General features: G+C 41.8%; 2 protein-coding genes and 1 pseudogene across 9 annotated transcripts; 2 read left to right on the forward strand and 1 right to left on the reverse strand.

Moving 5' to 3' along the window:
• Positions 1-509: 509 nt before the first annotated feature.
• MKRN2 (makorin ring finger protein 2) lies at positions 510-24,489 on the forward strand. Of its 2 annotated transcripts, none has more exons than XM_032327758.1 (8): positions 510-639; positions 10,634-10,762; positions 12,017-12,198; positions 13,341-13,645; positions 15,000-15,214; positions 17,045-17,155; positions 22,637-22,781; positions 22,961-24,489. In XM_032327758.1, the coding sequence occupies exons 1-8, from the start codon at positions 614-616 to the stop codon at positions 23,096-23,098; spliced, it is 1,251 nt and encodes a 416-aa protein (XP_032183649.1). In that variant the 5' UTR covers positions 510-613; the 3' UTR covers positions 23,099-24,489. The 2 variants fall into 2 exon arrangements, with proteins under 2 accessions (XP_032183649.1, XP_032183657.1); XM_032327766.1 differs by lacking the exon at positions 510-639 and adding an exon at positions 688-1,175.
• Positions 24,490-24,931: 442 nt separating this feature from the next.
• On the reverse strand, positions 24,932-111,330 carry RAF1 (Raf-1 proto-oncogene, serine/threonine kinase). Of its 7 annotated transcripts, XM_032327704.1 has the most exons (19): positions 110,943-111,330; positions 108,951-109,055; positions 53,618-53,844; positions 49,267-49,379; positions 46,692-46,794; positions 46,195-46,352; positions 44,552-44,650; positions 42,150-42,303; positions 41,492-41,551; positions 39,029-39,056; positions 38,796-38,923; positions 38,329-38,446; positions 30,337-30,421; positions 29,388-29,564; positions 27,756-27,802; positions 26,387-26,505; positions 25,896-26,027; positions 25,620-25,754; positions 24,932-25,428 (listed from the first exon to the last, which is right to left on the reverse strand). In XM_032327704.1, the coding sequence occupies exons 3-19, from the start codon at positions 53,822-53,824 to the stop codon at positions 25,285-25,287; spliced, it is 2,007 nt and encodes a 668-aa protein (XP_032183595.1). In that variant the 5' UTR covers positions 53,825-53,844; positions 108,951-109,055; positions 110,943-111,330; the 3' UTR covers positions 24,932-25,284. The 7 variants fall into 7 exon arrangements, with proteins under 7 accessions (XP_032183595.1, XP_032183583.1, XP_032183589.1 ...); XM_032327692.1 differs by lacking the exon at positions 108,951-109,055; XM_032327698.1 differs by lacking the exons at positions 108,951-109,055; positions 110,943-111,330 and adding an exon at positions 89,901-90,017.
• LOC116580917 lies at positions 95,266-96,102 on the forward strand (annotated as a pseudogene).
• Positions 111,331-142,700: the final 31,370 nt, after the last annotated feature.

Consider the following 142,700-nt stretch of genomic DNA (forward strand, 5'->3'; position numbering starts at 1 on the left):
ATAAAGAAGAGCAGAGGGAAGTGTCCCCAATATCTTTTTGGGTATCCACCCTAGGAAATGGAAGACGAACAGCAGAGGAATGCTGGAGGGGGGGGCTGGAGAATGGAACTAAAACTTGGGGTGGGAGTAGAGCTCTCGAAAAAGATCAGTTGGGAGGGAGCTAAGTGGGAGGCGAGGTCTGCTGGGAACAGTTGAGGCGGGGCTTGAGGAAGGGGCCTAGAGTTTGCACGTTCGGATAAGAAAATTCTTTTGGGATTAAGGCGCGCATGGAGAGGCGGGAACGTGGCCTTGTGAGGAATGAGGCGATTGTAAGGACGGACGGTGGAAGACTGCGAGGGCTAGGATGCCAGCCGGGCATCGCCCAGGAGGCTCGGAAATGCCTGACCTGGAGCGCGGGGATGGGAAGGGGTCGGCCCGGCCTCAGCCTCCAGGCGGAACCAATTGTGACGGCGACGAGGTTTCCCACCGGCGCTACAAAGGTGCCACACGGGAGGGGCGGCGTGCGCCGGCGTGACGCGGCCGCGCGGAATGGGCAGGGCCGAGGCCGAGGCGGCGACCGTGGCGGCCGGTGCTAGAGGCGGCGGCACGACGGGGCCCCTCAAGCCCGACCACCATGAGCACCAAGCAGGTCACTTGCAGGTCGGTGCGCGGCGCCGCGGCGACCGGGAGCGCAAGGCCACTTCACTTCCCTTCTCATCCCCCCAATCCCCCGCGCCGGGCCCCGAGCGGCGGGTGCACCGCAGCCCCACCACCAGGGAAACTGAGGCAGGAGCGGGTTCTTGAGAAGTTGCTCAGCTGTTCGCGGTCCGGCTTCTCTACGCGGAGCTCGCGCTGCGGCCGGAGACCGGCACCCGGCGTGCGGGTGGCGGTGTGTTGGGGCGGAGACCCCCGGCGACGCCGGCGCGGGGGCCTTTGGGCTGGAAGAGCATGCTGGCCTGGGCGGTGCAGGGCGCTGGGGCCTGGCGGTGGGGGTGGGGCTCTTGGAACTTCGAGTTTAGCTGGAAAAGGAGATTCGGGTAAAGGGAAGCTAAGTGGTCGTTTACAGATGGGGATACCACGCAGGAATAAGCTGTTGATCGATGATAAGGGCCTCGAAGAAGCTTCGGTCCCGAAAGCGGGCTTCGTTTTCTAAGAGTTTTTAGAACTCCCATGCAATCTAAACTTGCAGAGAGTCGGCAAGTAAGAATTGTGCGGAAAATAATAATGGCGGGTAACGTTTACTGGAAGTTGGTGAAGTGCTCCGCATATTTCCAAGTGCTCTATATTCACGGTCATTACCCTTCACAGTAACACTACTAGGCAGATAATGATGTCCATTTTACAGTGCAGGGCATTCGGACTGAAAGAGATTAAGTGATACTCTTAGTGAGACACCCATTTACGTGGAGAAATACAACAGTGATGGATGGATGGTGTAGAAAATTCAAAACCGGATGCTGCACTGTGGCTGCTCCTGCGAAGCAGAAAGAGCTTGGTTGTATAACACCCTCGTTCCTTGGTGAACCTGTGGCTTACCGATACTGGGTTCCTAGTCTTACTGAACTGATGCTTGGAGAGTGCAGATTTTATTTTAATGATTGGTTTCAGTAAAACTTGTGTGGGAAACATTGCCCCCCAAAATCAGTCGTATGGTTTGGTTATGTAATAAGCACTTTAAGTATCATATGTGTTGTTACGGTTCTTCATTAGCATGAATAATTGAGAAGGGACTATGTAAAAAGTTTTCTGTTAGTGTTAGTACATATTAACTGTTCAAGTAGTTGGCTCAAAGCCCAGGTGGCTTATATGAAGCAGTTGTCAGAAATTTGCACATAGTATCTATAGAAAATAATTTTGCTTGGTTATTTGTGCTAGAAGATCTTTTGTGAAGACCTGTGTGTGTTCATTTTTATTTGTATAAAGCAAGTATGCTGAGTAATTGTATAGCATATTCTGATTACTCCTCTTAAGATGTGTCCACAAAAGAGTACACATTTATATAATGCTTTATAATTGAATCTCAACTCTGTGTAGTATCTAGTTTTACAGACATCTTATGTTCAGAAGGACTTGAGATTTGCCCCTAACTTCACATCTAAATGCAGGAGCAAAATTTAAATCAGGATCATCTTGGCTTTTTCCTTCTGTGCTGGGAGATGGCCTAACCTGAAAACTTTTAATTCTGTTTCCCAAACAGAGGCATCCTGCAGGATAATATTGCATGTAAAGTCAAGAGTGGGTTGGAATGTTGGAGAGGGGTCACTTCCTAAGTACTAACTGGTGGGGGGGCAGTGGCTGTCCTATGTGCTGGGTGCTCTTTGAGGTGCTCTACCAGCCATATCATATGTAACCTAGTGACCCTCGCTGTTCTATAGTTTGTGAAACGGAATCTCAGCACTGAAATGGTTGCCCTGGGTCATTCAGCTTCCAAGTGGCCAATGTGTGGCATCAGAGTCTATACTTTAATTGACTGCATGGCTCCAAATAAATGTGGGAGATGCTAAAGTTTCTTCACTGCAGGAATTTTTAAAGCTTTTCATATGCACATTTGAAAGGAAAATGCATGCGGAAACATAGAAACTAAAAGAAGTTTACTTGCAAAAGGGTCTGAAGGAGTCGGATCTCACAAGGATTGCCTTACCAAATAAAAAACAGAACACTTTCTTAAAATATTTATTAGAGAACACAAGCATGTGAGAGCAGGGACAGGGGCTGAGGGAGAGAGAGAATCTGAAGCAAACTCTCTGCGGAGCTAAGAGCCTGCCATGGGCCTTGAACCCAGCACCCTAAGGTCATGACCGGAGCTGAAACCAAGACTCCCAAGAGGCAGACGCTTAGCTGACTCAGCCACCTGGGTACCCCCAAAACAGAACACATTTAAATGAAAAAAACTGCAGTATTACCTAGAGAACGAAGTTTACTTTAATATTTCATAATGGAAAAGCTTTTCTCACTTTCTTATTCACTAAAGTCTTAACCTCCAGACATTGGTGATTCACAGGAAATGTTCAAGATACGATTTATTTGGGGGACCAGACCTTAACAGGGTGATCAGCTGGTTTTCATTTATCTGAGGGTGCAAATTGGTTTTTTGGTTTGTTTTCCTGGCTGTGGGATGTGATGTACATGCTTATTCTGAATAGCAGCAACACAAAGTGTTAGTTTTGCTTCTATTCTGATACACAGATGTTTCTCCAAGAGATCTGTATGAGATGCTAGGATTCCCAGTTGAAGGACAAAGACATTCCATATGTTTATTGCTTGAAATGGCAAGAATGGCTGCTCACACAGTTGTGCTGTCAGTCAGCTCTCCTGATTTTTGAGCATGCCACTCTAATCAGAATCTCAAGTTTGGAGTTATATTTTGCTGATTCTTCTTGCTAACCATTTCCCTGTATTCCAGTCTTTTTTCAAAGCACTGGTGCAGGCCTTTATGCCTGCTTTCTTTTCTACTGCCTCTTGTGATAGAGGTCCCTTTGTCTTATCATCACTAGGTGAAGACCTGGAATTTGTTTCCTTAGAGCACTAAGCTTAGAACTTTTAATTCTTTGGAAGTCACAAAACATAAAAGACCTTCTCAGCAATAAGTAGTAGAAGAGCTTGAGTTCTGGAGTTGGGCAGTTCTGGATTCTGATACTGGTACCACCTGTGCCACAACTTCCTCACCTGTAAAATGAACTTGGTAATGCCCAACTAGCCAGGTTGGCTAACAGATTAGATAATAACAACAAATGATCGTGTTTGTGTGGTAGGCTAAGCACTTACATGCATTGTCTCAGCCAAACCTTAGAGTAATCTATCATTGCAGTCTAGGAATTACAATTATTATATTATGAATGGGGAAATTTATATAACTTGCCCAAGTTCATATAGCAAGCTCTCTGATTTCAGAGTGTTGACCACTATACCATACTTCATCTCTACTTCTATTCAGGTCTGCCACTGGGCCAGCATTAACCCCTTTCCCCCTCAAAAGATCTGTTATTACATGCCGTATAGCCATAAAATTTAAGTCTGAAAATATGTAGAGAAATAATAAAAAAAGTGACACTGAGAATGCAGATTACCCATATACTCAGATATGGTATACAGAAGCATTTTGCTAGAGATATGCTCTGTTGAAAGGTGGGTAAGAAACTGGATTGATTTTGTTTGACTCAGCCCTCAGCTGCAGTTAGATCTGCTAGTGGTTCTGTGGCTAGAAGTGAACCGAGTGTCCTTTGCAACATATAAAAGCTACACTGTCTGAAACAGTCCTTTGAAGTCACCCAGCATAAAAGACCTTTTGGAGTGTCCCCCAGAAATCTCCCTCCTCTGGGTCTCCAGCTATGTACTTCCCTCTCCCAAATACCTGCCCCCACTCCCTACCCCCACCCCAATTCATGTCTCAGTCTTTTCTCTAGGAAGATACAAGGGATGGTTTCACCATTAGGAAGACTGAGCTGTTGGAAGTTCATTACAGCGTGTTATGTGAAAGAGGCCTGGGGGCACCTGAGTGGTTCAGTGAGTTAAGCATCTGCCTTCAGCTCAGGTCATAGAACCCCGCATGCGGCTCCCTGTTCAGCGGGGTGTCTGCTTCTCCCTCTGCCTCTGTCACTCCCCTCATTTGTGTGCTCTTTCTGTCAAATAAATAAATAAATTCTTGAGGAAAGAAAAAGAAAGAGGCCTGGATTATGCTTAGTATAACATAGATAGGGATAGATAGCTCTAAGCCATTGACAAAATGCCCCAAAGGACAAGCAAGATATGTTTAAGCTAGTTTTGTGTTCGTCACTGGGGAGTGACAATGATGACATATACTACAAAAATAGTACTGAGCTGGTTTCATCTCTTATATAACTCTTGTTTCATGATCCTCTTTCTTGAAGACACTGATGGTGGTCTAGAAGTTATTTTTGAAGCTGTTTAAATCTCCACTTAATCACTTACAGAAGTGAAATGCCTTACATGAAGTCACCAGCTTATAGGTTGCAAAACTAACTAGAAGCTTTAGTTGGTGGTTAAATATTTGTTTTCTTAATGAGAAAGATAGTGAGTGGGGTTTGAAAGGCAGGTTGTCTGAACAGGACTTAGGGGAGGCAGTAGAATTATAAAAAGCCACCCTTTTAGGAACACCACTAAGAATCTGTCCTTTTGCATGCTTGGTTAACAAATAGTGTTTGGTAAAAAAACCTCTGGTAGTCTCCTACCCCCACATTCCCTTCCCCGCCCCTCCTTTTTAAGGAACTCTTCTTGTTTAGTTTCCCCAAAATAAACTGTTGAAGTATTTACTAGATCTTACTTTTGTGGAACCGTTCATTTAGCCACTTTGAGCCTGTTCTCTTCCAGTATTTGAGTTTACTAATCCTCTTTGTCATTCAGAGTTGGCTCTTGGTGCTGATTTTTTTCTCCTTTATACCTTCAAAGATCGCCATATTTAAGGACAATTAAAATAATGTAGTCTTACAGCATTTCTCAGAATTATTCAACTCTTTGGGAATATAATATTATATAATATACTTTTGTGCCCAGGACTCTTAACGTCCAGAGATTGGCTAGAACAACCCACAGGACTCCATGTGTATAATTCTACTGCAGACTAAGATTTACTACTGTGATAAAGTAAGAAGTCATGGCTAGGTCATATGGGAAAAAGGCACAGGTAGCCTCTGGAGGAACCTGTGTGCAGGCTTCCTGCCTTCACTCCTTCCCATAAAAGGTTACTGAGCATACTTCTCCCCCAGCAACAAAAATGCAGCAACATGTGCCTAAAGAAGTCCATTAAAGATTCACTGCCCAGGCTGGTCACCTTCTGCTTAGCATCTACCGAAATTCCAGACTCCCAGAAGGAAAGCAGATGTCAGCATAAACCACATTGTAGAGTGTGAAGACAGTGAGCCAGTCATATCACTTCGGGAAATTTTCTAACCATGTAGTGAAACTATTTATCAGTCATGCTCCAGAGGCTAGGCAGGGACCAGCTTGTAAATAGGTTTTTCTAAGGATAGCAGGCTCAGACTTACTGTGTTAACTCTTTTCTGCACACTTTTAAAGTCAGTACTGTGGATGAAAAGATCCTTTTTGTACAGGCCTTTTTTTTAAGTTCCTTTTAAGTTTTCTAACAACAACAACAACAAAACCTTTTTGTATAGTTTGTCGGGTTCTGTGCCTTTTTTTTTTTTTTTTTTTTTAAGTTAACCTACACAGCCGCCTTAAAGCAAGTTACTGTATAGCCTGTGATCTAGTGGAAGACTCCCAAGGGGGCTTTGCCTGGGAAAAGCCTAGCCGATGACCTAGGAAAACCCATAGGATGACACCTCTGTCTAGTCACGTAAGTCATAGGATCCTGTTCTCATCGTTGTAGGCTCAGAAGTTTTATTCTGTTGGTGTACTTAGAGGTGGCTCTGCTAGCTAAATTCAAGAGAGACCTAAAAATTAGATACCCTTTTCTCATTTTCCTGAGAGAAAAGGAAGTTTTAGGGGGCCTGGCCAATAGTTCCTCTGCTTTTTGGAAGATGAACAGGTGAGGAAAGTTGAAAGTATGTTAGTGAGTCAGGAAGGGTTGATGGTCTTCAAATCTTGTGGCCTCCAGCTAAGGCAGGCTCCCAGGCCAATCACATAGGCTGATGTGCAGCATGAATTGTCACTTGTGTTATCTGGCATTCTTTGTCTAGAAAGGACAGTCTGGGTCTCTCAGGCCTTCCTGACTTACCTTAGAGACCTTCCTTCTGTTGCTAAGCCTATCTCCAGTTCCAGGCACACCCATGTAATTGGTTAGGTTTAGACTTTCTGTGTTCAGTCACATTTAGTGATGTTCCAGCTGTGCCTTTCTGACACTGTTCCCAGGCTTTCTTCATTAGAGACCAGATATTCCTGACGTGTGTGTCTAAGGACTAGCTCTCTCCAGTCAGAGGCCTCAGACTAGGAAGCACCTTAGTTTGTGGCTGCCGCTAGTGAGTCTTCTGGGTCGAGGGAGGCAAAGTGCACAGTAGGTTGGAGGGTGAGGTCTTCCTGGGCTGGTCCACAAAGGAAGGCGGCTTATAACAGTTCAGTGCACTGAAATATGGGATGCAGTGTTTTTGACAGAGGCCACAGCATGGGCAAAGGCAGAGTGACAGGGAGAAGGTCAGGGCTATCTGGGAAGACTAGAGTTGGGGACCCCATCCTAGCAGTTTGACCCTCTGTATGTAAGTTATCGCCTCTCTTTGAGTCTCTTTGAGTCTCAGCATTTGAGAGTTCATTCTGCCCTTTAGTTAACATTTGTGTATGTTTGAAATTTTCCATAAAATTTTTTTTTAAGTAAGTTAAAACATGGGTTCACAGATGAAGCTCCTTTACAAAGCAACCTCCTGACAGGCTCTTCCCCTGCACTTTCAGCCCTCTCCAAATCTGTCTTCCACCCTGCAGCTCAAGTGGCTTTTTCTGAAAGAAGCCTGGGAAAGGGTGTGTTTAATAACCATACAAGCATACTTCCAAAATAGTGCATGTTTGGTTCCAGGCCACTGTGATATAGCAAATTTTGCAATAAAGTGAGTCAAGTGAACCTATTTGGTCTCCCAGCATTTATAAAAGTTATGTTTATAATGTAGTCTATTAAGTGTGCAGTAGCATTATGTCTAAAACCACGCACATACCTTAATTTAAAAATTGTTTCTTGATAAATTCTAACCATCCTCTGAACCTTCAGCAAGTTTTAATCTTTTTGCTGGTGGAGGGTGTGGTCTCAGTGTTGTTGGCAGCTGACCCATCACGGTTGGGATTGCTGAAGGCTAGGGTGGCTGTGGCCGTTTCCTCAGAATAAGACAATAAAAGTTGCCACATTGATTGACTCTTCCTTTCACAAACAGTTTCTCTGTGGCATATGATGCCGTTTGATAGCTTCCTACCCACAGTAGAACTTCTTTCAAAATTGGAGTCCCTCCTCTCAAACCCTTCCACTGCTTTATCAGCTGAGTTTATGTCATATTCTAAATCTTTGTTGTCATCTCAGCAGTCTTCACAGCATCTGCAATAAGAACAGATCTCACAAAAACACTTTCTTTGCTCATCCATAAGAAGCAACTCCTCATCCGTTCAAGTTTGATCACGAGTTCACAGCAATTCAGTCATGTCTTTGGGCTCCACTTCTGATTATAGTTCTTTTGCTGTTTTCACCATATCTGCAGTTGCTCCTTCCAGGGCAGTCCTGAACCCCTTAGAGTCCTCCATGAGAATCAGAATCAGCTTCTTCCAGACTCCTATTAATGTTGATAATCTGACTTTTTCCCACACATCACAAATGTTCTTAATAGAATCTAGAATGGGGAATCCTTACTGGAAGGTTCTCAATGGACTTTGCCAAGCTCCACCAGAGGAATCATTATCTATGGCAGCAGTACCTTTACATAGTGCTAGGCTACAGAATGAATGTTGTGGTAGCAGGCATGAAAACAACTTGATTCTCGTACATCTCCACCAAAACTCTTGGGTGACCACGTGCATTGTCAGTGGGCAACAGTATTTTGTCAGGAATCTTATTTTCTGAGCAGCAGGTCTCAACAGTGGACTTTAAAAATTCAGTAAAACACATTGTAAACAGATGTGTTGTCATTCAGGCTTTGTTCTATTTATAGAGAACAGGCAAAGTAGATTTGGCATAATTCTTAAGGGCCCTAGGATTTTCTGCATGATAAATGAGCACTGGCTTCAATTTCATGTCACCAGCTGCATTAGATCCTAACAAGAGAGTCAGTCCGCCCTTTGAAGCTCTGAAGCCAGGCACTGACTTCTCTCTAGCTCTGAGGGTCCTCGATGGCTTCTTCTTGCACTACAAGGCTGTTTCATCTGCACTGGAAGTCTGTCGTTTAGGGCGGCCACCTTCATTTGTGATCTCAGCGAGTCTGGGCGACGCGCTGCAGCTTCTGCACCAACACTGGCTGCTTCACTTGCTCTTTTCTGTCACGGAGACGGCTTCTCTCCTTCACCCTCGTGAACCACCTCTGCCAGCTTCACACTTCTCTTCTGCAGCTTCCACACCTCGCTCAGCCTTCACAGAATGACAGGGAGAGGGCCTTGCTCTCCGTGAGGCTCTGACTTAAGGGGATGCTGTGGCTGGTGTTATCTTTCCAGACCACTACAACCTTCTCTGTATCAGCATTCAGGTTGTTACACTTTCTTAACCATTTGTGTGTTCACTGGAATAGCACTTCAGTTTCCTTCAAGAACTTTTTCTTTGCCTTCACAACTTGGCTAACTCGTGGTCCAAGAGGCCTAGCTTTTGGTCTGTCTCAGTTGTCAGCATGCCTTCCTCACTAAGTTGAATGATATCTGGCTTTTAAGTAAAGTAAGGGGCTTGTGACTCTTCATTTCACTTGAACAGTTAGAAGTCACTATAGGGTTATTAATTGGCCAAGTTTCAGTATTGTGTGTCAGGGAATAGGGAGCCACCTAAGGAGAGGGGGGAGAGATGGGGAACGGCCTGTTGGTGGAGGAGTCAGAACACACATTTATTGGTTAATTTCCCCCCATTGCATATGGGCAGTGTTCATGGTACAAAACAATTACAATAGCAGCATCAAAGATCACTGAGTATAGATCACCATAACAAGTATAATAATAATGAAAAAGTTTAAAGTATTGTAAGAATTACCAAAATGTGACACACAGACATGATGTGAGTAAATGCTGTTGGAAAACGGCACCATGCTCAAAACAGTCTTGCCACAAATCTCCAATTTATAAAATGTAGTTATCTGCAGAGACAATAATAGGAAGAAGTATGCTTGTAAACAGTTTTCTTTGTGACAGGACTCTCAGAACCTTTCCTCTGCTACTGTGTGTTGTAAATCTCTGAGAAAGAACAGACAGTGCCATTTCCTAAGTTGACTCGACTGTGGGTCCTTTGTTAGCCTTCATTTTAAGATGCAGTCATCAGTATTTCAGCTGACACCACGGTAACTTGGAGCACAATTAAATGATACTCCGGCCTCGTCTTCTGGCAGGCTTGTTTGTGCTCCCTCACAGTGTCTCCCTTCTGTGCATTTTTCTTGCTCTCTTCTCTCTCCCCTGTCCTATGGGCACCTCCACCACTTTGCAGACTGTGCTTGGGCCTGACCTCTGGGATGTTGGCCCTCTCTCAGTTCAGTTCCTGGTATGTGTCTCCTCAACACTCTGCATGCTTTATGATAAGGCACAGGTCACTGTTTTAACTGCCAGCTTAATTGTCATTGTGCTTTACGACCCAGTACATAGTGTAATTTTCATTTTATAGATCAAGACAGTGAGACATGGGGAAGTTTATTTTGTGACTTGCTCTTATACGGCAGGGCTGGGTATTGGGTCCAGGTCTCTGATTCCTTTATAACCATACCCTTTAAGTTCCATGAGAACAGAGAGAACCGTTTTTCAGAGTATTTGAGTCTCACATTTACATATGTAACATCTCAAATCAAGAGGGTATATCTTAAAACAAATGTATGGGGTTTTTCTTCCAGAAAACGGTCATTAAATAAGTTGTGATGCATCAAAAATCGTTGTGTCTTAGAATCAAGTAAATATGTCTCTCTCCAGTGCCTAATAGAGCCTTGATACATACTACATGTATAATAAGCATTTGTATGCTAGATTCAAGAAATATGGTGGTTTTATAAAGCAAAGTGTGCCTCTGAAAGTTCTATGCCCTTGCTTATCTCTTCAGATATTTTATGCATGGTGTGTGTCGGGAAGGAAACCAGTGCCTGTTCTCACATGACTTGGCGAACAGCAAGCCATCCACCATCTGCAAATACTATCAGAAGGGCTACTGCGCCTATGGGACGCGTTGCAGGTAAGAGCCGCACAGCTGCTCCCAGCTGTTCTATCAGCTTAAATACTGTCAGGAACTTGGATCCTTCATTTGGAGCATGGGTGTTGATGAGGGGAAATTTTTTCTTTTTAAGATTTATTTATTTTAGAGAGCTTAGGGGGTAAGAGGCAGAGAGGGAGGGAGAAAGAGATTTCCAAACTGGCTCCATGCCCCCTGCAGGCCCGATGGCAGGGCTCAGTCTCCTGATCCTCAGATCATGACATCAGCTAAAATCAAGAGTCAGATGCCTAACTGAGCCACCCAGGAGCCCTGATGAGAGGAAAATTCTAATTTGAAAGTAATTTAACAATAAAAAGTACAGAAGGTCATTTTGAAATCTGTTTCATTTTAATGAAAGTAATTTTAATTTTTCAAAATACTTTTCAGGCCTTATTCTTATGAGTCTCTTAGAAAATTTTACTCACTATGTGTGTGTGTGTGTATCTTTTCTCCTCACTTAACATGTCGCAAGCTTTTCTCTAAGCTGCTACTTTATTTCCTAACTGTAATTTTATGTTTCATAATGTTAGCATACCATCATTTTATTAGCTGTTCTTTTCTTAGATAGTTAATTGGTTTCCAGTTTTTGTTTTGTTTTGTTTTTTTTGCTATGAATAACCTTGCAGTGAACATTTCTATGCATATAGAGTCTGCCTTTTCCCTCACTCACATCTATAGGCACGTTTTATAGATTCTAAACAGGAAAACATTCCAAAAACCTGTTCAAGTGCTTTTATAGTGAAGGACTGGTATGTTCTTTCTTGTACCAAGTGGAGGCTATAGAAGTTGCCCACCCACCCCAAAGCCCCCACCCACCTACCCCCAGCCAGTGCATGTCCCAGAGAGACAGTCCAGGAAAGGCCGTCTCAAGCTCTTAACACTGGTCGTCATTAACTTTTGGGGCACTCCTGCCAGAAGAACATGACTTGGGTGTCAGGAGACTTCACTTGAACATCTGACTGGAATTTTCAGGATTTCTGTGTGTGACCTGGGGTATTTTGTCCTCCAAGGACACTTAAGTGTGGTGATAGACAGCAGTGTACCTACTACTCACTCTAAATTACCAGGCATTTCTTACTAATTGATAAGCCTTTTATCATTTAAAATATGGGAAAAGATCATCTCATTCTCCACCTCCACAAGTGGAGCAGAGGAAAAGATGGTTCACGTCTCGAGAGTGTGGGAGACTCGTGCAGGTAGTGTGTCCCTAATGCATTTGCTGTGTGTTTTGTTTAGATACGATCACACGAGGCCTTCTGCTGCAGCTGGTGGTGCCGTGGGCACCACGCCCCATGGCGTGCCCTCCCCGGGTTTCCACGGTGCTCACCCTGCTTCTGACCTCGCTGCATCTATTGTGAAAACGAACTTACATGAGCCTGGGAAACGGGAAAAAAGAACACTGGTACTTAGAGACCGAAGTGAGTGAGCAGAGTCATTTTGTTGTTTCTTTAGGAAAAGCAGTCCTGTTTGTTCGTGATGTACCTTTCTGGCCCTCTCTTGTCAGGGCTCCTGACCTAGTCCCCTTGCCCGCTGTTCAAGTATAGACACCAGACCTGTCCTGAGAAGAGCTTCCTTTGTCTACAGAGCGTTCAGGTGATGTGTTCTGCCTGCATTCTGGGCACACTGCCAAATCTGGCCTGACGACATGAAAAGGGTCCTTTTGTCAGTGTGTAATTGCTGTCTCCATGGGGTGGTTCCCCAGTTCTGAGAAGCACCAGGCCACTCATCTCAAAGTTACATAATTTGATAAGGAGCGTGTTTCACTGTTTTACTTCTAGGTCAGCTCCTAGTCTTAGTTACTGTGCTCAGCCAGTGTGGTGTCTTCATTTGCAGTTTTGGTAATAGAGCAGCATATTGGGGTTTGGGGAGGAAGTAGACTACAGATCATAAAGCTTATTTTTGATTGGCTGGTCCTCAGCAAGTAAAGGGATTTCTGGTTCTTGGAATTGTGTGGCATAAGCTAGGTAGATTCCATCCTAAGCAAACAATCGTGCTAGTCAAATGTCCTCTCTTAAGAGACCAGATGTGAATACAGTGGGAAGGAGGCCTAGAGGGGTTTGACACTGGTCTCAGGATCCAAAGACTCACTAGATTTTCATTCTAGTTTACTCTATGATAGGTGTCTTTACTAATATAAAGGAAAGCACTGTATTTTATTGACTTCATTCTAAATTCCCATAGACTTAATTTTGGTGTTTAAAAAAATTATCATTATTATCATTTTTTAAGTGTTAACTGGTCAGTGGGTTGACATTTCCATATTTGTCATTTTTAAACAGCAGCTTTCCTGTTCTTTTGAATATCGTGTCTGTTTTGTGAATTTCCTGTGTTGCCAATTATGTTCTTTCCATTTAAAAAAAATCATGATTATAGTAATGTCACTGTGAACATTTTATACTATTCTTTCTGGTTTTCCTTCTTGCCCTGTTTTTTTCTGTGTGATCCAAACAGTGAAATTCCCAAGGTCAGAATTACTTAATCTGTTAGGTTTTTACTAACTGCTTACCACAAGGTTTGGGCCAGATTTCATTTATGTGCGTGCTGTGTGTTTTGTATTAAGATCTCTCTGGCATGGCTGAAGAAAAGACTTGCCCAAGTATGGTGAGTACTCCAGGAGGCTGCAGCGATCCCCAGAATAGCCCAGAGATGAAGCCGCATTCCTACCTCGATGCGATCAGGAGTGGCCTTGATGACCTAGAAGCCAGCAGCTCCTACAGCAGTGAGCAGCAGCTGTGTCCCTACGCAGCGGCGGGGGAGTGCCGATTTGGGGATGCTTGTGTCTACTTGCATGGAGAAGTGTGTGAAATCTGTAGGTTACGAGTCCTGCATCCCTTTGACCCAGAGCAAAGGAAAGCTCATGAGAAGGTAAAACTGCAAGCATTTGCTTGAACTTATTTTAAGAAACTTAAAATGTGCTAAATGACAAAATTATTGGTATTCCTGTAATCATCTCTCTGTCAATAATGCCCTCACTATGTACGTGGCATGTTTATAATCCTGTTTCCAAGTCCTTTTTTCCTGTTGTCATTTTGACAGTTTTTGATTATTTAGAATAAAGAAAAAGGGAAGAGGTATTGCAAAGTTCAGAGGACAAATCTAACTCAGGAGTGTAGTGTGTGTGTGTGCGTGTTTGTGTGTGAGAGAAAAACACACACATCCTCCATATCCTTACATATCTATAGGTTTACATATCCTTGTGGCTGGGGTCCAGACACGCCAAGTTCTAGAGAATTTGAGGAGCCAAGTGTTAGAAGGGACCTTTCAGGTCATTAGGTCCCCAGTGTTCATGGAGGTGTCGCCTCACACTAGGCTCTGTGTGCTTGGCACACAGGTGGGTAAGAGAGACAGGAGTCCACAGCCTCAGTGTTAGAGCTCGTGATGACGAGCCGGCCATGGTGCGTAGAGGCCCCGTTGTCTTGCATGGGCATATTCAGGGGAGTGCAGAAGAAGAACTTTCCTCTGCACCTAGGTGTGTTGAGGGCTTTGTGCTGTACATGTGCTTGGTCTCCCATCTGTGTCCACCAAGAGCTCCCAAGGCAGAGTCTGGGTCTTCGTGCTCTTGGCATTGACTCTCATGCCTGATACACGGTGCTTCACCTGGGAGTATTCAGCACCTGCTTCCTGAATGAATACCTTTATTAAATAACCTGTTCTCTTGAGAAGTGGTGCTGCTTACCTCTGAGTCTGGACGACCAGCCTGATGTTTCAAGTTAAGGATTGTTCAGCATTTCTTTTTTTTCTTTTCTTTTTTTTCTTTTTTTTTTTAAGATTTTATTTATTTATTTATTTATTGGACAGACAGAGATCACAAGTAGAGAGAGAGGAGGAAGCAGGCTCCCCACAGAGCAGAGAGCCAGATGTGGGGCTCGATCCCAGGACCCCGGGATCATGACCTGAGCTGAAGGCAGAGGCTTTAACCCACTGAGCCACCCAGGCGCCCCTGTTCAGCATTTCTGATATTGGTATAGTTCAGAGTGGGTTAACGGTGCCCAGAAGAGCCAGGAGACTGGGTTCCCAGGCTCTGGGAACTCTGTGATTCCACGCAGGGCCTCGACTCTTTTGGGACCTCCAAAGTCTCGGTTCTAAACTGGAGGTGACCATATCATGCTAGGAAAGCTGGGCAGGTGATGGTGTGAAGTTTTTTTTGTGGTCTGAGAGAACTTTGTGTCCAACAGCCCAGAACCTAACAGTGTGGCCCTCCTTTCTCTCCATACTTGAGATCTGCATGTCGACTTTCGAACATGAGATGGAAAAGGCCTTTGCCTTCCAAGCAAGTCAGGACAAAGTGTGCAGTATCTGCATGGAAGTGGTCCTCGAGAAGGCATCTGCTTCTGAGAGGAGATTTGGGATTCTGTCCAACTGCAATCACACATACTGCTTGTCCTGCATCCGGCAGTGGAGATGTGCCAAGCAGTTTGAGAACCCAATCATTAAGTAAGTGCAGCTAAGGGTCTCTGCTGTGGAAGCTGGGTGGGGAGGGTGTTTGACTGGGGGCCTTCTTCTGTCTATTCTTAATCCCCCACACTGTCCTTTAGTGTGAAGATACAACTGGCAAGTCCAAGCCTGTGATTGCAGGAGCCTGGGCACATCTAGTAGCCTTCTTGAGCCCAGGTGCTTTTCCTTTTAAAAATAGGTAACAACTCCTGCTGACCATCAGCGTGTTTGGGGACAGTCAGCGGGGGTCATCTGTAGGAGAAGGTGTTCATAGCACTGGCCTTTTGGACTCCAGCACTAACAGTTACTGGTGGTTTGCCTTTAGGCTGATTTCCACCTTTGATTTTACTTTTTTTTTTATCTGTAAGATAGGGTTGTTTGAGGATTAAATGGAATAGTACATGTAACACATCTCACGTAAGGTATGATACACAGTATGTGCTCCATGGAGCCAACACAGGATTCTGAAATTCTGCAGAGGGCCAGGGGAAGAGCTTACTCATACTGAAAAGTGAATGTGTGCCGTGTACTGTTAGAAACTCTTTACACATAGTAGCTCATAGTTCTCAGACCCAGTGATCATTCTCATTTATAGAGAACAAAACTGGGGTAGAGTGAAGTCAAGTAATGTGCCTGAAATCCCATGTGTTTGGCCAAATAGCTGCTTTACTGAGATAAAAGTGGTTACTAGTCATTCCGCAGTTGTGGCCACCATCACTTCAGTCTAATTATAGAACATTTTCATCATGCCAAAAAGGAACCTCTGTGTGCATTCACTGCCCATTTCCTCCCTGCTCCTTCCAGCCACCAGCAGCCACTCCTCTGCTTTCTGGCCTCCGGCTTTGCCTGTCCTGGGCATTGGTTATAGATGGAGTCCCACGACATGCAGCCTTTCTGGGTCCGCCTGCTTTCCCCCCGCAGACCGCCCTCAGCGCTCACCCATCCACATGTGCCTGGGCTCCATGCCTGCGCGCAGGGCTGAGAGCCTGCCCTATGCAGATGTCCACAGTTCGTGCAGCCCTCAGCTGACAGGCATTTGGATTGTTTCCTTCTTTAGGTTATTAGGAATAATGCTGTTGTGAATACTCAAGGACAAGCTGTCATGTGGCCAGTGTTCTTTCTTTTGGGTAGAGGGCTAGGACTGGGTTGCTGAGCCTTACGGTAACTGTTCAGCATTTTGAGGAACTGCCAGGCTGTTTTCTACAGTGGCCACTCCAGCAGCATAGGAGGGGTCCAGTTGCTCCCCAACCTCATCAACTCTGGTTGTTGTCTGTATTTCTCATTGTAGCCATCCTGATAGGGTGTGAGGTGGTATCTTATGGTTTTGATTTGTATTTTCTCTGATAACGAATGATCTTGAGCATCTTTTTCTATGCTTTTTGGCCATTTTGCAGAAATGCCTACTCGAATCTTTCGCACATTTTAAAATTGGATTTTTTGTTTGCTTCAAAGATTTTATTTTTGAGTAATCTCTACACCCAGTGGGGGCTTGAACTCACAACCCTGAGATCGGGAGTTCCGTGCTCCCCTGACTGAGCCTACCAAGCACCCCAAATTGAGTTGTCTTCTTATTGTTGAGAAGAACATGTTTTTAACACTAAGTAAGGTTCTACACCTGAAACTAATATTACACTATATTTTAACTGGAATTTAAATAAAAACTTAAGAAAGCAGTAAAGAAGGTTCTGAGAGGATTGTGATTTCACCTTGTGGAATTTTTGGTTGGGAAACATTTGGAGTGCTCATGCATTTGAGCAAGGGGTTTGGTGGTGCGTGTGCACTAGATTTATAACTTCCTCTCTCCCATACTAACCCTGATTCTCATTTCAGGTCTTGTCCAGAATGCCGTGTGATATCAGAGTTTGTAATTCCAAGTGTGTACTGGGTAGAAGATCAGAATAAAAAGAATGAATTGATTGAAGCTTTCAAACAGGGAATGGGGTAAGTACTTTGAGCTCAGATAGGATTCTGGTGCCTGCCTGGCAAATGCTTGTATTTACATACCTTCCAACCCCACAAGATAATGTAATTTTTAAAATTTCAGCTTTGAGGTATAATTAACAAATAAAATTGTAAGATATTTGAAGGGTTATCATGGTCATTTGATCTACATTGTGAAAGGATACTCCCATCTTGTTGATTTCTTTTTTTTTTTTGTGAGAACCTCCAGGTTCTACTCAGCAAATTTCAGTTTTATAAACAGTGTTATCAACTGTAATCATCATGTTTCATCATGTGTTCATCTATGTATTCGTCATAGAGCTGAAGGTTGGGACCCTTTTATCAGCTTTTCCTTATTTATCCTACCCCTTAGCCTCTGGCAACCCCTTTTTTACTATGTAAGTTTGCCTGTTTGTGTTTGGTTCAGACACCAGCAAGTGATCTCCTGCAGCATCTGTTTTTCCTCTGTCTGGCTTATGTCACTTAGCATAATGCCCTCGAGGTCTGCCCATGTTGTCACAAATGGCAGGATTTCCTTTTCTGTCCTAGCTGAATAATATTCCATTTCATGTATATGCCACATCTTCATCCATTCATCTCTTGACAGACACATGGGTCATTTTGTGTCTTGGCTATTATGACTAATGTTATAGCAAACATGGAAGTGTAGATAATTCTTTTAACAGATGTGAGGTACTATCTCATTGTGGTGGTGATTTGCATTTCCCTGATGATTAGTGATGCCGAGTGCCTTTTCCTGTGTCTGTTGGACATTTAGATGCCTTCTTTGGGAAAATGTCTGTTCAGTTCCTCTGCCCATTTTTAAATGGAATGTGGTGGTGGTTTTTGCTCTTGTGTAAATTCTTTATGTATTTTGGATATTACCCCCTTATCCAGATAGATGATTTGCAAATATTTACTCCCATTTAGTAGGTTGCCTTTTCATTTTGTTTGATTTCCTTTGCTGTACAAGTGGTGTGGTCCCACTTTTTAATTTTTGCTTTTGTTGCCTTTGTTTTTGGTGGCAAATCCATAAAGAACATTGCCAAGACCAATGTCCAGGAGCTTATTGCCCTCTGTGTTTTTATGTTTTCGGGGCTTACGTTCAGGCCTTCCAATTTTGAGCTGATTTTTGTGTATGGTGTAAGATAGTGGTCCAGGTTCCCCAAAATCCTTTATTGGAGAGATTGTCTTTTTCCCGTTGAATATCCCTGGCTCCTTTGTTGTAAATTGACCACATCTTCATGGGCCCATTTCCGGGCCCTCTGTTCTGTCCCACTGATCTGTTTGTCTGTTTTTCTGCTAGTACTGTGCTGTTTTTTCTGTTTGGGTTACTGTAGCTTTGTAGTACAGCTTGAAATCAGGAAATGTGCTGTCTCCAGCTTTGTTACTCTTTCTGAGGATTACTTCGGCAATACACTGGGATCTTTTGTATAAAAGTTCTTATACAATTTTGGAGTTGTTTGTCCTTTGTCTTTGAAACATGCCATTGGGATTTTGATAGGATTGCTTTCAGTCTGCAGATTGTTACGCCTTTCATTTCTTTCAGCATACAAGTCTGTTTCATCTTCTCTGCTAAATTTATTCCTAGGTATTTTATTCTTTTTTGATGCAATTGTGAGTGGGGTTGTTTTTTTTCTTAATTTCTCTTTCTGGTAGTTCATTGTTAGTCGATTTTGTATCCTGCAACTTCACTGTTACAAGATATGGATATAGTATGTACATACACTAGAACCTAGCAAGGTAAATACTATGATTTTTTTTTTTTTAAAGAGAAAAAAAAGGTGGTTTCTATTTACTCAGATACCATTTCCAGTGTTCTTTGACTTGGTATATAATTCCTTCCAGTTGGTATAATTTACCTTCAGCCTCAAGAACTGCCTTTATTTAACATTTATTGAATCTGCTGATGATGAATTTTCTTTTTAGCAGAAACAGCTTCTCATTCTTAAAGGATATTTTCACTGGATATCCTGGTCTGACCAGTCCTCTTTACATCTTTGTCTCCTTTTTCAGTGAATACAATTTGGGGTTAATAGTTCGTTTCTTCATTTTCTTTTAGTATTTTGCAAATGTTGTTCCACTGTTTTCTGGCCTCTAGTTTCTGAGAAGTCAGTGATAATTTAGATTGTAGTATGTAGTTTTTCTGGGGTTGCTTTCAAGATTGTCTGTCTTCATTTCCAGCAGCTTGCTATTTTGCCTGGGAGTGGTTTTTTCTCAGAATCTGTAAGGTTTTGTCATGCGCCAGATTTAGGGAAATTTTGGCCATCAGATTTTTTTCCTGCCCTTTTTCTTCTTCTGGGACTCTTAATAACATGTAATAGACTGATACTGCTGCACAGAATTTGGGGTCTGTTCATGTCTTTCCAGTTTCTTTCCCCTCGCTGTTAATCTTTTCCAGTGGTTGCTGCTTTGAACGCCTTGTCATCTTGAAATTGGTTTCTAGGTCTCATTTTCCTGATTCCTTGTATAGTGAATCATTTTGGATTATAGCCTGCCAGTGTTATCTTGTCAAGATTCTTGATTCTCTTAAGTTAGGCAATATAGTGTTGATGTTCTTACATGCAGGTAAAGTGTTTAAATTCCAGCTTTGGGGCAGCAATTCTCATCTGTTTGGTTTTCTTGTTCTCAGCTAAGTGGCTATGAGCTTCTGCTGCACTGATGTCTGTGCCAAATCTTTGGACTGAATTAATACATTGTATTTGGAGTCCTCCTTCTGGTGCCCTTCTGTGTGTGGGACTGCTTCCCCACTTTCCAGTGGGTGCTCTCTTCAGGCCAGGGAGACTGTGGATTTGCCCCTGGAGTTTTAGACACCTAACTTTGGCTTGCTCTAGGCCGAAAGCTGTTTTTTCTGAGAAAGATAACTTTCTTCTTCTCATTCTGTTCTTTTCAGTGTCTGATTTCTTGGAATCCTCCTGCTGTTCATGTTCCAGTGCCTTTGGGTCTTTTAAAAATTGGTATTGCTAGTTAACTGCCCGAGGGTTGGCTCTGGGAGAAGTGTGCTTCCCTGTACTAAAGGGCACTGCATGTCCCCCCCCCCCTTTTTTTTTTTAAATTTTTTTTATTTTTTCAGCATAACAGTATTCATTATTTTTGCACCACACCCAGTGCTCCATGCAATCCGTGCCCTCTCCAATACCCACCACCTGGATCCCCCAACCTCCCACCCCCCGCCCCTTCAAAAACCTCAGATTGTTTTTCGGAGTCCATAGTCTCTCATGATTCACCTCCCCTTCCAGTTTCCCTCAACTCCCTTTTTTAATGTTTCCTTCAGACTGCCTATCCGTTACTTAAGTTCCCCCTCACACGTGGTGGCACATGTCCATCCACCAGAGGGCAGGAGTGGCAAGGCAGAGGGGCCAGCCTGCAGGAAGCAGCTGTGCTGGAGTGGCCTGGAAATTCTCGTGTTCTTTCTGTTTGGGTCTTTTCTGGCCTTAGTTTTCATTGATGACGGTGTTTTTATGCATTTCACACATATTCACTGTGCACCTACTATGGGCTAGGCTTCTTCAAGCTAAGCACCAGTGGGGGACATAGAGTACAGATTAGTAAGATAATTTCAAGGGAAATTACAAAAGGGCAATTATGATACGTGTTTTCTGGTGACAAATTCTTCACAAGAGGCCCAAGCCGCATTCCCAACAGAGAAAGCACTTGGAGCCACCTGAGAGCATCAGGAAAAGCAGCATGGGGACTCAGAGCCATGAAACGTAAACAGCTATCACGTGTGTTGAGGGCGAGGGGGAACAGAATGGCATGGGTGCAGAATGGTAACACGTGTTGTGTGGGGGAAGCAGGAGGAGTGGAAGGATGTGGTAGGACCTGTGGGATAGACTGCATTGAAATCTAAGGGGGCAGAACAAGTGACTGTTCGGCATGCTCCTCAGTTGTAGTGTGAAGAGGCTGGAAGCTGGTGGAAAGGAGGCCAGTTAAGAAATGACTATGGCAGGCGGGTAGCAGAGGACAGTACCCACATGGCTTCAGCAGTGTAGAGACAGAAGGGATGGGGTGACTGGGGAGGTGCTCTGTAAGCAGGACTAACAGTCGGATGGGGGAGCTGAGAACAAGGCGGCAGTCTGCGTGCACTGGAAGCTTTTGTCCTTGGTGACCAGGTAAGGCTGGGGAAGGAAAAGCACGGTTATTTGGGGGCAGGAATAGAGAATGATTTCTGGAACCTGTTGAGTTTATTAAAACCAGGGTCCAGCAGCAGTCTGGTGAGAACTCACTGCTTGAGCAGTTATCGGAAGGTTTACTCAGAGCCTCGGGGGTGGAGGCAATGATGGGGGTGGATGCACACAGCTCTGCTCGGATCCACTCCCCAGCTGGCGCCAGGGTCAGACCTGGGGGGAGCAGGCGCCATCCGGACGAGCGCAGTACTCCTTCAGTGGACAGTTGTCAAGGGAACTTCCTTGGTGCTGCTCTGAGGTCTCAGCCACCCTCATCACCGATCTCTGCCATCCTCCTTTTTTTTTTTAAGATTTTATTTATCTGTTTGACAGAGATCACAAGTAGGCAGAGCAAGGGAAGCAGGCTCCCTGCTGAGCAGAGAGCCCGATTCGGGGCTCAATCTCAGGACCTTGGAATCATGACCTGAGCCGAAGGCAGAGGCTTTAACCCACTGAGCCACCCAAGTGCCCCTCTGCCATCCTCTTGTCTGAGAAGACAGAAAAACACTGGCATCAAGGAGTCCCCCTTCCTTCTCATGTCACTGTCACATACCCCAGCTGCTATGGCTTTCTCTCTGCAACTTCCCTTCCTCAGCAGTCCCAGATGCCCCCTTGCCTTCTTGGGCATCTCTACCTCTTCTTCACCGTGGGACCATTTACGATTGTCTAAGTCAAATTTCATTTAAGTAAAAAGGAATAGGAAATTTCTGGTTGGTGGTTTTTTCCTCTGGAGCCTGAAGATATGCCTAAAGAACACAGCAAAAAGTTAATTTTTTACTGTGTGTATTATATTTTATCCATTTAAAAACAATGCTCTGAGAAGGGGTCCACGGTTAAGAAGCCTGCTCTAGATCTAGAGGGTGGAGACCAAGGAAAATTGGAATGAGACCTGGGACTTTGGACAGGGGCTAATGTTCACTGCTTTTCCGTGCCTCCTCCGTCAAGGCTTCCTCTTCCTTGACATCATTGCTGGCCAGGAGGAAGGGAAATTTCCCTGGGTGGGGTTCCTAGTGGGACTTTTAGCTGAGGCAGATAGCCCAGCTTCAGAACGTTGGAGCCCAGACAGCTGGCCCAGAGGAGCTGTCAGGCCTGTGCTCCCCTGGAGTCCCCTGTGCAGGTTCAGTTCTGTGTGAGGCTGCCATGTCACCATGACAGTATGATCCCCTTGGAAGTCAGCATCCTAACCTCACTGAGCCTCATCTTCCCTACATAGAAAGTAAGGCTCATCTAGTTCTGGCAGGGATGGAGGGAGGCCTTGGTTCTTCCCGGCCCCAGGTTCTCCAACATCCTCTGACTTTTTCTTTCTACTTTTCAGGAAAAAAGCTTGTAAATACTTTGAGCAAGGCAAGGGGACCTGCCCATTTGGAAGCAAATGCCTTTACCGCCACGCTTATCCTGACGGGCGGCTGGCAGAGCCTGAGAAACCTCGGAAACAGCTCAGTTCTGAGGGCACCGTGAGGGTAAGGACTTTGCCATCTCTGTCAAGGACACTTACTGGTGGCATTTCCAGGTACTGCTCCTGGCCCTTTCTCTGATAGCTTTGGCAGCAGGGAATGGGGTAGGTAAGCAAAAGAAAAATAAACTGGCCTTCATGTTGCCATTAATAATAACCAGGTATATTTGCTGGCTGTTTTTGCAGTTCTTTAATTCAGTGCGGCTCTGGGATTTCATTGAGAATCGAGAAAGCCGGCATGTCCCCAGCACTGAAGATGTCGACATGACAGAGCTTGGGGACCTCTTCATGCACCTGTCTGGAGTGGAGTCATCAGAACCCTAAGTAGTAGACGGTTCCCCCTGCATCTTGGGTTCTGCCGGCCAAGCCTTCCCCAAGCTAGGGTGTGCGGAGCTTCGTTTACTGCAACCCAAGGTGGCACGTGGCTTGGATTTGACTGGGGTTGTACTTAACCTTGGTCTCATCCCCTCTCCATTATTACAGCCATGGGAGGAGTGAAAGATATAAAATGTCCCAACAAGTATACGGAATCGCTCCTTTTCTAGTTGATCTCTTGAGTTGCACCTCAGGCTCCTCAGGGGAACCAGCTAAGCAGCCAGAGTTTTGATTGATTGCTTTTAAAAGCAGCCTGGCTCCTGTCCTTGAGCTTTAGCTCCCTAGAAACAGTCACCTTGCAACTGCCCTTAAAGCAGATTTGTTTTCCTTGACAAAGGATTCTTCACCCCTGTGAGATGATTCCTCTGTAGTGGATTTCCCTAGTGTACTTAGTGTGTAGCCAAAAACCGTTTTTCAAAAAGCTCTGTATAAATCAACTTACAGTGGGCACCGCACACCTTAGCATAAAACTTGTAGTGCTCTTTGGTGTACCCCGTCAGAGCAGGAGTTGCCCGTGTGTTCAGTCAACAGAGTGTAAACCTTCCTCCCTCTAAGGGCAGGGGCTCTCGGAGCAGTGGGAAGTGTAGCGCAGCAAAGCAGAGGTATAGCCCCTCATTTCTGATTGGTGTTGGGGCCACATGCTCCAGGGAAACACCTGCCTGTCACCTGTGGGCTTCCTTGGGGCTCTTGGGCTCATGCCCCAAGAGTCACTTTACTAGGGGTTCAGCACACACATGCTCTTGTGTGTGGCCCCTGCTCACCCATTTGATCTGTAAAGCATGGCTTTGATTGCCAATTTTGTAAAAAGTTAACAGCACCCAACAAAGTTTCTACTTCTGACCCAGCATTGGTCCTAAAAGAACAAGTCCTCTATGTTAAGTTGTGACTTTAATTGAAGGAATATAACATTGTGAATCAGAACAAACTCACCCCAAGCCTGAATTAATCTATTTTTATAAACAGCTTATAGAGATACCAAATATTTTATAAAATGCATTAAAGAGTGGGTAGAAAAAGGTCTACTCTTACCTGAGGTTAGAGTGGACTTTTTGGAGAATTTTTATAGTTAACTCTTTAGTGAAATGTGACAGCACAAAGGCTGATGTAAATTCCTTCCCAGTAGAGGCTCTGGGCCCATTTCCTGCTGCTTGTGTTCTTGCTCCAGGAGGGATGAAAGGATGGGGGAAGAGTTCAAGCTTCGAGCTCAGTAGAAGGAAAGAACAGCCACTAAACCTACATTTAATTTATTTTATTAAAATAACATAATTGAGGAACCATCAGATAACTGTATTTTGTCAGGCGCAATAAAAACAAAATTAAAACCCTAATCATCAAGAAAACCTGTACTCCTGGCTTCCTTGCATCCACATGATGTGACTGAAGAGAAAGGCTGGCCCAGTGGCCCCGCCCCACAGGGGCAACTTCTGGAAGACAGATTCAGCATGATGGAAGACTGCTCCCTGAAAGGGCGGAGACTGGGAGGGGTGGGCCAAGCACCTCTTCTGGAAAACCGTCCCAAGAGATCTCCAAGGAAAGAAGTGTCCGCAAAGTCAAGGTCCATAGTACCAATGCTCCTTCAGGCAGCCATGGTCTCTCAACAGTCCTGGGCTGTTTGGTGTGTTACGTGCAAAACTACTGTTTGACGCCACACCACCCTCTGAAGAACAGTCCTTCCCATGATAAGCGTTCCTCCTAGGAGCTGATATCCACAATCCACATGTCCACATCAGGGCTGGTTTGTCTGCTACCTTCATTTCCCCTCTGAGTGCTTCTTTTTTTTTTGCCCTAAAAAAAAAAAATATTCAGCCAACAGCTGGGGCTCCAGATCACATACTGCCAAATCTGGCAGCTGTGGGTGCATCTGGAGAAGGCTCTGGAGAAGGCTCTCGGCTCAAGAGCATAGGGGATGCAGGGAGGGAGCAGGACAAACCAGCATTTCGAATGGCTTCCTTCTCCCAGGGCCAGAAAGGGTAGAAAAGAAGGCAACATGAAGTTAAGGCCCTGTGAGTAGTCTAGAAGGTCCTTAGCAGCTTCTCTGAAAATGAGCTCTCTGCCTCCATCAAAAGGGAGCAGAAAGGTGGTGCCTGCTGACTTCCCTTACTCCCCCGATGGCCTGAGTGCAGGTGCAAAGTCAGCTAGAAGACAGGCAGTCTAGGGGACGTAGTCAGTGTGCAGGCGTTGATATCCTCAGTGTGGGCCGCCCGGTGCAGGGATGGCTCAGAAGCGCTCCGGTTGATTTTCGGCAGAGAATGTTGGAGCAGCTCGATGGAAGACAGGATCTGAAACGGGGCGGTGTCATTAGGTGGTCTTGGTGTCACTGCGGGAGCAGCAGCTTTTCCGGGAAGAGCCCAAACGCAGGCCCTTCCGACCCCAGTTGTGGCACCGGGTGGAGAACATAAGCCCACCTCCCTCCTTTCTATTTAGGAACTCCTACTTGAATCCATTCCTACACCCTTGAGCCAAGTCTTACCTGGGGAAAAAGAGGCCTCTCTTCCTTAACCTTCTTCACACAGTCGGCTACAAGCCTCTTCATTGCTTTGGGGCAGTTCTTATATAGCTTACTGAGGTCTGGGGAGGCATACCCTCGGCCCACCATGAAGATGATCTAAGAGGAAGCCAACAGTTGAGGGACCAGGTGGAGGAACAACAGTGACAGCAGCAACTTCTATCCTTCCTGCTGCTCAAACTGCAGGAGGCCCAGGGGCTTCCACAGCCCCGTCCAGCCTGTCTGCACCAGGGCACATACCTGATCACGGTTATTGATGTGGGAGTAAGGAAGCTCCCCTGTCATGAGCTCATAGAGCACAATGCCATAGGAGTAGACATCAGACTGGAAGCTGAATGGGTTGTTATCCTGCATTCGGATCACCTCAGGGGCCTACAAGGACAGAATGCATTCATTCACCACCATCTGGGCCCCACAGGCATCCAGGCACCAGGCCTGTCCCCTCCCGCTGGGCATGAGAGCCCTTTCCTCTGTTTATACTTCTGGCCCGCTCAGGCTCCGCTAACACAGGTTCAGGAAGCCTAGCCTCGGCCCCAGCACCTATGCCTCAGCATGGCTTTGGTCACCAGCTTTCAGAAAGCTCACATTTGCCTCCGGCTGCCTGATGTCACTGAAGGCCTCAATGAGGTGTCTGGGTACTGGGGAAATGTCAAATGCTCTGAGTCTGCACACAGACCTTCAGGGCACCCCTTCTCCCCTGCACCCTGCCAGTGGGACCCTCGCCTGCTCACCATCCACAGGACAGAGCCAGTGGGTTGTTCAACTTGCTGAGAACCACTCCAGCGCGACTTTACTGTTGCCAAACCAAAATCTCCAATTTTCACTGTCAGGCCTTCATGGAGAAATATATCTCAATGCTTGTTAAGGACTGTGGTTTCAGAAGAATGGTCAACTTAATTTTGAAACACTTCCCAAAGGTCTTCAGAGCACAGCATCTCTCTACCTCCTGTCTGTCCCCAGCCTTCTCTGGTTTGCTTAGATTTCTAAAGTTTTAAAAAGTCCTTCTGAAAGGCCCCTTCCTCCAGGAGGCAAGCAGCAGTTGCTCAGAGTGTCCGATTATGTGGCTCGGCCAAAAGTAAGGCAGTTTCCCCGTGCTGCCCTTCCCCGTTTCCACATCTAGGTGCCAGGTCCCTGGCCTTGTGACCTTCCCATGAAACAAGTGTCTTAAACCCCAAGATTTCTAAGGCTGCCATCTGCTGCTCCTTGGAGGCAGGCCTGGCCTGTGATGGCTTACATTTGTTCTGCCTGCTTTGTGCCCTCAAACGACTAAAATGTGAAGAACAAAATGGCATATCCCTCACGGACCACTGAGCACTGAACACTGTCCTAAGGGATTTCTCAGTAGAATAGGTACTGCTTGGTGACTTCAGATCAAGACCAAACTCACCTCATTTCTGGATAAAGAAGTCAGACAGTTTAAGGCTGACTTGGGATCCGCCAATGCAGTAACACATACCTCCTTCAAATCTACGGGGTCTACTCTCATGCTGGGATGTGTCACTCCCAAAAACCCATCACTAAAACATATCCCATACTTCAGACATGTGGCTCAAATAGGCCACATCCCACAATCTGACTCAACCCAACTGTGGCTCCTCTCACTGGCCAAGAAGCAGAAAAGGGCTGTAATGCCATCCACGCTCCTCTTGGCTGCAGGCAGGAGGCACATGCACAAGGGTTACATTTCCTGCCTTAGAGTACAAGCACTCGTCTTCAGTGTCCTTCTATAGGAACACAGTCTCAGAAAGGGGAAGGGCTGGTTCCAACAGTGACCTCTAAAGAAACGACTTCTGTTCACTGAAGAAACAATTTTCAGTAATCACTTCAATGATCTTGAAACATCTGGCCTGCAGCCACTTTCTGACCAGATACACACTGTCCACACGCTAGAAATAAACGTGCAAGACAAAAGCCCCATCCCTCCAACTTACATTTAGTAATGAAGAGCATAATAAAACTTTCAACCATAAGCCAAACATGTATCTCAACTCTTGTGGAAATCTTTCCAAAGTCACATTTGCTGGGACAAACTTTAAAAAGTCTCCCTTCGGTTTTTCTAAATTTAGAACTGAGCAAACGAAAGCAACCATCAAAGGATACTGTTGGATTTCATGTCTCTGTGGATGATGTTCTTTGCATGCAAATAGCTGTGAAGGGAAAATAAATCTATTAAAAACAGTCTGAGGGACATGGGTAGAAATAGCTTCAAATTTCGGCTAGGAAGGAAGCCACCAGAGCACCTGTTGCCTGGTAAGGGGCTACAGGTGGGGACTGGCTGGGCACTGATACAGGCTAGGCCACATCGTGCCTTGCCTGGAGGTAAGGCGACAGTGACTGAAGCATCTCTCCTACTCAAACAGTAATGTTGACAACCCAAATGTCCACCCACTAATGAACGCGTAAGTAGAATGTGGCCTGCCCGTACTGCGGAGTGTTATTCAGCTACAGGAAAGAATAAGGTACTGACACATGCCAAGCCCGTTATGCAAAGTCGAGCTAGACACAAGAGACCTCATTATCTTTCTGTTTGAGAAAGCTCAAGTGAACAAGCATAGGGAGGTACAGAGGGAAGACAAGCAGACTCCGTGCTGAGTGTAGAACCGGACACGGGGCTCAATGCCAGGACCCCAAGATCATGACCTGAGCTGAAATGAAGAGTCAGACCCTCGACCGACTGAGCCACTCAGGCACCCCTATCTCGCCTTCCATCATGACAAATGTTCTAAAATTAGATAGTGGAGATAGATGTGTGCCCAACTCTGTGAATATATTAAAAATCACTAAGATGCATGCATTTAAGGGGTTAATTGTATAGTATGTGGATTATATCCATAATTTTTTTCTATAAAGTAATTCTATTCCTTTTTTTAAGACTATTTATTTATTTGAAATGGAGCAGGAGCAGGGGGCAGGGACAGAGAGAGAACCAGACTCCCCGCTGAGCAGAGAGCCTGAGGTGGGACTCGATCCCAGGACCCCTGGGATCATGAACCAAAGGCACTTAACCAACCGAGCTACCCAGGCACCCCTGGCTAGTTATTTCTTGAAGTGTATAGAAAGTAAATTCCGAGAAAAAGAAAAAAAAAAGTAAATTCCATAAGAATTTTAAAAGGAGAAAGAGTTTACATAGCACTTGCAAGCACAGATTTAGCTTATACCTTCAGACATGCGGGGCTATGAGGAACTCCCAATCTTCTATATAAGAGGTACCTCAGAGGAAAAGTGTGACTCATACACCACACCACACACACCCCTTTCGGGTGGTTTCACGTGCAGGTGCTCGGGATGACTTTTAAGCATGCTCCAAAAGAAAAACAGATTATGGAAAACCATCTGCTCAGTCCCTCTTGCAAAAGCAAGTGCGCTTGCCGGTGGGCCATGCCTCAGAGCACGCATTCCCACAGTGGGCAGGGCCATGGCTGTCCAGGCAGGAGGTCTAAATCCCACAATACACTCTTCCGCGTCTGGGTAAATTCTGAGGGCACTGGCTCGAACCCCAATCTAAAGCCCCAAGGCAGGCGGCCTCAGCCTGGACAAGCTACCTTGAGTTCTCACTCCTTCAGCTCACTCCGGAGGCTTCCTTTCCAGCTATGCAACAGTATCACAGAAACCACTTAGCAGACTTGGATTTTTCCTAAACTAGGTCCTGACGTCAGATTATGTGGCTTGGCCAAAAGTAAGGCAGTTGATGTCCGCACCCCAGACTTTCTAGCCAGCAAGCCATCTACTCACTCCATTCCCTGAGCAGTCTGGCGGGCGATGTCAATCAACTGGAACATCTGGAATTTAGTCTCCTGGACATGCAGGTGTTTGTAGAGGCTGCTGCCTTCACACCACTGGGTCACAATCGCCAGGTTGTCCTTTGTCATGTACCCCATGAAGAGCAGGATGTTCACGTGCCGTGTTTTGCTAGAGGGGACAGGAGGAAAAAGGCTCTGAATCTTCAGCTGCTGCAAAATAGAGATCTACTCTGCTTTCCCACTGATGCTGGGTCCTGTGTGTCCTTGACGCCACCATGCTTACAATCTGGGTGGCTGGCCAAGCAAACATGCAAAATTGCTGATCATTAAGTTGGTTATTCACCTCAGTGAATAAAAGAACCCCGCTGTTATTCACCTCAGTGCTGCTCTTGAGAGAGAGGACATTCTCTCCAATCAGCATACACCCATGATTCCTCCCACAGGGGTCACGGACCCCTAACCTGTGCAATCTGTCATCATTCTAACAAGTCTAAATAATGACATTCCTACAAGTCTAAATAATGACTGAAGGACTTCGAAGCTGAAGGTCTTCCAGAATAAGGCAAACTGGCCATACAAAGAGCTCTTGGAAAGAAAGGTGAAAACAGAACCTATTTCTCTCTATCTCAAACCACAACCCAGAGCAGAACCTGGGCCCAGAGACCTGGAGGAGCAGAAGGGGATCTGTGCTCACCGCAAGCGGCCCTTCTAGAGGGCTGACAACCAGGCGAGCTGGAGGAAACTTTCCACACCCTTTCACTTACAAGGAAGGGCTTCTAGCCACAGGACTCCGCACTGAACACTAAGCACCCGTGCCAGCCGTAGGCCCTCGGAGACAGGTGCACATGCGCTGCAGCCCACCTCCTCCGCAGCTTCTGTCCCACCAGCCATGCCCACCCCCTGCCGCTCCGGGGAGGCTGGACAGCCTGCGCCCTACTCACCGGAGGACAGCCACCTCGTTCCTGAAGGCCTGGAACTGCTCTGGTGTGGGGTCGACAACCTTTAGGATTTTTACTGCAACATCTCCTGCAAATTAGTTTGTAGTCAGTGCAATCAGTTGAATGACCTTATTTTGTTGCTTTTCACATACCCTAGTTTTGAGAAAGATAGTGAATCACTTATTCAGGTATCATATTACCTACACAAATGGAACAAAAACACAAATTTCTAAATTGTTCGAGTGGCTGAAAAAAGTGATATACTATTATCCTTCAAATACCACCACATGGGCCCTGAACAGGTTTGCTGTCAACTCTTCCTATGAAGCCTGGCCTCCCCAGCAGTGAGGTCACTTGTGAATGGTCGAAGCTGGGCCTGTGAGGGTGGCAGTGGCAGACACGGGGAGGCCAGCAAACACCCGGTCTTTGGGGCCAGGAGACAGGCCGTTTAGCAAGCAACTGATACCAAACTCAGCCGTCACATTTTTTTGTTAGTTTGTTTCGAATTTTTTTTTAAAGATTTTATTCATTTGGCAGAGAGAGCACAAGCGGGGGGAAAGGTGGAGTAGCAGGGAGAGGGAAAAGCAGGCTCTCTGCTGAGCAAGGAGCCTGCAGCGGGCCCTGATCCCAGGATTATGATCTGACCCGGAGGCAGACGCTTAACCATCTGAACCACCCAGGCGCCCCTCAGCAGCCACATTTTAGTGAGACCTAAGATGGTGCCTTTTACAAATTCAAAGAGAATACTAAAATTAAGCTTCTCTGCCTTTAATACCTCAAAGAAGTAATCCTAGTGGTTCACGGTTACTAAGCCCTGGCACAGCGTTATCACCTTCAGTCCTCCTAGCTGCCCTGTGACTTAAGTACTGTTACCCTCATTTCAAAGGCAGCACAAAGGCTCAGTCACTGCCCAAGGTCATACAGCCTAAAGCCAGAAGTGCTGGAGCCGGGATCAGAATCCCAGTCTGACTCCAATGGCCGCCCTTCTAACTTCCATACCGACAAAACTGTCACACTGTGAGCTCATTACGTAACCTTAGAAACATCCAGAGACTGATTCTACTTTATGTGTGCTACTGATTTAGAAGCCACCTGCAAGTGTGTCTACACTGTATTTTGAATAGTAATTATAATAAATTACACAAAGCCCTAGAAGGACCTCAGATTTTCTTGGCAAGTGAATTTTACTGGAACACAGACTTTGAGAATCAATCAAAGTTGGCTGACGGCACCTTGGAGGTAATGGAATTCTTCCCCTTATCAAACACACCCCCTTGTAGCCTCTGGGGGAGCATTCCTCACCTCACTTGAGAACCAACTGGCAAAAAGATGGTTCTTATGACAGATACCAAACTGTTGCCCCATGGTCTCTGGTTATATCATCTAAAGGTGAAGTCCCCACTTACTGGCAGGAGCTCATCCAATTCACCAGCACATGCATTTACAGAGGGCCCAGAGCTGCCTTCTATCCCGGAAGATGGAGCTGGTAAACCCATGCAGCCCCACCTAAGGTTCCTTCTGACTGAGCAGGAGGGTAAGAGTCTCCTGCAGAGTTGCTCATTCTGGAGCAGTCTGAGCCAAGATAAGAATGCTGGGGGTGGGGGACAGAGAGGAGAGCCAATCTGTTTGCAGAGAGAATATAGAAAGGTTTTCTGAAACAAATGGGATATAAGCCAAGGGAAGAATTTAACCAAATGGGACATCTGTTAAACTAGATGCACCAGGAACAAAGGTAAGGTAAGGGGGAATGAAGGAAACATGAGCTATCTTCAGGGAACTCTAGTGTGTGATCTGGGCCCCTACAGACTAGGAGAGAAGCCAGGAGTGTCCTACCCCAAGAGCCTTGCATCCCTTCTGTAGACAAGATATAGCCAATAGTGGTGACACTGGTGACAGAAAGGAGGGGTGGAGGCAAGAAACCTCAGGAGGGTGGGCTGATCTGACATGGTAGTCAACGGGAGGGTGGAGAAAAGTACAATGCTGGTGGCCTAGGCACTAGGCAGGGCTTTAAAGGGATAGGCCAGGGCGGGCAGAGGAATGCTTGGGGAGACGATGGATGGGCCCTCAGAAGGGCTGCTCTTTGGGATCCTTTTCTACAGCTCTCCCAGGAGTCCACTCCAGCTGTCACTGAACTCACCCATTTTGGACCTGATCATAATGTAACCTCAAAGTTCAGAAGACTCACCAGCAGCCAAAGCCCACTTATGGTGACTCACTCTGACCTTGCAGTGCGACGAACATCCTCCACCTCCAGCCTCTACTTTCTGGCAGAGTGAGCAGGACTCACTATCCCTCTTTAGAGTTCATATTCTCTTTGTTCCATCACCAGAGCCACTTCATATCCTCTCATCTTTCTAAACCCTATTACTCAAATCTGCACTACGGCTCCATGTAAGGCATCCGCTGTCCACACCTATGCCTTCACGCAAGTCACTGGTGGGAACATGGTCAAACCAAAGACAGAGCCTCCATGGCACCTACAAGGACCCATCCTACCTGCCAGCTCACGGTCTGCAGTTAAGAGACTATATGCAATTTTTTACTGAAACTCGAGACTGCATACTATAGCTTTCCTTCAATTTCATGCAAATACTCCAAGCCAATATTGCCATAACAGGAATTCAGTCTGCTAGGAGCAATGGGCAAACATTATAGAAAATGGATTTCAACTCCAGTAAAGAACGAACGGTTTTATACTGGCAGGACTCCTCTGAACTAGAAAGAGTTCTCCAGTAATAAGCTCCCCAGTATTCTGAATTTCAGGCCAAGGCTCGCCAAGCCTCCCGAAGGTCTTGCATAATCTGAGACCTACAGATTTCCATCGTCTTTACAAGACCCTACAACTCCCCATGCCTGGACCTTAATCCTATTAGCTTCCAGAAGTTCCTTAAACAGGCAAGTGGACCACCTCAAACCCCTGGTTGCTGCTATCTGTGCACCCCGAGCCTCATGGAAGTGCTACTTCCCCAGCAGAGTCCTCCCTATTAACCCACCCAAACTGGCTATGGGGCCTGCCACTCCATACTTTTTTTTCCTCCATTTTCTTCTCGTTAGCCCTATTACACACTTCACACTTTGCTCAGTTACTGTCCCCACCAGAATAGAAACACTGTAAGAGAATGTTTATCTGTTTGGTTTGCTGCTTCATTCATAGCCCCTAGAGGAATGCTTGGAACTAAAAGCATGTTCAGAAAACACCAGATAAAAAAATAAATGAATTCTATGGTACAACCATCAGCAAGGACTGTTATGAGCAGACAAGTTGTCTGAAGCCCCGGAGTAGTCTATGTGGACAGTCGCTGGCACAGAGTACTAGGGACCTTACTGCTTGCAGCACAGGTCAGGAGTTGGTTTCTGGTGGGGAAGCTGAGACTCGGTGCCCAGCTGGAGGCCCCCAGGAGTGCACGGTCAGGTCTGGGCCTCCAACAAGGGCTGATCTCCAACCTGCCCTGGAAGTCCTCAGGGCCAAATACACCATTCAAGTCCACCTCTCCAGCACTCCACTCAACACAACAGACATTTAGTAATACTGCTTCCTGCTAATCTCTTCTTTTGAACATGTTTCAAAGATGACTAGAAAATTGTATTAACATTTCTTTCCCTTCTGGAATTATCCACACACCCTTATAGTTGGCAGTCTTAACAACATATAAAGGATTGTACTTCCTTCCTTTAGCAAGTAATATAAATGACCGAGGTAAATGGCCAGGGAACATGTTACAGAGGGTAGCTCAGAACAACTGCAGAAAGTGGTTATTTTCCTAACACCAGAGCTTCTTACTCTCCCTTTACAGTGAAGTCAGAGCCAAATACTACAAACAAGTTAAGACACATTCCTATTGATTTTATCATGTTTTTAGTAGGATACTAGTATCTCATTCAGCTACTACTGAAGAAGGAAGAGCTATTATCAGTTGGTAAATTGGGAATGTTTTTACCTTTTTTAAACACCCATTTCTTGTTTTAAACATTTAGAGTTATCTAAGACATATTAGGTACACCCCTGCTTTCTAGAACAGAATAGAATGAACACCACTCCTGCTCTTCTTACTGACTCAAAAGTTATAAACCTCAGCGCTAGGCTGGGATGAGGACCCAGACATGGATCCACCAGGCTGGTGGCCTCAACACTAAATAGCTTGAGACCGAAGGCTTTGCTGCCTTCTCCTCATGCCGTCAGTGATGGTTCCGGCTACCATCAGTACTGCCATCTGCATCCCTTTTAATGTGGTGTTTATCATTTGCAGAGGCTGGCAAATCAGATCCCAAACTTATGCTCTCTCGGTGTGTGAGCCCAAGGACAGCTTCTCACACGAAGTAAGCAAGCTTTAGTTCATGGATCCGAGGCCTCCATCTTGGCTGCTCAGATACTCGGGTCTACTTTCACAGCTTCTAGGCAGAATCAAAAATTTTAAAAATCACTAAAACAACTGTAATTTTTAACAAACTGAATGAACATTATATTGTATATAGGAACCAGAAAAACAGCAACAACAACAACACACATACAAACACACACAAAGAAGTATAACACAATCCAGAAATATGGTTTCCCTGGGCCTCCTGTTTTATTTTTTCATTCGCAGACCATGGCTTGCTTTCTGAGGGACTTACATAAGAGTGCATTGCTCCTTGTCCCTCTTGACTTTCAAAACTTAAAAAAGACTATAATCTTAAAAGTATTAGACATGCCATCTACAGTCTAAACGAAGTCTTTCTGGAAGTAACACTGTAACAAATATATCCCCTTACCATAGTCCAAAAGCTTACAGATTTGAGAGAAAACACAAGCTCACAGGTAGTACTGTGACAAATATAACTAATGGTTTGAAAAATTATGAATCCTCCCCAAATAAGAATGCTCAAGAGGAAACATAAATTTGAGCACAACTTAACTAGGTCTATTGGCTTTCAGCTGATGCTTTAACAATGTGGTATAAAAATTAAGTGCAGGGGCACCTGGGTGTCTCAGCTGGTTAAGCGTCCAACTCAGGTCATAATCGCAGGGTTGTGGGACTGAGGCCCACATCAGGCTCCCTGCTGATCGAGGAGTTTGTTGGAGATTCCCTCACCCTCTGCCCATCCCCCAACTCTTTAAAATAAATAAATAAATCTTTTCTTTAAAATGATTACGTTCTCCTAATGGAAGCATTAAAAGCAATATGCACTGCTCCACCTCTTGTAATTACTAACAGCCTTGTCTCAGATACAAGCACTCAATCCCACAAGACTGCATTCTTCTTCCATGGGACAATACCAAATAAAAGCTTTTGCACAGCAAGTAAACTGTCAACAAAAACAGAAAGAATGGGAGAAGGTATTTGCAAATAATTTATAAGGAGTTAATATCCAAAATATATCTCAAGAAATACCAAAAAGACAATCTGATTTAAAAATGGACAGAAAAAAAAAAAATGGAGAGAGAGGGTCACCTGGGTGACTCAGTGGGTTAAGCCTCTGCCTTCGGCTCAGGTCATGATCTCAGGGTCCTAGGATCAAGCCCCACATGGGGCTCTCTGCTCAGCAGGGAGCCGGCTTCCCCGGCCTCTCTCTCTCTCTCTGTCTGCCTCTCTGACTACTTGTGATCTCTGTCAAATAAATAAAATCTTAAAAAAAAAAAAAGAAATGGACATGGGGGGGCACCATAGGGGGTGGCTCAGTCGTTAAGCATCTGCCTTAGGCTCAGGTCATGATCCTGGCATCCTGGGATCGAGCCCCACATGAGGTTCCCCGCTGCGGGTGGGCCTGTTCCTCCCTCTCCAGCTCCCTCATGCTTGTGCTCCCTCTCTCGCGATCTCTCACAAACAAATGAAATCTTAAAAAACAAACAAAAAAATGTACAGAGAGGTTCTAAATAGACATTTCCCAAAGAAGATATACAAAAGGTAAACAGGTATATGAAAAGGTGCTCAATATCCCTATTATCAGGGAAATGTAGATCAAAACTCACAACTACAATGGAGTATCACCTCATATCTGTCAGAATGGTTAGTATCAAAAAGACAAGAAATAACAAGAGTTGGAGAAGATGTAGAATAAAAGGAAACCCTGTGCACTGTTTATAGGTATGTAAACTGGTGCAGCCACTGTGGAAAACTATGGAAGTTTCTCAAAAGATTAAAAATAGAACTACCATAAGATCCAGTAATTATACTGCTAGGTATTTACCAAAGAAGACGAAAACACTAACTTGAAAAGATAACTGCACCCCACATTCACGGCAGCATTATTTACAATAACCAAGACATGGAAGCAACTTAAGTGTGCAGCCATTAATGAATAAAGATGTGATATATATATACACAATGAAACATTCCTCAGCCATTAAAAAAAAAAAGAGATCTTGCCATTTACAACATAATGGATGGACGTAGAGGGCATTTTTTTTTTTAAGATTTTATTTATTTATTTGACAGAGAGAGAGATCACAAGCAGTCAGAGAGGCAGGCAGAGAGACAAGGGGAAGCAGGCTCCCTGTGGGGCTCAGTCCCAAAACCCTGAGATCATGACCTAAGCCGAAGGCAGAGGCTTAACCCACTGAGTCACCCAGGCACCCCCCTAGAGGGTATTATGCTAAATGAAATAATTCTGTGAAATAAAAATACCATATGATTCCACCTACACATGGAATCTAAAAAATAAAACAAGTGAACAAACAACAAGAACGGCACAAACAGACTCACAAATACAGAGAACTGGTGGTGTGGGTGGGGGGAGGGTGTGGCCACAGGAAATGGGGGAATGGGCCAAACAGGTGAGGGGGATCAAGAGGTACAAATCTCCAGTTATAAAATAAGTCAGTCACAGAGATAAAAATTACAGCATTAGGAATACAGTCAATAATATTAATACTGCATCGTCACAGAGATGGCAGCTATAATTAGTGTGGTGAACATGATGTACAGGATTGTCAAATCACTATGTTGTACACTTGAAACTAATAGAGAACACTATAGGTCAACCATACTTCAATAGTTTAAAAAAAAAATTTTTGTTTTCCTAAGGGAATCGCCCATTTATGACATCTATCCATATGTTAATAATATAAGGTACTCAGAAGACTGGAGGTCTTTCTCAGTTTTCAATATCTTGATTTTAATGCTCTGTTCATTTGATGCTCTTATCCCCTCTCAATCTCTGCCCCTGTATGTATAAAGACAAACATGAAACCATCCAAAATGGAAATATACGTAGGCATTTTCGGGTTTTGTTTTGTTTTTGTTTGCTTCATTAAAATGTGAATTTAGAAGGATGCCTTTTGGGGAACATGTAGTATTTTCCAAAAAATACTCCCAATATTTGCTAATATCCTAAAGCCAGAGTCATTAAAAATCTGAGGGGAAGATGTTATGTTGCCAAAATACATAAACTGTGGCCACAGGTATTAAAATAGTACATTTCTTCCAAGTGACAAAGTGTTTCCATTACAATAAGAACACTAACATTCCACATAGATTCAAGAATGAAGTCTGCGTGCTCCCTGCTTGATGGGGGTTCCCCACAACTGACCCAAGGCAGTACAAGAGAACTTGCTTCACGAAGCTCCTGGCGGTCCTGAGCCCAGCTGTTTGACTATGGGCATGTTAGTTCATTCCCCTCTTGGGACCTCGGTTTTCTACATGCAAATCTCTCAGGTTCTTCCCAGCTTTCGGTTTCTAGAATCCATGCCCTCCTCACAGTAGCAGACTCTTACTCCTCTAAGGAACCTGAAAACACCTCCCCCCTGTATTTAATCAGTTCCTGAGACTTGACTGGAGGGCTCACTCTTCCTCATCAATTTCTAGGTTCACCTGGAAACCATATCATACCAACCACAGCATCACCAAATCTAAAAAGAAAGCTATGAAAGGTCACTGAGATATTAAGTTCAAGCTTTAGAGGTAATCAGGTATCCCTGAAGAGCACCACTGTGAACCACACAGCACAATGAACTGATGGTATCCCCTTCTTGGCCCTTTCTGGGCCTTGCAGTAAAGGGAGTGCCCCCCAACATACCGTGCCACTTGCCCTTATACACCGTTCCAAAGGAGCCTGACCCAATCCGAGTGGAGAGCATCACTTCGCTGGCTTCTATTTCCCAGTAATAGCTTGAATCTCTCTGTCCACGAGGCCTCTGAAACCAGCAGAGATCATTAACACACTCCATGGAATGGTAAATCTGTTTAAGATGGGTGTCAGAGAAAAGAACAACCCAAATCCACACATTCCCCTATCTTTTAGAGAAAGACACTGTCATTCCAATTTTGATATTTTGAAAAAATTGTATTTTAGCTGTGCCCTGCCTTACAATAAGCCAACAAATTCTTTAACACAAGCATGCCAAAAATGGCAGACATTTATAATAACTTTCATTAAATTTTTTTTAATAGAGCCCCCCAACCCCCTCTAAAAGTATTCCCATTTCTGATTCGTTTTTTCTTAGTAAATCCTAAAATATAGGAGGTACTGTAAGCCATACTCACAATTTTGTTTTTCTCCTGGGTCCCAGATCCTGGTGCCCGCTCTCTCTGTGCTGGCACAGGGGTTTTGGGCTGTGACCAGCCTGTTGGGCTCAGATTGTTAGGGCTGCTGGACAAGGCTGAAGGTGAGGCTTAATAGACAAGACAAACAGAATCCACACATGGATAAGCCAACGGAAGATACACAGCATAAAGAGAAAAAGCCCATTATTATTTGTTAAACTTTGGACAAGTACCTGATTCACTGTGGCTTCGAATTGCATCCTGAAACAGAAAAGGAAAGCTGGTCAATTTCTGCACCAGAAAAGATGTTCTCTGGGGGAAGGAAAAGGGAAAAGGAGAATTTGCAGGAACAAAGTAGATTATAAATCTCTAAAATACAAAAGGCCTAATTATATACTCTAACTTTCCTTTGATTAATTTTACCAAATGTCAGTGGTCAATTATCTCCAAGATTATCATCAAATATTAGAACTGATGTTAGCTTTTTCATATATCACATTCTTTTGGAATGGAAACTACATTCTTTTCCTCAGGAGAAAGCAATGCATATAGCAAAGTGATACTCATGCAAGAACACTAGCAAAGTTACTATCAGCTGAGATCTTTCCAATGACTGAGGATCTTGCTCCACTGAGGCTCAAGCAAAACAAAACAAAACAGAACTTGGCGATCAGGTGGCAAGCTCACTCCTACTCTTCTAGTTCAGGGCATACTGACCAGAAGCTGGACTGGATAAGGGGAAGCACCATAACTCTACCCAAGCCTAAAATCATGAAATGCTGGAAGGACAATAAATCCCCTAGTCCAAAACCTACATTTTACATATGAGAAAACAAATATAAACAAATAAAGAGACTTGGCCAGGACCACACAGCCAGTAGGTGGCAGAAATAGAACCAGAAACCATCACCATGGATCTCAGCCCTGAGCTCATTTGCCACAAAATGCTCCTGAGACCTTATGAGTAAGCTTTTAAATTAGTTACATTCTACTTAGGTAAGAAGTCAAAGGCTACCTTTAGAACTTACTAGAAACTGTTTGGGTAGAACAGTTTAAATCACAAGGCCTTCCATAAGACCTATATTTCTATTTTATAAATCTTTATTTGGAATATACAAATAGTTATGATATAAAGCCATTTGGCTTCCATATCCTCAAAAAGGGTATTTTTTTGGGGACCCCAATTCTGTTTTCTTTGTGTAACCACAATAAAGATACTTTTTTCACACGACTATTAATGGAATGTTCCCATTCCATAACATTTTTACAAGATAAAAAGAATAAAAAACCAAGCCACCCCTCCCCCTAACTCTGGCAGCCCCAAGCAATAAAGCCTGGACCTGGGGTTCCCAAATGTGGCCAGTCTTCAGAATCACCTGGAGGTGTGTTTAAGAGCAGATTCCTCCTCCACTCAACTAGGATTGATTAAGCATTTCTGGGAAGAAAGGTGGGAAGCCCAGGAATCTGTTTTTAAGTGGACAGGATGACTGCCAGGTAGGCAAAACACTGGCCAAAATTAACCTGAATTTCAACAGAATATTCAGCAGCTATAGCTTTATTATCCAACCAATGCACTCTATTTTTTAATCCAAGCATGGCACAATGTATTTTTACTGAACAGAATTATATATCATGCACTAGGATTTTTTTCTTGTCACAGTAATTTTCTGCCCCACATACATTATATACCTCATATTTTTATTCCTAGCTAATTTCTACAATTGGACTTATCCTAGAAAGAACTTTTCAATCATCTTGGAATCTAAATATTAAGGAGAACAACAAATAGTTTAAACAAAGAATGTATACTTTAGAAAAGCCGAATCATATGTGATTTTTAAAAAAGAATCAAAATTTGCTCTGCCTCTAAAGCTTAGAGAGAATTAACACAATAGTGCTAGTTATTTTTTAATAAAAATGCAAGAATTTTCACTTTTAATGTCCCCTCTAAGCATTAGGGTGTTTACACAGAAATAAATCATAACAGAAGTCACTAGTTTATCATTTTATTATCAGGACTAATCATGATAGAAGTAACAAAATTCAGAGCTTGCATACACATGACCGACCTCCTCACAATAATCTTGTGCTATTCAAAGTGCCCCCAAAATGGCCAGTTCAGGCCCACATTCAGAAGCCAACGTTTTTTTTAATCCCTGCCACCACTGACTTGGTAGAAAAGCACACTGAAAATGATTCAAGGTCTGAGAGAGGTACAGGTGTACCTGAAGTGGCAGGTGTCCCTGAGGTTTTTCAAGGAGTACTTCATAATGTAGAGAGAATATAGCTGTCGTTGACAAGCTTTTAGCAAAAGATTTTCAGGGCATACCAATCAAATGGATATAGCTGGTTTCTGAATGAGGTATAAATACAACAGTGATGCGCTGGGCACCAACTAAATAAATCTAGTATTAGTCTTTGGTTGGAATTAATTTTTTTAAAATACATTTTAATGCCCCGGCCTCAAAATCTCACTTGAGAAAACTTATTTCACCTGTCCGCAATCCCACATACAATATATACATATACTTTTTACTTCTATATACTCTATTGTCAAAAAAGAAAACAGGAAAAAAAGTCTGGCAAGAAGTATAAAATTTAACTTAGTGACTGTTTCATTTGATAGGCTATTGTCTGAAGGTCTTAGCAACCCTATTAATTTACAAGAAAGCAAAGGCATGAAGAAGAATACCTACTCTTCCCCTCAAACAAAATCGTCTGGACCACGCCCTGGGAGAAGCATTCAGGCTGTTATTCTAGTCCAAAGCAATGAGAAATAAAGAAGAATAAAGAACAAAGGAAGTATTTTAAGTGATTCAGTTGTTATTAAAGATGAATTAGAAAGCAAAACCAAACAAATAAAACACACCAAAAAGCCAAGAATAGAAAAAGCAGTTTGAAAATGTTAGCTTTGGGTACTTTAACATCTCCCTAAATAATCTGCTTAGTAATTCAATGAAGACTCCCCCTTTTATTTCTAAATAAAATCACTTAGTCTCTCTGAGTTTGTAGCTCTCCATCACTATTATTTTCTTTCCCGCACCAAAATGAAACTACTCTTCATATAGCTCATTCACTAGTTCACTCAGTCCTATTCAAATCTAAAATGGAAAGAACGAGTTCAAATGTTAACATTTCTTCAAGAAATTTTAGTTCTTGACAGACACACCAATCAGATTATTCAGCCAGTCTACAGATGTAGCGGTTAAAAAATAAATTCACAAGATCCAGGGTCCTGAGAAAGCACAGCAACATTCTTTATCAGGTTTGAAACCGAAAACTCTCTGACACAACAGTCAACCCCACCCCAATAACCAACTGATACTCCTCACCACCCACAAGGGGCCCCATTACCTCAATCATCCTGCTGTCCACAGGCAGGGTGGTGCTGACCATGTGGACATTAGGTGTGGACGTGGACCTCTGCCTCTGGGAAAGGGAACCTTCAGAGGAAGGGCTGGAGGAGTTGAATGTGAAGGCATGGGGTGTGGAATATCTGTGCTGGGAACTAGACCAGGAGAAAAAAGAAAACTCCGTGAATGACACTCAGACCTCCCCACTGGTAAAGTCTTTCAACTACTTATTTCATTAAGATACTCAGCGACAAATCCTACTTGTACTAAAACCTTGGACAAAATGTCCCTTTCTTTCAACAGGCACAACTTAAAAAACATCTTCTGTCTAGGTGCTTCTGCACGCCAATTTTTGAAAAGGGAAGAATACATGTACTTGAAATTCACAAGAAAACAACAGTACATTTTAAGTTGTCTTCTTTTTAATAAATTACCTCTATAGAATATACAAATTTTTCAAGCCATCTCTAGGGGAGAACAGATTACCATTTGCCAACCATGCCACCACCAACCAAGTGAGTTGGCACTTGCCCAGGTTAGAGACTGATTTAGAGAGCTTGAAGGTAGAGCCTTAGATTTAAGACAGACTACTGAGCATCTCTGCAAAAAGGCCAGCATTTTAGCCACCATGCACCCTCTCCCCACTTAACAAGCTTTCAAAGTCAGTTAATGTGAATTCAGTTTTCAAGATGCCAATGCCAAATGCAAAATAATCCCTGGCATCTTCCAGCCAACCCCACCCCCCATCAACCACACTGGGAATGTGCAGTCGGTATAATGTTTTCATTATTTGCTTTATAAATTATCTAGAGTTTTGGTCAGATTCAAGTAATATCATGCATGAATTCAAGGAATAAAAGGCTAGTTTTCATAAGAGAAATTGTTCTACTGCTTTGAAAAATTACCTTCTCAAATAACTGAATCTTTAGGCCCTCAGAACCTTGTCTTCTAGTATGAAATTTTCAGAAGCCTGCACAATTTTGGTCAGATTTTGCATTTCAAATTATCATGAAAAATAAAAGTCATACACAAATGTATACCCAGATACCATTTCAATCCAAATTCCTTGTTCCAAGGTATGCTGCCTTTAAAATTTTCCATGGTAGTTTTTAAAAGGTCATTAAATGTTATTCAATTATATATATATACACACACATTAATGTCAAATACTCTGACAAAGATACAGACTTTATTTTAGGTTCCAAATTCATGTCTAACACTGAACAAGACCTGTAAACTCAACAAAGCTCTGACTTTAAAGCTGAAGAACAGAATAAAAACAAGTTTTACCTAAATTCACAGGCACATTAGAAAGGATATTTATATTAAAAAGCTTAATTCGAGGGCCCATTCAGCTCAGGTCATAATCCCAGAGTGCTGAGATCAAGTCCCACATCAGGGTCCCTGCTCAGCAGGGAATCTGCTTCTCCTTCTGACCCTCATCCTACTTGTGCTTCCTCTCTCTCTCTCTCTCTCTCAAATAAATAAATAAAATTTATATAAAAATTTTTAAAAATCTAATTCGACTCTTTTTAAAGACTGCAGTCTGGGGCGCCTGGGTGGCTCAGTGGGTTAGGCCTCTGCCTTCGGCTCAGGTCATGATCCCAGGGTCCTGGGATTGAGCCCCACATGGGGCTCTCTGCTCAGCGGGGAGCCTGCTTCCCTTCCTCTCTCTCTGCCTGCCTCTCTGCCTACTTGTGATCTCTGTCTGTCAAATAAATAAATAAAATCTCTAAAAAAAATAAATAAAAATAAAAAAATAAAGATCGCAGTCTATTAAATACTATTGTTTTATAAACGCAAGGCTATAATTAGCATTCCAAAGTTATGAGTTTTATTTTTATTGGGTAACTGTATATAGTTTGGAGACCCTTCCCTTGAGGTGCAACTTGCTACCATTCTGAGGGAGGCAAATTCTGAAACTCTTTTTAAAATGTGATGAGCGGGGCGCCTGGGTGGCTCAGTGGGTTAAGCCGCTGCCTTCAGCTCAGGTCATGATCTCAGGGTCCTGGGATCGAGTCCCGCATCGGGCTCTCTGCTCAGCGGGGAGCCTGCTTCCCTCTCTCTCTCTCTCTGCCTGCCTCTCTGCCTACTTGTGATTTCTCTCTGTCAAATCAATAAATAAAATCTTTAAAAAAAAAAAAATAAATAAAAAAAAATAAAATGTGATGAGCTATTAAGGGACATGCTATATAAGAGAAGAAAACTGCAGTCACACTTTCCAGAATATAAAAGCTACAGGACCACATTTTGCTCTAACATCAATATTAAGTCCCGCAGAAGTAGTAAAGAGCTTACACAGGAGGAAAGGGAATATAAAGCAACTCTGGAGGGTCTTCTGTATTCAGGCCCACCCACCCCAATGTAATTTTCCAAAGAAAAGCTGTAAGTAAAAAAGATTACCTAACAGGCATCCGGGAAACAGACTCTCGCATCCGACGCATCGTCAAAGAAGGCAGTGCTGGGACCCCACTATCACCAATAGTAGAATTTGGAAACAATCTACATGAAATCACAGGAAGACTGGTTTATTAGAATTGCAGTAATTTTACAGAGTCAGACTGCCTTGCCTTGCTACTCTTGCTAACAGCTACTCAAACTAAACATCTAGTCACATTTTGCTTGACCATTTTAAGCTATCCGAGCAAAAGGACTACCAACCCAAATGACTGGGTTTGAATGAGTACAGAATGTGAAGAATACTGACCTGCCAATGAACATATAGACTCTAGGGTGCATTTCTTAAAAAAAAAAAAAAAAAAAAAATACTGGCCCAGTATCCAGTTATATCAAAATAATGCTTTTTAACACTACCGTATGGTACATTATAATCTAAATCACACAGAACTTTTCTGGAAATATTCTGTCTTGGAAACACAAAGATGAAAAGACTGAATATGAAAAATAAACACCATTCAGCACCAAAAATCATAAATAAAAGTGATATTAGCATTAACTGGGTATCTTCTTTTTCATGAGATGAACACTTGTGCCTAACAATTTCACAGGTTAGCTACCTCAGTTAATCCTCAAAGGAACCCTGCAAGGAGAGGGTAATACCCTTTGTCTTCAGATGAATGGACCTGAGCCTCAGCGGTGGTTACATTTAGTTAATGGTAATGCTGACATTCTCACCCGTGCCTGCTAAACTCCTAGGCTGTGCCACTTAGGCTACACAAGCAAAAGCAATGTGACTACCACGAAAGCAAAAAAAGGCATTCCCATCATGGTTTAATGGTAACACTCCCTTTTTCTCCTACTCCCCAAAAGGGATAAAACTTTTAACTTTTCACACCCCTCCCCCGCCCCATTAACAGTTCTTAAAAGGCAAATTGGAACATGTACTTTCAGCTTAAACATCATTAAACACGGGGCACCTGGGTGGCTCAGTGGGTTGAGCCTCTGCCTTTGGATCAGGTCATGATCTCAGGGTCCTCGGACTGAGTCCCGCATCGGGCTCTCTGCTCGGCAGGAAGCCTGCTTCATCCTCTCTCTCTCTCTCTCTCTCTCTCTGCCTGCCTCTCTGCCTACTTGTGATCTCTGTCAAATAAAGTCTTAAAAAAAAAAAATCACTAAACACAAGTATCTTTTGACGTTTTACATTTACATCACTTTAACGTTTTCTCCAGTCTGAGGGGAAGAAAATAACACCAGCTATGCTTTCTGCCCCTTCTCAATAACAAAGGCTTAGCATATTTAACAGAGTAGTCTCTACCAGTAACCTAACAGATGATACTGTTGAGAGAGAAAAGCCAAAATTTTTGGTTTTCACATCTTTTTGCTCTTTGCTTTACTGAATCACAGCACGTCAATCTCTATTTGACAGGTAACAGTCTTATAACTGCTTGTTTTAGAGACCTATGCCACACTACAACTCACTGGCTTCAAAACTGTCATGTTTTTAAAGTAGATGGTTTCCAGATCACAATAATTCATGTAATACGTCTAAAACCCAGACTTGTCATTCAAATACACAATAAGCACCTTCAAAAGAGTTTATGCCTTCCTAACCACTTATATTCTTTGAAATAAGAACGATGCCTTACAAGAGCTGTCTGATATTACTCCAATCCACACACATAGTAGGAACTTTGGTGCTACAGTGCTCATGAAATTTGTAGCCACAAGTCTGACAACGAAATCCATTTAGCAGGAACTTCTGACAGATGTCACAGAACGCAAGCTTCAGAAAGGTCTTCCGTGCCTGGAATAAGAACACAGATGTAAATTATGTTGAATTAATGAAAGACAACAAAAAACAAAGTAGGTTCCTTCTTGGTCCCCAAGAGGTCTTACAGAATGAAGAATCATACTTTCGACACTTGTAAAATTCATGCCTAGAAATTAAAGTATATCTGTGGCTAATTAAACCTAAATTGCTAATTAAACAATGGCTAATTAAACAATGTGGCTAATTAAACAATGGCATAATGGCAGCTTTGAACAATCCAAAAATATATATGTCTAGTACCTCTGAGAAAGTCCTATTATGTCAGCCAAAGTGCCCAACATGCCACAAAAAGAGAAGAACACTGTAACTTACAAAGTTGTGTGTTGTGAGGGGAACGTGATCCAGGAAATCTACTTGAAGTTCTTCTCCAATCAACGAGGCAGCATCAGTATTCCAATCTAAACGTGCCTTTTTACTGAAGGAGATTTTTAAAAACATAATATAAAAGGGAAATGTTTAAACAAGGTAAGAGCTCAAGGCCTATAACAATGGCTAAATTTATCTCTTACTACATAAACATAAAGCTTAATCCCATATAACATTAGCTTATTTAATTCATACAACAAACCTATCAAGTATGATTATCCCCATTTTAAAAATGAGAGAATGGGGGCCCTAAGAAAGTTACCTGCTCAAAGCCATACAGTGAGTGTAAAGACCTATGTTGGAATCCAGCTCAATTGGACTCTAAAGCTTGTGCTCTTAGAATAAAGGTTATTATAAAATAACAAACTATACAACGGGGGTCCGGTGGCTCAGTTGGTTTCATGTCTTGACTCTTGATTTCAGCTCAGGTCACGGTCTCAGGGTTCTGGGATCCAGCTGCGTCAAGCTCTGTGCTCAGCCCGGAGTCTGCTTGGGATTCTCTCCTTTCCCACTCCCTTTCCCCCATCCCCACTCTCTTTTTCTCTTTAAAAAAAAAAAAAAAAAAAAAAAAAAAAAAAGATTACAAATGAACTATAAGGTCTCATGATAAAGTAAATATGTAGTAAATTGGACTTTATAATATTAAAATTCTATAGGAATTCTAAAATCCTAAAATTGGGCATAAATATTGCTGTAACAGCAAAATTTAATCTTTGGTAGCCTACTTCAGTCAGGCAGATACATAATACAAAGGAATGGTGAATGAAATACACTTTGCTATTAATAATAGGCTCACATCTGTAGAATTGTTTGCAGGGTCTACTAATCGACAAGGGACTTAACTGTCTTTAAAATTTACTCTGCCACCATTCTTTCTGTGCCTAGATAACACAGAAAAATAGAGACAACAAAGTAAAAAGCTTCCAAAAAAAAAAAAAAGAAGCTCCTTTCTCATGTCTTGTGTAGTTAGTTCATCAGGCCCACTTCCTGAATGAAGAATATTCTAAAGTAGGGAGAAAACAACACATATATAACATAATTCCAACTTCTCCCTTTGCCTACCAGAAGCCTATTCCAGACATTTTTCTGGCTATCCAATAGCAAATAATCCATTCTTAATATAATTCCATACATAAGGACTCCAAAGTCCTATTTCGCCCTAATGAAGAGGGGGCAGCCCTATGTTCTCATCAGTCTTCAGATGCTATCTGTCCATGAGAAGTGACAGTAGCTCTAAACCAATGTGGCCTTAGATGAGAGTGGACAAGCCCCTTACTATCCCAGAATTCCTCTAGTCCTTAAAGAGCACTGGTTGCTTGAGACCAACCTAGGGCCTACATCCAGATAAAGCTGACATAGGCTTCAAAGATCTGTACTTCAAAAAACTGCCTAAGCTGAGAGTAACAGCAAAGTGGAATTCAGGATGGCCCCTTTGAGTTGACTCATTCCCTAGGCTATTCTCTCGAACTGGGAAACTCCTTGAAACAGAAAAGATGTAAGCTGAAGATCAGTAACAGAATTACCATTTTCCAAGAAGAAAGATTACTTCCTTCAAATTGGGGGGGGGGGGGATAAGGATGGTTAACAGATAATTATGGAAGCTATGGGTTATTACTCCTAGACTTTGATGGGATACCTCTATCTTGTCACAACCATTAGAAATAAGATTAACTATGGATTTCCTTGAAGCAGAAATTCTTCTGCATCTTTTAGTCCTATATCTGCCAAACTGCAGGAATTCAGTCAACATTAACTGTATAAAACTGAATGAATGAGGGGTGCCTGGCTATCTCAAGCAGAAAAGCCTGTAACTCTAGATATCAGGGTCCTGAGTCTGAGGCCCCACACTGACCATAGAGCTTACTTAAAAAAAAAAAAAAAAAAACTTAAAAAAAAAAAAAATGAATGAATGAAATGAATTACAAAAGAGTTAATCTCTTGAGGATAAGATTTTTTATAAATAATAATGCAAACACTTTCGGAGTACCCATTCTGTCCACTGCATTCCAGGAAACACATATTTTTGCTCTCAAGAAAACACATCCCTGACACTACTGTCTCCATCTATGGAATACTATCACAACACCTACTATGTATTCTTTTTTCAGTGCAATGTTCAAGCAATAATTTTCAAGTTCTTAGTATTCTACTTTTCTTTTTTTTTTTTTTTTTTAAGATTTTTATTTATGTATTTGACAGACAGAGATCACAAATAGGCAGAGAGGCAGGCAGAGAGAGGAGGAGGGGAAGCAGCTCCCTGCTGAGCAGAGAGCCCGATGTGGTGCTTGATCTCAGGACCCTGGGATCATGACCTGAGCCAAAGGCAGAGGCTTTAACCCACTGAGCCACCCAGGTGCCCCAGTATTCTACTTTCCTGAGTTATCTATGAACAAGGGCATATAAATAACACATAATATTCTATAGGAAGCTAGTATACTTTTTAAAAAAATGGGAACTGTTATTATTTGAAACCATCAACTCCTTACCAGTATGAAAAAGGAACTGACTTTTAATTTCTTACCCTTTATGTTCATGGAGAAGTCTGAACACAGCACAGCACTCCGGCTGTAGGCCCCTCACCTTGAGTGCTTTCATAAGGCAATCGTGCAAGCTCATTCCATTTCGCACATTGACCTATAAACAAAAGACAATTGTTAGAACCAACAAAGGCTGCATATCCCTTAGTGAGCACAGAAATAAATGCACTAGTCTGTAAGGATATATGTAGATCTATGACAGCATTGTTTGTAATGGTAAAAACACACACACACAGGAAATAGCTACAATGTCCAGCAACAGGTGAGTGTTTGAATAAAGCCTAAATATCTGTACATGTCACATTCTGCCACTACATTATTTATAATGACCTAAAGGGAGGGGTATCCATGATATGTTAATTGTGGGGAAATATTTTTCAGAATAATAAAGTCAGATTATTCAAAGGGAGGGAAACCCATATAGGTTTACATATGTTGCATGAGTATGAAAAGACATACCGGAAGCTATTAACATCAGATGAATGGCTGAGAGAGAGAAAATAATCTAACTTCCCATTACACAGTTCTAGTTTGTTTAACTCACTGAAACATACATGCCAGCATGAACATCCACCATAAAGGAAAATAAACCAATCTGATCTATAAGCAAACAAGAGTTTTTCTGGTCAAAATTTGTATTTTAACCTGTTTTCAACAAACTGTTTTATCCTCATAAGAAAAATTCCATTTCATATACACTTCACACCTTTAAGGGCCAGCAAGGAGAAGAAACAGAGTTTCTGTCCTTCTGCAAGGACAAACACCACGATTTAAATAAATGTGCACACCATTCCAGGTAGCCTTAGTGTATGTCCTTCCACATTCCCCTATATCCAATCCTCAAAAGAAAAGCAGATATTCAGAGACCTAATAGAAGTGTAAGTATTCTGAGTGCTAATAATGGCAGCTATATAAAAAGAACTTAGAGTTTTGATAAAAGCCCCATATATTTTATTTTTATTTTAATTTTTAGAGAGAGAACTTGTGCACAAGGGGAGGGGGAGGGAGACAGGGAGAGAATCCCAAGAAGGCTCCACACCCAGCGTGGAGCCCAACACAGGGCTCAAGCCCACAACCCCAAAATCATGACCTGAGCCAAAATCAAGAATCACATGCTCAACCAACCAAATCACCCAGGTGTCCTATACACATTTTGTTTTCAAAGACAATAAAGTCAATTAAAAGTGAAGCAACTAGAGTTAGTATGGCCAATAAAGAGAACAGAATGTAGATTTACAGGTCTTGTCCATTGCCCGCAGTAGCGTTCCTGTGTTCTGTGGAAGTGTGAGAGCTGACAGTGGGCAACCCAGTCCCTTCCCAGAGGGAGGTGAGTGTATGCGTGGATCTATTTGAAAAGTCTGAAATAGGGGCGCCTGGGTGGCTCAGTGGGTTAAGCCTCTGCCTTCGGCTCAGGTCATGATCTCAGGGTCCTGGGATCGAGCCCCACATCAGGCTCTCTGCTCAGCAGGGAGCCTGCTTCCCCTCTCTCTCTGCCTGCCTCTCTGCCTACTTGTGATCTCTGCCTGTCAAATAAATAAATAAAATCTTTTAAAAAAGAGAAAAGTCTGAAATATTTATTTAAAATGTTCCACAGCAAGCTTATTTTAGACTTCTTGAAGCAGTTATACCCTTTAAAAGATCCACTAACTTCTAGCTTTTCAGAAACAAAACTAAGTGAAAGTAAGATATACTGATCTGATAAGATGCCAAGAATAAGGACAATGAAGAGTAATACACTAACAGAAATCATTACTTGCATCAAATACTGTGTAAAGGGCTCTGAATAATATAAAGTGTTATCTATGCTCTATCATTAATCTTCATTGAAAGTTACAGAGTTGGGTGCCTGGGTGGCTCAGGTCACAATCCCAGGGTCCTGGGATTAAGTCCTGCATCGGCTAGCTGGGAGTCTGGTTCTCCCTCTACCCACCCTTCCCCCATTCACACTCTCTAATAAATAAAATATTAAATAAATAAATAAATACACAGACTCTAAGAGCTAGACTGTTCTTTAAATATTCTCTAATGCAGTGGGGTTCCCAAATGTGACTGGCGTTAGGAACATCCGAAGAGCTTTTAAAAATATAGGTTCCAAGCCTCCTCTCTCCAACACATCTAAGAACTGATTCACTTGATCTTGAGTGAAGCCCAGGAATCTGTATTTTTAACCCATGTCAGGTGATTCTAATGGTAAATTAATGGTCCTCAGCTATGATCTAACCACCCATCCAATAAACAGGAAGTGGCAAAGAGACACACATGTACAAAATAAATGACAAGAAAAAGGTTATTTTTCCAATCAACTACCAATTATACCTCTACAATTATTTAAATCATATATGTATCTTTTCAGTCATTCTCCTCTCTACAACTCCCCATGGATACATGCTGAAATTAGTTAAGTCTGACTAATTTCTGGAACTCAGTGATTATGAAAGTCATTCTGAGTTCCAAGGAGTGAAGCAACCTGAGGATTATTAGAAACTGCTGACTCGTCATTTTGGCCAGCAAGTGACTCCTTCTTCCAATGGTCCCTAAAGATGGGTGCCTGCTGAAAGAAGATGGTTCTTCCAAAGAGTGATGGTCCATCCTGGTCAAAGAAATAGAAGAAACTAAGTTTCTCTGCTAGAGTCTTTTCATAGAGTCTTTTCATAGCTTCCAAATCACTGGTTACCAAATACCAGTTGTGCTCAACTGAAAGCTGTCAAGGGCTACACATATGTAGAAAAAACTCAAATAATCAGAGCAACTATTTTCTTATAAACATTACTGTATTCAGCATGAGCCTCACTTTATTAAGGTCAGGTAACAGAGGTCAAAGTATTGTGTAATTTGTCTAAATGATACAGCTAACAAAAGGCAATACAGGAATTTAAACTGGGGCCTGGTTATCTTAAAGGTCTACATACTTAAGCATTATGCCAAACTAAGTTTCCCAGTCTTCAGGCAATCAGGTATCAGAGAATAGGGAAGACAGGCACATTAACACCCTGAAGCAGTAGGATATGGTCTTCAGCTTGCCTTCAGCTTCCCATTACATTCACACTCCCCGTCTGGACTCTCCATTTAAGGACAGAAAGAAAATTAATGAGCAATAGTAGGTAAAAATCATCTTGCAAATGAAAGCCACTGTTGAAATATAAGAAGGTTATTACTATTTATTTTGTCAGTCATTAAACTTCTATTTTTAGGGAGAGTAACAAAAATAAATTTACTCAAACTTTAAATACCTTTTGAGTTTTGCCTTCAGTTCAAAATGTACATAAATGTACAATACTATAACTGGGAGGCTCCTGAAGTTCACAAAAGAAGTAAAATGGAATTTATTAGAAAACTGGGGAGAGGAGAGCAGAACTGTCCGAAACAAACAGAAAATTCTGAACTGGACTTTCTAAAGTAGGAACTTTGTCTCACCTAGGTACACAGAAAAAAACACAATACACTGATTTTACTCAAAGAATGGGGGGGTGAGAGCACCTGGGTGGCTCAGTCAGTTAAGCAGCTGCCTTCGGCTCAGGTCATGATACCAGGGTCCTGGAATCGAGTCCCATGTCAGGCTCCCTGCTCAGCAGAGAGCCTGCTTCTCCTTCTCCCTCCGCCTGCTGCTCTGCCTACTTGTGCTCTCCCTCTGTCAAATAAATAAAATTCAAAAAAAAAAAGAAAGAAAAGAAAAAGAATGGGATGGGAAAGGAGGAGGCATGGAAGTTTTGAACTAAAGGTTTTCCTCAGATGTCCCACCAAGCAAAATTAGCACAACTTCATTTTCCTGTTTTAACCAGGTGGGGTGTTTTTCACCCAGGATAGTAAAAAACTGTTTCGAGCAATAATTTCTTGGAAAATTTAGAATTCTGTGTAAGAAACTGAGTGGCTCTGACTTTCTAAGCTACCTTCAGCTTTGCCTGGGGCCTACAAAATTTACCAAAATAATTTTTCTAAGTAATTTTATTTTCTTCTATATACTTGACTATAATGTCCAAAAAATTTAGTGGACATTTTAATATCCGTAATACATACATACATAAAATTAGCTGGAAAGGTCTAAAGGAGCTTTTTGAAAGAAAAGCCTTTTCAAGAAACCCCCATAAAAACATACTATTTGTTTGAACGGAGTAGCAGAAGATATTCCAGGCAAGAGTAGTAATAAAAGGAGGAAAGTAGTGGTTGTGGAAGGAACACAGCAATATAAAGCAATAAAATTTTCAACTGGAAAGCCAATTAATAAAGACACTAAGTCACAGTGAAGATTTTGCCCAACTACAAGGTGAGTAAAATTATTCAAAATGCTTTTTTATAAGCAGATGGGCCACAAAATTTTCTGAAAGAACATTTACGTACCACTGTTCTTTGCTTGTTTGGCAAGAAAACACGAATAGTGTTGCTTGTCTTAGATGAGTCCGTAAGTTTGCCATCATCTGACGCCCGACGCTGAAAGCCAAATGGCTGAACTATTGTAGGCGAGATGCAGCTGGGGCCGTCAAACACTGTGTCTTTGAATCCAAAACCGTTGCTGATCGTCTTCCAGGCCCCCTGTATGTGCTCCATTGATGCAGCTTACACAATACCTGATCAAGATTTAAAAAACAAACAAACTTAATTCTAGAAAAGCAACTAACTCAACAACATAATATATAGAGTAATTAGAAAATAGCAGTATGTGGACTTCCTCTTAAGTGAAACCCTCTGCTTAAATAAATCAGAAAACTTCTATATTAGTGTATTTCGTAAAATATTTCATAGACAACAACAAGAAGAAAAAAAAAAAAACGAGCAAAATCGGGACTAGAGATCAAAAGATTCATTATACCACCAGTTAAAAGTCTACCTGGACCATGGGCCCAGGTCTCCTGACTTCTAATATTTTTTAAAATTACATTTCTCTTCCTTAGTTATTGTATACTAAGTGCAAGTAACTACCCTTGGGTATCAGTAACATTAAGTACTATGAGAAGTGAAATTAAAAAAAAAAAGAACTGTAAACTATAATTTTCTGCCTTAAAGGAAGGAAATTAGTATTTCTAAAATGTGTATTAGACACTTGATATATAAATGATACATAAATGAGCTCAATGTATATAAGGATCTCAAAGACTTTAAATCCCATTTTCCATCTACCCTTTAAACCAATGAGGCACAGAAAAAGCACACTACTTGCCCAAAGATACCCAAATGACAGGTAAAATAACCAGATTCCATAAATGTTTAAATTTAAAGTTCATGAACTTTCCACCTTCCACTGAACATTCACAGTTCAGTTTTGGTACAAAAACAAACTTACAAACAGGAGCAAGCAGAGACAGTCACCTAACCAAAAATAACTAAATGTTTTAAGTGGGCAACAAGAAAAGTGCAAAAGAAGTCCACAGACAGTCATACAAAAACGATAAAGTCAGATACTATGCAGTTAGGACACACCATGCCCTGGCATCGATAGGGAGTCAGCAATCATGCAGAAGTGAGGTTTATCTCCTCCTTTAGAAAACAGTGATGTCAACAAGTAATCCCATCCTTCTCACACCTTCTTCCCTTAGAAACTTACTTCATCTTATTAGTAGTAATATTTACCATCTACTAGGTGCCTACTATTATGAGGAAGTATATACTACACACATCCCACTCATATTATCCAACTTAATCCTCAGAAAAATATTTTAGGTAGGACTTACATCCCCATTTTACAGAAAATGTAAAGACTGACCTATTCAACTGCACTCTAGGAAATTATCCTATAGAAATATAAGGCAAGCGGGGCACCTGGGTGGCTCAGTGGGTTAAGCCGCTGCCTTCGGCTCAGGTCATGATCTTAGGGTCCTGGGATCGAGTCCCGCATCGGGCTCTCTGCTCAGCAGGGAGCCTGCTTCCCTCTCTCTCTCTCTGCCTGCCTCTCCATCTACTTGTGATCTCTCTCTGTCAAATAAATAAAATATTTTTTTTAAAAAATCTTCTTTTAAAAAAAGAAATATAAGGCAAGCGTATAAAAAGATTTATATAGGGGCACCTGTGTGGCTCAATGGGTTAAAGCCTCTGCCTTCAGCTCAGGTCATGATCCCAGGGTTTTGGGATCGGGCCCTGCATTGGGCTCTCCACTCAGCAGGGAGCCTGCTTCCCTCTCTCTCTCTGCCAGCCTCTCTGCCTGCTTGTGCTCTCTTATCTATCAAATAAATAAGTAAAATCTTAAAAAAAAAAAAAGATATATATCAATGAACATAGAGAAAAAAGGAGAGAGGGGGGCAAATCAAGAAACTACAGAAAACAAACTGATGCTACCAGAGGGGAGGTGGGTAGTGCAATGAGTTAAATAAGTGATGGAGATTAAGGAGGGCACTTGTGATGAGCACCGCTGTAAATTTCTACAAAGCCTATTGTATTTGTGTAAAAGGGCGAGGCAGGACAAGACATCACAGCCTTCAAGTGGCAAGCCCATGGCACACTGCCTTCCCCTCTGGTACCTGAGCCGCTTCACATTCTTAATTCTACCCCTTCATTATCATAAGATCACTTTTTAGGGGCACCCACATCTCCTCTTTTCCCTAGATCTTTTTTCCCAACTAAAAAAGGAAGAGATGAGTAAGTTTAGAACCAGATGAGAGAAAAAGAGGAGGAAAGAGGGTTCATCTGAGCATCACACTAGCCTGAAATTTCTCCCTTGATGGAGAAATTTAGAGCAACCAGAGCAATCTTAAAGATGCAACTCAACCTATCTTTCCCCTATTTTAGACTCAAAATATAAGCCAAGCTCCCTCTTTCTGAACAAACATAGTCAAGCTTAAAGTCTCAGGACTTTTGAACTTCTTGTTCCCTCCACCTGGATGGCTGACACCTTCAGAAACAAACAAGCTGGCCTTTTCACATCATTAAGGCCTTCATTTAAAGATCACTTTAGAGATGCTTTCCCTAAAGACATTCTTTACCAAAGAGATGCTTTACCAAAAGACATTCCTCCCTAACTCCATTAAATAACTCTGCCTTGGGGAACCTGGGTGGCTCAGTCCTTAAGCATTTGCCTTCAGCTCAGGTCATGATCCCAGGGTCCTGGGATCGAGCATCGCATCAGGCTCCCTGCCCAGCGGGAGCCTGCTCTCCCTCCCTCTCCCACTCCCCCTGCTTGTGTTCCTGCTCTCGCTGTCTGTCAAATAAATGTTTTTTAAAATAAATAAATAAATAAATAACTCTGCCTTGTTTTCTTCATGGCACTTACTACTATGTTAAATTGTTCATATTTTGGGGTACCTGGGTGGCTCAGTGGGTTAAAGCCTCTGCCTTCGGCTCGGGTCATGATCCCAAGGTCCTGGGATCGAGCCCCACATCTGGCTCTCTGCTCCACAGGGAGCCTGCTTCCTCCTCTCTCTCTCTCTCTCTCTCTGCCTGCCTCTCTGACTACTCATGATCTCTGTCAAATAAATAAATAAAATCTTTAAAAAAAAATTGTTCATATTTTGTTGGTACAGATTTAGGTTAGTACCATCCAACCTCCTACTCTACAAAAGCAGGACCCTGCCAAATCCTGTTCACTACTGTATTCTTAGTCCATAACACAGTACTTAGAACTTGAAGGCCCTCAAGTATTAAACGAATTAAGTTAGAAACCATAATAATGTTGCAAAACATACATAATTTTTCTAAAAAATACTTACAGTGTGAGTGGGCAGAGGGAAAGGGAGAGAATCCTCAGGCAGACTCCCTGGAGGGAGTGAGCCAGACACAGGGCTTGATTCCCAGGACCCTAAGATCATGACTTGAGGTGAAATCAAGATCCAGACACTCCACCAACTAACCCACTCAGGTGCCCTCCACCCTGCCTTTTTAAAAGATTGGACTGATTTATAGAGTATAACTTTTTTAATAGAACAGACCTGTCAGAACTAGTAAATGTTAGTTCAATCTCCATTTAGGAATACACCTTTAAAAAATTATTTACCATTCAGCAAATGACAAACTGCAGTAAATAGCAAACTGTATTTAATTGGGGGGAGGGGTGTAGAGATTGTACTATAAATTATTAACTAAAGAATCCACTTACAAAACTTAAATATGGACTAACTTCAAGAACATACTTATTTTATGATGAATTCTAAGTCTTGAAGGCACTTAGAAAATAACAGTGCTGGTACTTGGTATAGAACATACTATAAGAAATTAAAAGGGATAAAATAAAAGCAAGCCCATTTACATTCTCAAGTTTTAGATTATCATTCATTAATTTTCTTTTTCTATGTGAGTTTGTTAAGACCATTTATCAGGCTAAGAAGTATGTTAAGTCAGTGTTTCCCAACTTTTTCACATCACTCATACAAAATGATGAACCAGGGGCACCTGGATGGCTCCGTCGGTTAAGTGGCTGCCTTTGGCTCAGGTCATGATCCCAGAGTCCTGGGCCTGAGCCCAACATCAGGCTCCCTGCTCAGCGGAGGGCCTACTTCTCCTTCTCCCTGCCACTCTGCCTACCTGTGCGTGCTCACTCGCGCACGCTCTCCTTCTCTCTGTCAAATAAATAAATAAATAAATCTTTAAAAAAAAAAAAAAAAAAAGATGAACCATATTTGTAAGGCATGGTGATGTCAGCAGAAAGGCTAGAAGACCAAGGGCCCTACCAGCTGCCCCAGGGATGATGGCTACACCACTAAGCTGCTCATCACAGGAAGTTCTATTTTAAGGTATTCCTTAATCAGTTTACTAAAGGGCACACATCTGAAAACAAGACAAAGTCAGCTTCTAAAAGTCATTCAGCGTCAACGTACTTGTCTTAACTAGAGACATTCAAAAATCCCACTGATACTACTCTCAAATATAAATACAACATAAATGTAAACCTAGCTTCTAATATTTTCATCTTTCTGATCTGTTGACCAAATCTTATCTAAAAGTCTTATACACACTCACAATACATACCTAGAGACATACTAAAACTAGAGAGCCCAATGTAGAAATGAAACTCTAAATGTGAAGTCTTTCACAATTCCAAAGAAGAGTTTCAAAACAAGTGCATTCTCTTATGAATGAAGAAATTCACTATTTTGGAATAAGTCAATCATTTTAAAAAAGATATATCTGTCTTTCTTTCTCTATAAAGGATTACTATTTCTAATATACAAAGAACTCCTAAAAATTAACAAAAACATGAACAATGCAACAGAAAGAAACGGAATTAAATTCACAGAATAGAAACACATCTGTGTATGTGTTTGTATGTATGTATATATACACACATATATATAGTAGAGAAATGCAAATTTTGAAAAGCAAAATACTATTTTTTTTTTTAAAGATTTCATTTATTCATTTCCAGAGAGAGATCACAAGTAGGCAGAGAGGCGGGGCAGGGTGGGGGGCAGGCTCCCCGCTGAGCAGAGAGCCCAATGCGGGACTCGATCCCAGGACTCTGAGATCATGACCTGAGCTGAAGGCAGAGGCTTAACCCACTGAACCACCCAGGTGCCCCATAAAATACTATTTTTAACATCAGATTTATAAAATTTAAGACTGAAAAGGAAAATATCAATCACAGGCATTTGAAAAAAACCACCTCTCCTACTTGCTGGTAAGAATATAAACTGCAACAATCTACTAGTGTCTCTTAGCTATTTAAATATTTGAATTTTGATATAATTTGACAATCTATCTTATAGGGAAAATAACAACAGCCAGCACTACAGAAATACCCAGCACTACTAAGGAATACCTACTGCAGAATTATTTGTAATATCAATAAACTAAACTACTTCAAAGCCAAAGGCATAAAACCAAACTGGAAACAATTTAAAGCAAGACTAGTTTATAAAAACAAAACCTCCAAGAAAAGGATGCTACACCAACACTGACTAAAGGTCTAATTTAAAGAATATCTATCCAGGGAAGCTTGGGAAGACCATGCAGTAGGAGGATCCTGAGCTCACCTGCTCCTATAAATACATGAAGGCTGCAACTACATAAAGTGCAACTCACTCCGAAAATAACCCCAAAACTAGCAAGATAGTATTTTCACAGTTAAAAATATTTTTTAAGGGGCGCCTGGGTGGCTCAGTGGGTTAAAGCCTCTGCCTTCGGCTCAGGTCATGATCCCAGGGTCCTGGGATCGAGCCCCACATCGGGCTCTGTGCTCATCAGGGAGCCTGCTTCCTCCTCTCTCTCTGCCTGCCTCTCTGCGTACTTGTGATCTCTGTCTGTCAAATAAATAAATAAAATCTTTAAAAGAAAAAATTTTTTTAAAGGATCATAATGAGAAGGTAAGAGGGGGCAGAGACAGCTGGGAATCTTTGAAACCCCCAGTGTGGTAACTCACAAGCAGGAGGAATATCACAGACACACAGGTCTTCCCTGGGAAGCAAACCAATCTAGCCCTACATAAGGCAACCCCTGCCTTATGTTTTCCTCACTAAGAAAACAAGATCCCACAACATTTGGCTTTGAAAATCAACAGGGCTTACCTCCAGGAGAGCCAGAGGGCTACAGAAAACTTAGACTATTCTTAAATGGTCTGCACAGTTATCAGTCACTCCAAGACCTAGCAGAATTGCAGCAGTTTGAAAAGCATCTGGATTATACACAAGAGATTTATTGACTAATTTTATTATGCTGCATGCCAATGGGGCAGAATCTGTAGAAACTTTCTCCAGGAATGGAAGAGCTGATGAGCATCATTTTTTTTGGCCTCCTTCAGCCTACCTGGTGGGAACCAATTCTGACACTCTCCTTCTACCTTACTACCACCATTCACCTGCCCCCGCACTCCCCAGTGGACCTGCCCTACCACTGCAGCAGGTGCCTCTCCAAAGCTGCTCCTACCCCACAGTGAACCAATGGACACCCTTGGTAGAGACCAACAACTCCCGAAAGCAATTACTGCCCCCACACACACACATCCAGTGGGCAGCCCCGGACAGGACTGCAATAGCCAGCTATGCCAGGGGCCAGTTCTGCCAAGAAGGGCACCCACAGTAGTCACACCCAGTCGCAGCCTAGCCAAGCTGGGGACTAGCACCAACCATTAAGATGCCTAGAGCAGTCACAGCCCAGTCATAACAAGAGGACCACACAGGAGAAACCCATGAAACACTTGGTTCTGTGATCAGAGGGTACTGAACTACTAGGACTCTATTTAAAGCCACTACTTTCAATCTTACTAATTCTTTCAAAAAACCAGCTCCTAGTTTCGTTGATTTGTTCTACTGTTTTACTTGTTTCTACTTCATTGATTTCTGCTCTGATCTTTATTATTTCTCTTCTCCTGCTGGGTTTAGGCTTTCTTTGCTGTTCTTTCTCCAGCTCCTTTAGGTGTAGAGTTAGGTGTATATTTGAGACCTTTCTTGCTTCTTGAGAAAGGCTTGTATCGCTATACATTTCCCTCTCAGAACTGCCTTTGTTGTGTCCCACAGAGTTTGAACCGTTGTGTTTTCATTATCATTTGTTTCCATGAATTTTTTCAATTCTTCTTTAATTTCCTGGTTGGCCCAATCATTCTTTAGAAGAATGCTCCTTAGTCTCCATGTATTTGGGTTCTTTCCAAATTTCCTCTTGATTGAGTTCTAGCTTCAGAGTATCATGGTCTGAAAATATGCAGGGAATGATCCCAATCTTTTGATACTGGTTGAGACCTGATTTATGACCCAGGATGTGATCTATTCTGGAGAATGTTCCATGTGCACTAGAGAAGAATGTATATTTCTTTGCTTTGGGATGGAATGTTCTGAATATATTTGTGATGTCCATCTGGTCCAGTATGTCATTTAAGGCCTTTATTTCCTTGTTGATCTTTTGCTTGGATGATCTGTCTGTCCATTTTAGTGAGGGGGGTGTTAAAGTCCCCTACTATTATTGTATTATTGTTGATATGTTTCTTTGATTTTGTTATTAATTGGTTTATATAGTTGGCTGCTCCCGTGTTAGGGGCATAGATATTTAAAACTGTTAGATCTTCTTGTTGGACAGACCCTTTGAGTATGATACAGTGTCCTTCCTCATCGCTTATTCTAGTCTTTGGCTTAAAATCTAATTGATCTGATATAAGGACTGCCTCCCCAGCTTTCTTTTGATGTCCATTAGCATGGCAAATTGTCTTCCACCCCCTCATTTTAAATCTGGAGGTGTCTTTGGATCTAAAATGAGCTTCTTGTAGACAGCATATTGATGGTTTGTTTGTTTTTTTATCCAAAAGCCACTACTTTCAAGACCAGGAGATTTAGGTGACCTACTCAATACACAGAAATGCAGAGTCAGACAAAATGAGGAGATGGAAGACTATGTTCCAAATGAAAAAATAAAATAAAACCTCAGAAAAAAGAACTAAAGAGAAATAAGCAAAGTAATAGTTACAAAAATATTCACCAGACCTAAAAGATTGGATGAACTCAGAACTTCAACAAAGAGAAAATATAAGAACCAATCAGAGCTGAAGAATACAATGACTGAAATGAAAAATACACTAGAGGAAATCAGCAGATTAGAGGATGTAGCAGTACAGATCACTAATCTGGGAGGCAGTGTAGTGGGATCACCACACTGAATAGCAAAAAGGGGGAAAATTTTTTTTTAATGAAGGTAGGTTAAGAGAACTCTGAAACAATGTCAACCATAATAACAGTAGCATTACAAGGGTCCCAGAGGAGAAGAAAGCAGAAAAATTTATCTGAAGAAATAACAGCTAAAAACTTTCCTACCCTGGGACTGCCTGGATGGCTCAGTTGATCAAGCATCTGACTCCCGATCTTGGCTCAGGTCTCCACCTCAGGGCTGTGAATTCAAGCCCTATACTGGGCTCCATGCTGAGTGTGGAGCCTATGTTAAAAACAATAATGACAACAAAAACATTCCTATTCTGGGAAAGGAAATAGACATCCAAGTACAAGAAGCAAAAAGAGCCCTAAACAAGATAAACCAAAAGAGTCCAAACAAAGATACATAATTATTAAAATGTCAAAACTTAATGATAAACAGAAAATCTTAACAGCAACAAGAGAAAAGCAACTAGTTACATAAGAGGAGACCTCATACCCCATAATGTTATGAGCTACTGTTTCAGCCGACACTTTGCAGTCCAGAAAGAGTGGCATGATATGTTCAGAGTGCTGAAAGAAAAAAACCTACAACCAAGAATACTCAGCCCAGCAAGGTTATCATTCACAACTGAAGAAGACACAGAGCTTCTTAGACAAATAAAACTTAAGAGTTCATCACCACTAAACCTGCCTTACAAGAAATGTCAAAAGGACTTCTATAAGTGGAAAACAGCTGGCTGGTAAGAAAATTATGAAAGAAAAAAGTTTCACTGCTAAAAGCAAACATATAGCGGCATCCAGGTGGCTCAGTCGGTTAAATGTCTGTCTTCAGCTCAGATCATGATCCCGGGGTCCTGAGACTAAGCCCCACATCAGACTCCCTGCTCAGTGGGAAATCTGCTTCTCCCTCTCCCACTCACCCTGCTGGTGCTCACTCTGTTTAAAAAAAAAGGAGTGCAAACATATAGTAAAGATATATCAATCACTTATCAAGCTAATATGAAGGTTAAAAGACAAAAATAATAAAATCAATTATGTCTACAATGGTTAAGAAATACACAAAATAAAAAGATGTAAAATGTGACATCATATACATAAAACATGGAGAGAGGGGTCGCCGGGGTGGTACAGTTGGTTAAGCATCCAACTCTTGGTTTCAGCTCAATCCTGATCTCAGGATTATTAGATTGAGCCCCGTGTTGGGCTCTGTGCTTAGTACAGAGTTTGCTCGAGATTCTTTTCCCCTCTCCCTCTGCCCTTCCCACTCATTCTCATTCCCTTTCTCTCTCACACACACAGTAATAAATTAATTTTTTAAAAAATGGACGGAGTAAAAATGTGGTGCTTTTAGAAATGTATGAACTTAAGTGATCATCAACTTAAAACAGACTGCTATATACATGGGACATTATATATGAACCTTATGGTAACCATAACCCAAAACCCTGTAATAGATACAAAAAAAGATTGGAAAAAGAAAGAAATTGGAGAAATAACACTAAAAATGTCACCAAATCACAAAGAAAGATTTAGAAGGAAAAAGGAACAGAGAACTACAAAACAAGAAAACAATTAACAAAATGGCAATAATATATACCTATACCACAATAATTATTTTAAATGTAAATGACCTAAACGCTCTCATCAAAAGACACAGGGTGAATTAATGAATGGATTAAAAAAACAAAACCTAACTACACGATGCCTATTAAATACTCACTTCAGACCTAAAGACACATACAGACTGAACATGAATGGATAAAAAAGGGTATTTTGTGCAAGTGGAAATTTAAAAAAAGAGAGAGACAACAACAATTTGTATCTTACAAAACAGACTTTAAAACAAAGACTGTAGGGCGCCTGGGTGGCTCAGTGGGTTAAGCCACTGCCTTCGGCTCAGGTCATGATCTCAGGGTCCTGGGATTGAGTCCCGCATCAGGCTCTCTGCTCAGCGGGGAGCCTGCTTCCTCCTCTCTCTCTCTGCCTGCCTCTCTGCCTACTTGTAATCTCTGTCAAATAAAAATATAAAAATCTTAAAAAACAAAAAAAAAAACAAAGACTGTAGGTGCCTCGTTAGCGCAGTAGGTAGCACGTCAGTCTCATAAAACAAAGACTGTAACAGGACAAAGAAGGGCATTATATAATGATAAAGGGATGATAAAGGGATCAGTCCAACCAGAAGATATAACAATTGTAAATATCTATGCATCCAACAAAGAAGCACCTAAATATGTAAAGCAAATATTAACAAGCATAAAGAAGTTGATAGGGGTACGTGGCTAGCTCAGTCAGTAGAGTATGTGACTCTAGATCTCAAGGTCATGAGTTCAAGACCCATGACCCATGTTGGGCATAGAGTTGATGGACAGATGGAAGGAAGGAAGGAAAGGAAGGAAATTAACTGACAGTAATACAACAATAATAGGAGATTTTAACACCCCACTTACATCAATGATAGATCATACACACTGATCAGTAAGGAAAGAGTAGCTTTAAATGACATATTGCCAGATGGACTTTATACACACACACACACACACACACACACACACAGAAAATTCCATCCAAAAACAGCAGAGTGTACACTCTTTTCAAGTGCACATGGAACATTCCCCAGGATAGAACACATGTTAGACCACACAGCAAGTATCAATACATTTAAGACTGAAATCCTAGCAATCATCTTTTCAGACCACAAAGGTATTAAAATTAAAAAATCAATTACAGAAAAAACACAAACATGTGGAGGCTACACAAGCTACTAAACAACCAATGAATCACCAAAGAAATCAAAGAGGAAATAAAAAAATAACTTAAGACAAATGAAAGCAGAAAACCAATGTTTCAAAATTTCTGGGACACAGCACAAGCAGTTCTAAGAAGGGTGTTTATAGCAGTATAGGCTTACCTCAAGAAATAAGAAAAATCACAAAAAGTACAACCGTACACCTAAAGAAAAACTAGAAAAAGAAAAACAAAGTCCAAAGTTAGTAGAAAGAAGTTAATAATAAAGAGCAGAAATAAACTGAGACAAAGAAAATAGAAAAGATGTATAAAAGACTATGAAAAATTATATTCCAACAAATATGACAACCTAGAAGAAATGAATAAATTCCCAGAAATATATAATCTTAGAAAACCAAATTAGGAAGAAACAGAAAATCTGAAAAAACAAAACAAAACAAAACAAAAAAACAGAAAATCTGAACAGAACATATTTCTAGTAATGAAATCAGTAAGAAAAAAGCGTAAAATTAAAAAAAAAAGTTCAGGACCCAATGCCTTCACAGGTGAATTCTACCAAACATTTTGGGGGGGTTTTCCCCCAAGATTTATTTATTTAAGAGCACAGGCACCCAAGTGGGAGAGGGAGAGAGAATCTAAAGCAGACTCTGTGCTCAGCATGATGCCTAGTGCAGGGCTCAGTCTCACGACCCCAAGATCACAACCAGAACTGAAACCAAGAATCAGACACTCAACAGACTGCACCACCCACATAACCCCAGATTCTACTAAACATTTAAAGAAGACTAACCTATCCTTCTCAAACTATTTCAGAAAACTGGAGAAAAAGGAATGCTTCCAAATTCATTTCATGAGGGCAGCGTACTGATACCAAAACCAAAGTCACTACCCACCCACCCCCCAAAAAAGAGAAAAAGAAAGAAAGAAAGATAATTACAGGCTAATATCCCCAATAAACATGGCTACAAAATACTCAATAAAATATCAGCAAACCACATTCAACAATATATTGAAAGGATCATTCACCATGATCAAGTGGAATTTATTTCAAAGAGGCAAGGATGGTTCAATATCTCCAACTATCTGATACACCACATTAATCAATGATAAAAATCATGATCATTTCAATAGATGCAGAAAAGGCATTTAACAATTCATTATGATTAAAAATTTTTAAAAACTCTCAATAATGTGGGTACAGAGGAAATATACCTTAACATAATAAAGACCATATATGACACCCATGGCTATCATGATACTCAGCAGTAAAAAGCTGAAAGTTTTTAAGACCAGGAACAAGACAAGGATGTCTACTCTAATCACTTTTTATTCAACACAGTACTGCAAGTTCTAGCCAGAGCAATGAGACAAGAAATAAAAGGCATCCAAATTCCTAAGGAAGAAGTAAAACTGTCACTCTTTGCAAATGACATGATACTATATTTAGAAAACCCTAAAGACCACCAAAAAAACCTTAGAATTCAGTAAAGCTTCAGGATACAAAAATCAATCTATAAAAATCTGTTGCAGTTCTATACACTAATAATAAGCTAGCAGAAAGAGAAATTAGGAAAATAATCCCATTTACAATTGCATTAAAAAGAAAATACCCAGTGGTATACCTGGGTGGTTCAGTTCGTTGAGTACCAGACTCTTGGTTTTGGCTCAGGTTATAGTCTATGGGTCATGGGATTGAGCCCTGCATCAGGCTCCATGCTTTGAGATTCTCTCCCTTTCCTACTGCTCAGCCATGTGCTCTCTCTCTAATTCTCTAAATCTTTTTTTAAGAGATTTTAAGAATAAAATACCTAGGAATAAATTTAATCAAGGGGGGTGAAAGACCTGAACTCTGAAAACTATTAGGACACTGAAGAAAGAAGATGAAGACAATCAATAAATGAAAAAAATGCACCACACTCATAGATTGAAGAATATTGTTAAATATTGTTAAAATGCCCATTACCTAATCTAATCTGTAGATTACAGATTAGTAATCTACAGTTTCAGTGCAACTCCTAACAAAATACCAATAGTATTTTTCACAGAACTAGAACAAATAATTCTACAATTTATATGAAACCACAAAAGATTCCAAATAGCCAAAGCTATCTTGAGAAAGAAAAGGCTGGAACCATCACAATCCTAGATTTTAAACTATACTACAAAGCTATAATAATCAAAGCAGTATGGCATTGGCACAGAAAACACACACACACACACACACACACACACACAGTTTGATGGAACAGAACAGAACTCCCAGAAATAAACCCACACTTATACTGGCAATCTACAACAAAGGAAACAGAATATATAATAGTGAAAAAGACAGTCTCTTCAATAAGTTTTGCTGGGGAAACTGGACATCTATATGTAGAAGAGTGAAATAACTTTCTTTTACCACATGCACAGATACACACAAAAATTCAAATTGGATTGAAGACCTAAATATAAGCCTGGAAACTACAGAACTTTAAAAAAAAAAAAAAAAAACATAGGCAGTAAATTCTTGGAATTTGGCCTTAGCAATGTTTTTTGGAACTGTCTCTCAGGCAAGGGCAACAAAAGCAAGAATAAACAACTGGGTCATATTGAACTAAAAAGCTTTTGCACAGCCGAAGAAACTGTCAACAAAATGAAAAGGCAACCTAATAAAAGGGAGAAGATATCTGCAAACAATATATCCAATAAGGGGTCAATATCCAAAATACATAAAGAACTCCTAGAATTCAACAGCAATAAATAAATAAATAAATAAAATCTTTAAAGAAAAAAAAAGATTGTTGGGTGTTTTGTTTTGTTTTTTTAATTTGACAGAGATCACAAGTAGGCAGAGAGAGAGAGAGAGAGGAAGCAAACTCTCCGATAAGCAGAGAGCCCAATGCGGGGCTCGATCCCAGGACCCCAGGATTACTACCTGAGCTGAAGGCAGAGGTTTTAACCCACTGAGCCACCCAGGTGCCCGGTAAAAAACACCCAATAATCTGATTTTTAAAAGGACCTGAAGACATCTTTTAAAAAGGGGGGGGGGGGGGCAAAAACAGAAAAACACCATACAGACATCCAATGGACACATGAAAATATGCTCAACATCACTAATCACCAGAGAAATGCAAATCACAATCACAATGAGATTATCAGCTCAAAACTGTCAGAATGTCTAGTGTACCTATAAGAAACCATATTTTAGGGGCACCTGGGTGGCTCAGTGGGTTAAAGCCTCTGCCTTTGGCTCAGGTCATGGTCCCAGGGTCCTGGGATCGAGCCCCGCATTGGGCTCTCTGCTCGGCAGGGAGCCTGCTTCCTCCCCTCTCTCTCTCTGCCTGCCTCTCTGCCTACTTGTGATGTCTATCTGTAAAATAAATTTTTAAAAAGAAAAAAAACATATTTTATATATACATGTATATGTATACGTGAGTGTGTGTATTTAATAACAAGGGTTGGTGAGACTGTGAAGAGAAACTCTGTGCACTGCTGGTGGAAATATAAACTGGTACAGCCACTATATAAACAGTATGGAAGTTCCTCAAAAAAGTAAAAAACAGATGATGATCCACATGATCCAGTAATTCCACTTTTGGGTATTTATCCAAAGAAAACAAAAATGCTAATTTGAAAAGATATATGCACACCTATGTTCACCACAGCGTTATTTACAACAGCCAAAATATGCAAGCAACCCCAGTGTCCACCAAAAGATGAAAGGATAAAGATGTGGTATGTATGTATACACACACACACACCCAGGACTACTACTCAGCCATAAAAAAGAGATATTGTGCCAATCTGTGACAACGTGGATGCATAGATGGACTAGAGGGCAGTAATTAAATGAAGTAAGTTAGAGAAAGACACATACTGTACAATTTCACTTAAACATGGACTCTAAAAAACAAAACAAAAACAGGAACAGATTCTATATACTAGAAAACAAACTGGTCATTTCCAGAGGGGAAGGGGAGTGGTAGAATGGGCCAAACAGGTGAAAGGCATTAAGAGGTAAAAACTTTGTTATAAAATAAGTAAGACAGGGACGCCTGGGTGGCTCAGTTGGTTAAGCAGCTGCCTTTGGCTCAGGTAATGATCCCAGCGTCCTGGGATCGAGTCCCACATCGGGCTCCTTGCTTGGCAGGGAGCCTGCTTCTCCCTCTGCCTCTGCCTGCCATTCTGTATGCCTGTGCTGGCTCTCTCTCCCTCTCTCTCTCTCTCTGACAAATAAATAAAATCTTTAAAAAAAAAAAAATAAATAAAAAAAAATAAATAAAATAAGTCACAGGAAAGAAAAGTACAGCATTAGGGAATACAGTCAATAATACTGTAATAACTTTGGTGACAGGTGGTAACTACACTTACCATGGTAAACACTTTGTAATGAATATAAATGTCCATTTACTATGCTGTAACACCTGAAACTAATATACTGTATGTCAATTACACTTCAATTAAATATTTTTAAAAATAAAAAGAATTGAACCAGACTTTTTCTAGGAAAAACACTATGAAAAGTTATTTAAAATCCTACTTTGTTTTGCCCAAGAATGCTTTTTAAAAAGAAAACTTTTAAGTTTTAAATAGGGAGTATTTTAGGGGTCCCTTAGGTGGCTCAGTCGTTAAGCATCTGCCTTTGACTCAGGTCATGATCCCAGAGTCCTGGGATCAAGTCCCACAACAGGCTCCCTGCTCAATGGAGAGCCTGCTTCTCCCTCTCCGTGGGCCACTCCCCCTGCTTGGCTCGCTCTCCCTTTAGCAGTCTCTGTCAAATAAATAAACAAAACCTTAAAAAAAGAAAAAAAAACTAGTAGTTTATACATTTTTACATTTAAGGAGGGGGAAAGTATCCGGTTTCACTGTTAAAATGTTAAGTTATTCTCCATAATGTGAGAATGAGGCTAATGTCATGTTATCTTGTCAGCAATAAATTTTTAAAAATACTTTAAAGGACTTTAAGGGCACCTTGGTGGATCAGTTGGTTGAGTGTCCAACTCTTCATTCTGACTTGGGTCACGATCTCAGGGTCATGGGACTGAGCCCTACATCAGGATCCTCACTCAGCAGGGTGTCTGCTAGAGATTCTCTCTCCCTATCTCTCTCCAAAACAAATAAATTTTTAAAAAGAAAGAAAGAAAGAACTATACATGTTTAGTGTCAAAAGTAAAACACAAAAAAAGATAAAATTGTTCATAATGCATTTCTTGGTATTTATGCAAAATTTTCAACTCTTACTAAAAGTATGTTGTTTAAAAGAGGATTTAAGTACACCATTTGAAGATAACTTTGGTAACAAAGAGTTTATATGGAACCTAATTTCAAAAGCTTATTTCTGTCCAATGATTAAAAAAAAATGTTTTTTCAGATAACTTTCTTCATATATACTGAATAGCAGCTTTTTTAATCACTGAAGTTCTCTGACCTTAAACACTTGTTTGGTGAAACAGCCTGAACCCTCTTTGTGGTATAACTAAAATAGCACCAATATGGTTTCAAAAAGGGACAGAATCAGTACCTCTTTTTTTTTTTTTTTAAAGGACTTTAAGTAATCTATACACCCAGCATGGGGCTTGAACCCACAACCCCAAAATCAACTGAGCCTGTGAGGCACCCCAAGATCAATACCTTTACAGCCAGATTCTTCAGAGAAGAGACTTCAAAAACTCAAGGCTTTTTTTTTTTTTCCCCCTAGACTGTAACTCAGTACTTTTTCAAACTATGGGGTATGTTCCATTAGGGGTCAGGAAATCATTTTGGTGAGTTATGACCAGCTTTCTTCAAAAATAAGAACAGAATGTATCACACATAGTACAGATAAGTTCTATTTTGAGAAATCTCTGATTCAGGTACACGCACATTATAAAAACATACATTTTGGAATGCTTGCCTGGCTCAGAGAAGCAGGCAACTGCTGACCTTGGGGTTGTAAATTCGAGCCCCACATAGGGTGTGGTGATTACTTCAATAAAAAAAAATTTTTTTTAAGTACTGTTTAGTGTGGACCACTAAGTTTGAAAGCCCAGAATCCCTAGACCATCTTAAATCAATTTCTCTAAATGCATTAACCCACAAAATACATCTTCTTACCCTTGAATGAATGATCACTTTTTAAAGGATCCATCTAATCTTAAAGTGTCTTTCTTAGCCCTCCCAATGAACTATGTGTGTGCTATATACTATCTTACATTTAGAAATAGCTTTCCTACTTCATGTAATTCTTCCATTTTTATGTACTTCATTGCTATGTGTACTCAAAAAACTTAGTATATTAAATTTTCATTCTTTTCTCACTTTCATTTTGTGACTTTATCACTCAAATTTACTGTGAAGATATCCATTTTAATGGATACACTGACAGTAATCTGAGACCATTCTCCAATGCTGATTGGGTACATGGTTCACTAACTTTTAAGCAATATGCCATTTTTTTAGGTGGGGGGAGGGACAGGGAGAAAGAGAATCCCAAGCAGACTACATGTCCAGTGTGGAGCCCAATACGGGGCTCAACTTCACAACCTTGAGATCACAATCTGAGTGGAAACCAAGAATCAGACACTTAATAAACTGAGTCACTCGGGCACCCCAATAATAAGCCTTTTTTTTTTTTTAGATTTTATTTATTTGACAGAGAGAGAGAGAGAGAGAGATCACAAATAGGCAGAGCAGAAGACAAAGAGAGGGGGAAGCAGGCCCTCTGCTGAGCCGAGAGCCCAATGTGGGGCTCAATCCCAGGACCCTGAGATCATGACCTGAGCTGAAGGCAGAGGCTTAACGCACTGAGCCATTCAGGTGCCCCTAATACGCCTTTTTTTTTTTTTTTAAGATTTTATTTATTTCTTTGACAGAGAGAAATCACAAGTAGTTGGAGAGGCAGGCAGAGAGAGAGAGAGGAGGAAGCAGGCTCCCTGCTGAGCAGAGAGCCCCATGCGGGACTCGATCCCAGGACCCTGAGATCATGACCCGAGCCGAAGGCAGCGGCTTAACCCACTGAGCCACCCAGGCGCCCTAATACGCCATTTTTAAGGCATGGAAGGAATATATCCATGGTTCTTACACTATATAGTCTTTTACTAAATTACTGAATTTTTTTTTTTTAAGATTTTGTTCATTTGACAGAGAGAGATCACAAGTAGGCAAGAGAGGTGGGGGAGGGGGGAGCAGGCTCCCCACTGAGCAGAGAGCCTGATGCAGGGCTCTATCCCAGGACCCTGAGATCATGACCTGAACAGAAGGCAGAGGCTTAACCCACTTAGCCACCCAGGTGCCCCCAAATTATTGAATTTCTAATATTCATCTCTCTCTAAAATTAGCCCTTCCCCTACATTCTCATTTATCACTTCTTATAATGATCTTTGTTGTCATGAGGCCTTCCGTTTCCTGCCTGCTGAGATGATGTTTTTTTCACCTTTCAAAGAAAACACCAAATGAGAGTATGGTGTTAACTATTTCACTGAATTTACTGCAGACTGCTTCCCCAATTTAAATCCCTCTCCAGAGCACATACAACAAAGATTATACTTATTTACAATCTTGCAACTTTAAAAAAAAGTCTCTTCTGGATTGTTTCAGAGATTGAAGTCCTTGTACAGTATGAAAATCTTAAAATGTATAAAGATGGTTTCCAGAAGTCTTTGAGGGCAGCCCTTCACAAGAATTTTATTCTCAAAGCCTCTATTGAGGCTTTGGTCCTTAATATTCTTTAGGCAAGCACCTGAAATTCTCCCTCATAAAGCCTCCCTTCTTTACTCCCTAATCATAAAGAATTTACTACTCCCTACTTTTTTTCATAGTCATATTATTTAAATAAATATTAATAGCACCTCCCCTCTTGTATTATACTTACTTACATGTCTGCCTCCCTACCCACGTGTAAACTCCTTAAAGAGAGAGTACATGCCTTCTCTGTTCTCCCAGAACTTAGCAGGACACCTGACCCACAGGAATTACTCAACCAAGACTTTAAAACCAATGGATGGTAGTTAGAGAATCTAAAATTTATGTAAATTAAGGAAACAATGGCTATTTATGAGATGTAACATAAAATTAGAACCAAAAACAAGCATTCATGAAAAACACACATATTTAACAAGGCCTGTTATAGTTATCTGAACAGTAACAGTATTAGTTTGCTCTCTACTCTGCCACGTGCCAAAACTCACTAGGTAACAAGATACACACATCAAATATTTCTAAAATTTCTAAAAATTCTATAGCAAATAAGCAGCAGCAATAAAGATAATGATGATAGTGGTTAATAGCTATTGAGTTATTTACATTTCCATGTGTACAACACTATTAAGAACATACAGCATTATGAATAATATGTAGCTCTTTACATTTCAATAAGTACATAGTATCGGTTCTTTATAAACCATATCATTTAATCCTCCCAACAATTCTGAGAGAAACTGTTATCCTGATTTTGAAGGACCAAAAAGGTTAAATGAAATTGTCTAAGGTTACAGAGAGAGCCAAGAGTATTCACAAAATATCTAAGGTCAAACAACGTTTACCAGGACTTTATCACACCATCATTCTTTGTTCTTAAGGCAGATAAGATCAGTTCATTTGTGAGACAAGCTCTTCCTCAGATGAGGTGCCAGATTTCAACCTTGTGGCTGCCTGCTCTAGCTTCCTGATAGCTGGCTTTTTCCTTCTACTCTGGTAACATCTTTATTTTTACAATAAAAATTAAATTTGGACAGGGAAGATAAAAGAAAAAAGTTTTCCATAATCTTACTCATCCTAACACATTCTTTGGATATTATCTTCTAAGAGTAGAAACACAATACATAAGTATCAGTTCAAAATCTACCACCTTTTTTTTTTTTTTAAAGATTTTATTTTTTTGACAGAGAGAGATCACAAGTAGGCAGAGAGGCAGGCAGAGAGAGAGAGGAGGAAGCAGGCTCCCCGCCGAGCAGAGAGCCCGATGCGGGACTCGATCCCAGGACCCTGAGATCATGACCTGAGCCGAAGGCAGCGGCTTAACCCACTGAGCCACCCAGGAGCCCCAAAATCTACCACCTTTTATTGGCTGTGTGGACTTTGTCAAAATGCTTAATTTCTCCCACACCATTTTCACTCAACCATTCATGCAATAAACATTATTGAACACCCACTATGTACCAGGTGCTTCTCTAGTAGCTTAGGTTAACTCACTGAATGAGCCACAAAGATCCCTGGTATTAGAAGTATATCATCCATCAGAGAGACACATAGTAAAATAAATTAGATAATATAATAGTGGGTTATAATCACTACGGGGGGAACAGAGGCAAGCTGCAATTTATAATGGTCAGAGTAGGCCTCAATGAGGAGGTAACAGCTAAGCCAAGACTTGGAAGTCAGGGAGTTTGGTTTGCAGACAGCTGGAAGAACATTCAGGGTACAGGGAACAGCCAGAGAAAACCGTAAAGCAGGAGTGTCCTGTGTACAAAGAACAGCAAAGATATCCTAAAATTCAGTGAAGTCAAAGTACAGTTGAAGGGATGGGGGACAATGCAGATAACATACTACCTTATAGGTCTCAGTAAGGACTTCACTTTTACTGGGTGAAATGCGAAGCCACTGAAAGGTTCTGAGCAGAGAAGGCACAGCATCTGTCTTAGGTGTTAAACAACTACTCCAGCTGCTACACTGCGAATTAACTACACAAGCAGTAGGCTCATAATTATGGAGTTCAGAAGATGTCTGAGCTGAAGAATTAACTGTAAAAGAAGGTAATAATACTTACTTCAATGAGTTGTTATGAAAATTGTCCAATCTTTGTAAAGCACTTAACACTGTGCCTTTCACATAGTAAATGATAAAGCTTCTACCTTACCTAAGGATACACACCATAGGAAATGAGAGAGGGTATAAATTCAGCCCATGCTTCACTTGCTAAGCAATGTGCCTGGTATTCAGATAGCATCAGTCAGAGGAAAGGGATTCTCCTTATTCATACAAAGGAGGCAGTCCTGCTATATGAGCTATGGATCTTTTACTATTTAGCAATGGTGCCTTGGAGCTAGTAATGGCCTTAATCCTTGTCCATATATATGCACAACTGCATTTTTTATCCAAATCCTGTGCTATGTTATTCTCTTTCCAATCTAATTTTAAATATTTGATAATGATACTCCATTGTGTTGGATGTAATTCTTACTATTCTTAAGTCACATATTTTTTCAAATTTTAAAATCTCTGAAAACAGAACCCATCTTACAAACAATAGTGTACCTTATTTGTCCTAGCTGTGAATTTGAAATAAACACTTTCACATATATAGTATTTTGTCTAACACCCTAGGAATGGAATTACTAAGTAAAAAAAAAAATGACATATGAGCGCTGCTACTGTCATATTTTTAGTATTTTAAAACTGGCCTTGGGGCGCCTGAGTGGCTCAGTGGGTTAAAGCCTCTGCCTTCGGCTCAGGTCGTGATCCCAGGGTCCTGGGATCGAGCCCCACATCGGGCTCTGTGCTCTGCAGGGAGCCTGCTTCCACCTCTCTCTCTCTGCCTGCCTCTCTGCTTACTTGTGATCTCTGTCAAATAAATAAATAAATAAATCTTTTAAAAAAAAAAAAAACTGGCCTTGAGTGACTTTGTTTTTAAGCTAAGTTTATTTTCTGAAGGAATTGGCCACTATTTTGTCGTATCAATTTTTTTTCCGTCAGGGGAGGTTTAACCCAGAAAAGGAGAGTTGTGATGCTACATCAACTTCTTAGAAGTGACAAAAGCTTCTAAAAGTTTAGAAAGGGTAAAGATAAAAAGACTGATAAAACCAGTATCAGTAGGTGAAATATTTGTAAGAATTTCATACTAGGTCAGCTTTCCATCAACAAGTTAAATGTTGAGTGAGATTATTTCGTACTTTTTTATACTCCTTCGAAGAAAAGTAGAACTCAACAGCCTAGTCCCCAAAGAGCTCTCTGAAACCCTTCTAGTAAGACGGGTTTATTCCTGGGAAAGGTAAAAGGGAAGTTCTCTAGAGTGGGAGATGCCAGGTACAGGTGAAAGCATGCATGCCATTCTGAAAACAATGCTAACTGAATACAGAGACCAACAGCTTCCTCCATAGCTGAGCAACAAGGTCCAATGAAACTGAAATGAGTTCCCCTACCTTACAATGAAACTCAAAGACAACACGCATAACCCACTGCCCTCAAAGATTTCAATCGGCTGTTTAATCCTATCCTTTTAAAAATAAAAACACAGACTACTAAGGATTACCAGACATTTCAGGAACGCCTCTATCATGTGTGAAAAAGACCAAAACACAACAGAGAAAAAACCTACAACTAAATGACTTGAGCTATCAGATTAACTGGAGTTATCAAAATTGAGCTGACCAAATGCCTTGCATATTAAATTTTACAATGGGAGACCAGAAGATCCTATGAACTTCTAGAGAAAAAAAAAAAAAAAAATTAAGGATCAGGAATAAGAATGGCTTCAGGGGAGCCTAGCTGACTCAGTCAGTGGAACACATGTCTCTTGATCTTAGGGTCATGGTTTCAAGCCGCATGCTGGGTGTAGAGACTACTTAAAAAATAAAATCTTTTACTTGGTTTTTTTTTTAATTGTGTTTATTTTTGCGAGAAAGAAAGAGAGAAGAATGTGTGCATGTGCACATGAAGAGTTGAGAGGGGCAGATGGAGCAACAGACTCCCCACCAAGCCTGGGAGCCTGATGTGGGACTCGATTCCAGGACCCTGGGATCCTGACCTGAGCGGAAGGCAGACACTTAACTGACTGAGCCACCCAGGTGCCCTAAAAGCTTTTTAAAAAGGAAGAAAAGAATGGCTTCAAATTTCCCAATGGAGGGGTGCCTGGGTGGCTCAGTGGGTTAAGCCGCTGCCTTCGGCTCAGGTCATGATCTCAGGGTCCTAAGATCGGGCTCTCTGCTCAGCAGGGAGCCTGCTTCCTCCTCTCTCTCTCTGCCTGCCTCTCTGCCTACTTGTGATCTCTGTCAAATAAATAAATAAAATCTTTAAAATAAAATAAAATAAAATAAATTCCCAATGGAAAGACATAATGTAACAAAGCCTTCTAAATTCTAAAGGAAAATTATCTCTAAGTTAAAATAACCAGCCAAACTATCAAAAAAAGAAAGCTATTTTCAGATATTCAAATTACAAAATGTTTATACTCTTCATGATCCTTTTCTCAAGGAATTTGTTAGATAAGTAATAGTAAATCAACAAAGAGAAAAAGTTGAGATCTAGGAAATGGCATCCACAAAGGAAAGACCCAGGAGGTCAGTGGAGGAGGAAATCCCTAGATAACAATTATGTATCAGGGACAAGAAGCCATAATTACAGGGCACCTGAATAGCTCAGTCAGTTAAGCATCTGCCTTCAGCTCAGGTCATGATCTCAGGGTCTTGAGACGGAGCACTCCCCTCCCACCCCCACTCCTTGTCAGGTTCCCTGCTCCCCTGCTCAGCAGATTATCTGTCTTACCCTCTCCCTCTGCCCCTACCGCCACCCCAAGCTCACTCACTCTCTCTCAAATAAATAAAATCTTAAAAAAAAAAAAAAAAGAAGAAGAAGCCATAATTACATGATTAGCAAGCTCAAACTACCACCAACAGCTCTCATCCATATGATGGCTTTTTTTTTTTCTTTTCTTCAGAGAATTGACAGAGAAAAAGTAGGGGAAAAGTTCACATTTTTAAAGTTTTACATGATCTTATATCCCTTTAAGCACACTTTTTTTTTTAAAAGATTTTATTTATTTATTTATTAGAGAGATAGAGAGCACAAGTAGGCAGAGCAGCAGGCAGAGGGAGAGGGAGAAGCACACTCTTTGCTGAGCAGGGAGCCTGATGCGGAACTCCATCCCAGGACCCTGGGATCATGAACTGAACCAAAGGCAGCCGCTCAACGACTGAGCCACCCAGGCACCCCTAAGTACACTCTTATGGAGGAGGTAGTGAGACCTGTGCTGGGTCTTAAGATACTCTAGGTAGCTGAACAACATGAATAAAAGGGTCTTAACAGCATAGGGTTTCCCAAAGCATGGCCTATATTATTATTTACAGTTTATAAAATTATTTTAGGAAACTTGTAGATATGACAGAACAGATAAAGATCATGATAAGGAAAAAGTCTCAGTTTGGTATCTTTAATACTTCTTTAGCACTTCCTAATTTTTTTAATAAAAAATAATTTAAAAAGGATTTCCAACTCAAAGCCACTGACAGACCACCTATCTAACTAAAAATTAACACTGTTGTTTCTTTAATCTAGTACTACGTGTGATTCTTATTCTCCTAGCAGCTTCTTCTGGGCTCATTTTGACTATGTATTTGGAAAAGTGCTTTTAACACGTTTCTCCCCATTTTTGCGAAAAGAAATCAATATGCGACACTGAGTCACATCCATTCACCCTCAATACACCACATCTCCAGCAAAGAAACTACCACCTTCTTTGCTTCTTTGCTCAGGATGATAACATTCAACCCTTAACTCTGTAATTCAACAGCGCCAAACTACTTTCATCTTTTTAAGTTAAAATTCTTTAAAAAAAAAATACTATATTTACTATGGTATATGTTTATAAAGAATTTAAACTGTTTTTTGAACTATGCTAATATTTGTTAGAATTTACATTTATACTAGGAGTCTTAAATTGAATAGATGTTAGGTCGTGTGCCCCCATTTCACCTACAAGCCCTGTTATTTTTGGTATATGATTTGACAAAATGTATGGATTTTCAGGAACATTTAACACAATTGTGGCAGGAATGCCTGTATGGGTTTTCTATATATGGTAGTGTTTTAAAGTTTCCTTTAAGAAATAAATGTACTGGGGCGCCTGGGTGGCTCAGTCGGTTAAAGCCTCTGCTTTTGCTCAGGTCATGATCTCAGGGTCCTGGGATCAAACCCCACATCGGGTGCTCTGCTCAGTGGAGAGCCTGCTTCCTCCTTTCTCTCTCTCTGCCTGCCTCTCTCCCTACTTGTGATCTATGTCTGTCAAATAAATAAACTTTAAAAAACAAAAAGAAATGTACTATAAATATACTTAATTTTTAAACATGAGCTATTTAAAATAAAATATTAAGTAAGTAATATTATAGATGATTCTCTGTTCTAGGAAAAGGAAGGTAGTACAGGAATAACTAAAGTTGGTAAAACACTAGTCTAGCAAAGGCAATATATTTTTTGTTTATTGAAGTATATTTGAAATACCATATTAATTTCAAATATACAACATAGTAATTCATAATTTATATACATTATGAAATGATCACTGTGTAAGATTATTTACAGTCTGTCACCATCTATAGTTTTTATAATATTACTAACTATATTCCCTATACTATACATTACATCCCATGTCTTATTTATAACTGGAAGTCTGTACCTCTTAATCCCTTTCATCTATTTGGTCCATTCCCCCACTCTTCTCCCCTCCAGAAACCATCACTTTGTTCTTCATATTTATGAATCTATTTCTGTTTGTTCATTTGTTTTGCTTTTTAGATTCCACATGTAAGTGAAATCATATGGTATATGTCTTTCTCTGCCCGACCTATTTTACTTATCATAACACCCTTTAGGTCCATCCATGTTATCACAAATGGCAACATTTCATTCCTTTTTATGGCTGAGTAATATAATACCTCTGTGTGTGGGCACACATGCGCCTGCCACATCTTCCTTATCTATTCATCTACTGATGGACACTTAGGTTGCTTCCATTATCTTGGCTACTGTGTAAATAATGCTGCAATGAACATAGGGGTGCATATCTTTTCAAATTAGTGTTTTCATTTTCTTCCCATAAATACCCAGAAGTGGTACTGCTGAATCATTTAGTAGTTCTACCTTTAATTTTCTAAAGAACCTCCATACTATTTTCCATAGTGGCTGTTCCAATTTTCATTCCCACCAACAAAGTATGAGGGCTCCCTTTTCTCCACATACTTACCTGCACTTGTTAAATCGCGTCTTTTTTTAAGATTTTATTTATTTGACAGAGAGGCACAGCGAGAGAGGCAACACAAGCAGAGGAAGTGAGAGAGGGAGAAGCAGGCTTCCAACTGAGCAGGGAGCCCAATGTGGGGCTTGATCTCAGAACCCTGGGATCATGACCTGAGCTGAAGGCAGACACTTAACGAATGAGCCACCGAGGCACCCCAAATCATGTCTTGTTGATAACAGCCATTCTGACGGCTATGAGGTGATAATCTCACAGTGAGGTGGGTTTTTTTTTAAGATTTTATTTATTCATTTGAGAGAAAGTTAAGAAAAGAACGCAAGTGTGCACATGCACACACATGAGCCCAGGTGGTAGGGGCAGAGGGAGAGGGAGAACCAAGAGTCCCGCTGAGCAGAGAGACCAATATGGGACTCAGTTCCAAGGTCCTGGGATCATAACCTAAGCTGAAGGCAGACACTTAACAAACTAAGCCACCCAGGTGCCCCTCTCACTGTGGTTTAGGTTTGCATTTCTCTGATGGGTAGTTATATTGAACATTTTTGTCTAAAACAGGCAATATGTTCTTTAAATAAATGAGCTTGTACTTTGCCATTACTTATCGGTCAGGGTTTTAAGCAAGTCTGGTCATCAATAAAATCCTAGCAATGAAATCTAGAGCTTTTCTCAGACTAATGCTCCTTCTGCTGTCCTCCTAAAGAGCCTTTCATTCCAGTTATGGAATGAATAAGTCACGAGGATAAAAGGTATAGCATAGGGAATATAGTCAATGGTATTATAATAGCATTGTATGGAGATAGATGGTAGTTCACTTGTGGTGAACATAGCATGACATATTATCACTATGTTATACACCAGAAAATAATGTAACATTGTGTGCCAATTATACTTCAAGAAAGAAAGAAAGAAAGAAAGAAAGAAAGAAAGAAAGAAAGAAAGAAAGAAAGAAAAAGAAAACAAACTTAAAGACATAGACAGACTTCCATTATACTACACTTCCAGGGGTTTCTTCTGTCTCCAATTCTCTCTCTTAAGAGCTATCTGTTTTGCTGGCTTCTATTGTTCCTCCTGCCTCAACCATAGATGTACTGCAAGACTCTATTCTACTATACTTTCCAAGTGTTCCAGAGCCTTTCTACCCTGAATTACTGCCTCCATTAGTGAAAACTGTGCTGGACAACTCTATGCTATTTCTCAAACCCACACTCCTCTTTTGAGAACTTCCCTCCTTCACCCACAGGAATAAACCCAGAGCAGCCATATTTTCATATTCATGATTCTGTCCCTCTAGGTCCCACTACAACTGAATGCAGCAAGGATCCAAGCTGGGACTTGATATGAAATTGAGAGACTAGACAGAATGGTCCTTTGAAATGAAAACATGTAAACTCAATTGGTCCATGTAGGTCCTTAACAGTAAAGCCAGTTTACCGGTGAGATGGCAATATTCTCCAAACTTATCTACAGATTCAACACAATTCCTACCAGAATACACTTCTTCATAAAAATTGACAAGCTGGGGCACCTGGGTCGCTCAGTCATTAAGCGCTTAGCCTTCGGCTGCGGTCATGATCCCATGGTCCTGGGACAGAGCCCCACATCCAGCTCCCTGCTCAGGGGAAGGCCTGCTTCTCCCTCTCCCACTGCCCCTCCCCCTGCTTGTGTTCCCTCTCTCTCACTGTCTCTGTTAAGATAAAAAAATCTTTAAAAAAAAAAATTGACAAGCTGACCCTAAAATTCAAATGGAAACTCAAGGGACCCAGGATAGCCAAAACAATCCTGAAAAAGAAAAACAAAGTTAAAGGAGTCACAATATAATTTCAAAACTTATTACCAAGCTACCATAATCAAGTATGGTGTTGTCAGAATAGACATACAGGTAAGTGGAACAGAACTGAGAAAGGTGCCAAATAACTCAATGTCATAGCAACTGGGTATCCACCTGCGAAAGAATAAAGGTGGGGCCCTACTTCACAGCATATACAAAAATTAACCCAATGGTTCAAGACCTAAATGTAAGAGCTAAAACTCTGAAACTATAAAACTCTTAGGAAGAAACACGGGAGTAAATCTTCATGATCCTGGATTTGGCAGTGGCTTCTTAAGATATACCACCAAAACTACAAGCAACAAAAGAAAAAATAAACTGGACTTCATCAAAATTAAAAACGTCTGTGTTTCAAAAGACACCATAAAGAAAGTGAAAGACAACCCTAAGAATGGGAGAAGATATTTGCAAATAATATATCTGAAAGGGATTTGCATATATAATATGAATATTTTAGAGAATATAGAATTCCTACAATCAATAATTTAAAAGACAACCAAATTTTAAAATCTGGCAAAGAATTTGAATAGACATTTTGTTAAAGAAGATACGGAAAGAGCCAAAAAGAATACAAAAAGATGCTCAACATCACTAATTATTAGAGAAATGTAAATCAAAACCACAAAATACCACTTCACACCTATTAGAATAGCTACTACTCAGAAAGACAGAAAAAAGAAGTCTTGGCAAGGGTGTAGAGGGCTTGGAACCCTCTATGCAGAACTGCTGGTAGGAATGTAAAATTCGCAGCCACTAAGGGAAACAGTATGGCAGTTCCTCAAAAAATTAAAAATAGAATTACTCTATGATTCAACAAGTCTACTTCTGAATAGTATCACAAGAATTAAAAGCAGGGTCTCAAAAAATATATACACACACCCATGTTCATAACAACATTATTCCTAAAAGCCAAAGCTGGAAACAATTCAAGCGTTCAAAACAAAACAAAAAACAATTCAAGTGTTCATAGACTCATAAATGGAAAAATAAAATGTAGTACATCCAAACAATGGACTATTACTTAGTCATTAAAAAAGAAATGAAGTACTAATACATGCAACTCTTGATCTCAGGGTCATGGGTTCAAAACCCACATTAATAATATAATAAAAAATTAATGGTAATAAATAACATAAAAATAAATATTGTATGATTCCACTTATATTACATACCTAGTCAAATTCATAGAAATAAAAATTGTAGTTGCCAGGGGCAGCAAGGGTAGGTAGTACTGGGGAGTTCAATGAATGCAGAGTTTCAGTCTGCAATGATGAAAAAATTCTGGAGATAGACAGTGGTGGATGGTTGCAGAGTATGTATATACTTAATGTCACTGAACTATACATATAAAAATAATTAAGGCAGTAAATTTGTTACGTATTATTTTACCATAAAAAAAGTTAAAAAAAAAAAAAGAGCATTTACAGTTGCCTAAACCTACTGTCATTAATAGCATGTTGATTATTACATATCAAAAAAAATTAAAATCACAGATACTAAATTTAGAGGCACTGGGGAAACCCATATACCTCCCTGGTTTCATCTTATAATTGAGGTGGATAGGATAATTGAGGTGGGTAGGACTATATACGTTCCACTCCTAGCTTAGAATCTTGCAATCCCTGGGGACTCCAAATGTTTAAAAAAAAATTTTTTTAAGTATCCACCTGCTACTTCCAGTATTTCTAAATAAACCTAATAAAAATTATTCTTTTATCTTCCAAAAGACTGCCCAGAGCAATAAAAAACATTAGGCTTCTCTCTTTCCTACAGACTAGAATTATATATAGGCTTTTAGGTTGCACTAGTAGGTTATTAGAACCTTAGACAGCAGCACTGTTCCTAATAGCAAAAAACACCCAATCAACAGAGGAAGGGATATCCAAGTGATGCAATATTACTTAATCATTAAAAGGAATGAAATACTGATACATGCCTCAACATGGATGATGATGTAAGTCGATCATAAAAATCCATAATACATGACTGCATTCATATAGAAGTTCAGAACAGATAAGCACATAAAGACAAGAAGTAGATTAGGGCTCGGGAGATAGAGGTTTGGAGGGTTATAGCTAAGGGGTTTCTTTATGGGGATGATGGAAATGTTCTAAATCTGACTGTGGTGATGGTTACACAACTGTTAAAATACAATCAATTATATACTTTAAATGGGTGAATTGCATGGTATGTGATATCTCAATAAAGCTGTCACCTAACAAAGAGGCAGGTTTGCAATATCTCAGGAGGCCATCTGGGTTTCTGAGCTATTTCCTGACTCTACTCATACATCCTGCAACTTTTCTTGCCCCAAACCACAGTATCCACCTACAAAATTCACTATTATATTTAATCTAGTTTGAAAAGGATACTGTTCCTTGCATCTAACAGTCCTAAGAAAAAAACATTTCTATCCTTAAGAAGTAAAAAAAAAAAAAAAAAAATCTGCTAAATAAATGACTAACAAGCAGCAACAATTTGACTGCTTACTACATTCTGGGACCAAACTAGCACTTTCTATCAATTACTTAAGAAGCAGAACAGTTAGTGGAAAGAGGAAAGGTACGGGGTTTGAAATCCAACTTCACTACAGGCTTATCTAAACTTGGGCAACTTATTTTAAACTACTTGGGTCTCAGGTTCCTCAGCTATAAAATTAAAACAGTAATAACACAAACAGTACAAAATCACAGTAAAGAATAAGATAAAGTATGTAAAGTACCCAGATTAGCATCTAGTACACAGCACTCTGAAAGTAAGCAAAAATTGTGCACCTCTTATATTACAAATTTTTCAGGGAAGCTGAACTTAGTTTGGGGTGGTCTATTATGCTCACTAGCAAGCTTAAAAACTAGAGCATCATTTAGTGGCAGGTATGGAGGTTAACTTGAGACCTCTGAGAGTTTTAACTTCTGAAAGTTCAATCTCTGGGAGTTTTAGCGAATTCAAGAACTCCCAGCAACTGAATATAGAATCTAGAGCATGTGCACATTTACATCTTTCTGGGGCACATCCTTAGCTGCTATAGACACTTGAAAGCAATGCATGATCCATAAGGAATCGAGTACCACTAGGAAAAGTAGCAGCAGCAATTAGAAACCCTCTGAACAGCTCTTCCTTTGCTCATTTCTGACTTACTATTTTATATACCAGTAACACAGTTTTTAACAGCTCAAGTATATTTACCCATTATACTTCTATATAGACTAACAAATGAGGTAGGAGATATATACATATTATTTAACTATAGTAAAACTATATACTCTACTGTAAGGTAGAAATATTATAATAAAGAGATACAAATGAGACAGAGCGGTACATTCTGAAACAAAGGCACCTGAAACAATGGTGGGGAAAAGCTTATTTCAAGAAGAAAGACACTTAACTATTACTTGACAATTACTTAATTAACTATTACTTGCCTCCTCTAAACTGTTAAGTTCCCTGAGGGCAGGAACCAATCTTCAGCTCCTTCACCTTGCAAGGGGTCTGGGAGAGCAGGTGCTCCAACATACACTGAATAAATGAATGGATGAGCAACTCAACCAGTACTTGCTGACAAATTTAATTCACCTAGCAGCTTACTCTTTGAATTGATTTTCCTAAGTACAGGGTCCCAGATATTTGAAGTGAATTATAGGTGGTTTAGTGGTAAGCTGAGTACCATTATTTAAAAGTTTTGAGGTTGCAAGTAACAGAAAACCCAACTCAAACAGCATAAATAAAAATAACTTACTGGGTCATTTAACTAACAAGACCCAAGACAGAACGGCTTCAGGAAAGCTTGATCCAATGATACCACTAATGATCTGGTTTCTTCTGCTTTCTTTTCTCTGCCTTCCTTGGTGTTTGTTTTGTTCTAAAGCTAGCAATCCCCAATCCTAAGCCTTAAGTACTAGTGACTACAAGTAGATTCTGAGAGCTACATGCATTCTCACCTCACTCTAGGAGGTAAACAGCATTTATCAAGGAAGATCGCTGGAATAAGGAACCCCCAAACATGACTTCACATCTCACTGACCTTCAGTGAGTCACTGTGAGCAAATCATTATGTCCAAATGGTTGGGCTTTACTTACTGCTTTAAGCTAATCAAACTCTCCCCTAAAGCTAAGGATGAGGTCAATGTCATTAAAACCGAATGGCTGTGGGGTACCTGAATGTCTCAGTAAGTTAAGGCATCCGTCTGACTCCTGGTTTCAGCTCAGATGATGATCCCATGGGTCATGAGATGAGTCCCTCACCGGGCACAGCAGGGAGTCTGCCTTGAGATTCTCTCCCTCTGCTCCTCTTCTCACTCACATGCACACACTCTCAAATGAATAAATCTTAAAACAAACAAACAAAAACTGAATGGCTATATAATAGGGAATAAGAGTTGACAGTTCCTCAGAGAAAAATATGGGATACTTACCATGGGCTGGGGGGATGACAGAAATAAGTGTCTACTTCAGTAGTTTGCGGGTAACAATTATCGAAATCAAGGGATTAAAGGAAGGAATTTAGAGAAATATCCTCAAATTGGCCTACCGGGCATATTCTTAAATGGTACAACCAAGGGGCACCTGGGTGGCTCAGTTGGTTAAGCACGTATGCTCAGGTTGTGATCTCAGATCCCTGCCCAGTGGGGAGACTACTTCTCCCTCTCCTTCAGCCCCTCCCCCTCCTCATGCTTGCACATGTATGCTCTCTCTCTCTCAAATAAATGAATAAAATCTTTAAAAATGGTACAACCAAAATTCAAGTAATACTTCAAGCCTCTCAAACATTAACACTGTTCATACAACACCCACCCATGACAAATCAAGCAAGTAACATAGGTCTTCTTAAGCCCTTGTGGCTCTGTTTTCTAGCAAATCTCAGAGGCTGATCCTAAGAAGACAAAAGCCCTATTGAGCAGGCAGGGGTCATGATACCAGAAGTTTTCTTGTTCAGTTGCTTCTCTGGAACACATCTGTTATGAGGACCAGGGAAATAAAATTTCCAAAAAGTAAAATATGAGACATAATAAAAAAGACTTGACAGATAAAGAGAAACAAAACTCAACATCTTCCAAGCAACTACCGTGAGTTAGGCCCTGAGCATACATATAGGTCTTTGTCCACTATTTCATTTAATCCACATAACTCTGAGGAAGATGTTCTTTGTTTCAATTAAAGATAAAACCTTTAAAAAGTTACATAATTTTGGGCGCCTGGGTGGCTCAGTTGGTTGGACGACTGCCTTCGGCTCAGGTCATGATCCCGGAGTCCCGGGATCGAGTCCCGCATCAGGCTCCCAGCTCCATGGGGAGTCTGCTTCTCCCTCTGACCTTCTCCTCGCTCATGCTCTCTCTCACTGTCTCTCTCTCAAATAAATAAATAAAATCTTTTAAAAAAAAAAAAAAAAAGTTACATAATTTTGCCTTAAATGAGTTTAAATCTAAACTAGGCAACCTAGACCATAAATAAGTCACTACCCTTTTGGACCTCAAGTTACGTACTCTGTAAATATGGAGTTCAATGATAGGAACTTTATTGACCTTTCTAACTTTAACATCTTACCATGATTCCAGTCATGATAACCTAACAAATACTAAACTTTCTAATATGGAACATGCTTCTTTATTAGTTTTCCAAATAAACTATCCTTGACCATCTCCTTTCCAAGTATATTCTGCCCCTCCCTATCATTCCTCACTTTGCTCAGCTTTATAGTTTTCACAATATTTTACACCACTTAATAGAATACTTTGAAATCGTATTAATTATCTGCCTACCCAATAACTAACATTTGCCTCTCCAATAGATTGTATGCTGCAAGAAGCTAAGTTCAGTTCACCCTTATAATCCCATCACCTTTAACAGTGTCTGGCATCTAGGTGCCTGGGTGGCTCAGCTGGCTCAGCGTCTGCCTTTGGTTCAGGTCATGATCCCAGGGTCCCGAGATTGAACCCCACATCAGGATCCCTGCTCAGCAGGGTGTCTGCTTCTCCCTCTACCTCTCCCCCGACTCATGCTCACTCTCCCTTGTTCTCTCTCTCTCTCTGAAATAAATAAAATCTTAAAAACAAAAACAGTGTCTGGCATACAGCAGCAGGTCCTTAAGACATTTCCTAAATAACAAATGCTGGCAACTGAGTCCAATGAGTGCTGAGTTCTAACAAATCATCAGTGCACTCATTATGCATCACAGTATGCTAAGGAGCTACACTCTTAAGACTAGAACACTGACAACTGTGGAATTCTGCAACTGTAGAACATGCACAATGCAACCGTTTACTGGCAGTCAGCTGAAGTCATGTGAGAGCTCATCATACAGATTCCAAACAGACAAAAACCAGCTATTAACACCCAACTGAAGTCATTACGAAATTTTACAATGCTGGAGTTATATCTAAAGTTTTATTTACTAGAGTTGTTTGGCATTTCTCTTCACAGTTGTTTTATTTTAAAAATAAAACCTGCGCCTGGGTGGCTCAGTGGTTAAGCCGCTGCCTTCGGCTCAGGTCATGATCTCGGGGTCCTGGGATCGAGTCCCGCATCGGGCTCTCTGCTCAGCAGGGAGCCTGCTTCCTCCTCTCTCTCTCTCTGCCTGCCTCTCTGCCTACTTGTGATTTCTCTGTCAAATAAATAAATAAAATCTTTAAAAAAAATAATAAAATAAAATAAAACCAAGCACCATCCCTGTTCACCTGCACTGGCACACGTAATAAACATTTTCACCTACACACACATATCCAATTTACCTAAAAACATACCGATGAAGAGTGCCTGAGAGGCTCAGTGAGTTAAGCCTCTGCTTTGGGCTCAGATCATGATCTCAGAGTCCTGAGATGGAGCCCCAAATCAGACTCTGCTCAGCCAAGTAGGCTGCTTCCCTCTCTGTCTCTGCCTGCCTCTCTGCCTACTTGTGATCTCTGTGTGTCAAATAAATAAAATCTTTAAAAGAAATACCGCTGAGGGGAGCCTGGGTGGCTCAGTGGGTTAAAGGCTCTGCCTTCAGCTCAGGTCATGATCTCAGGGTCCTGGGATAGAGCCCCACATCGGGCTCTCTCCTCTGCAGGGAGCCTGCTTCCTTCTCTCTCTCTCTCTCTGCCTGCCTCTCTGCCTACATCTCTGTCAAATAAATAAAAAAAAATTTAAAAAAAAAAACGCTGAAAATAAAAAGTGGTTTTAAAACCACAGTGCCCCTACTAAAGAAATATAGAACTGTGTTTTTAAATATGGATAAGATCACATAGAATGCAAAAGAATGTCTAGAAAGAGAAGGATTTCAGGTGTGGAAGTGGAAAGAGTTCAGCTTAAAGAAAATACAGTAAGGGGCACCTGGGCGGCTCAGTGGGTTAAGCCTCTGCCTTCGGCTCAGGTCATGATCTCAGGGTCCTGGGATCGAGCCCCATGTCGGGCTCTGCTCAGCAGGGAGCCTGCTTCCCTCCCTCTCTTTAAAAAGAAAAAGAAAATACAGTAATACCCAAATATACTGGGTACATGTCCCAAAAGAAGAATGCTTTCTTAAGCATAACCATAACCATACAATGCTAGTTATAGTTTAGGTTCTTGGATGCTAATTTAACAAGTTCTTCATATACAGATGTTGTCAACCACAAAACTAACCAGACATTCAGTACAATTAAGAAGAAAAAACAAACAATTTCCAGAACGTGTAAAAGCTACATTTTGGGGAAGCTGATACATTTTCACATCATGCTTGCAAATGATTCTATAATCAGAGAGTAGTCATTACTTTCTCTGTATTTGCTATGGTTCAAATACCATAGGCCATAACAAAAGTCCCAAGAATAATATTTCATTTTAGTAAAAGGATAAATGAATTTCTCTGTGAATAAAAACAAGGACTACTGAATGTCAAAAGTTGTTTTTTTTTTTTAAATTTGTCAGAGAGAGAGAGACTCAGCAAGCAAGAGTGGCAGGCAGAGTCAGAGGGAGAAGCAGGCTCCCCGCAGAGCAAGGAGCCCGATGTGGGACTCGATCCCAGGACACTGGGATCATGACCTGAGCCGAAAGCAGCTGCTTAACCAACTGAGCCACCCAGGAGTCCCTGAATGTCAAAAGTTTTATTGGCAGGAGCTAATCAGCTGATTTCTATAGCTCAACATAAATTCTCAAACTCCTTCAATAATTAAAAAATACAGGAATGTTAAGAAAAACTTAACTTTTACAGTAAAACCCCATTTTTTAAAAAATCAAGAACACAAGGGCAACTGTGTGGCTCAGTCGATTAAGGAGCTGCCTTCGGCTCAGGTCTCCCAGAGGCCTGGGATCAAGTCGCACATCAGACTCCCTGCTCAGCGGAAAGCCTGCTTTGCCCCCTGCCCCTCACACCACTAGTGCTCTCTTGTGCACTCTCTCTCTCAAATAAATAAAATCTCAAAAAATAAAATAAAATCAGGAATACATTCCTGAGGGTTTCCATAGACACACACCAGTATAGCCAATGAGCTTTCTACTATATGGTAAGCAGAAAGCCCTGAAGACAAAAGGAAGTAATTTTCATCTCCTTACACTTTCCAGAAATAAGATTAATTAACTTTTTAAACATATAAACGTTTGGTAAAGCAAGGTGTAAGTTCTCTCCATAATATTGCACTTCTGACCTCAGGCAAGAAATCAAATGGCTATTAAGAGCATAGCACTTACCATTCAACGGCTCTTCTTCAGCTCTATTGACGAAGGCAAAAAGCTGTACTGTATTTCCAGAGAGTCTGCAGAGTTCTGAGAACTGTTCCCACAATCCCCATGCAATCTACACAAAGCACCATGCAGCTGAGAAACCGGTTACAGCAGGTTACACTCTGGGTATGTAAACATGTTAAGGATCAAAGTAAGAGGGTAGTAAATATAGGGGCCATATCATGTTTGTGAAAAATTTTAAAGAAATCAAATTATTTCCTAGTACAATTCCTAATAAACTGCTGAGAAGTGATCTTAGAAAAAAACACTTGTGGGGCACCTGGGTGGTTCAGTTGTTAAGCGTCTGCCTTTGGCTCAGGTCATGATCCCAGGACCTAGCCCAGCATCCGGCTCTCTGCTTAGTGGGGAGCCTTAACCCCACTTAAGAACCTTAAGTGGGGTTCTTCCTCTCCCACTCCCCCTGCTTGTATTACTTCTCTGTCTCTTTCTCTCTCGGTCAATAAATAAATAAAATCTATTAATTAAAAAAAAAAAAGAAAGAAAGAAAAAGGAAAAAAACTTGTATAATTTATTCTGATGCTCATAATCCAGGAGAATACCAGGTTGTAATAAAAGTATTTTAATTTTAAACTCAACACATTCATTTCAGCCTTCTCACCCTGTGGCCCAGCTCCAGCAATAGTTTCAGTGAACTGATGCAGTCAGAGGTATTTCCAAAAATGAATAAAATAAAGTGCCAGATTGATAAAACATTAAGTTAGAAAACAAACTTCAAAAGCCCTGGGAGGGTCTCATTGTTTTTGCATTTTGGGTTTAGCAGATGGTATAAAAAATGTTTTGAAAACAAGACTATGTTTAAGCCACAAGATTATTAGGGAGCAAAACATACAAAGTACTTTTAAGTAGCCTCAGGACAAGTCAAATCTGAAAAGACTACAATTACGAAAATTTAACTACCAGTACTCAGGGTATAATTTCAAGTGATTTGAGTTCTCTGCTGCAAGGTCCATCTCCCACTTTAAAGCCTAATCTGAGGCATAAACATCTGTCTGGAAATGCTACTCTACCAACTTCTGGAGATTGAACTGGAACACTCACTGAACACTTCTCATTATCTTATCACAGCTCCTTTCCTGAAAGATGGGGTTAGATCCATTTGAACCATGGTAAGAAAAACCAATTTAAACAATCCTGATTAAAACAGGAAGCTTTACAGGAATTCAGCACTCAAGAATATAAAAGTCTGAGCACCTGGGTGGCTCAGTCAGTTAAGCATCTGCCTTCGGCTCAGGTTATGATCACAGGGTCCTGGAATGCAGTTGGGCTCTCTGTTCAGTGCAAAGTCCCCTCCTCCCTCTTACTCTGTACAAATCACCCTCCCGCCCCCCTCCCACCAAGTTCATGCTCACTGTCTCTCTCATCTCAAATAAATAAATAAAATCTTAAAAAAAGAAAAAAAATGAGTCTGCCTAGAAGAGTCAAGAAGCAGTTCGGCAAACTCAGGGTTAAAGCTGACTTTGTTTTATCCTCTCCATACCTTAGCCAAGCCAACCTACCAAATAAATCTTTCTATTGCCTTTCTGAGGAGGAGAACACACACAGAGCACACACACAATGTAAATACTTCATCCACATTTTAAATTTTCTTCTATAATCAGACATTCTGAAAAATCTCATTTTTGAGTTCTTCTTCAAATACTGTCTTTTTTTTAATTTTTTATTTTTTATAAACATATATTTTTATCCCCAGGGGTACAGGTCTGTGAATCACCAGGTTTACACACTTCACAGCATTCACCAAAGCACATATCCTCCCCAATGTCCATAACCCCACCCCTCTTCTCCCAACCCCCCTCCCCCCCAGCAACCCTCAGTTTGTTTTGTGAGATTAAGAGTTTCTTATGGTTTGTCTCCCTCCCAATCCCATCTTGTTTCATTTATTCTTATCCTACCCACTTACGTCCCCATGTTGCATCACCACTTCCTCATATCAGGGAGATCATATGATAGTTGTCTTTCTTTGCTTGACTTATTTCGCCAAGCATGATACGCTCTAGTTCCATCTACGTTGTCGCAAATGGCAAGATTTCATTTCTTTTGATGGCTGCATAGTATTCCATTGTGTATATATACCACATCTTCTTTATCCATTCATCTGTTGATGGACATCTAGGTTCTTTCCATAGTTTGGCTATTGTGGACATTGCTGCTATAAACATCCCGGTGCACGTGCCCCTTCGGATCACTTCAAATACTGTCTTACATTTCACTTAAAAATATTAAAGTGGTAGAGTAAACATACCTAAAGCAACCAGCATGCTGATGTCTTAAGATAAGGGGGGTTTTTTTGTTTTATTTTGTTTTTTAAAGATTTTATTTATTTATTTGACAGAGAGAGATTACATGTAGGCAGAGAGGCAGGCAGAGAGAGAGAGGAGGAAGCAGGCTCCCTGCTGAGCAGAGAGCCCATGTGGGACTCGATCCCAGAACTCTGGAATCATGACCTGAGCTGAAGGCAGCGGCTTAACCCACTAAGCCACCCAGGCGCCCCTTAAGATAAGCTTTTAAGAACTTCTTTAGCAATCTACCTAAAAGCTAATTTCTGAGAATGTAGCAATGCATTCTCTATGGTTGAGACTGATTTCAGAAAGTATACTTCAGTCAAGAGAATTTACAATTTGACACGCTTCAGTTTATTCAGCTCTCCTCTCCATTACCTCACAGGATTGTGAGAATTAGATAGGCTAAAGCAGATACCATTCCTATTTCTTTTTTAGAAGAAACGGTAAAATTCAAAAGGCTTTGTCACGATTTAAAAGAAAACATAAATTTTTCAAACCCTCAGATGGTAAATTCCAGTTCTATTACAACACACACTAATTTAAAAAATAAAATATTCTCAGGGGCACCTGGGTGGCTAAGTAGGTTAAGCATCTGCCTTTGGCTCAGGTCATGATATCCAGGTCCTGCGATTGAGTCTCATGGGCTCCCTGCCAGGGAACCTGCTTCTCCCTCCTCTCTGCTCTTCCCCCCAATTCATGCTCTTTGTCTCTCAAATAAGACCTTTTAAAAAATAAAAAATAAAATAACGTTTTAATGTTATTACTATAATACTACTTTGAAATAAATATTATTTACAAGGAATGGATAAGACCAGTATGTGAAGACAGGAAAATACATACCATGCCTTACGTTAACACATGCAATTTAAATCAGTCTTCATATTTAAAAGATTTTTACTTCATTTCTAAGTAATTAGTGATTTCCTTTAAATTATCTCAGAGCAGCTATATTTCTAGTGCTTTTTCTAAGTTGGCCTTTCTTCTTATCCTTTAAACAATACAGAATACAGAATATATAAAAAATCTGTTATTCAGAAAGCTCCCATAATCTTCAATAAATGGATCTGAATTTAATACAAATACAGTGAAGATTATATAAATTTCTTTTAAGTCATTCTTTTTTATCTTCATTCCAAAAATGTTCTCCCCAGAGTTGGCAATAAATGAACCTTAGATAAAATCTCCATGTAAGGGGTGCCTGGATGGCTCAGTGGGTTAAGCCTCTGCCTTCGCTCAGGTCATGCTCTCAGGGTCCTGGGATCAAGTTCTGCATCGGGCTCTCTGCTTGGCGGGGAGCCTGCTTCCTCCTCCCTCTCTCTCTCTCGCTCTCTCTCTCTCTCTGCTTGCCTCTCTGCCTACTTGTGAACTCTCTGTGTCGAATAAATAAAATCTTTAAAAAAAAAGAAAAGAAAACATCACATTTAAAAAAAAATCTCCATGTAAGTAGAACACTGCTGAATTATGAACCATGACTAATTCTGAATATTGGTCAATATAAAAGAATTCCTATACATCAAAATAACCTGGATACTATTCTAGAGTTAAAATTCTGTTAAAATTTTATCTAGCTGCCCTGGATTTCTCCCTGTTTTGAAAAGAGAGGAGGAGGAACTGGCAGCAAGAGCTTTAAAAGTCTAGACATCTGGCATAAATGACCTGATTATACTAAGGTGCCTGTTATTTTTTTTTTTTTAGGTGCCTGTATTTTTAAATAGCCTTTTATTTACTGACATCTAAATTTAAAGATTTACTTGTATTTCTTTTTCTCTTCTTGGTATGTTTTATAACATGTAAAGGTTAAATAATATATGGAAAGCACACAGTGTTAGCCTGAGACAGAAAATGTTACCCATTAACACTGTTATACAAACAATGGTGGTTCTATTGATTATAATAATCAGGAACTCTTCTAAATATCCCTTAAACCTCCAGCCTGAGTTCAAAGCCTAAAGCTCTTAACCACTGCTATACTATGTTCAAAACTTAAGCCCCAAGTTCCAAAGTACAGATCAACTGTGAAAGAGCTTGTTGAGCTCTCACATTACTTAGAACAACATTGACTATACACTATCTTATTCATTTGTTCTTTGCAAAGTGACTCCATATTCCTAGAGATACTCTGCAGAGCCTGCATGGGGCAATTCTGGATATTTTACCCATTAGCTTATCCTGGACTTGTACAGGACAACAACACACTGCTAAATTACTTACAATTAACAAACACAACTTTTCTGGAGAATACCTTTCTGCTGGGATTCATCATTTCCTCAAAAAGGTTATTTCTACTTTTCTAGGATAGGAGAAGTAAAATTTAATATCAAAGATAAAGAGAAAATAAACCAAATGCCATGTACAACTTACAGTGACTTAATGCGTAAGAGAAATATAAAATCTCCCAATTCACTGCTCTTTAAGTAAAATACAGGTAAAAGTAGCTCTATTTACACTATATGGTATACAATTATATTTGAAGTATATGTCAGTTTACATTTTAACTAGTAAACTAATTCAAGTATTCTAATATTTAAATATCTTTCTGATAAATCAGAAAATAGACTGGGAATATAAAGCAGGAGAAATGGTAACAATGAAATAAACGAAGTAATTCATAATTTTTAAAGCCACTAATAGCCATTCCGATCATAATACAATTCCAAAGATGTATCTCTACTCTGCTTTAACTACTTAATTGTATAATGAAGCTTTATTTTTTTAAACAGTTTGGCAGGTTTTGTTTTTTTTTTTTTTTTAAGATTTTATTTACTTATTTGACAGAGAAAGACAAAGCAAGAGAGGGAACACAAGCAGGGGGAGCGGGAGAAGCAGGCTTCCCGCAGAGCAGGGAGTCCAAAGAGGGTCTCAAACCCAGGACCCTGCGATCATGACTTGAGCTGAGGCCAAAGGCAGATATTTAACTGAGCCACCCAGATGCCCACATAATGAAGTTTTAAAATGGAAGCCAATAAATCATTTTAGATATCTTTGCACTATGCTCATTTTCCACAGAATTATCTATCACATAAAATTCCAAGCAGCTGACCAAAGTGAGGCGGCTGGGCAGGGGCTGGTAGCTCCGGCGGCAACCATGGCGTATAACGGCCTCACTGTGCCTCTCATTGTGATGAGCGTGTTCTGGGGCTTCGTCGGCTTCTGCGTGCCCTGGTTTATCCCTAAGGATCCCAACCGGAGAGTTATCATCACCATGCTGGTAACCTGTTCAGTTTGCTGCTATCTCTTGGCTGATTGCAATTCTGACCCAACTCAACCCTCTCTTTGGACCACAGTTGAAAAATGAAACCATCTGGTACCTCAAGTATCATTGGCCTTAAGGAAGAAGACCTGCTCGCCAGTGCTCCATCATTGAGGTCACGAAGAGAATTCCTCTAGATGCAAAGTCAACTCCAAACCCAGACCACCTTTGACTCACCTCTTTCGGCCATCAGCTGCCTTAAATACTCACACCACATTTGAATATCTTACTCTACAATGCAGTATTTTTTCCTGTTACCTTTTTTACATTTCGACAAATTATGTGCCTACTTAAACCTAAACTGTGCTGACTCTCTACAGCGTTCATGCACTCTTCTGAACTAGAAGGTGCTGTTCTTCTGGGAAATACATTGCTTTCTCCTGGGAACCTGTGAATTTGAAGATGACTCCTGCATGGTCACAGCATGGGACTCAGCGAAGTGTTTAACTGTCACAAGACAGAATCCAGTGGGGCAGTCAGTAGGAAAGCAGAGAGCTTGTTCAGAGGCAATATTTGTTCTAACAGAATTACACCAAGGTATATTTTCAGGATGACTTTCTTATTTCTGCCATCTACTGGAATAAATTATTTTTCTGCTTTCTGTGGAAAAAAAAAATTCCAAGCAGCTTTTTAATTTTTTTATATTTTATTTATTTATTTGAGAGAGAGAGAGACAGGACGTGTGCATGCAAGCACAAGGAGAGGGAGGAGCCAGTCTCTCCTCAGAGCCAGGAGCCGGATGGGGACTGGATCCCAGAACCCTGGGATCATGGCCTGAGCTGAGGGCAGACGCTTGACTGACTGAGCCACCCGGGTACCCCAGGCACCTTCTTTTTTTTAAAGATTTTATGTATTTACTTATTTATTGAGAGAGAGAGCGAGCAGGGGGAGGGGCAAAAGAAGGAGAGAGAGAGAATCTCAAGCAGACTCCACAGTCAGCCCAGAGGCCAACCCCAGGCTCAATCTCACCACCCTAAGATGACCACCTGAGCTGAAATCCAGAGTTGGATGCTCAACTGACTGAGCCACCGAGGCGCCCCTAAAATTCCAGCATTTTAAACACTGTCATAAGAATTGGCAAAATTAGGGGCACCTGGGTGTCTCAGTGGGTTAAAGCCTCTGCCTTCAGCTCAAGTCGTGATCCCAGGGTCCTGGAATTGAGCCCCACATCAGGCTCTCTGCTGAGCAGAGAGCCTGCTTCCTCCCTTTCTCTCTACCTGCCTCTCTGCCTACTTGTGATCTCTCTCTCTCTGTCAAATAAATAAATAAAATCTTAAAAAAAAAAAGAATTGGCAAAATTAGCACAGAAAACTTTCCAAAAAGAGAAGTCCCTCCATTAAGTGATAAATGTTTAAGATAAACTATCAGGTGAGTACCCCCAATCACTCCAAGCTTTAGATTAAAGGCTTCAGTGTAGGCTCACAATCCTTACCCTATACTTGCATAAACCGGGTATGCTTTACACATAAGCAAGTGATAGCATGTTTCCTAGAAGTTTATGAAACACTGATTAGTGGAAAAAGAAAGCATTTTAGAAAGAATTTTTCTAAACGTGTTATTTTACACTAAATTCCTAAATCAAATATTGAAGAAAAGTTTTCACATATAAAGTATTACCAAAATGATTCATTATCATCTTACAGAAAAAAGAATAATGGAAATAAGTATTTCCATTTAGGTCAACAAAAGTTAAGAAAACTCTTCAAAGGGGCTATCTCTGAGGGTTCTATGAAAAATGAGTACTTGAAGAGGCAAATCAGTTTAAGACCTGGATCCCTGCCTTCGAGAACTTCAGTATTTAGTTTAAAACATAATACGGGAGCACTGGGTGTGGTGCAAAAACAATGAATACTGTTACCCTGAAAAGAAATTAAAAAAGAAAAAAACACAATACAGGGATTAGGAGGGGTCAATAATGTAAGGCCTGTAAGAAGAAAAGAAAACTACCACGGATCATAAAGGAAAGTATGAAGTGGAAGGCATTCCCAGAATTCTAACAAAAACACTAAGTTTGCATCATACATAGGGGCTAATTTCTGCAGTGAAGCTAGGGTATAGGATGGAGTCCAAATTACCCTAGAAAATCCCTTTAATCTCTCCCTAAATAGATGGGCTATATTTAGGGTATTTATGTCTCTCTCTCTTCCTCTTTAAAATAAAGATCATAATTTACCTATATCATCAGGCTATTGGGAAGATTAAATGAACTGAAGTCAGCTCTTTTTTTTTTTTTTTTTTTTTTTAGATTTTATTTATTTATCTGACAGGCAGAGATTACAAGTAGGTTGAGAGGTAGGCAGAGAGGAGGAAGCAGGCTCCCTGCTGAGCAGAGAGCCCGATGCGGGGCTCGATCCCAGGACCCTGGGATCATGACCTGAGCCGAAGGCAGAGGCTTTAACCCACTGAGCCACCCAGGCGCCCCTGAAGTCAGCTCTTTAAAGAACATGGCAGGTAGCAATAAAGGTAAGCTATTATCTATAGGTTTTCTTGTTTTTACGTTATCTTTAGACAAAAAAGAATCACAAATGCAATAGAAATCACACAAGAACGTATACTCAGTATGAGTAACAGTGGCTGAAACTGCCTGCACTATTAAAAACCTTCATTTTTTTGACAGAGTGAAAACATAACTGAATATTCATATTTTAAAGTGCTTATAATGCAATTTCACTATTCATTTCTCCTTTAAACTCATTCCTTCCTTCAGTCAAGCCTTGGTCTACCTGAGAGATTGGGTGATCAATTTTTCATGATTTCCGCAAGCTTCCTTCAGTGTTTGTTCCTTTATTATTACTATTATTATTCTTCAATTGGTCACACAACACTGGAAAAAATTACCCTCACAAAGAAAAAGTTTCTGCTGACAGACATGCTCAAATACTTAAAAAATCAAAAGCCATCTCATCCAAGCTAGGAAATAATAATATGTCTAGTTTGGAAAAGGCTTAGGTTACAGTTTTCCAACCAGTCCAAAAGGGCACTCTGATGCACTGCACAGTGGTATGTGTGTCAATATTTTGAGTTTCCTCACTCCTCTTTCTCAATTTCTGACCACGAACTGGCAACTTCATCAGATGACTGGGCAGCATAAAGACACATGAGGAAATGTGACACTCTACCCTTGCAAAAGTTCAGAACTGCCCAAGTTTAGAAAATATTTTAACTTTTTAAAAAGTAATTGGGTTAAAAATCAGCTAGTTCAAAACAATATGTTAAAGCAATCAGCCCCACAGTAAAAGACCTCTAGGAATAATTTCATTTTTAACCCTTGCCATAAATTAGTTTTTCATTATTTTTAATTTAAAGTCACTTTATCTTAAACTCTTTTTCAGCCCAAGTTTTACTTTTCATCTCCAAACCTGTCAGTTTCTTTATTTAGGTAGTTAACACTGCTAATTTTAAAAAGAACAGACCCATTTGCAAAGTATACCATTAACAAAAGTACCAAAATATATAATGCACAAATAAAATCTGGTCTAGGGATGAACATTCACATGGTCAGGTAATGATGAGGTAGTAAGATGGCTGCACAAAGGGGAAGGAAGGGAAACAAAAACCATCCAGATATTTCACCCTGCTAATACCTGGAAATACTGACTTAACCTTGTATCACTAAATTATTTACTTATTTTATATATATATATATATATATATATATATTTTTTTTTTTTTTTTTTTTAATGTAAGCTCTATGCCCAGTGTGGGGCTTGAACTCACAACCCTGAGATCAAAAGTTGCATGCTCTACCAACTGAGCCAGCCAGGCAACCCTGTACTGCTCATTTCTATTCCACATAAAAAGTATGAATCTTGGGGTGCGTAGGTGGGTCACTGGGTTAAGCCTCTGGCTTTGGCTCAAGTCATGATCTCAGGATCCTGGGATAGAGCCCCACATCGGGCTCTCTGCTCAGCAGGAAGCCTGCTTCCCTCTCTCTTCTCTCTACCTACTTGTGATCTCTGTCAAATAAATAAACTAAAATCTTTAAAAAAAAAAAAAAAAGGCACAAATCTTAGTCGCACATCTTGCATAGTCAACAAGAACTTAAAAAATAGCATTCTGCCTTCCTCAAGAATAAAGACATGAAATATAAAATAAATAAATTCACTACTTTGCACACTGGCACAGGCAGACACTAGCATCTATCCTTAAGATAGGAGACAGTCCTTCAAACTTGGCAGAACAATTTTAAGAAGTAACCATCTGATTCAGTCAAATCTCCTATAATTCCTTCCAGAGTCAATGGCTCTCATACAGAAAAGATTTCCTTAGTCTTTAGTGGTATCACCAAAGGTACCTACCTTGCTTGCCTTAAGAACTTTGTAGAATTATAAGAAAACACCTGTAAAAATCTATAGTATCTTTTTTTTTTCAGAAAATATTTTAAATTAACTTTTCAAGAATAATGTTCTTAAAACAAGAACATGTGCACAAGTTTCCCCTGTAATTAGGCCACTAATTCATTAAAGCTCTAAATTATACCTAGGTATTTTGCCACAGGATTAAAAAAAACATGAAAATGTAACCTTTGTAATTATACATCAAAGAATGAATGCCTTAAGGAAATTCTTATATTTATTTATATATCTTATATTATATTTCTTACATCTTGTTATACTCCATCACCCAGCAGAGTACACCTTACATAAAATTACGTGCTCAAATATCTGAATAAAATATTAACGAAGAAAAGACAGAATTACAATATTTATCCTAACCTTTTTCATGGATACTAAATCACTATCTACAACATAAAAATACTAATATACAATCTAAGGAACCAGATGCTTTTGTATATACTGCAACCATTCATAGAACTGAGAGGAAAAAAAAGAATAAGGAGCACTATTCATTCAACAATTTCTAAGAATCTACTTTCAACCACTAGCTGCTTTGAAGAATATAAAATTCACAAAGACATTGCCCCTTGCCTTCCAGAAGCTTTTAAAGTAGAAGGACCATCATTTACCGAAGACTGACTCTGTGCTAGGCATTGTGCTAAGAACCTTCAGGATAACAAGCAGGCCTACAACAAAATATGACAGGCTTTTGCGGGGAGGGGTAGTGACTTTTTTTTTTTTTTTTTAAGATTTATTTGAAAAAGAGGGAATTTGAAGCAGACTCCTCACTGAACTAGATCTTACAACCTTGAGATCATGACCTAAGTTGAAACCAAGAGTGGGATGCTCAACCAATTGTGCCACCCAGGTGCCCCTTAAAGAAAACACTGAAATTGGGAGTGTGGAAAGGCCACCTCTAGCTTGAGTGGAGAAAGAGGTGGACAGTTAAGGATGACTTCACTACAGAACTAGAAGGGGTAGCATTTCAATAGATAGATGCAAAGGTAAAATAAAAGCCAAAGTGTATCCAGGAGTAGAGAAGAGGAAAAGTTTGGAAACAAGTCTGATTAAGACTAGTACAGTCTTTTACTTTTTAAATCTTTGTGTTTAATGACTTTACAAACACACCCATTATAAATAGCAACCCCTCCCCATCCTCAGTACCTTCTAAAACTTCTACTCTGCTTTTTTTCTATAGCACCTAATTTTTTTTTTTAATCCCTTCTTTGCTTTACCCTTCTCTTTCTTCCCCCTGCTAACCCCACCAAGTAACCTATGTTAACAACCTTCCATTACTTTTTGGTATTTTCTCCCATACAGATGTCATATGCACATGTATACATAGGCTTTTTGTAATAACTTATATTTTCTAATCAATTAGTTTTTTTAAAGATATACTAAGTACAGGGGTACTTCAGTGGCTCAGTCAGTTAAGCAGCCAACTCTTAATTTGGGTTCTGGTCATGATTTCAGGGTCCTGCAATTGAGCCCCATATGGGGCTCTGCACTCAGCAAGGGGTCTGCTTCAGGATTCTCTCCACCTCTGCCCCATCCCTCCCATCCCCCCAACCATGTGCTCACATACAGGTGCTCTAAAAAATAAATAATCTTTAAAAAAAAAAAAAAAACCACTAATTACAGAATACATGTTCATGGGGGGGGCGCCTGAAAAACATGGAAAAATACAAAAAGTAAAAACCTAGAGATGGCCCTTGCCAACATTCATGGACATATGTACCTAATATTTTCTATGCACTTGTAAATATTTTTCTTTATAAAGATTAGATCTTCGTGTATTAATTTTAGCACTCTACTTTTTTCATTTAAAAGATCCTATCTTGCAGGATTAACTGAAATCATCTTTCACTAGTTGACAGAATACACTTTAAATTAAAAGGATACAGGGTACAAAGAAGGTAACTACACCAACTACATGTACTAGCTTAGCAAAAAAGTTTATTCTTTTCAAAAAAGATGAATCATTAGTTGTATGATACCTCTTTGAAAAGCATTACGTACAAATAAATTCATAAGGGTAAAAAGAATCTATCAGATGCAAATATAGCCAAATATGCAACTTCTAAGTTTCCTGTTTGCTTCACACCCATTATGATAGTTATTATCAAAAAAACGGAAAATAACTAGCAGGGACAAAGATGTCAAGAAACTGGAACCCTCATGTAGCGCTGGTAGAAATGTAAAATGGTGCAGTTGCTGTGAAAAACAGTTTGGCAGTTCCTCAAAAAGTTAAAAGCAAATTACCATATGATCCAGCAATTCCACTCCTAGGGGCATACATCCAAAAGAATTGAAAGCAGAGACTGAAACAGACACTTATGAACGAATATTCACAGTAACATTATCCACAACAGCCAAGAGGTAGAAACAACCCAAGAATCCATCAACAGACGAATGGATAAACAAAATACCTTACACACACCCACAGGAATATTATTCAGCCATAAAAAGGAATGAAATTTTGATACATGGTACAATATGGATGAGCCTTGGAAAAACATTAAGTAAACCAGATGCAGTATCACAAATTCTGTATGATTTTCCCTTATATGAGGTACTTGCAATGAGCAAATTCATGGTAGAATTTCCAGAAATAGGAAGGAATGGAGAGTTTTGTTTAATGGGTACAGAGTTGTTCAGGATGATGAAAATGTTCTGGAAATAGTGGTGATGGTTGCACAATGCTCTGAATGTACTTAATGCCACTGAAGAGTACACTCAAATATGGCTAAAATGGTAAATCTTATGTATAGTTTACCTGTCCCCCTCCAAAAAAGCCTAAGGGGCCCATTTCACACTGTCAGCTAAACAGGAGTCATGAAGGTCATGATCTCTAGTCTCACAATTCACAACTGCACTCTAATTCCAGTCCAGACTAACGTGAAGGAAGGTAGAATATCATATACCCCCTCACATTTCCTCTGGTTAAAATGCTCTTCCATGTATAAAGCCAATGAATACAGAGGGAAATAGCCAGCATGACAAAGGCGCTTAGGCCAGAGAATCAGGGGAACTGCTAAAGCAGGCAAAGCCCTCATGGAGCTGGCAGTGAGAGCCCCAGGCCATCTTCAAATAAAGCCCCATGGAGTGGGAGGGAGGCCAATAAGCAAGATGACTCCTTCAACAGATATCCTACTTACATCCTATGTTACAAAGTTCTGAGTTTAAGTTTATTAAGTATATCCTCTTAATAGTAAGCATTTGTGTTTGTGATGGACAGTAGGAAGGAACTAAGTCCATAGGTGATTAACCTCTGAATCTCCACTCATTCAGTTAATGTTTGTTACATAATCCAGACAAAGTTTCAAGAACTAGAGATGTATAAACAAGAATAAGATATGCCACACCTTTAAGGAACTTAGCCAGAGTTGTAGGATATCTATACAAAAAAATTCAATTAACACTATTTAGCACCTTACAATCAACAATTTGGCTGCAATCAGGTGTTAGTCATTATGCTAAACTCTGGGTAGTCAAAGGTGTTTAAGATACAATCTTCTAGGGGCGCCTGGGTGGCTCAGTGGGTTAAGCCGCTGCCTTCGGCTCAGGTCATGATCTCGGGGTCCTGGGATTGAGTCCCATGTCGGGCTCTCTGCTCAGCATGGAGCCTGCTTCTCTCTCTCTCTGCCTGCCTCTCTGTCTACTTGTGATCTCTCTGTCAAATAAATAAATAAATAAATCTTAAAAAAAAAAAAAGATACAATCTTCTAGGGAAAGGAGTAAACAAATACTTCCATACGTGTCACAATACATGTAACATCTATAGTGCATAGTACCCCCCCCAAAAAAAAGAAAAAGAAAAAAGAAATCATTTAGGTTTAAATAGGTCTTATAAAACCTAGTATTGGGGCACCTGGGTGGCTCAGAGGGTTAAAGCCTCTGCCTTTGGCTCAGGTCATGATTCCAGCATCCTGGGATCGAGCCCCGCATCGGGCTCTCTGCTCGGTGGAAAGCCTGCTTCCCCCTCTCTCTCTCTGCCTGCCTCTCTGCCTACTTGTAATCTCTGCCTGTTAAATAAATAAAATAAAAATCTTTAAAAATAAATAAATAAAACCTAGTATTATGTCTTGGAATGTAGACTCAACACTGTCACTGAAGCACAGAACCATGGACCCTCAGCCTCTCAAAGTTTTTTTTTTTTTTTTTTTTTTACAAACATCAATAAATAAGGAACTGCCATATGGAGTAGAGTATGCATTTTTCTGTATAATCTAACAAGACAGTAAACTCAGAAATGATAGCATGAAAAGTAAATGCAATAAAGTTTCAAGGTGGGGCTCAAGGAAGGAAACAAAATAATGAGTGAGAAGAGGAAAAAAAGATCAGGAAATGATATTTAGAAGATGGTGTTCAAAATGGCTTTTAAAAGAGGAACAGATAAAAGTAAGGAAATTGTGTCAATCTCTCCTCATTAGATAAGGTCGTTGAAGGCAGGAACTTGCCTCATTTACCCTGCACGAAGCACACTAGACTGCACCTACGTAAGTGCTTTAAAAAAAAAAAAAAGACTTTTGAATTCCACCAAAGATAGTATGAGGAATCATTAAGCAAGAACTATGTTTAGTCCAATAGGCAATGGACACTCTTGGAAGATTTGCGAACGGAAGTAAGGCCGATATATCTACATTTGAATATTGTTATCATCACAAAATAGGATACATAAGGGGCACCTAGGTGGCTCAGTCCATTAAGCATCTTGCCTTCAGCTCAGGTCATGATACAGGGTCCTGGGATAGAGCCCCCTCTCTGCTCAACAGAGCCTGCTTCTCCCTCTCCCGCTACCCTCCTTCTGCTTGTGCACTTGAGTGCCCTCTCTCTCAAGCTCGAATAAATAAATAAAATCTTTTAAAAAAAAAAAAAAGGATACTTAAAAACCCCATTATTACCCTCCATGAAAGAAAGCTGGGTAGCTGGGGAACAAAGGGGGTGGTAGAATTACTCTACACAACTTTACTTACTCTGCCAAAATTTTTATATCCTTTGAATTTTGTGGCATGTGACAGTATTATCTATTCAAAAAATTTAATAAAATTTTATTTTTAAGAATCTGCACAGTACCAACCTTGCAGCCCTGGATAAAGAAGATGTGGTATATATACACAATGGAATACTATGCAGCCATCAAAAGAAATGAAATCTTGCCATTTGCGACAACGGGGATGGAACTAGAGCGTATCATGCTTAGCGAAATAAGTCAAGCAGAGAAAGACAACTATCATATGATCTCCCTGATATGAGGAAGTGGTGATGCAACATGGGGGCTTAAGTGGGTAGGAGAAGAATCAATGAAACAAGATGGGATTGGGAGGGAGACAAACCATAAATGACTCTTAATCTCATAAAACAAACTGAGGGTTGCTGGGGGGAGGGGGGTTGGGGGGAGGGGGGTGGGGTTATGGACACTGGGGAGGGTACATGCTTTGGTGAGTGCTGTGAAGTGTGTAAACCTGGTGATTCACAGACCTGTACCCCTGGGGATAAAAATATGTTTATAAAAAATAAAAAATTAAAAAAAAAAAAAAAGAATCTGCACAGTAAGAGTGAATCTGATAGCAATGTGGAGAAAGCACTGCTATGGGAAGAAATAAGAAAAAGGAGTTCACTTTGGATGTTCTAACAACACTCAAGGCTAATAATAAGAAAAGCCTGCTTTAATCTGGAGAAAAAAAAGAAAACAGCTAAAAGAAGCTCAAAAATATAGTTGTCAATGGAATCTGAAAGTGACTGAATGGCTGGGGTAACGTAACATAACATTAACTTTTTTTTTTTAATAAAGATTTATTTATTTGACACACCAAGAGAGGAAACACAAGCAGGGGGAGAAGCAGGATTCATGCCAAGCAGAGAGCCCCATGTGTGACTCGATCCTAGGACCCCAGGATCACGACCTGAGCCAATGGCAGACACCTAACGACTGAGCCACCCAGGTGCCCCAATTAATTAACTTTATTAAATGCATTTTTCTATTATAAAAGCAACACATTCAGAGAATATAAGAAGTATAAAGAACACTATCCTATTTTTTTTTAATTTATTTATTTGACAGAGATCACAAGTAGGCAGAGAGGCAGGCAAAGAGAGAGAGAAAAGGAAGCAGGCTCCCCGCAGAGCAGACAGCCCAATGAGGGGCTCCATCACAGCATCCTGGGATCATGACCTGAGCAGAAGGCAGAGGCTTTAACCCACTGAGCCACCCAGGTGCCCCAAAGAACATTATTCTTATTTCTACTGTTTAACGATAACTGTTAACATCTACATGTTATATTTATATTTTTTATATTTTTATCTTTTGTATTTTCTTCCCATGTGTAGGTTTTGAGATTTTTTCAAAACAGCTTGAGATGTAATTCACATACAACTCACCCACTTTAAGTGTACAATTTGACGGTTTTTATTATATTCAAGAGTTGTGCATCCATCTCCACAATCTGAGAACATTTTCATCCCTCCAAAAAAAAAAAAAAAAAAAAAGACCCTATCACAGTCGCTATCCATTCCCAGTCGCCTGTCCATTCCCGTACTCCTTCCAGCCCCTGGCAACCACTAACCTACATTCTGTCTCTGTGGACTAGCCTATTCTGGACATTTCATACAAATGGAATCATAAAATATATGGTCTTTAATGACTGGCTTCTTCCATTTAACATGTTTGCAAGGTTTATACATGTTGGAGAATGTATCAGTACACCATCTCTTTTTATACTGAATGATATTCCACTGTATTTTTTTTATAAAACTGTAATCGTTCCAAATACATACTTTTGTGTTCAACATTTTCCATATTATCAATGCGTCATATAATCCATATTTAATGACAAGCACAGTGCCCCATCAAGTGGCTGTACCACCGTTTACTTAATCATTTCACTAATGTTGGACATTTGAACTCTTTCCAGTCTTTTCTACTGTAAACAAATTCTCGTAAATGCAAATGGTAGTTCCTTTCTGAATGATCTTCTCAATCCAGAGAAATGCCTCTCCTAGAAACTCTTGAGTTTCCCAATGAGATCTGCCACAGAAAACAAAAGTCATATTCTTCCAGAAAAAATTTAGAATTTCATCCATCCCAAACCCAGGTAATGGAGAGATGTTAAAAGCTATCGATGCTTGTAAAGGATGCCTCAGAAATACCTAGATTAAGACCTAGCTGGCTCAGTCAGTACAGCATGCGACTCTTGATCTCGGGGTTGTAAATTTGAGCCCTATGATGGGTGTAAAGATTACTTTAAAAAAAAAAAAAAAAAGAAAAAGAAGAAAAGAAAAAGAAAAAAGGAACAAAAATTCCCAATTCTAAAGATATATTAACACAGTTAAACAATAACTGGCCTGACTCTTCCATCAGAAATGTACATGGATGGAAAAAAGTAAACACTGTCCCAACTGTGATGCCTAGTATTAAGTATCTTCAAAGAAGTCAAACCACTTTTGTTTTCCATAGCAGGATGGAAGAAAATAAATAGAAGATCCTGATTCCAACAGTAAAAATGTACTTATGCTTGTTACTATATGACAATAAATGGAATCCAACAGGTTGAAAGAGGAAGAAGAAGACACCAGCAAAATCCACAAGGTCCTCACCAGCACTTAAACATACTGGGACCCCTAAAACATTGTCATTGCCCGTGCTTTCCATTCATTAACCAAAAATACCAACAATCTCAAAATCACAAAGATTTAAAAATTTGAAACTAGCTTTGGGATTGTTAATCCCTACCTCTGTAAAATCCTTTAGAATCTGGTCTAAAAATAAAACTATGTGTCAAGTGTTCCTCAAGAAAACTATGTACACTGATTGGAATGTGAAGCAATTAACACACTTTATGAGTGATTTGCCAAAGAGACTTGAGATAGCCTGGGCCAAAACCAATAACAAAGAAACAACACCCACTTGACATTTTCCTTGGTTAAACTGAGATTTTAGAAGCAATTTTAGAAGAAAAGCTAAAAAGCTCTGAAGTTAACCAGGAAAATCAATGAGAGCTACTCAAGTATTCTGGGAGAAACGGAGGAACAAAATGATTCGATCATTGTAAAATAAAAGATGAAAACTTTAATACAAAATTAAGCAATTTTTACTCTACTTTTAAGCAAGAATAAAATACCCCACCATTACTATCATGACAATAATAGACAAGGCAGTATAGCCCTATACCAGAAATACTAACTAAACTGTAATGTAAACATGCAGTGTTACATTTAGCACCTAGTCAGTTTAGCAAATAGGAATTCTGAACCAGTCATACACATAAACACACACACACAATACAACAACCTATAACTCTACACAACCTCATCGTAAATAAGCCCACTGTTCCTTGGTCTTCCAATTAATTTAGTCAAGGTGAGCAATTTTTCAACTAGTTTTAAAGAAATGATTTCCATGACCTGTACAATTTGAAAAGCAAAAAACCTTTACAAGTTCGATTTTGTGGTTTCATAAACCCCCTACTGTCACACAGTCCACTGCCTTTCAAAAGCAATATTTAAAATTCTCTTCTGCAAGTCAACATTAAGGCATGCTGTTTGGCTAACAAGCTCCTCCCAAGACCAGGCTTATTATGTATGGCCTATTATGTTCCTAACATGCAAACAAAAGCATTCCCTCATGTAACATTTTACTATTTTTAGGCAGGTCACTAACAAAGTTTTATCTGAAATTAGAATGTAGTAGAATCATACATCTACTACTAACAAACTACTTGAAATAGTAATTTAAAGTTATTAATTGTATTTTCCATTTAATAAGTAACCTAGTACTTCTGGAAGTTTAACTTCCAAGAAGTTGTTGTTTAATCCTCAGAGCAAACCACCTTCTTTGGTTTTCACAAATGGCATGTTTTAAACTAAACACAACTAGTTTCAGAGCAGCTGTAATACAATATTTGATGTTTAACCATTCTCCCTTTCACCTTTTAGATCCTTTTCATTACAAATGACCAGCTTAATCTGTTTCTCTGTTTTCTTCTGCTAACCCAAATCCCGTAAAATATGTTCTAATGTATTTCACTCAAGCCTCCTACTTTGAAGGCTTACACTTTTCAACTACTGACAAAAGTTTTAACAAGGCTAAGCAACCCCATTACAAGTTTTAATCACAAACACCACATACCTAAAAGATAAGCTTTTCCAGCAGAAACACTAACAGGTTTATTTTTCCAAGTATCCAGTGTTCAACCGGGTCAAATGTTTCTCTTGCATTTTAAACAGCATAGCCCTTGAAGTGATAAGGGTGAAAACAAGCCAAAAGTCTCTTAATAATGTTCTTCAGTGGCATGTAATCATCACAACCCAAGAAAAACTCAGGAACTGCTAGCTAAAGTCAGTTAAGACCATAATAGTCACGTTACCTTAAGCATTAATCACAACAATAGAGAGATTTGGGGTAAATTATGTTTATATAGCTAAAGACTTTATAACAAAATTGAAAACCACAGAATCAATGCAAAGAAAGTTTACTAAATATACAACACACATAATAAATTAAAAATACTTTCAGCTGTTTCAAATAATCTTCCAATTTCTACATGACAGGGGAGTGTGGTTTTTATTGCTAACAGCCATTTAAAAGGCAGTATTAGCAGCATGCGCTACATGCATAAAGTCAACATTTTAGTGAGCAAGCAAAAGGTTAGAAAAATCTTTTACAAAAACACCTACGAATATGAAGTTCAGTTCATTCACCACCGCTTAAGTGCAAAACATCTGACATAAGGCACTTATCAAAAATGTCCTTAAATGGCTTTAACACAGTACATCTTTTCAGTTACTATCACAGCTTCAACATCATAAAGGGAGAAAATAGTTATCAGCAAGAAAAAAATAGAATATTCATTTAAAATAATCCAAATTAAATCAACTAGTTCACTGTCTCCAACAAAGATCCTTCACAACTTTTGACCCTCATCTCTCACCACTTCCTTCCTGCACCCCAAACTCATCCCAACTCCTGCATATCTCTATGCCTTTTTACCAGCGGTTCTTCAGCTTATAATGCTCTCCTCTCCTCACCTGGTAAGCACTTACTCATCAGTCCAAAACTGGCCGCAGAAGTTCCCTCCAGTGTTCAAGCTTCCCCAACTCCCCCAGGCAAAATTGGCTTTCCCAAATTCCCACAACACTCAGTAAGTCCATCCTGCGCATTGTTTTCACGCCTTGGTGAGAAGAAAGAAGAGCAGGTTCCCTCCACTCAGCCCATAGAGGACGAAGCAGGCAGAAATACTCCACGAACGTGAGCTGAATTCGTCCCTACTTAGATTAAACGACTCTCTAGAACCCGGTCACATCTCAAGGAGACATAGGGGATCCTAACATTCTTCCCACCAGAGAAATGAATACCAGAGGGCACACCCAGAGCCCTGAAATGAGAACAATGAATGAACACAGCCGCCTCTCCTCTCATGATGTTCCAACTCCTCTTTCTGGGCATCGACTAGCTCTGCTGAACCTCTGCAGCTGCAGAACCCAAGCGTCCTGGCGGCTCTCACTTTACACAAAAGACAGCCCTGGATCTTCATTCCAAAGCATCCCAGGGCCAAACCTCAGTATATGCATCCCAAACCTTTCATTAGTAACCCAGAGTCCCGAAACCCAAGGCGAGGCCCCCTATATCTTTGTGGTGGGGCACTGACCCACTTCCTCCTCTCGTCCCCGATTCTTCTCGTCCTCTCTATAAGGGTGTCACTTGAGTGACGGACTCTGAGATAAGATGCAAGACTGGGACCCCCCATCCCGCGCCCAGAAAGAAAAGGAATTAGTCCACCTGAATGACAACACAGATACGGGGCTATTCTGGGCAGATTCTCCCATTTACCAAAATATAAGGAATGTGCACCGAGTACAGGGGTGGCGCTAGCACGTTTCCCCGAAACACAAGGAAATTTGAGTGGGGATGTGGAAACTCGGCTGGCCGGCCATGACACCGGGCTCCAGGGCTCCCGCCCGTCCAGCGCCACCCGGGGTGACAGCGGCCTGGCCCGGGCCCCCACTCGGCAGCTGCCGGGTCGCTCCATCAACGCCGCCCAGGCCCGGACGCATTAGAACTCTGCCCCCTCAGCCCCGCCGCCCGGATCCCCCGGCAGCCAGGGCCGACCCTGCCGCCTACCTGAAGGAGCCGAACCGCCTCCGTGTCCCGTCGTCCGGCGGCGGCGTCTGATCCGCTCCTCCTCCCCGCGGCGGGTGAGGGAGCGGGAGGCGGTCACATTCGGCGCGTCCCTAGCCCAGGGGACGGGGCCCCGGGCAGTCCCCGCATCGTCGCACCCGCGCTCCGCGCCTCGGGGCACACGCCCCAAAGCCGGGCCAATTGGCCCTCTTCCGGGCCCAAGGAGAGCCGCAGGAAAGCCTTCCTGTCTCACGCTCGCCCTCTTCTTACTCCCGCCATCTAAGATGGCGGCCCCAACGCCCGCGACGAAGAGGCTCTCGGGCGGCCCCGGCAAATGAGCCTTCACTCGGTGCTCCTCCTCCCGACCTGCGGCGCCACTGGCTCTCTGCTTCTGCGCGAGCCTGCCGGGCAGCGGCTGCAAACTTGGTTCGGGCATCTATCACTCTAGTCTGAACTCGGGCCCCGCCCCCAGGGGCGTGGCCTCGTGATGTCGCCAGTCGCCATTTCGGATCCGTGACGGCTGTGGGCCCGGTCCTGCTTGGCGCCCGGTGGGTGCTGTTGGCAATCGAGAAGGGCCACCTCGGACTCCTAGAGGGTCCGGGGCTTAACTGCGAGAGGAACGCCAGCCAGGCAGCATCACAAGGCCCGGAGATAACCAGACTTACCGGAGGACGCACCGTATACTCTGTAAAGCTTTGGCGCTATCCTTAGGCATGTTGGAATTCGAATCGCCACTTAGCTACTTATGTATTGTATGGGAAAGTCCCTAAATTTTCCTTTTTTTTTTTTTTTTTAATTTTCTTTAAGTAAGTACTCTCTACACCATACGTGGGACTTTTTAAGATCGAACGTCTCGTGCTTTTCTGAGCCAGCCAGACACCCGACCATAAAAGTTTTCTGAGCCTCACTTTTCTCTCCGTAAATTAGGGGACCTTTTTCCCCATCAGTTTGTTAAAAAGTTAACAAGACTGATAATATTCAGTCTAGTCCAAAGTATATGAAAACCGTTATGTACCCTAATTCAGGCAGGATTGCTTATGGGGAGGGCAGTTTGGCGTTATCTACTGACACTTTTTATGTGTATACCCCTCGTGCCAGCAGTTCCCCTTTTAGGCACTAATTTTAGAGAAATGTGTACCCATAGCACAAACAAGCATGTGCTAAGACGTTTATTGCCATATTGTTTGCATTAGAGATACCCTGGCAAAGATGTGAGTTAATTAAGTAGAAAACTACAAATAAACGGTGCTACATCCACAGTATGGCATTTTATCTGTCTTAAAAGATCCCAGTTATGGGCTGGGGTCATGATTCCAGGGTCCTGAGATGGAGCCCCTTGTGGGCTCCTGCTCAGCGGGGAGTCGTCTTCTACCCCAGCATTTGCGCAGGCTCGCTCTCTCTCAAATAAATGAAACCTTTAAAAAAAAGAACGAGCAGGATCTATGTACTAATCCAAGACATTATATTTTTATAAGAACATTTTGTATGGTACGATGCTATTTATTCAAACACAGGCATGCAAAACTACCCAATACCATGTGCAACATTCATGTATGTAAATTTTTATGGGAGCCTATTGTGTACCACACTTCGTTCTGGTTGTTGGGAAATCTACATTCAAAAGCCCTACCTTCTAGAGATGAAAGACCAAAAGAAAGTATAAAATAAATTCAGATAGTAATATGTGCAGTATAGGAAAATGAAGATGAAGCAAGATGAGAAAGATAAGACAGCTATGTGAGGACCAAAATGCAAATAAATGCTGAGGAAAGACTGGAGGGCATTGAATACAGAAGGTCCATGAGAGTTGTTTTTGGTGGGTTTTTTCTTTTTATAGGAGTAATAACAACGTCAACCTCACAGAATTAAATAAGATAAAACATGGGAAGCATTTAGCACAGAGCCTAGGGGTTGAGACTTCAGTACCTGGAATCTGATTGCCTGGTTTTGAATTTAGATTGCCACTTCCTCATTTGTGACTGAGATAAGTCATTTAAAGCTCAGTTCCTCAGTTTCTTCATCTAAAGAAAACATGATCATATCCACCTCTTAGAGTTAAAGGATTTAGTGAGTTTAAGATGTGAGGCACTTGGAACAGTTCCCGGCTTGTGTTAAACATAGAAATGTTAGCTGTAATTATGCCTATCTCTTCTCGTAATATCATTACTACTTAGGATAGAGCAGCAAAACCACACTTGCTGACCCCAGGCCATTTCTTCCTTCGGTGGCCCCCAGCTGCTACACTTTACTTAGGGAGACTGCACTTCATTCAAACCTCTCGGCTGACAAGAGTGGCTATTTCATTAAAAAAAAAAAAAAAGCTTATAAAGGTGAAATTCACATAACATAAACTTAACCCTTTTAAAGTGAAAAATTAAGTAGCATTTGATATGTTCACAGTTTTGTGCAATCACTTCTAGTTCCAAAATAATTCCCTCAATCTGAAGCAAAACCCCTTACCCATTAACCAGTTTGTCCCCATCCCATTTCTGCCCAGCCCCTGACAACCACCAAGATGCATTCTATAACTGGGGATTTATCTTTTCTGGATATTTCATATAAATGCAATCATACAACATGTGACTCTGTGTGTCTGGTTCTTTTTACTTAGCATAATGTTTTCAAGGTTCATCCACATGACATGTATCAGTAACTTCTTTTTATAGCTGAATAATACTCCACCATACACAATTGACTGATGGACATTTGGACTGTTTCCATCTTTAGGCCATCGTGAACAGCGTTAGCATGCGTATACATGTGGTATTAGAGTACCTATCTTCAAGAGTGCCTGGGCACATCAGGCAGGTTCCCTGCTCCACAGGAAGCCTGCTTCTCCCTCTCCTGCTTCCCCTGCTGTGTTCCTTCTCTCACTCTCTCTCTCTCTCTGTCAAATACATAAATAAAATTTTTTTTTTTAAAAGTACCTATCTTCAGTTCTTCCAGGCATATACTTAAGAGTAGAATTGCAGGGATCACCTTGCACCCCACTGGGTTGCATGTCCTCTACTTTAAAAACCTCTAGCTTGGTGGTAGGAAAAGTCAAAGAGCTAGAGTTTTTAGAAAAGAAAGAGGAATGAGGACAGAAATGAGTCAAATAGTTTGAAGGAAGAATGGACATGCCATGATCTCAGATCAAAGAAGGGAAAGAATAGATGTCATTGGTTGGGGGAGGCTAAAATGGAAACTTACCGGGGTGATGGAATGTTCCATTTAATTTGGGAGGTGGATACATGAGTGTGTGTGTGTGTGTGTGTGTGTGTGTGTGTGTGTGTGAGAGAGAGAGAGAGAGAGAGATATTGATATGTGTTCTTTCTATATATTTGCTACACCTCAATAAGAAATTCTTTGAAGGGGCGCCTGGGTGGCTCAGTGGGTTAAAACCTCTGCCTTCCACTCAGGTCATGATCCCAGGGTGTTGGGATCGAGCCCCGCATCAGACTCTCTGCTCTGCAGGGAGTCTGCTTCCTCCTCCCTCTCTCTCTGCCTGCCTCTCTGCCTACTTGTGATCTCTGTCTGCCAAATAAATTAATTTAATTAAAAAAAAAATTCTTTGTAAAGATGTATAAGGTCTTTAAGCCTGGCAGAAAGGATGAATTTTTTAGGTAAAAGAAAGAAAAACAAGTGATAGCTACCATTTATGGAAACTTTTCATGTATCTGGCATTTGCTACAATCACCGGTACACATTACTACCTGAAACTTCTGATCTTCAAATGAGAAACCCTTCTGAGAGGGTAATTAATCCAAGGACAAAGCTGGGAAGTGATGGAGAAGGGGTTTGAACCTGTTCATTTGTTAATTCATTCAACATTCAGTCGATAAAGATTTCCATTGTGCTTACCATGTGCCAGCTCCTGTGTTAGACCTGGGTCCGTGGCAGTGAATAAGCCAAGGTCTTTGCCCTCAAGGACTTGAAGGTCTGATGGGGAGGACATGCAGCAAACTGATAAACAAATCAGCATAAGAACTAAGATTATGATCCTATGACGAAGGGAATGACTAGAGAATGTTAGAATTGGAAGTGGGTGTGCTTTTAGGCTCAGCAGCCATGGAGGGGCTTTTTTAGGGAGTAAGACTTAAGCTGGGCAATGAAGGAGGAAACCAGGGGGAGAGCAGCTGAAATGGCACGTGAAGGGTCATGAAGTGGGAAAGGAGTGTGGGCCAGTGTGGTTTAGAGCACAGAGGATGAGGGAGAGTGAGGTGGGCAGAGGACAAAGGATGGAGTCATATCCAGTCCAACTCCCACAACTTCCATACCTTTCTATGCCATCCTGCCTCTCCAGTGAGTTTAATTTTAGTTACAGAGCAGTTTAAAGTGTGGGCCTGACTTGGGCTGGGTGCTGAGAGAGACAGAGCCTTGTAAACAAACAGTTACCTCACCTGGTGATCCAAATGTGCTCTAAGGGCGAGCTGACTGGAGTTCTGTGGTACCACACCAGAGGAAGGAGGGAGAGGCTGGTTCTGTCAGAGAAGCCTCCACAGCGGCAACACTTAAGCTGAGTCCTGAAGGAGGAGTCAGAATTTTCCAGACTGAGAAGGGTGGGACGACAGGGCAGGAGGTGGGAACCATATGACCAAAGGCACCGAGATGTGACTTTACAGATAAGTCTGAGAAACAGCATGCAGTTCTCAGTTGGAGACTGCCTCCCTGAGGCAGAAGAGAATGATGAAGGGGAGGTTGGAAGGGCAAAAGATGTCTCCCCTAGAGTCAATCTCCCTTAAGCCATGAGGCAGTCCTTAACGGGGACGGAGGAGTGGTTAAGGGGCTAGCTACTGGGGTGTCAACCACAATACATCTTGTGGTATCTTAAACAGGAAAGCCTAGAGCAGTCATCTCAGAAACCAAGTCAAAATTAATACCTGGGCTTTCTCAGAAATTACTTGGGGGGACATACACTAGAACAATCTCTATGGAAGTCGATTTGGCAATATCAAAATTATAAATGTGTATACTTTTTGTCAAAGATAGTCTCCTGGAAATTTATCCTACAGATACACTTGTGTGTGAGATGCTGTATGTACAAGGTATTCCTTGCTACATTGCTTATAATCTAGACAAAGAAACATCATGTGATATGTCAGGTGAAAGATGAACTCTCATGTACTGATATAGAAAGATAGCTAAGAAATCCCATTAAAGGAAAAAAAAACAAAACTGTGAACTGTGTTGTGTGAACTGTGTGCTACTTTTTGGGAAAAGGAAGAAAAACATCTGCTTAAATTAAGTCTGAAGGATACACAAAATGCTAACAGTGATCACAGGTGAAGGGGAGGGTGGGAGCTGGGAGTATGGAGTACAGGAGGGGAAAAAATAATTTGCACTGCTTTACCTTTAATAATTTTTATTTACATTTTTCCCTTTTTGTTTCTTTTGTTTTCTTTCCTTTTTAATTTAAAATTTTTATATCTTATTTGTATTTATTTTTTCTTAAACTTCTAATAATTTTTAATTGTTGAACCCTGTGAATGTGTTACTCCCTCAAAAATTTAATTAAAAAAAAAAAAACAAGCAAACAAAAACAGGATTGAAGGTGCAATGAAATGGTCCATACCAGAAACGGAGATTGAGAATGTGGGAATAAAAGACAGGGAAGAGGGGGGTCAACAGTCTGTCCCACAGCCCTCCCACCATCTCCAGTGTTCACATTCCACACAAACTACCCACCCCAGACTCCCGACTCAATGTGACCTTCACCAAGACACTAACCATCCAGGATTCTAAGGGGTAGGCCTCAGGCAATGCCCTCTGGTGCCTGGCCCACCTCTCTAGCCTTCCCAGAACCACACCCTGTTTTCCATGCTGAGATACACAGCCCCCAGATAAAAGGTGCCCTGCCTAGGCAGCCCCACACACAGCAACTAATGGGGTCTACCTGCCTCTTGGTCATGGCATCAGATCATCACCTCACCACCTCACCGTCATGCCATCACCATCAACTCCTTGGTTAACCTCTACCTGACTCCTCCCAGCCTCAGACCACACCCAGCCCCAACAGGAGCCCTGAGCCCCTGTTTACTGCCGCCTTTCCAGCAGATTCCTACTGCAGCTATTGGTGGGGAGAACCCACATTTCTTTCCTTGATAAACCCAACCATCACCTCTCCTCTGTAGGCCCTGGGTTCTTATGTCAGAGATCAAATCCCAGCCCTGCCCTCACTGCTGTGATTCTTGGCCTCTCCCTCAGGTGGTACAGGAGCAGGAAGACTTGCCATCAGGGGTTATTAGAAGGAAATGAAACAGGAAAGTACAGGCCCTGGTACACAGTAGGTGCTCAGGGAGCACTCTTCCTCCTCCCTTCCCTCTCCAATACCTCTCCCTGATGTACCGCATTCTGCTTTAACTGGACTAGTCTGCCAATCTTGATGAAGAAAAGTACCAGCAATGTCAAATGTCCCTTTCCCCCTTCCAGTTACCACCCCGACTCTTTCTTCCCTTTCCCCCTAAATTTTTAGAGCCAAATTTGCCCCAAAATGGTCTAAACTCAGGCTCAATTCTGTCACCCATCCCTCCCTCCGTTAAGCCCCAACAGTCTGCCTTCCATAGCCACCATCGAAATGCCTCTCCTTCACACCGACATCCCTCCAGAAGAGTTTCTCAAGCCTAGGCCTCAGTGCCCTTCATGACATTTGGTAAAGGGCATCCTCTTCCTGCTGAAATTCTCTCCTAGTTCACAGGTCTGACTCCTCCAGTACCAGAAATGGCACCTGTTCTCTTCTCTTCTCACCTGTACAACGGGTGAAGCAGCTCATGCTATTCCCTCTGCTGGAAATGCTCTTCCCTACTTTTTCTTTCTTTTTTTTTTTAAGATTTCATTTATTTATTTGTCAGAGAGCAAGAGCAAACATAAGCAGGGGGAGCAGTGTGCAGAGAAAGAGAAATAAGCAGGCTCCCACTGAGGAATGAGCCCAATGCAGGACTCGATCCCAAGACCCCAGGACCATGATCCAAGCCAAAGGCAGATGCTTAACAAACTGAGCCACCCAGGTGTCCTGCTTTTTCCTATTTTTAATCCCAGCTCAATGGCCACGTCTCCACGGAGTCTCCTCTGGTAGCTGCAACCTACAATGTTCTGTCCTTTCTCTGAATTTTCATATATCTCCTGCTTTAGCTCACACCTTATTATACAGCCTTTTCTTCCCCCCCCCCCTTTTTTTAAAATTTTAGTTATTTATTTGAGAGAGAGAGTGAGTAAAAGAGACCATGAGAGGGCAGAAGTTCAGAGGGAGAAGCAGACTTCCTGCGGAGCTGGGAGCCCCAAGTGGGACTTGATCCCAGGACTCCGGGATCATGACTTGAGCTGAAGGCAGTCACTTAATCTACAGAGCCACCCAGGGGCCCTATACAGCCTTTTCTTGACCTCTCATTGCCTCAGCTGGAAGAAAAGGGACGGTCTTTGGAAGCAGACATTGAATTTCCATCTCCTTATTCTATTAGCTGTGTGATCCCAGACCAGGCAAACAAGCTACTACACAGCTGTCTGAGAGATTTTCTTATCTATGAAATGGGGATAATATGCCCACCTCACAAGACTTTGGTGAAGCTGAGATCCTTTTTAAAGCGTTTTGTGGGGGCGCATGGGTGGCTCAGACGTTAAGCATCTGCCTTTGGCTCAGGTTATGATCCCAGAGTCCTGGGATCGAACCCCGCATTGGGCTCCCTCCTCGGCAGGAAGCCTGCTTCTCCCTCTCCCTCTCCCACTCCCACTCCCCCTGCTTTTGTTCCCTCTCTCATTGTATCTCTCTATCTCAAATAAATAAATAAAATCTTTTTAAAATAAATAAATAAATAAAGCGTTTTGTGTTGGGGAGGGTGCACCTGGCTGGCTTGGGCACCAGTTGGTGGAATGTGGGATGCTTGATCTCAGGGTTGTGAGTTCGAGCCCCATGCCAGGTGTGGAGATTTCTTAAAAATAAAAAACTTAGGGGAAAAAAAGCATCTTGTGCTGGGGAAAGCCAGGGTGGGCTTCCTGGGCATGAGATCAATGCTGTAACACAGGGTCCCTGAACTCAGAAGGCCCAGCTCTTGGGGTTTAAGGCTCTGTGGTCGCTGTTTTGAAATGAATAACTTTTATGTTTGAATCTGTGTTTTGTTAAGTGAAGTCCAGTGGGACAATGGACCATAGACCCCAGAGGCTTGGAAGCTCTGCTCACAAGTTGTCCTGCCTCCCGCCTCCCTGGGGGTTCTCAGCTGCCTGTTTCCCTTCTGACACTTCCCTTACTCCCCAACCTGAGCCAGGTCCTGCCCAGCCTCACTCTCTCCACTCCCACCCAGAAACCTTTGTGGTCCTGGAGCCCAGGGAAGGCCTAAGCACAGGCAAGGGAAAGGGCATGTTTGATCTTGATGTACTCTCCTCAGGGTGGGAGGACCACTGTACATTTGGCTGGTATTTGGTGGGTGGGGGGGCTCTTTCCCACCTCTGATCCAGGTACTGAGCTCCACTGGCACAGAGGTTCCCATCCTTTGAAGGTCACACAATCCACCAGGAGTTGAGATGGTGGGTCCATGGGAAGGAGAGATTGACTTTCCTCCTCTGGCCCAGGTCTAGCCTTCCAGGCTGGCAGCCAGCCCAGTGGGGAACTCCAGCAGCCAGCAGACACACACAGCCGTCACAGTCCACACTCGTGCTGAGTATCCCTGAGCCCAGGGAATCTGACATTAAAGAGCACATACAAAACATCATGACAAGGTGAGAGAGAGGAAGGAAAAAGTTCTCCATTTTAATACCTTTAAAGTCATTTTTTCCCTGCTTTATGAACAAGGGACCCCGCATTTTCATTTTTGTGCTGGGCCCCACCAATTATGTAGATGAGCCTGGAGAGAGGCCAGGAGGGCCTTATAGCCCTGGAAGCTTCTCTGCAGACAGCCATAGAGGTTACATGGACAAGAATGAAAGAAAGCCCTGGTCATACAATTTAACCTGAAGCTTTATCAGTGGACCACATTGTCTCTCTGTAGACTATTATTCCAGTTGCCCATTGGGTAACAGGCCACTCCTAACTTAGGGGTGTAAAACAGCAAGCATTTTGTCATGCTCACGGATTCTGTGGGTCAAGAATGCAGACAGGGCCTGGCAGGGATGACTTGCTCTGGGATGTCTGGGGCTATAGGCGTCAGGACTCCGGTGGCTGGAGGTGACCTGAATAGCTGGTGCTGGAGGGTCCGCTTCCAAGATGGTTTTTCACTCCTGTGTCTGGCAGCTCTGTGGAGATGGCTGGAAGGTATGTGTGGGGGAATGGGGAGTGGTTAGCCGGGACTGCCTGCCAACGCACCTCCAGCTGGCCTTTCCAGCACGGTGGCCTCAGGGTAGTCAGAATTCCTACATGGCGTTGCAGAGCACCAGTAAACAAGGCAGAAGCTGCTCAGTCTTTTATGACTCAGTCACCTAGCATCATTGCCAGGATGCTCTGCCGGCTGGAAGCAGTCACAGTCCTGCCCATTCTCAAGGGTGGAGAACACAGAATCCATTTCTTGACTGGGGGGACTGGCAAGGTTACAGAAACTGATGTGGGATACAGCCATCTGTGAAAAGTACAATCAGCCACAACTATGAATTTAGTTTCCAAAATAAATGTCATCATCATCTTATAAAGAGCATTATTAATTTGTGTTGTTGGAAATGGGGGGTTATAGTTTAGACACATTAATTTGTTGAAAATAAGCATTTTAAATACATCATGCCCACTTTTTAATATCGACTTTGGCACTTGTACTTGTAAAAAAGATATACCAGGAGCAGCTATTTCATTGTCACCGATGTCGAGTCTAAAATGGGTACGGTTTCCTTCATTACCTTGGGCTGGCTGCTTTCAAATGGAGAAGGAAATAATCAGGGCTAGATTGTGTTACTTCGTTTTGCATAAGCCTTACGGACAGACATCCTAGTTCCCCAGTTCATTCTCCATTGTCTGCAATTCAGTTTATTTCAATGAACATTTACTGAGGACATAATGCATGTTGGGAGCCACATACTGAGCCTGCATGGTCCCTGCCTTCCAGGGACTCCCTGGGCAGGGAGGAACAAACTAAGCACAACCAGGTGCGAGGAGCTCAGACACAGCAGACTGCCCATACAGCGCTCAGTGTTACGCAAACATGTGATTCAGGGCTGGCCAATCAAAGTGGCACATGGCAATGATCACAGTGATTGGTTCAGGGATGGGCACATGACCCAACCAGATCCAATCAAAGTGAATCTCCAGCTTTTTTGAAGCTGCTCCCAAATGAGTCCTCAGAATTTTCCTAATGAATTTTTCATTTCATTCATAGTCAACGGACTAGAACTGAGCCTTGGGAAGGGGAGCGCTGGGGCTGCCTCAGCTACCTTTGTACAATGAGAGCCGAGCCTGGAGGTTCACAGGGTCCTTAACATCTGTTAAGCACTGAAACCAACCTGACCTGCAACTAGCCAGACCTGGGCTTTCCAGTTCCATGCAGCTTTACATTCCCCTTTCCTAAACTTAAAACCACTGAATTCATTTTTCTGTCACTTGTAATAGAGTTCTAATAGATGTTCCAGTGATTACCTATTGATTTCCTCTGATAATATTGCTGTTTAGTTATGGTCATTCCTTTTTCCTCTGAGGCGCGAGCTCCTTGAACAAGGGAACCACTGGGGGGCTATGCACACACTTCCAGAGAGAGCATCTTTGAATTGAAGAGTATTCCAGCCCCCAAAGACCACTGAAGGGGAGGTCTGCCCAGCATGTTGCAGCCTTCCTTCTGCTGCTCTGTGCCCTCAAATGGCTTGCTTCACCTTGCAAGACTTGGAGGCTCTTGTGGAGGTGCAGAGTTTTTGGTATTAGCCTCTCCACATTTACCACACTAGGTTAAGCACATTGTGAGAATTTGGGTATTATATTATTAGGAATATTTGCATCCTTTACAAGTAGACATTGGCCCCATAACTTTGAGTAGGTGAGAACTGAGGAGTTTTGTTTGTTCAGTGGGTGGGGATGGGATCTTCTGGTTACCAGCTTCAATTGTGTACCCCTTCACCTACTTCTCTAGAAGGGAAAGACTTAAAGGAATGTTACAAGAGGTCTAAACACCAGATTAATAGAAATCAGGCCCATCTGTACAGCTTTATTCTCAACTCTGGATATGATTTACACATTTAAAATTCTAGATTCTTTTCTCTCAGTTCATTTCCTGTGGGCAACTTTGGTTTTATCCTCTTCCTCAGATTACCTTCAGTAATGTTGGTGTCCTGTTCCCATTTGGAAAGTCAATGTTTTCTGTTTTCTTTTTTTTTTTTAATTGTATTCATTTATTTATTTGAGAGAGAGAATCCCAAGCAGACTCCATGCTGAGCATGGAGCTCAACACATGGCCCCATGCAGGGCCTGATCCCAAGACTCCGAGATCATGACCTGAGCGGAAATCAAGAGATGAATGTATAACTGACTGAGCCACCCAGACACACCCTTCATTTTTTTAAATTTTATTTATATATTTATTTATCAGAGAGGGGGATCAATGTTTTCTTTTAGAAATAATTTCAGAAGCCAAAAGTCTCCAAAACAAGTTGGTTAACAAGGAAAGGAGATTTATACTAAAAATAGCTAACAGTGTATATCCGGCATAATGCCGTGACATATGGTAGTAAATCATATTACTGAATCTCATAACAATACTGCAAAACAGGTACCATTACCATTCCATTTTACAGATGAAGGAACTGAGGCAAGGACATTAACAGAGGTGAGCAATTCAAACAGTTCAACTCTATCCCCTCTTATTTTTTTTTAAATAAAAGGTGTCTCGGGGGCGCCTGGGTGGCTCAGTGGGTCAAGCCACTGCCTTCGGCTCAGGTCATGATCTCAGGGTCCTGGGATCGAGTCCCGCGTCGGGCTCTCTGCTCAGCAGGGGGCCTGCTTCCCTCTCTCTCTCTCTGCCTGCCTCTCTGTCTACTTGTGATCTCTCTCTGTCAAATAAATAAATAAAATCTTAAAAAAAAAAAGGTGTCCCTCCCCTTACTTTTTAAAAAAATATTACTTATGTTTATATAATTTCAAAGAGAAATTTTGCAATAATACTATAATGAGCTCACATATATAGAACCTGTACTTTTAATCATTAGATTATATTTGTTCAATAAATAGGCACTTAAACATAGTACTTGCTCTTAATTAAGAAAACATTAATATATCCAAAATAAAAATCCAAAACAAAGATCAATCTTGGCTGAAACTCCCAAAGCTGAAGGCAGAAATAAAGTATGTCCAATTATTTTCTGCATAATTCTTACTCAGTTCTGTATTTATCCTTCCTGAGGTTTACTTATAGCAACAAATAGATTCACAACACCTCAGGGTCCAGAGAAATCTTCGAGACTCTTGGTGCAAACCTCGCTGCCTCTCATATTTGGCAGATGAGTGACTTGGCCTGAAGGAGGGACCAGGTACTCTGCCTCCCAACCAGGCAGGGCGTTGCTGAGAGCCCAGTGGCTTTAGAACTCAGATCAGAGCCCAGTGTCACTGGATGGCTCAGTTAGTTAACTATCAGACTCTTGATTGCAGCTCTGGTCGTGATCTCAGGGTTGTGACACTGAGTCTTCGGGCTCTGCCCTCAGCGGGGAGTCTGCTCAAGATTCTCTCCCTCCCTCTAACCTTCCCTCCCCCGTGGGCTGACTCTTTCTCTCTCTCTCTCTCTCTCTCAAATAAACAAATAAATCTTAAAAAATAAATAAATAAAGCCATGTGACCTTGGACAAGGGCCTAACCTCACAAAACCCTGGTTTCCTTATCTGTAAATAGAGCAAAGAATACTGACCTCACAAGGTTATTGAGAGAATTAAGATAAGATATGTGAAGAGCTTGGCATCAAGCTGGGATCCAGTAAATGTCCCTTTGCTCTGCCTTTTCAAATAGCTTCCACACTTCAGATTATTTCTCTAGAATAGAGTCCCAGGAGTGGAATTACTGGATCAACTGGAATAAACATTTTTATGGCCCTTGATCTATATTGCCAGCTCATTTTCTCAAAGGGCGCTGCCACCTACCGCATGTGAGGTTGCCAATTTCACCACCACGGCACCAGCTCAAAAATATTATAATCTTTTTGTTGTTGGTTATTAGCAAAAGAAAAGTACTTTATCACTGCTTTAAGTTGGAGCTCTTTGATTAACCATGCACCTGAATATTTTCCCACACAGATGTCTTCTGACTTATCTGTTCATGACCTTTGACTGTGGGGGTACTGGCATTTTTTTCTTATCAACATGTGTGAATTCTTGTGAATTATTCACTTCTTAAATATTGATGGCAAATGTTTGTTCCTAGTCTCTCTTCCCCCACCCGTTCTTTTTTGGTTTTTTATTTTGAAGCTGTTTCATTGATTTGTAGCAATTTTATAGTTATAGTTACTGTTTTTGTGCTAGTTTGGGAGGATTTTAAAGAACAGGTGTTTTTCACCTGTATTTTGATGTTTTACTTTCTGATTTATTTTATAACTTTTAAGTTGTCTCTCTGAAGGCTGGAGTATTTTTGAGGAACCAAATGTTATAGGCTGAATTGTGTCTGCGCAAAAGCTATGTTGTGGTCCTAACCCCCAGCACCTGCTAATGTGTCCTTATTTGGAAATAGAGACTTCGCACATGTGACCAGGCGGAAATGAAATCATACTAAAGTAGGGTTGGCACTAGCCAAATAGGACAGGTGTCCTTATTAGAAGAGGAGAAGACGGACACTCAGGGAGAAGACCACGTACGTGGTGACAGAGGCAGAGGTTGGAATGAGGCGGCTGCAAAGCCAGGGAACACTGCCAGACACCAGCAGGAACTAAGAGAAAGGCAAAGAAAGATTGCATCCCGGAGGGAACACAGGCCAGCTGACACCTTGAGTTCATACTTCTGGTCTCCAGATCCATGAAAGAATAACTGTCTGATTGCTTAAGTCACCCAGTTTGTGGAAATTTGGCAAGCCTAGAAACTAATATAGACACCAAGGTAAGGCCAAATTTTCCCATCAAAATTGGAACCAAGGAGAACTGGACAGAAATGATCTCACGCGGAACATGGAAGAGCCCGGCATGGAGAAGGCTGGGACCAAGAGCACTATTTCCCCAGCCCCTAGGAAAATACCAACATACCAAAATGAAACTCAAATGACTGGAAGATTTAAATATAAAAATGAAACCATAGACATTCCAGAGGAAAATGTGTGAACGTTAAAAAAAAATTATTTTTGTAGTATAGGGGAGGCATTTCTAAGCATGATACAGATGCCAGAAGCTGTAAAAGGAGACGGTTAATAAATTCAACCACAATAAAGTCAACTTTCTGCATGGTAATAAATACCTTAAACAAGATCAAAGGTCAAGTGGCACACTGGGGAAAAAAATACTTGCAATTCAATTCACAATGAATTGGTTTCTCTAGAGAACTATAAAGAGAGCTCCAAAATCAGTAAGACCAAGTACCCAACAGAAAAATAGATAGACAGAAAATTCACAAAAAAGGAACATGCAGGGCGCCTGGGTGGCTCAGTGGGTTAAGCCGCTGCCTTTGGCTCAGGTCATGATCTCAGGGTCCTGAGATCGAGTCCCGCATCGGGCTCTCTGCTCAGCAGGGAGCCTGCTTCCCTTCCTCTCTCTCTGCCTGCCTCTCTACCTACTTGTGATCTCTCTCTGTCAAATAAATAAATAAAATCTTTAAAAAAAAAAAAAAGGAACATGCAAATAAATCAAATATAGAAAGATAGCCACTATCATAACAAGAGAAACTACAATGAGAGACCACTTCTCACCTATCAGATTCAGCAAAGTAAAAAATCATTTGTTAACTACTTCCCAAATATTTTCAGTCTATTTTTGATTAGAAAGGCAGAAGGTTAAGACCAAATCACTGGGTGACCTCTTTTTTTTTTTTTTAAGATTTTATTTATTTACTTATTTTTTTAAGTTTTTTTTTTTAATTTTATTAATGTATTTGACAGAGAGAGAGAGCGCACAAGCAGGGGGAGCAGGAAAGGGAGAAGCAGGCTTTCCGCTGAGCAAGGAGCCTGATGCGGGACTTGATCTCAGGACCTGGGGACCAGGACACGAGCCAAAAGTAGACACTTAACCTACTGAGCCACCCAGGCATCCTGAGATTTTATTTATTTACTTGAGAGTGAGGGAGTGTGCACACAGCCTGAGTAGGGGAGAGGGGCAGATGGAGAGCATGGAATCCCCAAGTGGACTCCCCACGGAGTCTGCCACAGGAAGGTTCCATCCCAGGACTCCAAGACCACTACCGGAATTGAAACCAAGAGCTGGGCATTCAACTCACATAGCTACCCAGCTGCCCCTACTGGGTGACCTCTTAAGATTCTTTGCAATGCTGAGACTCTGTAACCCATAATTGCTGCTGTCATTATTTTTACCTATTAGCATCACCAGAGTGTCGAGACATCAACTGTCTTGACAATTCTAGCATAATGGTTAGAAAAAACAATTCTAGCATAATGGTTAGATGTAGTGCAATGGTTGACTGTCCAGGTTTGATTCTTGGTTATGCCATTTACGAGCTCTGTGGCCTTGGGTAAATCATTCGACTGTTGAGTTTGTTTCCTCACCTGTAAAATGGAGATGATATAGTGCCTATTTCCTAGGATTATTAAGAATTAATGAGTTGGGGCACCTGGGCAGTGCAGTCATTAAGCACCTGACTCTTTTTTTTTTTTTTTTTAAATATATTTTATTTATTTGACATAGAGAGAGAAATCACAAGTAGGCAGAGAGGCAGGCAGAGAGAGGGGAGAAAGCAGGTTCCCTGCAGGGCAGAGAGCCCAACGTGGGGCTCGATCCCAGGACCCTGGGATCATGACCTGAGCTGAAGGCAGAGGCTTTAACCCACTGAGCCACCCAGGTGCCCCAAGCACCTGACTCTTGACTTTGGCTCAAGTCATGATATCAGAGTCATAAGATCGAGCCCTGGAAGGGGCTCCGCATGGAGTCTGCTTAAGACTCTCTCTCCCTCGGGGCGCCTGGGTGGCTCAGTGGGTTAAAGCCTCTGCCTTCGGCTCGGGTCATGGTCCCAGGGTTCTGGGATCGAGCCCCACATCAGGCTTTCTGTTCGGCGGGGAGCCTGCTTCCTCCCCTCTCTCTCTCTCGGCCTGCCTCTCTGCCTACTTGTGATCTCTGTCTGTCAAATAAATAAATAAAATATTAAAAAAAAAAAAAGACTCTCTCTCCCTCTCCCCACAAATAAACAAATCTTAAAAAAAAAATAAAAATAATGAGTTGATGCTAACTAACTTCAATTTAAATTTAGAAAATTAAAAAAAAAATAAAGCATTAATTTGTTGATATATGCAAAGCATTTAGAACAGTGCCTGGTACATTATAAGTACCACATCAGTGCTAGCAATTAGTATTACCAAAAAGAAACCCTGAAGTCTGGAAATACAGAGAATTTTGTTATGTATTACCCATAAACCATTTACTCTGAAAATTTCTCTGTGTTTCCAGGTCTGATGGTCACTCTATACATACTAGGTGCTTTAAAATACATTATCTTCTTTAATCCACCCCACAGTCTTGTAAGGTTTGCTTTATTACCTCCATTTCACTAGGTAAAACAAGGGATCAGAGAGGTGAAGTTACCTTCCCAAAGTCACACAGCTAGCAAGTGACAGGACCAAGATTCGAACTGAAACCTGCTCAGGTTCTTTCCACTCCACCTCAGGCCATCCCCTCCAGAGTGTCTTTCTCAGCCCCCAAAGGCACCCTTTGGTCCACAAAGGATGGAAAACTTTCAGTCCAATCCCAGCTGGCCAGCCCCAACAGGAGCGCCTGCCTGGTTTATAGGGAAGGTGGAGAGCGTTCCCATATCCCAGCCCCACCCTGACCCAGGATTCTTGAAGAGGAGACCGAGGCTGACTGGCGGCTCCGCCTCCCGACGTGGGGAGGGCTCTGGGGCCCCCAGGGGAGACGCTGGGGCTAGCAGTTACATTCCGGCATAAACAATGGCTCGCAATGCAATTCGCTCCAACTCTGCCCCTCGGGGACAGGCCCCGGAGTCTCTTAGGTGCCTCCATCCAGGCTTGTTCTACCGGACGATCAACGCGTGCGGAGTGTGCAGTGACCTGTTTCTAAATAGATCTCACTTGGGCCGTGACTTTGAAAACGAGCCAAAGGCCCCAACCTAAAATAGACAGCCTACTGCCCTGTTATTTTCATGGCTTAAAAAAAAAAAAAAAATCTCTCCAAAGCAAAGCAAGTATTTTTATCACAGGCCTTGCTTGGAATAGCAACACCTATTTACTTGGAGGGAGGAGGCTGCAAGTTTCTGCGCGGGGTAATTATTCCAGGCCAGGCAGAGCAAGCACAGCTTTGGCCTTTACTCCAGAAGCATCTCCAGCCCTTATTCCCACCCCCAGTACCTAATCCCCCTTTTAGCGGCCCCTCCTACTCTCACTGGTGCACCTCGCTTTCTAAACTGCTCCTGTACCTCCAGATCCTGACCACAGGCTTTCATGCTGGGTGCCTCACCTCAGCCCTTAGACCATGTGCAGTTAGCCTTCACTTTTTGCTTCTCTCTGTGGCCAGAATCGGATCTTCCTTGGACTGCAGGCTCCCTGATCTAAGGAGCACACATCGGCCTTGAACAATCATAATGGAAGCTAAATTTTATTGAGCACTAACTGAACTCCAGGAACTGTGCTAAGTACTTCTCCTGTATTATTATTAAGTTTTAAGGTCTGTTCTATGGGGTTGGACTGTCATCAGCCCCATTTTACAGAAGGAAAACTGAAACTCAGATGAACTGTCCATGGGTCACACATACAGAGGATAAGCTGGGCCAGCAGAACCAAGGCTGAATGGGTGCCAAGCGTGAATTCTGGATCATTCTCTCGTCACTATAGGGTTCTGTTTTGTAGGATTATCATCCAATTTTGTATAACATATATTTGTGTACATCTTGTTACTTCTGGGGAGGGATGTGGAGTGAAAGTTTGAGACTTTTTTTCCACTTGTTTCTTTCAAGCTTCCTGTATATTTCTTATGAACATGTATCTTTTTTAATAGCAGAAAAGCAAATCCTAGTTTGGGGAAAAAGAAATAGGAGCAAGCACTCAGTGACTCTGGCACACACACACACACACACACACACACACACACACACACACACGGGAAGCAGGTCACCTGAATTTAACTCCTAGCAGTGCCACTTCCTAGCTGTGTGATCTTGGGTGGCTCATTTAGCATCTCTGCTCTTCTGTTCCTCACTCATGGAATGGAGGCTAATAATAGCATCTACCTCAGCACGTGGGCATGAGGCTTGCCATGTAAAAAGTGCTCTCGGCAATGTCTGGCTCACAGTAAGGACAGCATGAGAGCCTGGCACCAACTGATACCCCAGACTGCAGAACAAGAACAAGGAGATGCGAAGACAAAGGCCCACAGGAGCCTGGCAGGCCTGGGCAGCCCCAGCTGTCAGTACAAGAAAGGAGAAGGCCTGTAGCAAATTGGAGAGTGAAACTTGTGGTTAGAAGGGGTGACAGTGTTTTTAGATCCAAAGCATTTTCTGGAGGAGATGTGACTCTAGGATGCTATTAGAAAGTCCCTGAAGGTTTAATGTTTGCTCGAATTGAATAGAAGACACAGAGCCCTTTGGCCCCAGGCTGCCAGCCTGCAGCCTGACTTGGTTGTGCCTCTTGCTTCAATGGTCCTGTTTCCTGAGAGGAACCCTGATGCGCAACAGCTGACTGGGGCAAGGCGGGCAGGAGTGACAGATGCACAATTTTGGAGGCAGGTGGCACTAGCAACCAGGTAGGGATGATCCTCTCCATTTTAAGGATGAGGTAAACTGAGGCTCAGGGCAGGCTGGTGATTTGTCCAAGGTCATATGGCTGATGGAGGCAGGATTCAAACTCAGGAATTTCAAAGTCATTGATTCTAGGGTTGTCTCTGAGTCTAGTACTTTACCTCAGTTCCTGCAACCTCAGCATCTCCACCAGCCTAGAGGAGCAAAACTGGATGCGTCCTGCAGGAGCCCCAGGTCCAGATGAGATCTAGGTCTCCTCTGCTTCACTCTCCCTGGAGCCTCAGGCCAACAGGATTTAAGCAGACAGTCAAATCCCAGCCCATTTCATAGATGAAGGTACTGAGGACTGGAAAGGGATAATCACGTGGCCAGTCCATCTAGTCCTCCCACTCCTCGAGCTGCCACCTATCAGGCTGGAGCCAAGACTGAGCCTAGACCTGGGTGCTCAGGCCTGGAGAAGCGTTTGGAGACTGATCATTAAGGAAAAAAATGTCCTCCATGGTCTTTTCTCTCTCTCTCTTTTTTTTTTTTTTTTTTTGCCTTGGAGGGGGGTGGAAACTGTTGAATTCCAACATCTTGTCTAAAAGAGGTTTCTCTCAGCATGGCACACAAATGGTTAAATTATAGGCGCTGTTGGCCACACAATCCTGGCACCAGTTTGCAGTCACATGCCTCTACTCAGTGCCTCTGAACAATTCAACAGTAGTTTTTTGTTTTATCTTATTTATTTTAATTTTTTTATTTCTTTGAGAGAGAAAGGTAGAGTATGAGCAGGGGGAGGGGTAGATACTCTCTCCAGCTCCCTCTGCCCCTCCCCCACTCCCTGTCCTAAAAAAATAGAAAAAGAAGAAATTCTTTCAAGAAACAGAAGCTAAAATTGGGTGGGGATGGGGATGGAAAGAGAACCAGTTTTCAGTCAGCCCTTAATATATGTCAGGCACATGGGAGTCTTAAAACAACCTGCTTTCTAAACCACCATGGAACTTCTGGATTTTCCTGGTAATGTAGATATTCTTATCCCCTTTTTATTTGATTTGATTATTATTTTCTTAAAGGTTTTATTTATTTGTTTGTCAGAGAGAGAGAGCGAGCACAACCAGGGGAGTGGCGGGCAGAGGGAGAAGCAGGCTCCAAGCTGAGTAGGGAGCCTGATGGGGGACTTGATCCCAGGACCCTGGGATCTTGACATGAGCAGAAGGCAGATGCGTAACTGACTGAGCCATCCAGGCATCCCTTATTTTATATTTTGATAAAAATCTTATTTATTTATTTGACACAGAGAGAGTGAGAGAGAGAGAGAGTACAAGCAGGGAGAGCAGCAGGCAGAGGGAGAGGGAGAGGCAGGTTCCCCACTGAGCAGGGAGTTGGATCAGGACTTGACCCGAAGGCAACTGCTAAACTGACTGAGCCAAGCAGGCGCCCCTTGATCTCCATTTCATAGCTGATAAATTGCAAGAAGAAGTAAGAAAATGAAAGAAGAAGGGATTTCTCCAGAGTCATGTGGATTGTAAGGGAGAAGTTACATGCTGCACCCAAAGCTTGTGCTCCAAAAATTGTCCCTGAACCCTAGCTTCTTCAAGTGTGGTCTCTGGACCAGCAGCATTGGAGTCACCTGGGAGCCTGTAAGAAAAGCACAATCCCAAACCTACCGCCGGCCTGCTAGATCAGAGCTACACTCTCTGGTGTTTCTCATACACACTAAAGTTTGGGAATTACCTTCCTGACTAGACCCCTTCTCTCCTGACCTTTGTCTCCTTGCCCCTGCTTGTAGGGGAGCTGCAGAGCTGGTAGCTTCCTTGTGTGTTTCCAACTCTGTGCTGAGACGCCGCAGATGAGCTGGGGTGTAGTAAGCCGTTTTATGGTCTTTATTCTGTAAATTCAAAAGGGTTTTGGCTTCAAATCTGAAACTTGAAAGGAAATACTAAATATCTACCGCATACCAACAACATCTGTATATCGTCTTCCTGATGGGTGGCCAAATATCCCGGTTTGCCCAGAACTGAGAGGTTTCTTAGGATGTAGAAACTGTAGTGTTACAACTTGGTTGGTTCTGGACAAACTAGACGGTTGGTCCTTAGAACTTTCTTTCAGCCTCTCAGTCACAGTTAATTCATTACTTAGCACAGTAGTTCTCAGCCCTGGCTATATCTTAGAATCACCTAGAAACTTCAGTGAAAAACAGATGCCCGATAACTAATCCAGGTGAATTAAATCAGTATTCCTGGGGCTAGGTGCCGGGCACCGGCATGTTTAAAAACAACAACAACAAAAATCCCCATGTGATTTTAATGCAGAGCCAGAACTGAGAGCCAGTGCTCCTGCCTGAAGTTATTTTTTGCTCAGAATAGCACATTTTTCAGACATAGGAAGAATCAATTGAAGGAAGGCAAAAGGGGATGTAACCAGAGCTTACTGGATCCATGCTTTTCTGGCTGGTCAGCACCGAAATCCTAGAGGCCGTGCTATGTATAAAGTAGGAGTTATTTATGCCCATTATACAGATAAGAACACTGAGGCTCAGAGAAGTTAAGTAATTTGCCCAGGTTCACATAACTAGGAAATAGTTCACATAACTAGGAAATAATGAACTGTGGGATTTCAGGTCTATTGTCCTTTGTAAGCCCAGGAGGTTGCTCTACACTCCATCTCTGAGATAAATCTAGATTTTTAACTTTGCCACTGATATGAAAAGTCTCGGGATTGCTCCCAGCTGTGAATCATCTTTTGCAGAGTGGATGATGAAGCCCAGATGTACGGGTGGACTGTCTTCATGCTGGAAATTTCTGCAGCAGGAATTCTTTCCCTGGATCTATAAGACCCAAGTAGATCCAGTAATTCCTCTCCTAGGTGCATATAACCAAGAATTGAAAATGGATGTCCCCACAGAAACTTGCACACAAATATTCATAGCTGCATTGTTTATAATAGCCGTAACGTGGAAACAACTCAAATGTCCATCAACCGATAAATGGATAAACAAAATGTGATATTGGCACATAATAGAATATTATTTGGCAATCAAAAGGAATGAAGTACTGACACATGCCTCAACATGGACAGACCTTGAAAACATTGTGAGAAGTGAGAGAAGTCAGACACGAAAGGCCTGATTGTATGATTGCCTTTTTTTTGTTGTTTTTTTTAAGATTTTATTTATTTATTTGTCAGAGAGAAAGAGAGAGAGATTGGGCACAAGCAGGGGGAGGGAGAAGCAGACTCCCCACTGAGCAGGAAACCCAACGTGGGGCTGGATCCCAGACCCCGGGATCATGACCAAGCTGAAGGCAGATGCTGAACCGACTGAGCTACCCAGGCGCCCCAGGGTATGTGAACAATATCTCAGTCTGCTAACTGGAGTGCTCCTACATTTCTGGTGGGAGCGTAAAATGGAGCACCCAGATTAGAAAACTGGTACTTTCTATAAGGTTAAACTTATAACTACCCAGTGAAACAGCTGTTCTATTCCTGCCTCACAAACACATGAGTGTTTAAGTCCACGCAAAAACACGTGCATGGATGTTCCTAGCAGCTTCATTCATAGTAGCCCCAAACTGGAGACAACCGGAATATCCATCCATTGAAGACTAGATAACGCAATTGTAGCGTGTGCTATGGAATAGCACACAGCAGTGAAGGGGAGCTACTGTTACCTGCCTACCAAGAACCAATCTGATACACCGATAATATGTTGAGTAAAAGACTCCAGACAAAAGAGCCCAGACTCTGTGATTCCACATCTATGGGGTTCAAAAGCCTGCAAAACTAAGTGACGATAGGCATGAGGGAGCTTGTTAAGGCTCCGGAGGTGTTAGGTATATATCTTGACCTTGATAGTTGCCATATGGGTGTGTACATATCTAAAGATCACTGAGCTGTACATGGAAGGTTAGTGAACTTTACGGACTTCACCATGTGTACGTTATACCTAAAAAAATCCAGAAGCTCCTCAGCCAATGGCGACCTAGACCTGGGGTTCACTGACTGACCCTGGAAATGTAGGCAGTGAACAGAAGAGGGCGAAGACTGTAGAGTTAAATGGACCTGGATTCCAGTCCAGCTTTGTCCCGAATCTAGTCTTACGATCTTGGACAAGTCACAGAACATTTCTGATTTATAAAATGAGACAGTCATGCCCACCTAACAGGGATTGCCTTGAGCCATACAGAAAAAAATACAAGTCAAATCCCTAGCACAGAACTCAGCACCAGACGGAACAATCCTAAAGTGGTCAGGAAATGGTGGCTCAAACAAAACATCTCTGTCAGAAGGGTACAGAGTCAGAGCCTTCCTGTGGGAACAGGAACAGATGAGGAATAAGCATAGCTAGGAGCAGCGAATTTATGAAACTTGTCTTAGGTCTTCCTGCCCTGTTGAAGACTCCACCAAGACAGGCCACACAGAGAAGCCAAGTCAAGAGAAGGAGAGAGACATGAAAAGAGAGAGACACAGTGTCCCCATGCCCCAGTTGAGCTCACCCTTCAGGCTGTCCTCACAAGGCACAGCCATGCAGGGGAGCCATCCTGAATGGCCCAGCCTAGCAGAGCTCCCAGATGACTCCTGTCTGAGCCAACATCGTGTGGAGCTGAGCCCAGTCAATCCACAAAATCGGGAAATATCATAAATGTTTGTTGGTTTAAACTTTAGCCAAAACAGGAATTGCTGTCGAGAAGTGGAGAGTTACAATAAACACCACCAATAGCATGGGACATTGGCTGAAGGACAGGGCAGTGGGCAGAGGCTCAAAGGGCCTTGACGAGGTTGTTGTTGGAACCTGGAAGGACTGTGAGGAAATTGTTATAAAAGTCTGAGGAAAGGGAACCCAACTTACGTACTGACAGAACAATTTAGTTAAGCTTTTCCTTGTAATAATGTGGAAAATAAAAGATTTAGTTCATGAACTTGTTGATTTGGCTAAGAAGATTTCAAGGCAGAATGTTGAAAGAGCCAATGGTTCATTTTAGCTGAGGTATGGATAGAGAGAGATGGACCAAAGAAAGAACTCTTTGGTATTCAAGCCAATCTAAAGGAAAAGCTTCTGACCTCAAGTTTGCTGGGTTGGAAAATCATCTCATTCCCACCCTGTGTAGCCCAATAAAGATTCTCAAAGAAAATCAAAACGTAGGGGAGAAGGCGGGAACCTGATGGCAAAAATCAAATCTAAGGGAGTACCTGGGTGGCTCAGTGGGTTAAGTGTCCAACTCTGGGTTTCAGCTCTGGTCATGGTCTCAGGGTCATTAGATTGAGCCCTACATTGGGCTCTGCTCAGCGCTGAATTTGCTGGAGATTATCTCGCTCTGCCTCCCACTCCCCCTTTGCTCCTCCCCCTCTGCTCCCTCCCCCTTGTGTGCTGGCACTCACTGGCATGCTCCCTCTTTCTCTCTCAAATAAATAAATAAACTCTTAAAAAAAAATAAAATCTAGGGTGCTGCCAGTAAACTGTGGCCTCAGAGTCAAGGTTATATCAAGCATGCTGGATTTAAGGGTGTATCAGGTAGACCCTCTGAGCTTGACAAAAGGCTTCTGAGAATCTCAGAAGCCATTGTCCCTTAGCAGCTTGCCTATGGCCCAAAGTAGAAAAGGGCCTGTTTCAGGAAGAAATGGAAGTCAGGCTTTTGTCTAATGGAGTAGATGATTCGATACATAGGAAATCACACATTTTTTATTATACTAACTTGGACTGAGAAGAATAGAGACATAAAACAAAAAGCAGCTTCTGTGACCCCAAAGTCCTAAGAGCAGGAAACAGGTCAACAGGGGGCATTTCTTTTGGAAAAGAAAGATGACTCAGAGGGTGGAGCCAAGAGCCCTGAACAAGCATATATGGGAGATGGTGGGGCTTGTTCCAGACCACCACAATAAAATGAATATCTCAATAACACGAGAAAGCACATTTTTTGGTTTCCCGGTGCATATAAAAGTTATGTTTATACTATTCTGTAGTATTAAGTGTGCAATAGCATATATCTAAAAAATGTACATTAACTAAATGTACATCGGTCCGCCTAGCAGGGATTGCCTTGAGCCATAATGGAAAAAAATACAAGTCAAATCCCTAGCACAGAACTCAGAAGGCTTTACTGCTAAAATATTCTAATCATCATCTGAGTTTTCAGCAAGTTGTAATCTTTTTGCTGGTGGAGGGTGTGGTCTCAATGTTGTGGCTGACCACACTGGTGATTGCCCGAGGCTGGGGTGGCTGTGGTCGTTTCTCAAAATAAGACAATAAAAGTTGCCATATTGATTGACTCTTCATTTCACAATTTCTCTGTGGCGTGCGATGCTGTTTGATAGCGTTTTACCCACAGAACTTCTTTCAAAATTGGAGTCCCTCCTCTCAAACCCCTCCACCGCTTTATCAGCTGAGTTTATGTCATATTCTAGATCCTTTGTGTCATTTCAACAGTCTTCACAGCATCTCCACCAGGACTAGATTCCATATCAAGAAACTACATTCTTTGCGCATTCTGTAAGAAACTCCTCATCTGTTCACGTTTGATCAGGAGATCAAAGCAATTCAGTCCCATCTTCGGCTCTTCTGACTCTGGTTCTCTTGGTATTTTCACCACATCTGCAATGATTTCCTCCATGGAAATCTTGAAGCTTCACTTTGTAAAAAATGCAAGATTTGCTAAGCGCAATAAAATAAGATATGCCTACAGAACCAATCCCAGGGAGCAGGCCTGAGCCTTGGTACACATTTCCTACCCATGGAGCAAGGGGAATTGTACTAGGAGGAATTTCATAATTGCAATGGACCTGTGACTCCTCTGTGGCACCCCCCCCCCTTTTTCTTAAAGATTTTATTCATCTATTTGAGAGAGAGTGCACCAGCAGGGGGAAAAGCGGAGGGAGAGGGAGAAGCAGAAACAGGCTCCCTGCTCAGCAGGACTCGATCCCAAGACCCTGGGATCACAAACAGAGCTAAAGGCAGATGCTCAACTGACTGAGCCACACAGGTACCCCTGCGTTTCCCCTTTTTGAATGGGAGTGTATGTTGTGATCCTCAGTTCCTGTCTTATCGTAAGTTGAATATGTGGGGGCAGATAACCTCTTCCTTTAGTCCACAGGTCTTCAGATCAAGAGAAACCATGCCCAAGTACCTCCTTGAAAATGATGAAATTTAGTTGATGAAAAACTGGACTTCAGGCCTGAGCGGGAGGCTGTAATGGATAAGCCTTTGGGGGATTACGGGAAGAGGGGCAGATTTTATTTTGCATGCTAGAGGGACTTCAGAGACCAGATAGTAGATTAGGGTAGCTAGTCTCTAAGGATGACCGCTGATGAATCATAGTTCCCGATATCCATGACTTTGTGTACTCCCTTCCCATGTTGATCTAGGCTGGTCCTGTGACCTACTTTAACCAACAGAGGCAGCAGAAGTGATACCATGTTGCCTCTGGGCCTATGGATTAAGAAGGTCTGGCAGTTTCAGCCTCTGCAGGCTGGGGAACCCTGAGCTGCCTCATTAGAAGTCTATCTACCCTGTGCTGGAAAGACCACAGGAGGGGCCTTAGGAAGAGGGAGGGGCCTGAAATGACTTGGAAAAAGAGAATTTCAGCCTTTCTATTCCTGCTCAGTCCAGACTTCTAGCTATCCCCACCACCTGGCCAGAGAGAGAGCAACATCTTGGATGTTCCAGCAGAATTGAGTCCCCAAGGGACTGCCACCACTGAGGACATCAGGTGGAGAAGAACCAACCCCAGAGGACCCGGGTCAACCCACTGAATCATGAGAGACTATAAAGTAGTAGTATTTTTAAGCCATCAAGTTGTGAGGTAGCTTATTATCCCCCAATAACTAAAACACCATTGGCCCAACCTAATCAGAAACTAAAGAACAAGGAAGCCCATTCATGGTGGCCATATAATCAACTTCCTGAGGCAGAGAGTAGAATGGAGAAGGATGGAGAGTGGATCTGGAGGGGAAAACTAAAGATAACCAATTTTGAACATGGTGGCTTGAATAGGGTGAAAGAGGGAGGGATTCCTGGGTGTTAGATGTTTAGAATTACGAGGATTGGGACACCTTTACTGAAGGAGGAAATGCTGGCCAACAACCAGGCTTGGGAGAGAAAGTCACAATTTCTATTTTGTGTAGATGGAAGGGGAAAGGCTTTGAGATACTCATGCAGAGGTGTCCATGGAGAGGAATGTGGGAATCCTCCGTGTATGATGAGGGTAACTACAGCCGAGGGGGTGTGTGAGTAAGCCTGCAGAGGGGGTCAGAACGAGGTGGGACGAGAGCACGGACTATGCCCTGAGGACCCCCAACAGGCAACAGTCATGCCTCCACCTTCCAAGGAGACAGATGAGGGGCAGCCAGTGAGGGAGGGGAAAATAAGGACAGTGCAATGTCAAAGAAGCCAAGAGGATGATGGGCAGACAAAGTGGTCCACCCAATGTCACATTCCTCAGATGTCAAGTCAGAGGAGGGCAGAAGTCTTCACTGAGATTGGTGGCCTCACTCCCTTAATAGACAGCATTACGTAAGTGGGTCTGTGGAACTGGAACTGGCAAGGGAGCTGGGGCTATTCCCAAAGAGTGAACCCAAGTGGCCGGTAAACCCACGAGGTGCCCAACCTCATTAGTCATCAGGGAAATGTAAATTCAAACCACAATGAGATTCCATTTCACACCCACCAGATTGGCTAAAAATAAAAAGCCTAACAATACCAGGATTTGGCGAGGATGTTGAACAAATAGAACTCTCATGCACTGTTGGGAGGAATGTAAGTTGGTACAGGCATCTTGGGAATGGTTTGACATTAACTCGTGTGGTTGAGGATGTGCACAGTGTGTCGGGCCAGGTTCCCTGGGAAACAGACTTGGAGGAGGAGGTTTCCCTGCAAGAGATTGAATGGAGCGCTCTCGGGATCAACACTTCTGAGGGGGTGAGGACAGCAGAATTTCACACAGGGAGATGAACTGCAAGGGAGTTGTAACAGAGACCTCAGGCACTGGGAGCTCTGCAAATGGAAGGGCTCTTTATAGATGTCCTGAATTGATGGGAGGAGGCCAGCCCTTTATACCCCTGCTTGGCCAGTTACTGTCTGGGGTTATTTCCAAAGAGGAACCATCACCTTGGACAATGCAGCCCAGTCCATAAAGGGCAAGACTCCTGGCAGCTGCAGAGGGTGTGTGTGGCTTCCGAAGGAGGAGATGTGGGCACACACCACCACAGTCACCACACCTCCATATCATTTGGAGCTCTTGCTTTGTAAAATAAGGTAAAACCATCTGAGAACGCCTCCTCCAGCGTTCCGATCCTTCTGGTTTCCTGGGGAAACTTTAGCTGGTTAGTGGAATAAGCTACAGCTCTCATGTTACGGTGTGTATACTTGCTATCTCCCTCCCATTCTAGACTCCCTACCCCTCAGCTCAGACCTCTGCTGGTCCAAGGGGCTTCCCTAGCAAGATGACCCAGACCGTCATCTCTAAGGGGTCTGAGACCTTTGTCACTGTGCTTGTCTTAGTCGTGGTTGCTGTGTCTGTATATTTACCATCTATCCATTTACCATCGGGAAACACACAAGTGGGTCCCCTGGAGCGTCAAATGTATTTTTCTCTGTCTTTGTGTAACAACAACTCTGCTTTTTCTTGATTTTGCAGTTAATTCACTTGCCGGGAGGGTGACTCCTCTTCTTGCCTGCTGGTCTCTTGGCATCAGGAGCCTGAAATGATCAGGTAGCAGCTGTAGCTTGAAGTTCTATGGGACTCTCATGTCTCCTGGTGGAAGCACAGGGACCAGGACCTCTAGACCTACAGAGCCCAGAGTTGTGAGGATGGGAAGCTCAAATTCTCCCAGTGGCTCATTGGGAGTATGGTGAGAGGAGTCCCTCCTATTCCCACCCCCTGATTCCCAAATCCATTTATTCTGCCATAGACTGCACCCATCCATGATGTTGGTTTAGGGTGAATGCTGCCTCTTTGAAGATTATCCTTCCTTGCAGAGTATCATTTCCAAATTGGTGCCTCAGTTGCCTCTCTCTCTCTTTTTTTTTTTTTTTTCTAGCTAGAGTATTTTTTATTTTTAGGGCTACCAAACATTTTATTTTATTTTTAAAGTTTTTATTTATTTATTTGTCCGAGAAGGAGAGAGAGAGAGAGAGAGAGAAAGAATGAGCAGGGAGAGCAGCAGGCAGAGGAGGGAGCAGGCTCCTTGCTTGGGCAAGGAGCCCGAAGCAGGACTAGATCCCAGGACTCCAGGATCATGACTTGAGCCAAAGACAGGTGCTTAATTGACTGAGCCACCCAGGTGTCCCACCTACCAAACATTTTAATATAAAATTCTGGGGTACCTGGGTGGCTCAGTGGGCTAAGCTTCTGCCTTCAGCTCAGGTCATGATCCCAGAGTCCTGAGATGGTGCCCCACATTGGGCTCTCTGCTCAGCAGGGAGCCTGTTTCACACACCGCCCCCCCACCTCCCTCTCTGCCTACTTCTGATCTCTGTCAAATAAATAAATAAAATCTTTAAAAAAAATAAATATAAAATTCTTTCACAGCAGCATCTACAGGACAGCAGACCCAGGTGAAGAGGGGGAAGGTTTTCAGGTTCCTGACTGCTTCCATCAACCACCCCCCATCTGCCATGTTGCCTGTGAGAACATGGTCTTAGCAGAGGACAAGTCAGGGCAGCCAGAGGTGTTAGGGGCCTTAGAGCCTGCCCTAAGGTGGCTTTGGTTCAGTGGGCCCCTCTCACACGATATCATCACCACCTGTAGATTCCTTGCCAGATCCAGTTGGAAGACAACAGGAAAGTGGTTGTTACTGAGAGGAACCTTATCATTCCGTAGGATCCTGCTCATCACAACTTTTGGGCATAAAATAGAGTTTTCTAGAGATTGTTAGATTGGCAAGAGCTAACCGCATCTGGGAAAAGAACAGAAATTGAATCTCCGCCTACCTCCTACCAAGATTCTTTGCCTATGACTCTAAAAAGCTGGAGTCATGGATCTGCTCAGATGTTTGTGAAAGGGAAGGAATGACAGATTCTTTGGCCCAACAGGACTGGATCCCTACCAGCTATTGACCAAGAAAGCCTCCAGGAAGGCCAGGGAGGTCTGTGGGAAGCAGCTCATGGCAGTGGTACTCAAGAGAGCATGATGATACAATGGCTTCTAGGCAGAATTTATTGCATCTGTGCAAGAGAGGAAGAACAGAAGTCGGAAAGATTGAGAACTAAAGAACCTGCTTCTTAGAAGTCTGTGGTATAGAAGTGAGATACTCCTGGACTGGGACTAGGAGAAACCCAAAACCTATCCTTTCCTTGAGCTTCAGTTTGATTGGCTTGTATGTAGGTTTCAGCACCCAAATCCTCCAAAGTCCTCCAAAGGCCAGCAGTTTCTGGGCAATGATCACATGCCTGCCACCACACCTCCTTTTCTATAAACGGAGTCCTTTGGTCTAATGTGATGTTATCTGAGACCAAACATTAATAGATCAAACACTCTGCAAGTCTTTAGCGTGGCTGAGACCCGGGAGCCAGGAAAGGTAAACTCATACTAGGAAGATGTGTCCCCGTCAAGATGAATTGCTTCTTCTTCCAGGTAGAAGAGGTCCAATTTAATTAACATGCCACCGAGTGGCCGGTGGGGTTCTCCAAAGAATGGTACCACATTGATGGCTCCATGTTGATCTTGGCTGCTGGAAAAGTGGACACTCAGCAGTGGTAGCAGCTAGGTCATTCTTCATGAATGCAGAATATTCCGACCACATGGCTTCTTCACTATGAGTCCATTATGCCAAAACTGGGGTGGCAAAGATGGACTGATGACCTAGCTGAGTCACTCTGGCCTGCTTGGTTGTTTAGTACCTCTTCCATGATGGATGCTCTCTGGTGGAGGTCAACTTATGATGCAAGATCTTCACACTTGGTGCCCATTCCCATGGGCACCTTCTTTCCCAGACCGCCCTGTTCCCAGTCTTTCCATATTTATCCTGCCTGTTTTTGCCACTGCCCTTAGTCTGTGTTTATTCTTCCCTCATGCTACTTCTGTTGTCCACAGAGCATAAGCCTAAGTGCATTGCCCAAAGCTCAGCCCACTGGTAAGAGTTCACCTCATTATTGTCTTTAAAGGTCACCTCTGGGTGACACTGTAATGTAGCTGTCCTCCATTTTCAGTTTACACCTACCTCCCAAATAGACCCATCTGTGAATCAAGCTTAGCCTTTTCTCTCCTTGTCAGCCAGCCATAAGGGAGCCCCCTGCCACCGTAGGTGTGGGATGAAGGAGAGGTGTTGATGCCATGTTGGTGGATGACATGGGGGTCTGGGCCACCTGCCTGTTCAGCTTACTTGTGACCTCTGGATCCTACTTTGGATTATTGTCAAGTCCGCCTGACCTTATGACTTGATAGGTCTCACAGATCCCAGCTGGTAACAGGCCATTCCAGCTACAGGCTCCTTAATGTTCCATTGTCATGTTTTCTGTCTCTACCAGTGCCCACTGCCCAGGGGGAGTTTCTCACATAGTGATAATTCTAGTTTGCAGATTGAATGGCTTTGCTCCAGAGCGCTAGGGGTCTAGATTGTGTTTATTTCACTGGGCTTGCCATAGACTTGTGGTACCTTTTCCCATCAGAGACATCGAAGACCAGAAGGTCTTCTGGGCTTTGTGGGCCTGGAGGCAGAGAAGCCTGTAGTCCAGCCTGGACCTACTACAAGGCTCATTTCTGGCCAGGACCTATTCAAAAACTGACAGTCTTCCACACCATTCAGAAAGTAGGTTGTATTCCTATCCTCAAGTATAAAATATGCTGACTCTGCTCCGCAAAAGCCTACCGGCTACTTGTGCTTCCTTCTGAATGGAGGGAGAGACATGATGCAATCACATGTTCTTTACTTTGCAGGGGCTGTCCCAGCATGTCCCAGACCACTCCCCCAAAACTACACTGATGGGTGAGCACCTGACACTTAATTGGGGGAATTGGCTAAACTCTAGAGTCCTTGAATTCTTAGAGGCTTCATCTCCTACTCTCCAGAGACAGGTCACATTCATCCAATCCTATAAAC

This window comes from Mustela erminea, chromosome 1, assembly GCF_009829155.1.
Source record: "Mustela erminea isolate mMusErm1 chromosome 1, mMusErm1.Pri, whole genome shotgun sequence".
Taxonomy (NCBI): Eukaryota; Metazoa; Chordata; class Mammalia; order Carnivora; family Mustelidae; genus Mustela; species Mustela erminea.

Bases quoted from the DNA above. Each gene is read 5' to 3' on its own strand.
- MKRN2 (XM_032327758.1), top strand. From the start codon at position 614: ATGAGCACCAAGCAGGTCACTTGCAG. The intron at 640-10,633 runs GTCGGTGCGCGG...TTATCTCTTCAG, and splicing joins ACCAAGCAGGTCACTTGCAG to ATATTTTATGCATGGTGTGT. The intron at 10,763-12,016 runs GTAAGAGCCGCA...TGTTTTGTTTAG, and splicing joins GCCTATGGGACGCGTTGCAG to ATACGATCACACGAGGCCTT.
- RAF1 (XM_032327692.1), bottom strand. From the start codon at position 53,824: ATGGAGCACATACAGGGGGCCTGGAAGACGATCAGCAACGGTTTTGGA. The intron at 42,304-44,551 runs GTAATCTTTTTT...CTCCTGGTCTAG, and splicing joins GTTTCCCGGATGCCTGTTAG to TTCCCAGCACAGATATTCCA. The intron at 25,755-25,895 runs GTATGTGCCCTG...GCTTCCTCTTAG, and splicing joins ACATCAATAACCGTGATCAG to ATCATCTTCATGGTGGGCCG.